This window comes from Mauremys mutica, chromosome 4 (assembly GCF_020497125.1).
Source record: "Mauremys mutica isolate MM-2020 ecotype Southern chromosome 4, ASM2049712v1, whole genome shotgun sequence".
Lineage (NCBI taxonomy): Eukaryota > Metazoa > Chordata > Testudines > Geoemydidae > Mauremys > Mauremys mutica.
The window spans coordinates 61,248,076-61,375,328 of NC_059075.1; the positions used below are offsets into that span (position 1 = coordinate 61,248,076).

General features: G+C 44.0%; 2 protein-coding genes and 1 long non-coding RNA gene across 11 annotated transcripts; 2 read left to right on the forward strand and 1 right to left on the reverse strand.

Annotated features, from left to right (window-relative positions):
* Positions 1–353: 353 nt before the first annotated feature.
* On the reverse strand, positions 354–46,539 carry EXD1 (exonuclease 3'-5' domain containing 1). 8 transcript variants are annotated; one of them, XM_045013887.1, is made up of 12 exons: positions 46,375–46,529; positions 45,177–45,414; positions 44,036–44,104; positions 41,761–41,818; positions 31,446–31,576; positions 29,251–29,318; positions 21,454–21,540; positions 20,252–20,356; positions 20,054–20,134; positions 11,921–12,064; positions 10,239–10,430; positions 354–2,295 (listed from the first exon to the last, which is right to left on the reverse strand). In XM_045013887.1, exons 2-12 carry the CDS (start codon positions 45,307–45,309, stop codon positions 1,519–1,521), a joined length of 1,845 nt encoding a protein of 614 aa, XP_044869822.1. In that variant the 5' UTR covers positions 45,310–45,414; positions 46,375–46,529; the 3' UTR covers positions 354–1,518. The 8 variants fall into 8 exon arrangements, with proteins under 8 accessions (XP_044869822.1, XP_044869823.1, XP_044869826.1 ...); XM_045013888.1 differs by having other exon boundaries at positions 46,293–46,385; XM_045013891.1 differs by having other exon boundaries at positions 46,305–46,380.
* Positions 46,351–83,535, forward strand: CHP1 (calcineurin like EF-hand protein 1). Of its 2 annotated transcripts, XM_045013896.1 has the most exons (8): positions 46,351–46,380; positions 54,404–54,515; positions 60,204–60,276; positions 74,925–75,005; positions 77,262–77,389; positions 78,570–78,631; positions 80,000–80,122; positions 81,502–83,535. In XM_045013896.1, the coding sequence occupies exons 1-8, from the start codon at positions 46,366–46,368 to the stop codon at positions 81,553–81,555; spliced, it is 648 nt and encodes a 215-aa protein (XP_044869831.1). In that variant the 5' UTR covers positions 46,351–46,365; the 3' UTR covers positions 81,556–83,535. The 2 variants fall into 2 exon arrangements, with proteins under 2 accessions (XP_044869831.1, XP_044869832.1); XM_045013897.1 differs by lacking the exons at positions 46,351–46,380; positions 54,404–54,515 and adding an exon at positions 46,595–46,859.
* Positions 83,536–89,117: 5,582 nt separating this feature from the next.
* LOC123368853 lies at positions 89,118–113,723 on the forward strand. The gene is made up of 3 exons (XR_006578915.1): positions 89,118–89,250; positions 102,214–102,307; positions 103,811–113,723. It is a non-coding gene; the product is annotated as an uncharacterized LOC123368853 (long non-coding RNA).
* The last annotated feature ends 13,530 nt before the right edge of the window (positions 113,724–127,253 follow it).

Consider the following 127,253-nt stretch of genomic DNA (forward strand, 5'->3'; position numbering starts at 1 on the left):
CTAGAGATACTAAACTGCAGCCCACAGGGGACATATGCATCTGTTTCCTTTTTCACACACATGGGGCAAGGGTCAGGCAGAGCACTCAGCAAACCCCCTCAGAGAGGCAGCCCCCACCCCCCAGTTGCCTCATCTCACAGCTCAGCCAAACTTCTCCAACTCATCCCTCCATTATTCAATACAGCAACTTATAATATAATGAACACAGCTTGCGTGCATGCAGATTATTCCCAGTGGTTACTGCCAACGCCAGAGGGCAGAGTAAAGGTTAGGTAGGTGTTCACCTTAACTCTGTAGTGTCTGGTTTTCAGAACCTTGAGTTTAAGTTTAAAAAACTAAAAAAATTAAGATGCTTGTTTCAAACTGGTTTTATTTTTTTATTTAAACCATGACAGCAGAACCTGGATTTTTTTCTTAAATACAGAATACTGTAAATGTTTCAGAGAACTTGTGGAAGCTTGTCTCTCTTTAGCCCCCAAAATGCACGGATATAGGGAGCATGATCCACCTCTGAAACACCGTCAATGAAAAAAAAAAAAAAAAAAAGTAAGCCAGTACCAAAAGAAAGTCCTATTTGGGAACTGCTAGTTTAGTATTGTTTGTAAAAATATATGGTGTTTGTTTTCCCTGGCAATAATACTTAAAAAATGCACATATACATCACAGGTTGACATCTGGAAATCAATGGCTCAACCGTTTGTGTCCCAGTCAACGCAACTCAAACAAGTATTTGTATACATTCAAAAGCACAAACCCTGGATTCCATATGATAGTGAAACAGCCTCACATTTAATTAATGAAACTCTGCAATCTAAGAACGAGGGGACCACAAGAGTGCAATCTCCTTGGGGCAGAGAACCATACCTCCTCCCTATTACGAACACTGTTAGTGCTCAGTGAAATCTTACTGGATACAACCAGCCACAAAACTTCACAATACAACCTCTCCATTTCTACTCCCATTCCCAATAGAATGAGGTGATTTTCTCTTCCAAAATATCAAGAGTACTGACTTTCCAATACTTAAATATATGTATTTACCAAATCATGGACAATCTTGAGCAATCCCATGCTACACAGCTCAGTTACTTTATCAGTTTGCGAAAATGATGGAGCTAAATCTACATCAGTGTTGTCACACTTAAGCCAGGTCTGCAATAGAAACTTTTGCAGACATAATAATGTCATCTAGGGATGTGATTTTTTTATACCTGCAAAAGTCCTAGGTAAAATGCAGTTATACCAGCGCAAGAGTGCTTTTGGTGTTATAGCTTATTTAGTTCAGGGGACTGATATAAACTATACCAGCAAGCTATATCTACAGCAGGGCCTCGTCTGCACTACAAAAGCTTTGCTGGAACTAGGTGAGAGTTCTATAGAACTATTTCAACAAGTGGGGAAACATAGAAATGAAATACTTTTCTCCAATACCTAAAAATTCTTGAAGACACTTGTACTGACAGGATGATGGAGACAATGATCTTTTCTTTTTTTGAAAGAGTAATGAAAATAGCTCTGCTATTTTCCTCCAGGGCTTGGTGCTGGCATCCGGCAGTTGAGACCTGAAGGAAAGGCAAAGCGAACTGCTGAACTCCTTTCCCTTTCTGGCCTTACTGGGAAATTGGAAATGTAGGTCTGGGTCATCTTCAAGGACGGGTTCTGCCACAAACCAACAGTCTCTAGGACTGGGCAAGGAGGCAGTACAGAAAGTGAGGGCTGCCGTGGAACCTGAAATGAATCCTGAAGAGAACTGCTAATTTTTGGAGGAGTAGAGGCAGACACAGTGGTGCTATGCTTTGCACAAAATAAGTCTTCATCCTTGTTTCCTGTGAATAGACTAATCTCTTCTTGTAAAGATCCAGCAGCCTGTGTGTGAGGTTTCTGCTCTGGAGAGAATCCCTTCCCCGTTGCTTGGGTGTTCTCTGATACAGAGTTCCAGCTGACCAAGTCTCTTGCTCCTGACTCCATTTTGAAGGGTGAATTTTTATAGCCCATTCTAGACTTTTTATTTTCCCAGTGATCTACCACTTGCTTCTGCTCATCATCATTTTGATGAAGTGGATCTTGGGGATGGAAGGATGTCTTTTTTAAGGCTGCTCCATTAGAAGAAAGCCAACAACTATCCTCTCCTTGTTTTTCTTCCACCGCTGCTGCCTTCTTTCCTTTGGATTCCAGTGGTGGTCTGATCAGGAGACCCTCCTCATTTACCTTGTACTTTTTTAATGCTTTCTCTCTTCGCAACTTTTGGAAATCTGCCAGCTGCTGCAGCTCCTCTGGCAGCTCCATACAAGAGATCTGATTAAAAAGACAAAGGGAAAAAAAACACAGGCAGAGCATCAGAGACCTCTGTACAAGTCACAGCCCAACAGAATAATCACCTGTCATTAAAATTGTTTACTATAGTGCCTCCCAAATTTAAAGTAATTCCTATCTTCCAGAGAAACTAAAAACACAAAAAACTTGAAACTTCCTTCTTAAAGGCAACCTACAACAGAAAAAATATTTGGGCTTGTACCCTTTTTTGCTTCTTTATGATGTATAAAGAACTGAAAGGGGTTTTTTTTGTTTTTTTTTAAATCGTCCTGCTCATTTTTACATTAGAAATTTAGGCTGATCTACACTGAAAGGCTTTCTGCACTAGGGAATTGTAGTAAAACATTTCCTACTGATGATACCACCAGTTCAGCTGCGCTGGTGGTGGTGCCTCTCTTTTAGACAAGACTCCAGTGGCTTCTTGGGTTTTTACTGCCATGTCATTTAAACATGGTTGGTAGAATTCCTTAGTTCTCCAGTTCACACTAGGGAAATGACCATATCACAAGAGTAAAAAAAAAGAAAGACACCCTCCCACCCCAACCCCAAAAAACCTAGGAGGGAAAGGGATTTTCAGACAGTTTAAAATCTGCTGGGTTTTTTTTAAACACCTATTCCAATGTTGTGACATACCAGGGTACAATCCAGACTAATGAGCAGCTATGTCACCTTTGCCCTCTCACCTGGGGTGCCCTTTACAGTGCTTTACTGCTGTAGCTTCCACCCTGGACTGCTCACAAACAACTTCCAGCATGCAATTCACTCCCAGCTACATCTGTGTGTGCTGCAGCCAGCCAGCCATACCTTTCCTCTTATCAGCCTTTGTTATAGTGCAAGGTGACCCCTACACAATCCCAGTCTCAGATTTTCCCCCAGAAATGTATGTCTTGAATTGCCCAGCCCTCTCCTAAGCAGTACAAATTAATATAAAGTCCACATTTCTTTAACAGAAATAATATGCACATGCCATCTTGTTAGCCCAAATGGAGTTTCCCAGACACTTCAATTTAAACACACTGGATTAGAACAAACAAAACAAGTTTATTAACTACAAAGAGAGATTTTAAGTGACTGAAAGTAATAAGACATAAAAGTCAGAAACAGTTACAAGACAAATAAAGTGCAACTGATGCTTAACATAAACTATGTTAAATTCAAAGCAAAGTTTTTCTCATCACATACTCTCAGTCTTACTGACTGAACTGCTTAGGCCAGGACCCCTTTTCCAGTTCAATAGGTGCTTCTTTTTCACCTCTAGAACATGAATTGGTGGACAGAGAGGAGGGTGCGTTGGGGTGTCTGGCTCTCCTTTTTATATTGTCTCTTGGAAAACATTTCCAGCTGAGATTCTGGAGACAAAAGTCTACGGAGAAGGATGTTCCCTGTTACTTTTCCTCACTTGTTTGGAGTTCCTTTGTCTACCCTTCCTGCTTGATGACTCTGTTTACTACTTAAATGCAAATTAAGCAGCACACACATTCCTTTGTTTGAGACAGACCTGTTTGCCAACTTCTGTTGTGGTTTGGAACATGTTAACAACATTATACAGAGAAACCTTATAACTTTACATACAATATTGCCACACATTTTATCAGGGCAACAGTGACCAGCAAATTATGAGTTTTCAGATGATACCTCTCAAGGCATACTTTGTACAACATTTATTACAATAGTGTGTAGGGTGTGGACACAGGGCTACATTGTCACAAAAGTATACTTAACACCTGGACAGAGGATATCTTTGCTAAAGATTCACACCTCCACCCTTTAAATTAAGGTGCAAAAAGTTCACTAACATGCTCAGAGACATCAAGCAGGTCCTTCAACTAAACCAGAGAGAAGGCAATCCCCAGGCCTTGTAACATATGAAACAAGCAGTTTCAGGCCATCCTTATACATCATACACGTGGTCTTGGCTTAGCACCTTTATGTATGTATTGTTAAAATCCCCTATTCATTGCTCTAAGTGCCTACATAACAAACATACATAAAGAATGTCACATTAATACCTACTCAGCCCTTTAGGACCACAAGTCTTCTCCTTTCAATCCACTCTCACCCACTTAACCACCCCCTTAGAAAGGCCTAGAGAAATAGATACGCCTCCTAGCTTTCCCTGAAGGTCAATGGCTTGGCTCCACTGGATCAAAATGGTAGCAGTAGTAAATTCTAGTGTAAAATGCCTTAAATTGAAAATGTCCTGTCACCAGTACTGTCCTGTTTGACCAGGAGGACATGTGTCTAGCATGTCAAGTGCTGAGATATCCTACAGGGAGAGGGGAAGCCAGGACCTAAACCATTTAGTCTGGGTCACTTGGAAACAAACTCGAAGCCAGTGCAATCTGTGGAGCACAAGCATAGCATGCTTCCAATGAGAAGTAAATAGGCAATCATTCTGTACCAGATGAACGTTCAAAGTGGTTCTCAGGAGTAGCTGTACAGAGCACATTGCAGTAATCTGTTCTAGACGTGACCTGCCATGGTTTCCTGTGTCTCTACACAAAAGACTGACAGATCTGCATCAAAAAGAAAATTTTGCCAAATATAAATGGGGGAAAAAGCACTCTGGATCATTTCCTGTAACAAGGACATTGTCCAAATAACACTGTATGCCATTCAGTCCATTCAGGATCTCATCCATGGCTTTCTGGAACAGGGCAGGTGTTGATGTGATACCAGAAAGCCACCTGTTATAACAAAATAATCCTTTTTGTGTGTTGATTGCGAGATGCTGCATCAATCTCTATCTGTAGGTATGCATTGAGCAAATCCAAATGATTGAAACAACATCCTCCACTAAGAGTAGTGAACAAATCTTCAGTAGGAGGTAGTGGATACTGGTCTGCACATAAAACTGGATTCAGCATCACTTTGAAATCTCCACAAATTTGACCTGAGCCATCCTTCTTGATTACTGGTACAATGGGTGTAGCCCACTCACTGTGTGAAACCACTTACAAGATTCCAATATTCTCACTCAACGGTCCAAATTAGCCTCCACCAGAAGCTTCAGAGCATAAGGCACAACTCTGCACTGGCAATACTGTATTTTGGCTCGCTGTCACACTTAACAGTGAGTGTAACTGACATGTTGCTCATCTGTACAAGTTCTTTTTCAAAAACTTTAGAATGTCTATCAAATATTTTCTGAAGATTTTGATAGGTTTCAGAGTGGTAGCCATGTTAGTCTGTATCAGCAAAAAGAACGAGGAGTACTTGTGGTACCTTCGAGACTAACAAATTTATTTGAGCATAAGCTTTCGTGGGCTAAAACCCTCTAAGGTGCCACAAGTACTCCTCGTTCTTTTTGAAGATTTTGAGGTGCTTTCGTGATCACCTTGATCTCAGTCCAACTCACACTGAGTATGTCTCAAGCCAAGATCTACCAAATAATAGTGGATACAATATGTGATTGAAGGAAAGTAAGTGTAAAACAACTAATTGTCCATCTAGTTGAAACTTTACCTGGAGTATCGCTTTTGGGACCAAACTTTTCCCCATTATAAGTCTTCAGAACTGTGTAAGTTTATTCAAGAGGAAATAGTGACAAAGTCTGGTGATAGGTAGATGCAGAAATCAGTGAGATGGCAGCTCCAGTATCATGCTCCATTCTTGTATGAACTCCTTTGATCAAAAGGTATGACCCAGAAGCCATTGCTGACTCCAGCTTCTGATAACACATGTAATGTTAGGTCTCGGTCATTGTCACTAGAGCTCATCTTTTTCCACATTATGAATTCCCAAATTCCATCCTTTCTTAGGTTCAATCTTCATAGGTGTCTTCTTGGATGGATGGTTACTCTGTGTTGGTCGCTGAGCTGAGCAACAGGTCATGGCAACGTCTCTTTTCTTCAGGAACTTTCTGCAAATAAACTAGCCTGGCCAGCAATCCTTCTCAGTGTATGTAGTTTGTTCCACAATGCCACATGGAAATTCCTTCCATTCCTGTGGTCTTCTGTCTCACTGATTCATGAGATGAACTTCTTGGTTTACACTAAATTCCAGAGACTACTTCACTGCAGTTTCCATTGCAATTGATACTTCAACAGCCTTCTTGAATGTAAGCACTGATACAGTCAGTAACGTCTTCCAAACTGGGTCATTGCTTAATCCAGAGAATAACTGATCAATCAGGGCATCACTTAATTTTTACCCAAACTGACAATGCCTGAACAACTTCCTTAGAGCAGCAACAAACTATGCTACCAACTCTCCACTTCCCTGATGGAACCAATAATGTTCTGCTATCATTGATGGGGTAGAAGAAAAATGCTGTGGACGTAGCGGTTCCGGACGCAGTTGGAGACAATAGCAGTCCATATGCCTTCAGACCCATCACTGTTAGCAAGGTTGAAACTCGTTCATTTGGAATGGTGTCGCAGGTTACAAATTGCTCAAAACATTTGAGGTACAACACCATTCACTATTTGGATTGTCACCAAATTCACCAGCAATGCCTACAAAAGTTGCCGTTTCTTTGCTCTCCTGTTGAACTTAACCTTCTTGAACACCTTTTGTCCCACAGTGCACTAACAACAACAAAAAAGAGTTTATCTGTACTCCTTCTGCAGAATTCTTCCTTTGTCTGTACTTGGGCTCCCTCTGCTGGCTATAAACCCTCAATGCAGATTTAAACTGCTTGCCTGCTACTTGCATTTGGTCAATCAATATGGCTGCTTGCTTTCCCCTCACTGCTTTGTTTGCAGGAGCTCCAGGCAGCAACCTATTCTTTTGTTCTGCTTTTAATTGCCAGTTTCCCCCTCTCTAGCTGGCTGGTTCACACTGTCCCAGCAGCAAAATCAGCAGTCTGCCACCTTGAGCCTCTAGATAAACTTTCCCCCTTTTTTCATAGTATGATTTGCTTAATGTTTCTTCTTCTTCAGGCAGAGGCAGCAGTAGACACTTGTGGGATAGAAATCTTGCATCTCAAAATGTTGTATTTGAACCCAGCGAAGAAGGAGATAGACAAAAAGGGAGCTTATAGGAAAACAGCTGTCTGCAAAACTGAAAACAGCAGGAAAGTGAGGCTTTGCACTCGGGAGGGAAGAGCGCTCAAACATTCAAAGGGGAAGGACATCACAGATGCTTTTAAATTGATTTCATTTATTTAGTTATGGAACCAAGTTTAATTCAATTCAAGAGTGTCTACAACACAGTGGTTTTGCACTGATTTAAATAAATCAGTTTTAAAACAGATTTTACTTAAACTGGTGGAACTGTGTGTTTAACAGAAGGCCATAAACTACTGAACATCTAGTTGTTCCTCCCACACACACAGATTACCTCTGCTAGTGCAAGTGTAGCTGAAAGCACAGTTGCCAACTTTCACGTGGTAAATACGCACCCCAACTCTTACAATAAACCAAAAATCAAGCTAATCCTATTTCAAAAAACAAGGCAAAAACAAGCCAATCCCTAAGAACCTCAACACTCTATGTGACTAGATCCCCCCAGCGTCCAGTCTAGGACTGTGGTGGGCCTGCTGTGCATCCCGACTCTCTCCCCCGTCTTGCCCCTGCTGGCCGGGAGCCGATAAAAATAAATAAATAAATAAAAAGCAGCAGTAACAAGCTACAAGGCAAAAACTAGCCAACAAGCAACTCACAAGCCAATTAAGCCAAAAACAAGCCCAATTTCTGCATTTTTTTTGTGGGTTTGGCATGACTATGAAATGACTAGAAACAGAAGTGAAACCAACTATTTTCACTGTCCAAGCTGAGAGCTTTTTAAAAAGGAAGCAGATAGTGAGAAGAAAATTAGATCATTAAAATGTGAGAACTATTTAGATTTTAACAGCAATTAAAAAAAATAGGTAAGGATTTTTAAAAAATGAACACGGCCAGATTAATTCTCAATCTAAATCCTATAAAATCAATGGATTAACACCAAAGATTTGACCCATTGTTAGTATGGGTATTCCATTAAAGTAACCCACTTTTTTTTTTTTTTGGTAAACTGGTGGGGAGGGGGAAATAAATTTATGCTTTTTTGCTTCTTTATTACATATAATGATGGTCTAAAAAGTTGGGTTTGTCCCCACCCCTTTTTTTGCATGTATTTTACATTAGAAATTCAGGTCCCTTCAAACCTATTTTCCCTGAAGACTATGGATACCTTTTTCTTCCTTTGCAGGTCATCTTTACAAGAAATATTTATTATGATGGCATCTTCCCCTTCATCTGTGAAGCAACAGTGACATCTAGTGGATGAAGCGTATGAGTAATCCCAGGGATTTAAACTTGCACTTTGTTGAATTGGGGCCAGACCAGGAAAAGTTTAGATTGTGTTTCCTTCTTAAAGCTGAGCTACATTATTCTTCCTTATCTCATGTTTCTCATTTAAATGTGGGGCAGTAGAATATTTTAGAACATTTTTCCTCTGTGGATATGTCCCAGCCTCATTTCTTATTTACAATGGTAATAGCTAATTAAATAAACTCCAGGGTAGGTATTCCAAGCCCCAAGTCCTGGTAAAGTGTGATCCAGAGATGCAAAAGGATGGATTAGAGGTCCTTTCCAATCTCAATCATCTGAATTCTTCAGCGAGTCTAATTCCAGACATACCCTTCAGATATTGAATCCAATGCAGAGATTCTAATGAGGCTTAGGAAAAAAAACCTCAGCGACCCAAAGTGATTCTCATGCAGGGGACAAGTCAAAAGCCAAAGGAAATCCTGTTCATGTGGGTCTCAGATATGATTTTTCATATTTGTTTTCTATGCATTGATTAAAGATTATAATGATAGTATACTGTATACTTTTTAAAACAATGGCTTCTAAAATTATACACTGAAAGAAAAAAATCTGCATACTTTTAAAAAATATTCACACAGCCAAGACTAACGTTTTTTAAACCTTCAATCCCAGGCCCAAATTACATGGTTTCTACTGAAACGTGTGTTGATGGTAACTCAGACCTTTATTACTGTAAACCAGGGATAAAATACTAATGAAGACCCTGATGCTGCAAACACTTATGCAGGTGCTTAATTATACACATGAGTAGTCCCATTCAATGGGATTGTTCATGGATATGTTTAACTATATGCACGTAAATGTTTACAAGATTGAGGCCTATAGGTGGGGTTTTATGAAGGGAACCAAATTGGAGAATGCATCTAAGAGAGTTGCTGCAGAGAAGGTTATGGAGGTGCTAGGAAATGGAGTGATAGCAGAAGGAATGCAGATGCCTAGGAATATATGCACCAGAATGTATGCACAATGAGTAGCAAGATAATTTTGAAAAGCATTCCAGCTTCTTTCCCTGAGATCAGCAGCCTTTCAAGCATCCTTGCTGATTCTGGTTTGTGTAACAGTTCTTTCCTCCTGATATCAGGAGTTTTGCAACAACCACCCACATGCCAGAACCACTTTCATAAGGACAGCCATACTGGGTCAGACCAAAGGTCCATCTAGCCCAGTATCCTGTCTTCCAACAGTGACCAATGCCAGGTGCTCCAGAGGGAATGAACAGAACAGGTAATCATCAAGTAATCCATCCCCTGTTGCCCATTCCCAGCTTCTGGCAAACAGAGGCTAGGGACACCATCCCTGCCCATCCTGGCTAATAGCCATTGATGAATATTTCAAGATGGATGCTTCCACATTTCTTCAAGTAACACAAGAACCACTGCAAGGAATTCTGGCATGTGTCTGACAAGCTCTCTGAAAGCAAGGATGAAAACTATTATCCATGAATATGAACTAATAAGATGTCTCAAGAAGGCAAGATAAGGAAAATAGTTTTAAAAGAAATATTTCTTGGTAAATGGAAGACTGTGTGTATTTGAATTGCAGATGCACAGAATAGCCGACATATCTATAGTTATGCATGAATAATAACTCTGTGGTAGTTAAGAGTGGGAGGTAGGCAAAATGACACTAAGTGATACAGCCAATCTGAGAATCGAGTGAGATCGTGTCTACCTCTGTGCTCCCCAGCAGATCTGCAGACCCCTCCCGATATGAATTTAAGTATCCATCCACCAAGGTTGTTAAGTCAGACATCATCTCATCCAGTAGCAACAAGCGGAGAGGTAGAAGGTAAACGGTTTCCAGAGCCAACACTTTCAGGAGTAAAGGTGGAAGAGGTCTCACAAACCATATATCAGGATTCTCCTGCATGTCCCAAATATAAATGGGGGGAAAAAAAACAAAAAAACAAACAAATTAACCTAGCAAAAATGTTAGCAAAGTTAAGAGCAATTTTTGCCCATATGCTTTGTTTTCTCACCTGCTCACACTGTATTTCCAGATGTTTGTAATATTCCCAGTGCTGTTGAAGCGCACATTAGCATCTGATGAAGTGGGCTGCAGCCCACGAAAGCTTATGCTCAAATAAATGTGTTAGTCTCTAAGGTGCCACAAATACTCCTGTTCTTTTCGCGGATACAGACTAATATGGCTGCTACTCTGAAACCTGTTAGCTATACCACTGCAGTAGCACCCTCTAAGACCTTCTCTGTGCACAAAAGTTTTGCCAGTTTAACTAATCCAATCTAGACATACCCTACATTATCTAAGAGCTTCATGACTCTTCATGGTTTGTAGATTGTTTGCCCATAAATCATAATTTCAAAATGACCTTTTAGAAAATACAATCATGAGCACTGTTGGCAATTAAAGCTTGAACCTGCTGTTGAGGCGACTTGTGAGAGGGGCACGAAGGGTCAAGTGCCCCTACAGCAGGGTCAAGTGCCTCTCCAGCAGTCGGCCTGGGTGGAGAGAGGAAGGGGCGGGACCAGAGCTGGGAGAGAATAGCCTGAGTCGGGCCAGAGCCTCTTCCAGCCACGCTGCTTGGATGCTGCCTGGTGCAGCTGGAAGAGCACCTGGCTGTGGCAGCAGCAGGCTGCCCCCCCCCCCAGGCTCAGCTTCTGGGGACAGTGGCCGAGCGAGCTGGAGGCCCCCCGCACCCTCTGGCATACTCAGAGTTGGCTCGTGTCCCAGAAGTCAAGCCTGGGCAGAGAGCAGGCTGCTGCTGCCCCCACCCCAGCCAAGCTCTCCTGCAGCCAGCTACTGTTGCTCACAGAGCATGCCGGGGAGGGCAGGGGGCCTCCAACTTGCTCAGCCGCTGTCCCAGAAGCCAAGCCCGGGTGGGAGGCAGTCTGCTGCTGCTGCAGCCAGGCATTCTCCCAGTCAGCTGCTATGCTGTACTGGGAGGAATTTGGGAGTAGCTCCAGGGCCTGGCTGCTAGGGAGAGCAACCAAACATGCCGGGTAGCCGGCACAACAGGAGGACAGAGTCCCCCACCCAAGTAACGTGGGGTGGGGAGGGCCAGGGAGAGTGCAGGGGCCCTGGGCTGGGGATGGGGTAGGGAGGAGTCATGTGGGGAGGTTACATGTCCTCCCCTTTAGCTGGTGACCTGAGTATGGGTGGCACCAGTCATCTAATGTGCTCCCTAGGTGGTTAGATTTCCTGGATAATACCAAGTAGAGTCAAACTCCCTCAGTTACAATCCCAAACTGCACCAATTAATCTGAGTTTCCTACCATCAAGCTCCTTCTCCAACCGACAATTGTGACAGACAAACATTTAAAAAGGGGCAATGTACAGTTCTTGATTGTCGCCTTAGAGACAATGACTGGTATTGAACTGGCTGAGCCACTCACTTGAACAGCCTGCTGCCTGTACGCCAGGAAGGACACCTTTTGGGGGGACATCTTGAGGTGCTGCATCAAGCACTCCTGTAAGGAGCTGATGCGATGTGGAAGGAACCCACCTGTTATATTGGAAAAATGCAGGACATCAGCAACCTGCAGAGGGAATATGAAAGGGATCAGTATGTCATGACCAGCATCTGTTGGCCCAAAAAGAGAATATAGAAGTTTGTTACTGGAGAGTATATTAAAAATAAAATTTCCAAATCAGAATCTTTCCCATGCCTTTAAATGTCGCTTAGGGCATGAACAAGGCTCCGCCATCCCTGTCTCTCTTGGCCCACTCTTTGCACAACCTCTAGATAAGTTTGCTGCCATCAAATTAATCCTTATTTCGGCTGTGTACAATCTCAGAGCTAACAGTTTTCTACCCACTCCTTTTAAAATGTTACAGTTATATGTTTAGAGAGAGTTCCTGTTAGATTTCTTCCTTTCTCACTAAACTTGTTGTTTCTTAAATTATTAAACTATTGACAAAAAATGAGGAAAAATATGATGAAATGAATTTATAAACAAAAACTATAAGCTTCAGTATTATAACATAGTAGTAAAGCTATAAAATCAATACTTTCACAAAAGTACATAAAAAGCCACACATAGCTGTGCACAAATGGGCTGCAGTGAATGTTATATCACTTAACTGATAGCACCTGATTGGGTAGTTACTACAACAATTGTCTCACAGGTAGAAGGTAAATAAAATATTTTTGTCAAGCCAGGCAGACTTGGGCCATGTCTACACTAGAGATTCTTTTTTTAAAGAAATAATTTCATTGTTCCTAATATCTGCACAGCTGTTAGTAACAGCGAGACCATGCCACTGAGTGAGGCATACTGATACATCTTTTGAATTTTCCTCTGAAAAGTTGTGGGTCTCTAAGAACTGGTATTTGCTTGCTATAAAGTAACTCATAAATGAGGTCTATGTGGGTTTGCCTGCACTAAGATGTGGTGACTTCTAGGCACATTGACCTCAATGAAATGGAGTGCAGCAAGGAAAACAAGTTGATTCTTCAGTGACTGGTGCAGTGAGACAGCAGTGGAAAGACTGTTTGCATCAGTTTAGATATACTTGACATGGAATGCATCTACTCCGCCACTAAACCAATTTAGCTCTCACCAAGACAGAACTGGACTGATTATGAATCAGTCAAGAGATCTATCAATGGAGGAGGGAGAGAGTATTGAGCATATTAGTTCCCACCAAAATAAGAGGAGTTATACCAGTGCAATTTGTCTGCTTAGACCAGGCACTCACTATGCAGATGGCTCTGCCAATTGTTTTCAACAATATGTCAGTTCACCATGCAGGAGCCAGAAAACCTTCCATGCTAGAGTAGGTTATCTGATGGTAGGTACTGAAAGAAATGTTTTGCAAAAATTTGCTTGTGCAAACAAAGCCTACCACTGGCTTGGTGATTCTGATTGATATTTGGCTGCTGGTGGTGACTTTGAACAACAGTTCATCCATCTGCTCCAAAAGGCATTTAAATAAAATATGTTTGGGGGTGGGTTAAGAGAGAAGCCTTGCATACACTAAGAAAAATTATCCTGCTAAACTACGATTTTAAGAGTTGAGACGTCTTTTCACAAGTCATGTTTAGCACAATGACTAGCCAAACAACAATTTTTCCCTGTCTCTACTGAGTGGAATCATAGTTGGCATAGTGTTGGTTAATTCATTTCTTCAATATCAAGTTCTAATACAATAAAATGTTGTAGTCAAGACAAGCCTCATGTGTAGTACTGATGCAGCTCTATCACAGCTAGCAACTGTGGAACTAGATGCTTTTATTGCTGCCTGGTCTACTCTATCACTCTCACTATTGCTAGCACTTGTGGAGCTGCACCAGCAGTAGACATATGTGGCCTAACTAATTTGCTCTGTTTCTGCACTTACAACAGGGATGGAAAGAGTAAAAATAGATTTACACTGACTGTATCCAGGGGCCAATCTGGACCCCATGTAAGTGGGAATAAGCCTCAAGCTCCCACCAAGGTTGATCATGATCAACTAACATATCTCAAAGGTGTTAAAACCTTTCTACACTAATTCCTAACATATTTTTAAACCATCGCTCAAACAAAACACCTTTTTTGTAGGTTAAGATTTCTCTTGACTAGGATAAAAAGGTGGAGGGAGGACTTAGCACTCTAGCTAACATGTTCTGACTAACACATTCAAAAAGTCCAATATAGACAAGGCAAGCTCTGCTTTAGCACATGCTGGCTGGTCAAACTGAACCCTTTGACCACCTGTTCACTGATATATATACAGTTTGCCTTGCCTTAGGGCAGGGGTCGGCAACCTTTCAGCAGTGCTGTGCCGAGTCTTCATTTATTCACTCTCATTTAAGGTTTCACATGCCAGTAATACATTTTAACGTTTTTAGAAGGTCTCTTTAAGAGCATGCTGGGAAATGAATAAATACAGATGTATACACACACACGCTGTCTCTCTCTGCTTGGGCTCTGTTCCTGCTCGAGTGCGATGCAACATCTTTCTATAAGTCTATAATATATAATTAAACTATTGTTGTATATAAAGTAAATAAGGTTTTTTAAATGTTTAAAAAACTTCATTTAAAATTAAATTAAAATGCAGAGCCCCCTGGACCGGTGGCTAGGACCTGGGCAGTGTAAGTGCCACTGAAAATCAGCTCGCATGCCATCTTCAGCACACGTGCCATAGGTTGCCTACCCCTGCCTTAAGGTGACCAGACAGCAAATATGAAAAATCGGGATTGGGGGGAGGGATAATAGGAGCCTGTATAAGAAAAAGACCCCAAAATTGTTGAGATGAGTTCCTGTCTGCATCCTGTAAAACTTGCCCATACCAGTATTGCCCTGGCCTCTTCTTTTGTCATTCAGTGTTGTACGCATTCTAAACCAATATGCATTTCCTCACCTTTTGGGGGCAAAGCCAGACTTTAAGGCACCTGCTCCCCTACATGGTGTTAACTTCGCTTGTGCCAATCAGAAACAAACACAAACAGGTTTTGGGCCCCGTCCCCTATGACACTTCTATGATGTCATAGTGGGTACTTTATGGCCGGCCTGCCATGTGCAGGCAGGGAGAGGAGAAAGAAAAACGAATCCTGTGTATACCCGTGTATCCTGTGTATACCCGTAACCGAGCCTGATCACCTCGAAGCCTCTCTCTCAGCTCACGTGTTTCAAACAGAGCTTCTACGTTTGCCGGTCGTTATGCGTTGGTTTGTATTTGTAAGTATCACTTATTACTAAATGCTGCATCTTTGTTTATAAATATTGTTAGTAGATATTTTAGTCATTGTGTGTTTTAAGTTTCATTAACTCTATTAGCTAATCATACACTGCTCCCTTACCCCTTGTAATTATCCCCAATAAAACTTTTAAATTGATTAAGTTTAGTGTGTGTGTGTGTGTGTGTGTGTGTGTGTCTGCAGTTTGCATCGTGACGCACACTCTCCTTGCATCTCTTACCAATATAGGCTGTTGCCACGTGCAGCCTGGTAAATAACAGGCCTGCATTTTCTTTCGCCCCTGCGAGTCCGTGGCAATCTACATGGCGTCACGAACAGGATGCAAGGAAGTTGGGCCATGCCCGTGGCACGCTGCAGACCGCGCAGATGATGAAACTGAACAGTTCCAACATTTGCAGTTTCACCTTTTTACTAGCCAAAATTCGACCAATCCAAAAATAGAATGGATCTGTTCCCTTGGCTCGGGCAAAACTCTAAAAGGCTATACTGTGCCATTAACCCTGGCAGATACTCTGAGGATGTTTCCACCGTCCTGTTTAGCATGATATGCAAGGCCCTTGATCTGTGCTCTGTCCTCCACGGGGGCACAATGGTTGCAGCTAAACAGGCAGCCCCAGGATCTCCTAAAGATGATAATAAGGAGAAGACAGAAAAGGTAGAGCCCATCACTATCCCCCCCCCCCTCAAGTCCCTCTCAGAAAATTTTGCCACCCCCATATGAAGCTCCTAAAACTCCTCTGTATCCAGCTCTGCCAACAGCCCCAGAATTTACTGAATCTAAAACTGTAGCAGAAGCTTTGCCTATTGCAATAACTAACCTTGATGGAGTTAATCTTTCTTGGCTCAGGTCTCTGTACCTTCCTAGGTTGCTCTTCACCCCCCCCCCTTCCCCTCCTCCGCCTCTCCTCACTTCGGCTCTCTCTTTTTGTTTTAAAAATTAAAAGCTATAGTTTTTACAGAAACCTCCAAAAAATAAAGCAATTGAAAACGGAAGAAAACAAGGTAAAAACTTTAAATCCAGTAAATTAATTATTTTAACCCTCCAGGAATGCAACAGCTGGAATTATTCCTAACTTTCTTGAAGATATGGTTGCCAAGCAACAGAAGTGCACTCTCTGCTTCTTAGCCTAACCACTAACTAATATTTGAAACATGGGCTTTTCTTATTTCCATATAGCAGAGTTTTAAAATAATGTTAAATATAAAATAATGCAAAATTCCTTGTTACCGAATTAATACAATACATTTGGCAAATACTAATATATTTTTATCAAATTTATGCTACAAGTTTTAAATAAGGTAATAATTTATTTATTCAAATGTTTAACCCTTTTACTTTTTATTTTTGGTTGTGTTATTTTGTATAAATATGAATAGAATTTTGGCGCCATTTGTTTTTAATTGTAAGTTTGTCCTGTATGTCATGTGTGTGTGTCGTGTCTATGTTGTGTGTGTCACGTGACCTTTTTTTAAAATTATTTTTATTTTGTTGCAACAAAAGTCAATTTTTTACCCTTTTAAAAATATATATATAAGATGTGGTACCACACTATTTTAAAATCATGGTTGGGGTGTAATCATAGTATATTAACACCAATATTTTGTGCCAAGTTCAAAAAGGTTTCAGTTACAAATATATGTACATATATTTCTGCCTCAACAAATAATGCAATTGCAAACAAAGGAATTCTCTTTTATCAATCACAGTTTTGTTTTTTAAGTTTCTTTTTTTTTAATTTGTTATTCAAAAAAAAAATGTAAGGGGAAACCTCAACATTAAGGTAAAGATAATATTAACAAATGTCAATTTCTTGTTTGGGATTTTTATAAACTTGTTTGCACTTTTAATTTTAATTATAGTTATAAGACTGTCATAACCAAAATGTTTTAAAATAACAATTTATGCATAAAGCTAACCAAACAATTTCAACAGGTTTCCACCTTTGGCTCCCAAACATAACAAAGCATCATAAAAGTATACCCTCAAAGTATTTGCATGTATCTGTATTTAAAATTTATTTTGGTTTAATTTTATAGTTGGTTTGTATTTGTTATACTGCTCTCCCTCACAACATCTTTGCCCACGGAGCCCTTAGGAGAGGGTGGACTACAAACTTGGTTTGCCGCCTACTGGTTGCAGGAGGTCAGCGGAAACCAGTCCCTGTCAGCGCTGAGTCCAGAAGGTTGTCTTGTTTGCTCCACTCAGTTCTCACCTAAATATCCATTACCCTTTCAATTTGTACCAATAGTTTATAATTTTTCTTCATTTAATATATCTAGTGTAAATTGTTCTTCTCCCTATGTGCAGTGGGCTGCTTCTAGTGTTTGGAATAATTATTCTTCACAATTTAATTCTTATGTGTTTCCAGTTCTTAATGCTTCAGGTCGAAGTGATCATAGCTTTCCTTTAATTGAGAGTATTAGAGTTCCAGCATCTCATTGTTGGGTTTTTGTTGCTAATAGTTTACCAACCCAAGTAGGGGCTGGGGTTACTTATTCTAATTGTTCTATGTGGAGTTTCTCTTATGCTAATACCTCCCTAACTAAACCCACTCTTAATTTTACCTACCCCCTCCCATTAATTGTTCTTATCGTCTTAATTATAATATTTTTTGGAACCTTCTATACCTCCATAACACATACGTATCTGTTTCATGCCCAGCATATGCATCATGCTGAGGCTGCATGTATCAATCGTGCATCCAGCTTTTATTCTGTAACCAATAATGGGTGGAGCCATACCAGTTTCTTCCTTAAGACCCGGTCATTTTTGGATTTGTGGTAATGTTGCATTTGCTATGCTTCCTCCCAACCCCCGGGGTATATGCACCATTGGCACCCTGTATCTACAGGGCAGAGGTATTTATACCTTGCCATCTGGCCACCGACACCATTGTAGTACCCACTCTTTTTGGACTCGTTTGCAAACAGCAGCTTCCTCCCTTGCCTCCTCTATTGTTAGTTTTAACCCTGTTGGTTATATGATGTTACGTGATCAAGTGCTATTTCAATCCCTTGCTATTGAAATGCTTGCTAATACTACGGGCAAGGGCCTCTCCCTAATTTGCCGTTAAATTCCCTTGTTCAGTATAGTATTCAAAATAGATTAATGATTCAATATTTGTTACAATCTTCCTCATTTTGTACTAAATTTGCTGAAGTATATCCTGACTTTGCTGATAAATGTTGCGTTTCTTTGCCTTCTATTTCTCCTAATTTGTCCTCAATTGTTAAAGACCTGCAAACGTTGAGCTCTACTGTCAGAGAGTCACGAGAGTCCTTCCAGTTTTGGTCATGGCTCGATTGGCTTGGCCTTGTGCCCAGAAATCCTATTTCCAATCCCTGTTTGTGTCCCTTCTGGTTGGGCTCGCTCTTCTCTGTCTCGGCTGTGCCTTCATTAAAGCCTGCATTCACAAGTTTGTTGCCTCGGCCTACATCGCTTCCACCCCCGAAGCACATCCCCTCGTAGGTGGGAATGAGAAGTCGGACTCGGAAGTTTAGGTTTTCGGCCAAACTATTTCGGCCAGGGCACGGGGGCATGTTGAGATGAGTTCCTGTCTGCATCCTGTAAAACTTGCCCATACCAGTATTGCCCTGGCCTCTTCTTTTGTCATTCAGTGTTGTACGCATTCTAAACAAATATGCATTTCCTCACCTTTTGGGGGCAAAGCCAGACTTTAAGGCACCTGCTCCCCTACATGGTGTTAACTTCGCTTGTGCCAATCAGAAACAAACACAAACAGGTTTTGGGCCCCGTCCCCTGTGACACTTCTATGATGTCATAGTGGGTACTTTATGGCCGGCCTGCCATGTGCAGGCAGGGAGAGGAGAAAGAAAAACGAATCCTGTGTATACCCGTGTATCCTGTGAATACCCGTAACCGAGCCTGATCACCTCGAAGCCTCTCTCTCAGCTCACGTGTTTCAAGCAGAGCTTCTACGTTTGCCGGTCGTTATGCGTTGGTTTGTATTTGTAAGTATCACTTATTACTAAATGCTGCATCTTTGTTTATAAATATTGTTAGTAGATATTTTAGTCATTGTGTGTTTTAAGTTTCATTAACTCTATTAGCTAATCATACACTGCTCCCTTACCCCTTGTAATTATCCCCAATAAAACTTTTAAATTGATTAAGTTTAGTGTGTGTGTGTGTGTGTGTGTGTGTCTGCAGTTTGCATCGTGACCCACACTCTCCTTGCATCTCTTACCAATATAGTCTGTTGCCACGTGCAGCCTGGTAAATAACAGGCCTGCATTTTCTTTCGCCCCTGCGAGTCCGTGGCAATCTACATGGCGTCACGAACCCCTGCCTTAAGGTGACCAGACAGCAAATATGAAAAATCGGGATTGGGGGGAGGGATAATAGGAGCCAGTATAAGAAAAAGACCCCAAAATCACGATTGTCCCTATAAAATTGGGACATCTGGTCACCCTACCTTGCCTGTACTGGAGTGTTAGAGTGTGTTAGTTAGAACATGACAGCTAATACATTCTAAGCAAAATGCTTGTATCCAGGGCTGGCTCCAGCTTTTTTGCCACCCCAAGCTGCAAAAGAAGAAAAACCTGATTGAGCTTCCGCCGAAGAGAAAGAGACGGAGTGAAGCACCCACCGCCGAATTGCCACCGAAGACTAAAGCGGCGCGCTTGAGCTGCCGCCGAAGACCCGACGTGCCGCCCCAATAACAGACGGAGTGCTGCCCCAGGCACCTGCTTCCTTTGCTGGTGCCTGGAGCCGGCCCTGCTTGTATCCTAGTCAGGAGAAACCCTTATACCAAGCCAGTAAGCTTTTCTCTTGCTGAAACTGTTCTCCGGTTACAAACCAAACTTGTTAGCAGGGTACCTGTGTATCAAATACATTGGAAAGAATGATTCCATACTGATGTGACAGGCAGTCTGAGATCAAACGGCAGTCATGGATGACCTGAAGAACCGAAGAAAGATGCTTGAATATGACTGTAGATTCAATATCCAATTGCAATTTTTTACTGATGTGGCTCAATCATTTCTCACACAGCCTGCCACCCTTCTGAACACTTACTTTCAAAATGTTCTTGTCTTCCAGCACCATTTGCAGTCCATTTTTGAAAACTCGAGGCCCCAGAAGGAAAATATCAAATAAAAAAACCCGACTCCTCGTGGCTACCTAAAACAAAACAATCCCAATTTACTCACAAGTGGGGAGGCCAGAGAGGGATCTAAAAGAAGGGGGAGGGTCTGCTGTTACCCAGCTTTGTAAAAGAATGTTGTTCACAAAAAGTACCTTGAGGACAGTAGGGTTACAGTTTCATTAATATTAATCTGGAGATAATCCCTGCTGTTTTCAAACAGATACTCGCAGACAAGCTTGCAATAAGGGATCAAACTCAGTAGCTTATTGTGTGCAGTTACATAATGGGCATTTTCAGACATGCAAAGAACATACATATCAGAAATCCTATCCAAAATGCCTGAATTAAACCAACCTTCCATTTCCTCACTTCCTTCACTGGATATAGACAAAGCGAATAACAGCCCCCCTGAACTTTTCCTTTCATTGACTCCCCTTTCACTGCAAGGGTTAAAATGAAAACACTGTATCCTGTCCTCTGCCACCAGACTTTGACATAAGACTTGGCCTTGCTTATATTCAAAGTTGCCCTGGCTTATTTTAAACCAATTTAATTAAACTCATTCAAACCTTGTGTGGACACTTAATTTTACATAAACCAGATTTAAAATTGAATTAAGAGCATCCACACAGGCTTCGGACACATTTAAATAAATTGTTTTTTAAACTTTGAATGTTAAACCAATGCAACTTTTAATTTAGATAAGGCCTTACTATCATGAATTTAAACATCTCTGGACTCACACTTTTAAGCTAATCTTCCCATATTCTGACCTGTTTCAAGATCAATCATCAAGGCCTTGTCTACACATAAAGAGTTTTGCTGCTTTAACTATGCCAGCAGAGTTAAAGTAGCAAAACCCTCCTAGTGTAGATGCAGTTATATCGAATTGCTTATATTGGTACAGCTTATTCTGGTTCAGGAAAAATAAAATAAGTAATACTGATATGAAACACTTTATATCAGTATAATCGCTTCTATAAAATGGCTTTCACCAGCTTAACTATGTGGGTTATACAAGTATATTTTTTTTTACGTGTAGACTTAGCCCAAGTTTTTCCCCCAGATTATGCCTTCTTAACAGTGGAACATCTTGAAAAACACATTCTCTCTTTCTTTAACTGCCCCTTACCTGAAGCCAGCAGAGTCTTCCATGACGACACAGATTAACACCCTCTGCTGCCACACCAAAAACACTCTGTTTTTTGATGTGCAGCATCTAGTGAGAACAAGAAGGAAAGGAATATAGGAATTGGATGGCTTGGGAAACTGGTCATAAAAACAGGGAGTCTTTCACCTCTCAGTCATTGGTTCAAATTCAACAGAAGTCATTAGTGACCAAAAGTAATTTGCATCTGACAGGTGTTCAGTGGCCTATGAGAGAGACACTGGAGGTTTCAGTCCAATTACTGGAAGACAGGCATATGAAACACAACATATACTATAATCAGTGCCCTCATTGATAGTCTTAAGCCTGGTCTACACTACGCGTTTAAACCGGTTTTAGGAGCGTAAAACCGATTTAACGCCACAACCGTCCACACTAGGAGGCACCTTATATCGATTTTAATGGCTCTTTAAACCGGTTTCTGTACTCCTCCCTAACGAGAGGAGTAGCGCTAGTATCGGTATTACCATATCGGATTAGGGTTAGTGTGGCCGCTGATCGACGGTATTGGCCTCCGGGCGGTATCCCACAGTGCACCACTGACCGCTCTGGACAGCAATCTGAACTCGGATGCAGTGGCCAGGTAGACAGGAAAAGCCCCGCGAACTTTTGAATATTTCCTGTTTGCCCAGCGTGGAGCTCCGATCACCACGGGTGGTGATGCAGTTAAAAATCAAAATAAAGAAAGAACTCCAGCATGGACGATGCGGACGTGATTGCTGTAAGGGCAGGCAAATCTGTTCTATCAGCGCTCCGTTACAGAAGACGAAATTCAAAATCATTTTTTAAATATCTCCAGACAGACGCCATAGCAGGGACTCAGCGCACTGCTGCGTGGCAAGCGTAACGGAAAGCCAAAGAATCAAATGGACGCTCATGGACTGGAGGACTCAAGCTATCCCACAGTTCCTGCAGTCTCTGAAAAGCATTTGCATTCTTGGCTGAGCTCCAAATGCTTCTAGGGTCAAAAACAGTGTCCGCGGTGGGTCAGGGCATAGCTAGGCAATTTACGCACCCCCCCCACCCACCCCCAGAAGTGAAAGGGAAAACAATCCTGTCTTGACTCTTTTACATGTCACCCTATCTTTACTGAATGCTGCAGATAGACGGGATGGTGCAGCACTCAACAACAACATCCTTCCTCCCACCCCGCCATGGGTGGCTGATGGTACAATAGGACTGCTACCCGTCCTCATCATCAGCCTATTGGCACATGGGGCAGTGCAAAAGGACTGGTAACCATACCATACCAACTTGCTTGGGACAGGTCGATCAAGGTCGCCTGGTCCTAATTTTTCCTGGTAGATGGTGCAGTATGGCTGATATCCATCATTGTCATAGCAACAGGGGGCTGAGCTCCATCAGCCCCCACCCTTCATGTGTAAAGAAAAGATTCAAGTGCCCCTGAACTAGCAGAGGGATGCACTCCTTACTGTCCTGTCTGGACTATCATAGCAGCTGGAGGCTGCCTTCACTAACAAGTCACTGTGTCTTATTCCTGCATTCTTTATTACTTCATCACACAAGTGGGGGGACAATGCTACGGTAGCCCATGAAGGCTGGGGGAAGAATGAAATGAACAGGAGGGGTTGTTGCAGGAGCACCCCCTGTGAATAGCATACAGCTCATAATTTCTGCAGGATCTGACACAGAGCAGCTGTGCTCTCTGGTTCTCTGATACAGTGGTTCTCTAGTACACTTGCCCATATTCTAGGCAGGACTGATTCTATTTTTAGATACCAAAAAGGAGGGATTGACTCAGGGAGTCATTCCCAATTTTGGCTTTTGCGCCCCTGGCTAAGAGCAGCCAGGGGCACTTATGACAGCAGCAAATGGAACAGTGCAAAAGGACTGGTAGCCATGATCATCTTATTACCAATTTATGGATTGGTAGATGGTGCAGTATGGCTGATAACCATCTCTGCTGTCATGCAAAAGCAAAAGCATGCTGCTGTGTAGCGCTGCTGAATCGCCTCTGTCAGCGGCATCTAGTACACATACGGTGACAGTCACAAAAGGCAAAACAGGCTCCATGATTGCCATGCTATGGCATCTGCCAGGGCAATCCAGGGAAAAAAGGCGCGAAATGCTTGTCTGCCGTTGCTTTCCCAGAGGAAGGAGTGACTGACGACATTTACCCAGAACCACCCGCGACAATGATTTTTGCCCCATCAGGCACTGGGATCTCAACCCGGAAATGCCAAGGGGCGGGGGAGGCTGCGGGAACTATGGGATAGCTACGGGATAGCTACCCACAGTGCAACGCTTCAGAAATCGACGCTAGCCTCGGACCATGGACGCACACCACCGATTTAATGTGTTTAGTGTGGCCGCGCGCACTCGATTTTATAAAATCTGTTTTACAAAACCGGTTTATGCAAATTCGGAATAGTCCCGTAGTGTAGACGTACCCTTAGCAGAGAGCTCAAGGACTGTATGGAGCATAGATAACGAACAACTCTCACCACCAGAGGAGGTTTGAGGCATATTGTTGAGATAGTATGGATAAGCTTGCTCCCTGTACTTTACCTGTTTCCATGGATTAAAACATTGGTGGTGGGTGAACCGCAGGCTCAGTGAGGTTAGCCTCCGGCCCACCCCACCGCTCGTCTTCCTCTGCCAGAACTCAGATCGTCCCCTCCAGAGTGTGGGGCAGGCGTTGTGAGCACCAGATCCAGCTGCCCAGAGTCCCTGGCCCCAGCCCAGCGCCGGGAAGAAGGAGAGGACCTGGGGATGGAATGTGACCGGGCCACACAGGGCTGTTTGCAGAGGCTCAGCCTCCCCCGGCCTTTGATACCCAGTGCCCATGGATTAAAAGGAGTTCATCCTCTAAAAGCTGTACATATTATTATTTATATTATTGTAGCACCTAGGAGCCCACTCACTGGTGCTGTACAAAAACAGAACAAAAAAAGATGGTCCCTGCCTCAAAGAGCTTACAATATAAGTATAAGGCAAAATGGATTCAGATAAACAGATGGTGGAGCACAAGGAAACAATGACACAATATTGGTCAGCATGACTGGCAGTGGTCTCAGTACACCAGCAGCCTAACCATTATCAATTTCTGTCAATATCTTTTGCATAAAAAGAAACTGGAGAGGCACAATTGGGGCACTGAAGGAAAAGGGATCTGGACCATTATAGTATTTTTATAAGAAAGCAAGTCTCAGAGCACAGGCCAGTCACAGCAGCATTATAATTTTTTAGAAAAAAAAAAAAAAAACACCTCACATCTTCCTTTTCAAACAATGCTTAGATTAGCTCTCTGGAGAAGGGATCATCTTTTTGCTATGTGTGTGTACAAGGCCTAGCACAATGGTGCCCTTGCAGGTCCTACTGCCATGTAAAAACAATAACTGTTTTTGTTATACAAACATAGGGGACAAGATCATTTCCCCCAAATAAGGTTTTTAATCATGAATCTGCCATTAGGTCAAAGGGCACTATGACAGAACCCTCTCACCACCAGCTATTTAGGCCTCCTGTTGAATCTAGAGCAGTGGTTCTCAAAGCCAATCAGCCGCTTGTTCAGGGAAAGCCCCTCGCAGGCTGGACCGGTTTGTTTACCTGCCATGTCCGCAGGTTTGGCCGATCGCGGCTCCCACTGGCCGCGGTTTGCCGCTCCAGGCCAATGAGGGCTGCGGGAAGGACAGCCAGCAAATCCCTCAGCCCGCACTTTCCCTGAACAAGCGGCGGACCGGCTTTGAGAACCACTGATCTAGAGCAGCAAAGCCAGTTTCCCGAGCGGGGCAGATTGGGGGGGGAAAGATGGTGGTAACTTGCAAAAGCCCCACACACCACTGAAAAGACTGACAACTGATTCTGTCACCCAGCACCAAGTAATTCTGATACTCCCCACAACACAGGCCATTTAAATTTTAATTCCTACAAAACACATCAATTTAATTCTGACCCCCAACAACTGATAGACTCCCATACACACATGGCCCCTTGCACAACTGCTATACACAATTGATATAAATCACACACACAAAAAATAGACATAGACCCCCCATATTTGATAGACTTCACAAAGATGACAAACCCCAACATGCACAGAACCCCACCACATTTGATACATGTGCACACACCTTTCCACATCATTGTTATGCTGATGTAAGAAGTCATTGGTGGTCATCAAAGAGGTCACTGCCACTTTACTCAGACAAATAGTGGTTACCACATCACCATAGGAGTTAGGGAACACAAGCTGTAAAGTGTACTCCAGAACTAGATCTCATGGAGAACTGCTCAAGATCCTGCATAGCAAAATCTACTGGCTATTGAACTAAGACAAGGTCACAGATCACCACTCTAAGGCCATGTTTACACTACACAGATAAGTCAACATAAGGCAGCTTACATGGACCTAACTGTGGAGGTGTACACACTACAATGTTCCTCCCACTGATTTAACTCCCCTGCTAAGCTGACATAATAAAACCACCTTGGCAACAGGTGTAGGGCTTATGGGGGATGTAGTTAGACCAATGCAGTGTCAGTGTAAACACTGTGTTGCTTATGTCACCCTAGGTGGCCTCCAGGAGGTGTCCCACAAAGCCCATTGTGTTCGTTCTGGCCACCAGTTTAAAGCCCCAGGAATTTTTTAAATTCCTCTTCCTGTTTGCTCAGCATGGAGAGCTCACATAGCATTTGCCCAGCTGACCATGCTGGCTCCCTGAAACAAAACGTGCGCCTGCCTGGAGTACTCTTGAGTTGTTGGATCTGCTGGGTCTGTGCGGAGAGGAAGCTGTGCAGTCACTGCTCCACTTCAGCCACAGGAACTTTGATATCTATGGGCAGATTGCTCATGGCATAGAGAAGAAGGAGTAAAATAGGGACAAGCAGCAGTGCCGTGCCAAGATCAAGTTGCTGAGGCATGCATACCAGAAGGCAAGGGAGGCCAATCGTTGGTCTGGTGCATTTCCAAAGACTTGCTGCTTCTACAAGGAGCTTTACAGGAGCTGGAGACAGTGGTCAGTGGAGTCAACCCTGAGGAAGATGTGGTGGAAGAGGAAGTGCAGTTAGAGCAGGATGGGGACAGGTGACAGAGACGTCCGGTGGCCTGGTGAGCAAGGAACTCTTCTCAACTCCGGAGGGGTCTAGCCAGCCCCAGCACTCCGGCTGTGGCGCGCCTGATGCAAGAAAGGGGAGCTCTGGAAAATACTCTTTGTTCTTTGATACTGCAGGGAGACAAGAAGTAGAGCTCTGCTTTTTTAAGCAGGGTAGAAGGGGGACTTAAATACCCAACACAGGCACAGTATATGCTTCTCATTCCCCTATGCACCTAGGCAGAGAGGGTCCTGCGGGAAAGTTTGTTGATGCTCACCAGGATGTCCCAGGAATCCTCTTAGAGATCTCTAGGAAACATTCTCGTAGGCTCTCTGCAATCCTCTGCCAAAAGTTGCTTGGGAGGGCTACTTTGTTTTCCCCCCTGCTATAGGAAACTTTGCTGCATGAATCGGCAATTATTTCTGCAGGCAACAAAGCAGCACATAGGTAAGCAGCATACGGACCCGCTCTGCAGCCACACGCAAGCAGAAGCTGCAACCTTGCATCCTCAGTTACCCTCAGGAGCAAGATATCAGCTGCTATCACCCCTACCTGTGGAAAATGGTGCCAGTATTCAGAATAGTGGCCCTAGGCGCTTATAGTGATTCCCCTCTGAAGCACCCCACCCTTAGTCCCATCTTGCCCCTTCTACCGCAGGGCCGAACTCACCATGGCTGGGGCTCCCACTGTGCTGTGTGCCTGCCAAGGGGAAGTGAGAAAGTGGTGTTTCTAACTAGTTTGAATCAAGGCTGTGAATGCACTCACAACAGTGCCTCTGCCTATTATTTCTTTAGCTTCTGCAGATGTGCCCTTGATGGTCTCCTCCTGCACACCGGCTGAGCAGCTCTGTCAGATAAGGAAATGAAACAGGAGGAATAAGGAAGACATGTTCAGGGAAGCGCAGCAATCCTCAGATACTTCGGATTGTGAGCAGAGTATATCAGTGAGAAAATGCATATGAATAGCCAAGAGAGGAAACAAGGACAGGAGCAGATGATACAGCTGCTACAGGACCAAACAGACATTCTGAGGTCCCTGACTGAACTGCAGATGGAACAAATCCATGTTTACCTCCTCCTGCAGCCCATACAGAACTGCCTTCCATGCTCTCCCCACACACACTCCTCATATGTTCCTGGGCCACCTCAGTACCCCCATGTGCTCTGCCCTGAAGGACATGTATCACAATGACAGCTGGACATATACCCAACGGTGAGAACCTCATTTGAAAATGTGCTCTTCATTTTCATGTCCCTTGCAGAACAAATAAATGTTTGTATCGCTGTTGAATAAAAAATGTACTTATAGAAAGATATGGAATTTTCATTTGTCTCCTACAAACAGTGATTGCTGCTGAAATTCATACCCAGTGGCAACTGGTGCATTTGCATTATGAAATTAATGCACACACAGCAATCATTACAAGGTTCAGACTACAGTGCAAGAAAACAATGCCTGGCTAAATGCATTAGACAGACAGACATATTACTGGGGCTCATTGTCAAAATGTTCCTTCAAAGCTTCCCTGATTTGAATAGCCCCCCATTGAACCCCTCTTAGTATCCTTAGTACTAAGTAATAGCCTTAGTATCTGGCTGCTCAAAATCAGCAGACTGACAATCCATCTTGATGCTCCTTCCCTGACCATTCCGCTTTGATGTCAGTGAAACAACCCCAGTGATCCACCAGAGATTGTAACACCATAGAAAAGTAGCCCTTTCTGTGGATGTACTCCGTCACAAGATGGTTTGGCACCAAAATGGGGATGTGTGTGCCATCTATCACCCTGCTGCAGTTTGGGAATCCCATTGTTGCGAAGCCATCCACTGTTTCCCACTCACAGTCTTTCATAACAGGAGGCAATTAAGGCTCTGCACACTTGCATTACTACAACCCTCACAGTGGACTTCCCAACTCCAAACTCATTTGTGACTGAGCAGTAGCAGTCCAGAGTTGCCAGCTTCCACACAGTGATCACCACTTGCTTCTCCACTGTTAGGGCAGCTCTCATTTTGGTGTTCTTGCGCCAGAAGACAGGAGCAAGCTCCACACACAGTTCCAGGTAGGTGGCTTTGTGCATCCAAAAGTTCTGCAGCCACTGCTCATCATCCCATATACGCATCATGATGCAATCCCACCACTCAGTGCTTGTTTCCTGCACACAGAACCAACGGTCCACCATGTGCAGCTGCTCCGTGAATGCCAAAAGCAATCTTGAATTGTTTCTTTCCATGACATAGAGCAGGAGTCATCATCAGATTCACAGCTAATGAAATACTGTGTTCATAACACTCATCACAATATGGGAGAGAAGTGTAGGAGCCATGCTTTGAGACACAGATGGCAGGCACGCAGTTTACAGTGGCTGTTGAAAAGCCGTGCAAAATGTAGTTGGAAGCCCATGGAATAATGGGATGGAGAAAACTGCATCATGGGACAGTAAACCCGCCCCCACAAGGCACTGCAAACTCTTCCCAGAACACCCAGAGGCAGATGGTGGCAAGTTGCACAGTGGGATATCCACCCATGGTGCACTTCTTTGTCTGTCAATGCAAGAGCGCCAACTGTGGACACGCTCCGCCATCGTGTGTGGTGTGGATTGCAAAAGCAGTAGAATTACAGCGGTGGATGATCGTTGACGTAACTTAAGTTGATTTAACTTTGTAATGTAGACATAACAATGATAACATTCAGGCTATTACTCACAGCAGGACCAAATTTCTGCTGGAATTGATCAATGACTATGTACTCCATATTTTCCTCTTCTTCCTCTTCTGCAATGAAAAACACAACATTAGAGATTCCCCTGCATCAGTAATCACAGTGGATGTATATTTCATACCCGCACTCAAGTCCCATCTTTACGATGGCTGTACACAGTCCCACCTTCCCTTTCTTCCAAAGCAAAAAAGTCCAAGTACATTACTGCATTTCCAAACCAAGCTTGCTGCAACTATGCCCAGCAAACGTAGAATGATTGTCTGTCAGCAGCAACTCCAGCCTCCAGAATTTTGATCTCAATGTGAAACGGAAACCACTAATGAGTTTTAAAAGTAATCTTCAAATGTTAAAAAAAAAAAAAAAATTGGTAGGTGCCCATTTTAGTTTCTGCTACGAAATAGAGAGGAGGCAGGAAAAGTTTTGTAAAAAAGATTTTTTAACGTTCAAAATTCAGCTTCTGTCCAACCTGGAACATGTTATAATGAGGGCAGAATTACTAAGTGATGACATCACAAGAGAGTGAAAATTAAGCAATCAAGAGAGAAAGGGATTTTTAGCCAGTCTTAAAATTCTGATATTTTTGTTTTTGTTAATACTTAGTTAATGATAATGCTTAACAAACACCTAGAGAAAGGTTCTGTTTGGAAAGATTGAGCACTCCCTTTTCTTTCAGTTCAGGTGTGGGAGCTCACAACACACATCTCTGACACCCCTTGAAGATCTTCTAGCAAAACTAGGAAAGACGACTTGACAAAATCCTGACATTTCTATTTTTTTTTTATGCAGATTAAAAAAAATCCTTCCTTTCAGTATTCTTGTCCATCTTAAAGAACTGAAAAAGAACATAAGCCTCACTTTAAAAAATCCTTTGCAAGTCATCATGTTCAAACTTTACTCCATTCTTCCACTTCCTGAGTTGTTGTAACTGTACTTCCAATACCGAACAGAATAGAAGATTCTTGTTGTGCCATGGTATCTGAACCCCTTGCAAGACATTAGTCAGATTTTGAACCTGGGACCACTTGCACACAAATTAGGAGCTGTTCTACTTGAATACCAACACACTGCAAGTATTCTCCATGTATAATAACCAGCCTTGTGCTGATCATCAATGGCCAATCAGGCTTAAGTTTTTAGCTGACACCACAAAATAAATGAAACATCAGATTAACACAGTCACAAGATGTATTGCTTATTGCATGAAATACTTTGACTTCTGTGCAAGAGTAGTTGTGCTGCTTTGTGAAAGTCATTTTACAGCTGGGAGAAATCCATAGTATAAGTGTTATGAAAAATGTATAATGTGACAACTAAGATTTCCTTTTATATAATATATATTGTATATTTTAATATTGCTCCTTATGAGCCTGTAGTTGAATGTGGGAGGAAAAGGAATTGTGAACCACTTGAGCTCAAAAGGTGAGGAGGGAGACACTACAGGGCCACAGTCCCAGAATGGCTGCATGTTGATGCTGAAACAATCAACAGCGAAATAGTCAGCAAAGTTGACATTTAAATTGGCATCATTAGGCTTTAGTGTTAACTGATCTATGAGATAATTGAAGCCCATATAACAAAGTTCATTCAAAGTGCCTCTTGAAGGCACAAGTACTAAAATGCATTTATTATGGAGAGAACTTTTTCCTCCTCATTAGCCAGGACAAATTGGAGAGTATTTTAATAGCAGCTCCAGTGCCATCTTCTTGTTTTCCGTTTATAACAAGCCAAGGAGCTTGTACCATTCTGATGTAAACTTGCACTTCTGTTTAAGGTTTCAAGCTGCTTCATGAATAAGGGCTTGTCTACACACAAAATGGAAATGAAATAACTAAATAAATTAAAATGGAAAGATGGAGGGGGCCAAACACACAGTTAATTCACACAGTTAGTTATTTCAGGGCAAGTCTGTGTGTGGACTGCCATATTTTGGAACAAGAGTGCCTAATTTCAATTTGACTTAAGAGATAGGCACTCTTATTCCAAAATATAAGAGACCACACACAGATTTGCCCTGAAATAACTAAAGGTGAGAATTAAAAAAAAAATCTATTTAGTTATTTTGGATCCAATTTGTATATAGAGTGCGAAAAGGATATAGAACCTGGGAAAGGAGCTTGTATCACATACTAAGTGTTTGGCTTGCAGAAATACTGAACTTTCATTCCTAATATCACAGTTACCTGCCAGGGTATATTTTAAGTTACTCAGGGTGGTGGCCTCGCTCTCTGGGGAAATGCAAGTAGAACTCTGTGGGCTGTGATCTGCTGGTTCTCCCCTGTCCATTCCAGTTCCTCCAGTAACTAGACTGTCCCTGCACAAGAAAACAGTGTAAGATATCACATACAGTGCTGCAGTGAGCACACATTGGGACATACAACATAAACATGATAATATGTTGTAAGGCATTGTTTGACTTTCATCCAGTATCATACATATAGACATGTGGTGAGCTGCCCCACATGTCGTAACAAGCTGTGGGAGGGAGGAGCGGGAACATGGAGCACTCAGGGGAGAAGGTGGGGGAAGAGGCAGGGCCGGGATTTGGGGAAGGGGTCCAATAGGGGCAGGGAGGGGGCGGAGTTGGGGTGGAGACTTTGGGGAAGGGTTGGAATGGGGGCGGAGCAGAGGTGGAGTTGGGGCAGGGCTTGGGGGGGGGGAGGGGGCACCCATCATCACCAGGAGAAGTTGGCGCCTATGGAATGAACAGAAGAGAAAGTTACTCACCTTGCAGTAACTGAGGTTCTTCGAGATGTGTCCCCCTGTGGGTGCTCCACTCTAGGTGACGGTGCGTCCCGGCGCTGTTGATCAGAGATTTTCGGTAGCAGTGCCTGGTTGGGATGCACGCACTCAGTTGGTATGTCCCGTCTTGTTGGAATCTTCCTGAGTGTGTGCGCCCCACACCCTCCTCAGTTCCTTCTCTACTGTGGAGAATCATACTAGTACTGCAAAGTAGAGGGGAGGAAGGCGGGGAGTGGCGCACCCACAGGGACACACATCTCGAAGAACCTCAGTTACTGCAAGGTAAGTAACTTTCTCTTCTTCTTCTTCTTCTTCTTCGAGTGCTGTCCCTGTGGGTGCTCCACTCTAGGTGAATGTGTAGTAGTACCCACTATGGTTGGTGGGACTTTGGAGATGCGGCAGTGAGTACTGTAGATAGTACTGTATGGCCTACTATGGTGTCTGCCGTGGTGTCTTGCGTGAGAGCATAGTGTTTTGCAAACGTGTGTTCAGATGACCATGTAGCCGCTTTGCAGATGTCAGGAATGGGAACGTTGTGTCGGAAGGCAATGGATGTCGACATGGCTCGAGTGGAATGAGTTCTAATGCCTTCGGGCGGTTGAAGATTTTGCGCACAGTAACAGGATCTGATACAGTCAGAGATCCACTTGGATAGACGTTGTTTAGAGATAACCATACCTTTCGATCTTTCGGTAATAGAAACAAAGTGTCGTGGGGACTTACGAAATGGTTTAGTCCTGTCTAAATAGAAGGCGATTGCTCGCCTGACATCAAGAGTATGCAGGGTTGCCTCTTGTGGAGTCTTGTGAGGTTTGGGATAGAAAGTAGGTAAGTATATAGGTTGGTTGAGGTGGAAGGTCGATACCACGTTAGGAAGAAATTTAGGATGTGGTCTCAAAGTGACTTTGTCTTTGGAGAAGATTGTGTAGGGAGGGTGGGCCATCAGGGTGCACATTTCACCAACTCTCCTTGCCGATGTTATGGCAACTAAGAAACCCACCTTCATGGACATATGGAGATGAGAGGAGGTAGCCAAGAGCCCAAATGGAGGTTTCATGACAGCATGAAGAACGGGGTTAGAGTCCATGCAGGCGCTTTTGGGTAAATTTCAGGGTAGAGATTTTGCAGGCCCGTGAGAAAGCGTTTTATGGAGGGGTGGGTAAAGAGTGAATAACCGTCTAATAGGTCATGGAAGGTGGTAAGCGCCGCCAGGTGAACTTTGATGGAGCTGAGCGAAAGTCCGTCCTGTTTTAGTTTCAGAAGGTAGTCTAGAATGTTAGGGAGGGTCACATTATTGGGTGTGAAGTGATTACGTGAGCACCAGAGGGCGAAACGCTTCCACTTCTGCAGGTAGGTTTTACGAGTGGAGTCTTTCCTACTGTGCAGGAGGACATATTGGACTTGCTCGGAACAGGCTAGTTCATGTGTCTGAAACCATGAAGGAACCAGGCTGTGAGGTGGAGCTTTTGGAGCTGGGGGTGAAGAACTCGTCCATTGACCTGGGAAAGGAGGTCTGGCCTGTTGGGGAGACCCCGTGGGTGATGGGAGGACATGCGGAGTAGGTAGGGATACCACGTCTGTCTTGGTCAAGCCGGGGCAATAAGGATGACCCGGGCCTTGTCGTCCGCAATCTTCCAAAGAACCCTGTGTAACAGAGGAATTGGTGGGAAGGCGTACAGGAAGGAGTTGTTCCATGGGATGAGGAATGCATCTCCTAGGGATGCAGTCCCGAGTCCCGCTCTGGAGCAAAACAGGGGACATTTTCGATTCTGGGTCATGGCAAAGATATCTATTGATGGGGTGCCCCAGAGGGAGAAGAGCTGTTGGAGTACTGCGGGGTGCAGTTCCCATTTGTGTTCTGTTGAGAAGTGCCTACTGAGTGTGTCGGCAGTAGTGTTGTGGCAGCCTGGTAGATAGGAAGCAATGATTTGTATTCGATGTTGTATGCACCAATTCCATAGTCGAATGGCTTCCATGCAAAGGGAATGTGATCGGGCTCCCCCTTGTCTGTTTATGTAGTACATGCATGCTATGTTGTCTGTTAAGACCCGAAGAGATTTGTTCTTTATGAGGGGAAGAAAGTGAAGGCATGCTCGCCTCACTGCTCTGAGCTCTAAGAGATTTATATGTAGATGGATCTCTGATGCGGACCACCGGCCTTGTGCCCTGTGTCCCCCTAGGTGCGCTCCCCAACCGATTAGGGAAGCGTCCGTGGTGAGCATGAGCATTGGGGATCGTTGATGGAAGGAAACCTCTGTGCAGAGGTTTTCTGGACTTGTCCACCAATGTAGGGAAGCTATAACATTGGGAGGAGGAGTCAGCAGCATCCCTAAGGTGTGTCTGTTGGGTTTGAAATTGGAATTGAGCCAGCCCTGGAGACATCTCATGTGTAGCCTGGTGTGCTGAACCACGAAGGTGGTGGCTGCCATGTGACCAAGCAGCTGTAGACAGATTCTTGCCTGTGTACTGGGACGAATAGAGAGCGTGCGTATGAGCTGCGTGATAGCAAGGAATCTGTGATATGGGAGCGAGGCCCTGCTCTGAATTGAGTCGAGATGAGCGCCGATTAACTCAATCTGTTGTGTAGGTGTCAGGGTGGATTTTTGGATGTTTATTTGGAGGCCTAGGCTGTGAAAGAGGGAGATGGCGAAACGGGTAGCTTGAAGTGTCTCGCCACAGGAGTTGCCCTTGATGAGGCAATTGTCCAGGTAGGAGAACAGCGTGACCCCATGTTTGCGGAGGTGAGCCACGACCACGGCTAGAGTCTTAGAAAAAACTCTTGGTGCTGTGGAGAGTCCGAAAGGAAGAACTCTGTATTGAAAATGATTGTGACCGATTGTGAATCATAGGAAGTGTCTGTGAGCCGGATGAATTGATATATGAAAGTAAGCATCCTGTAGGTCGAGGGCTGTGAACTAGTCCCCTTGATCCAGTGCAGGTATTATTGTGCCTAGTGTGACCATCTTAAGTCTTTGTATCCTCACAAATTTGTTCAGTCAGCATAGCTCTAGTATAGGCCTCCATCCTCCGGTCTTTTTCTGAGTTAGAAAGTAATGGGAGTAGAAATCTGTCCCTTGATGTTGCGTTGGCACAGGTTCCACTGCACCTAGTTGCAGAAGATGCGCCACTTCTGTGCGAAGTAAGTGGTTGTGAGAAGGGTCCCTGAAGAGGGACGGGGAAGGGTAGGAGGGTAGGATATAAAAGGGATGGAGTAACTGGACTGAACTATTTCGAGGACCCAGCAGTCCTGTGTAATCCGCTGCCAGGCATGTTGGAAATTCTGGAGGCGGTGGCCAAATGGGCAAGTAAGTGGTGGAATCAAGGGATGGTCGTGCAGACCCTCGACCAATGTTTCAAAACTGTTGTTTATTCCCCGATGGACAGAAGGTGGTGGCTTGATTTTGATTTTGTCTGCGCTTAGGGAGTCTAGAACGATTCCTAGTTATGTTGTACGGTCTTGGTTGAGGACAATAGTACTGTTGTGTGCGTGGTCTTTGGTAGGATTGGTATCGTTGTCTCCTGGGAAGAGATGGGTGAATGCCCAGGGTGCGCATGGTGTGAAGGAGTTCATCAGTTTTTTTGGAGAAAAGTTTGTCCTTATCAAAGGGGAGATCCTCCACTTTGGTCTGCAGTTCTTTGGGGACGCCGGATGCAGAGAGCCATGAGGATCTGCACATAACCACAGCAGTTGCAGTTGTACTGGCTGCTGTGTCTGCAGTGTCTAGAGATGCCTGTAGGGCCGTTCCGGAAATCAGTTTGCCCGCAGTCAGGATTGATTTGAAGTCTGCTCTCCTATCCTCTGGAATGTAGGAGGCAAATTCAAAAGTTTATTGTAATTATCAAAGTCGTAACTGGCGAGGAGAGCAGAATAGTTTGAAATTCTGAATTGTAGTGTGGAGGACGTATAAACCTTGCGGCCCAAGACGTCAAGGCGTCTAAGTTCCTTGTCTTGCGGGGTGGGTCGATATTGTGACTGTTTCATCCTCTGTGCAACTGCATCCATGACAAGAGAGTTCGGTGGTGGATGAGAAAATAGGAAGTCAGCATCCTTAGCAGGGACACAGTATTTACATTCGGCCTTTTTGGAAGTTGGTACTAAAGAAGCTGGGGTTTGCCAGAGTGTGTCAGCTAGCTCCAGGAGTGCTTCATTTATAGGGAGCGTGATTTTTGAGGGCGCAGACGGTTGAAGGATTCTGAGGAGTCTGTGTTGCGTCTCCTGAACCTCTTCTAAAGGGATATCTTGACTGAGTGCCACCCTCCTGAAAAGTTCTTGAAATTGTTTACAGTCGTCCACGGCCTGTGGAGGCGGAGGGAGGAGGGCTCCGTCCAGGGCTAATGGAGAGTTAGGGGTTGGTGAGTCAGGATATGGTGCGTAACTTGCATACTCAGGAGGGGGCTCAGGCACCCTAGAAGTGGATGGTGCAGGAGATTGAGGCACAGAAGGAGGAGGATTGGTAGGAGGATGTTGCCAAGGGTACCACTGAGGCCAAGGCATAGGGTAGGAGAACCCAGGTGCCGCCCACGGGGGGGCGAAGTAGGGAAACTGAGGCTCGTGACCTTGAGCCATGACCTGAGGTGGCAGAGGTGCCTGTGGAGGAGAAGCAGGAGGGGAGAACTCCGCTTGCTGCTGTAAATCAAGTTCACCGTCAGTGAAAGCCAGTTCAGGTGGAGAGAGTGGCGGTTCAAAAAATGAGCCCTGTGTATCTAGGAGCAGAAAGTGAGGCTCAGGTGGCACTGAAAGGTCACATTGAGTGAGAAACTGTTGCTTCTCCTCCCTGGGCTGAGCTGAGCCTGCTCTCTGCTCTAGCTCATTAGCAGGAGAAAGTGAAAGTGACAGTAATGCTGCAGACTGCTTGGAGGTGCCCTGCAGGGGGTCTGCTGCTGGTGCCCAGGTGGAAGATAGGCTCGGTGCCGACGTTCTTCTCGGTGCCGAGGAGGGGCGCGCTGTCGGCACCGCAGCCGTTTTCGGTGCCGAGGAGGAGCGCGCTGTCGTCGCCGCAGCCATTTTCGGTGCTGAGGGGACCAGAGCCACAAGGACCTTCCCAGCATGGGAGGTCAGGTCCCTGCCTCTGAGCTCTGTCGGAGCCGCGGCTGAGGCATTAGAAAAAGCTGAGGCACCTGCCTTTGGCGCTGTCAGCACAGAGGGTAGGGATCTCGCAGGAAACCCCCTACCCTTCTTAAAGTCTCTCCTGTGAGACTGTTCTGCTTCTTGCCTCTGCTCCAAGGACGGTGAAGCAATGCTCCCCAATAGTTCAGATCTGGCTGGGCAGCATGTGGGAGCGGGTTTAACTTATCCCATCTCTGAAAGCGGCTGTAAGGATTTTTCCATCATCAGCATTTTGAGCCACAGGTCCCTGTCGCGATGAGCTCTTGACTTGAGACTTGCGCAATGGATGCACTTTGCAGGGATGTGGGTGTCCCTGAGGCACTTCACACAATGTGAGTGCCCATCTGTCCGTGGCATGGAGTCCTGACAGGAAATGCACCTTTTGAATCCTGAAGCTCCTGGCATTATGAATTAGAAATGGCCAGGGAGAGTGTCTCAACGGGAGACAAGCCTGAGGGATTTTTTTTCTTTTTAACTAAGTAACTATGTAACTCTCCTAAAGGAAGGGAAAACAACTGGGATGTAATTAATAATTATTTCTATGTTCTTCGTTACTGTTTCCTATAGAGACCAAGGAAGAAAAGGCAGCACTGCCCCGAGTCCCGTCTTCAGCCGAGGATGGTTGAGAAGGAACTGAGGAAGGTGTGGGGCGCACGCACTCAGGAAGATTCCAACGAGACAGGAGATACCAACTGAGTGCGTGCGTCCCAACCAGGTACTCCTACCGAAAATCTCCGATCAACAGCACCGGGACGCATCGTCACCTAGAGTGGAGCACCCACAGGGACAGCACTTGAAGAAGAACAGGTAATCACATCCCATCACCCATTCCTAGCTTCTGGCAAACAGAGGCTAGGGACACCATCCCGGCCCATCCTGGCTAATAGCAATTGATGGATCTATCTTCCATGAATTTATCTAGTTCTATTTTGAACCCTGTTATAGTCTTGGCCTTCACAATACCCTCTGGCAAAGAGTTCCACAGACTGACTGTGCATTGTGTGAAAAAATAATTTCTTTTGTTTGTTTTAAACCTGCTGCCTATTCATGTCATTTGATGACCCCTAGTTCTTGTGTTATGAGAAGAAGTAAATAACACTTCCTTATTTACTTTCTCCACACCAGTCATGATTTTATAGACCTCAATCAAAGCTCCCCTTAGTCAACTCTTTTTCAAGCTGAAAAGTCCCAGTCTTATTAATCTCGCCTCATATGGAAGCCATTCCATACCCCTAATCATTTTTGTTGCCCTTTTCTGAACCTTTTCCAATTCCAATATATCTTTTCTGAGATGGGGCGACCACATCTGCACACAATATTCAAGATGTGAGCGTACCATGGATTTATATAGAGGCAATATGATATTTTGGGAATTATCTATCCCTTTCTTAATGATTCCCAACATTCTGTTCACTTTTTTGACTGCCACTGCACATTGAGTGGATGTTTTCAGAGAACTATCCACAATGACTCCAAGATCTCTTTCTTGAGTGGTAACAAATAATTTAGACCTCATTTTATATGGATAGTTGGGATTATGTTTTCCAATGTGCATTACTTTGCATTTATCAACATTGAATTTCATCTACCATTTTGGTGGCCAGTCACCCAATTTTGTGAGATCCTTTCATAGCCCTTCACAGTCTGCTTGGGACTTAACTATCTTGAGTAGTTTTGTATCATCTGCAAATTTTGCCACCTCACTGTTTACCCCTTTTTCCTGATCATTTATGAATAGGTTGAATAGGACTGGTCCCAGTACAGATCCCTGGGGGACACCACTATTTACCTCTCTCCATTCTGAAAACTGACCATTTATTCCTACCCTTTGTTTCCTATCTTTTAACAAGTTACTGATCCGACCTTCCCTCTTATCCCGTGACAGCTTACTTTGCTTAGGAACCTATGGTGAGGGACCTTGTCAAAGGCTTTCTGAAAATCTAAGTACACTATATCCCCCTTGTCCACATGCTTGTTGACCCCCTCAAAGAATTCTATTAGATTGGTGAGGCATGATTTTCCTTTACCAAAAACTCTTCCCCCAACAAATTATGTTTATCTACATTTCTGACAATTTTGTTCTTTACTATAGTTTCAACCAGGTTGCCTGGCCTGTAATTGCCGGGATCACCTCTGGAGCCCTTTTTAAAAATTGGTGTCACATTAGCTATCCTCCAATCATTTGATATAGAAGCCAATTTAAATGATAGGTTACAAACTACAGTTAGTAGTTCTGCAATTTCACATTTGGGTTCCTTCAGAACTCTTGGGTGAATACCATCTGGTCCTAGTGACTTTTTACTGTTTAGTTTATTAATTTGTTCCAAATCTCCTCTAATGACCTCAATCTGCGACAGTTCCTCAGATTTGTCACCTAAAAAGAATGGCTCAGGTTTGGGAATCTCCCTCACATCCTCAGCCGTGAAGACTGCTGCAAAGAATTCATTTAGTTTCTCCACAATGGCCTTATCATCCTTGAGTGCTCCTTTAGCATCTTGATCATCCAGTGGCCCCGCTGATTGTTTAGCAGGCTTCCTGCTTCTGATGTACTTAAACATTTTTTTTGCTATTACTTTTTGAGTCTTTGGCTAAATGTTCCTCAAATTCTTTTTTCGCCTTCCTAATTGTATTTTTACACTTCACTTGCCAGAGTTTACACTTCACTTGCCAGAGTTTATGCTCCTTTCTATTTTCCTCACTAGGATTTAATTTTCACTTTTTAAGGGATGCTTTTTTGTCTCTTTCTGCTTCTTTTACTTTGTTGTATAGCCACAGTGGCACTTTTTTCATTCGCTTACTGTGTTTTTTCATTTAAGTTGCACGTCTATTATGGTGTCTTTAAAAAGTTTCCATGCAGCTTGCAGGGATGTCACTTTTGGCACCGCACCTTTTAATTTCTGTTTAACTAACTTTCTTATTTTTGTGTAGTCTCCCTTTCTGAAATTAAATGCTACAGTGTTGGGCTGCTGTGGTGTTTTCCTCGCCACAGGGATGTTAAATTTAATTATATTATGGTATTATTACCAAACAAACAGTCAAGCTATATTCACATCTTGGATCAGATCTTGTGCCGCACTTAGGACTAAATCAAGAATTGCCTCTCCTCTTGTGGGTTCCAAGACTAGCTGCTCCAAGAAACAGTCATTTAAGGTGTCAAGAAACTTTATCTCTGCATCCCATCCTGAGGTGACATGTACCCAGTCAATATGGGGATAGTTGAGGTTTTTTTTTATTTTTATAGCCTCTCTAATCTCCCTGAGCATTTCACAGTCACTATCACCATCATAGTCAAGTTGTAAGTAATATATCTCTACTGCTATATTTTTATTATTAGAGCATGGAATTACTATCCATAGAGGCTATGGTACAGTTTGGTTCATTTAAGATTTTTACTTCATTAGATTCTATGCTTTCTTTCACATAGAGTGGCACTCCCCCACCAGCACGACCTGTTCTGTCCTTCCAATATATTTTGTACTCTGGTATTACTATGTCCCATTGATTATTCTCATTCCACCAAGTTGATGTGATGCCTATTATATCAATATCCTCATTTAATACAAAGCACTTTAGTTCACCCATCTTATTATTTAGACTTCTGGCATTTGTATAAAAGCACGTTAAAAACTTGTCACTTTTTAGCTGTCTGCCATTACATCATGTAATTGAATGGGATTATTTTTCATTTGACTGTTTCTCATCAGATCTTACCCATATTTTCAAGGAATACTGAAGCACCTGGCTTAGGATTGATCTACACAGTTTTATGGCCGATTTAACTATCTTGGTTAGGAGTATGCTTTTATACCAAAACACTTACATCAGTACAATCCATAGTGTTTATAAGCTATATCCCTATAAGCGCTGTTACACCATCATAACTGCATCCACACTAGGGGGTTATACCTCTTGAACAATATCTGTTTCTACACCAGTATAATTAAAGCAGTACAAGTGAGAAGACAAGCCCCATAAGACATACAGGGTCATTTATCAAAAAGCTTCTATTTAACAAGATTTATTCATCAATCCTTTAAACGACTAAGTTAGACTTTTTGTATATGTAAGAGATTGCTGCTAAACAGAGTGGTATTTGCCTTGCAAACTCCACTTTAAGGGAGCGGTTAGCAAAAGCCGGTCAATCCCCATTTCCCTTATGAGGGAAATTAAATAGTTTCAAATATGACCTTGGGAAATACTTGAAAACCAAGTAACCTAACACAATTTGTGTTGGAGATGCAACTCTGAGTAGAAATGAAAGAATTTTAAGTACAAATCCACACCTGTGTCAGCTTCCAGATGTCACATTCACCTACATTTGATAAGGTTTTAAATGTAGCTTCCCCTGTACAACTGTTTGACCTTGGATGAAGGGGTTTTTGTGAGAAATATTCCCTGGAAACCACAAGTTCATTATACAACAAACCAAACAAATTATTCATTGGTGGAGGAAGGAGGAACATCTTAGAAGAGTCTTTTCAGTAATCGAAGCACCCCAGCCATCTCTTTACCCACTCCCTCTCAGAACAGTTCAACACAACCTTGGTGTCACTTAACCTTACACTCATAAGATTTTCCATCCATTTGTTGGCTATTGTAATAGGTACATTCTTTTTCCAGTCATGAAAGAAAAGTCCCTTCCAACATACCTGATGGGAGTTACAGCTCCCCTTGCTTCATCTTGTTCCAGTTCCTCCAGCAGTTCTACTGTAATAAAAAACAACAACTTCTGTTACAGCTCTAACATCAGCAACTCTTTGACTAGAAACTACATTTAATCCCCAAGAAGTTGAAGATGAGCCAGAACTAGTACTGACCAGTGTGGAACACAGTCATGGCAGGGCATAGTGAGAAAAGGGGCATTCATTGTAAAAAGTAATTATAGATCAGATATCACAGGCAATGGCATGCGGTAGAAATATTTTACTCCAGTGGCATTTAAGTTGAACCAACTGATGCTACAGCATCTCTACTGAAACCTATATAGCCCTGCATAAGGCCAATATTGCACCACTACAGTTTACAGATTAAATTTTGTTGTAAATGTGATAAACCAAAGGAGGAGGCAAGGATGTACAGTACATAGATCACTCAGAGCTGCCTTCCATCTCCTTGCCCCCAATGCAAAACTGAGAGTGTCAGCAGTACACAGATAGGCCAGTCTACACTAGGGACATTTCTAAAAAATTCACAATGGCTATCCCCAATGAAGCATTAAAAAGGCCTCAGGGTAGCATACTGCACATGAGTTATTTATCTGTGGGAGTGGCTTCAAAATAAAGTTATCTTAGACAGTTTGTTTCATCAGAAAAATTCTTCTGTCTGAGAATGGAGTGCTCTGACTCCTCTGTCTTTTTGGATCTGGGGAAGAAGACAAGCAGAGGCAATAGTGATCACCCCAACACAGCCTTTCCACAAGGTGTTCACTTCGTTCATTAATTCATGGAAACAAGACAAACACAAGGCTAATAAATCTCAAAACGTACTTTGATCATTTAATTTGCCTAGTTTTAATTAATTCAGATAGTACTTCAGAGCATATCAATCAGTATAATGTGGCACAGTATACTAACCAATGTAACATAGCATACTTTATAAAAATACTTAAGGGTAATTTAAATTAAAGAATCTGATCCATGGTTTGAAGTAATGGCCATCTTTACATTGACTGTAAAGGGCTTTGAGTCAGCCCCATATAGCACTTTATATGTTCAAGAACTCTATAAACATTAACTAATCCTAACAATGCCCTTTGAGATTGATGATCAAGTACTACTATCCCCATTTTATAATTTTTGCGGTTTTGGATACTACTTCTCTGCTGATTTTATCGTTGCATAATCAAATGTTCCTATTTTTTTTAAATGTTCTTCTCACCTATATTGCTATGTGACAGGCCCAAAATAAACAAATGGGGAAACTGACTCATTATATAGGGAAAAGAGCAAAATTGATTATATGCTAAGTGCTGTTATATGCATGAAGTAAATAAGCTGTGTGGGAGCAGAGAAAGAGGAACAGGAAATATTTTCCCCCTGACCTCTCAGCTATAGTAATCTTAGGTTTTATCTATTATTTTAAGTACATTTTCAGACAGAAGAATGATTTTTAAGTTGACAGTGTCCCTTTAAATCATAGTAATAAGAGACCTCTTTATAACATCTACTATTAAATCTTTGAAAGACAGGGAAACATCAGCTATTTTGTATGTGTTTTACAGAATGCACAGTTTAATGAGAACTCTCTCTTCAATATTTCATGTGCTGTTCAAATTATGATGTCTTAATAAGTCCCTTTAAAATGTTTTCAATTTTCATTTACTTAACACTTGGATTATAAAGTTTTATTATAGTCAGTTTCATTTGTTATAATCAGTTTCATTTTTAACACAATTCTATTGTGTTTGGCTTAAACGCTCCAGGGGAAAGTGAAAATCTAAACAAGAGACTACTCACTGAATCTTTTTCAATTTTGTTTTTTCACCTACAAAAGTTTTGCAGACAGAAGTGCTAGTGTAGACAAAGCCTAAGATACTTACATGGCCCTCCCTGATTACTGTAGCATCTGAGCACATCACAATGTTTAATGCATCTATCCTCACAACTTCCCTTTGAGGAAAAGTGGTACTATTATCCCCATTTTACAGATGGGGAAACTGAGGCACAGATAGGTTAGTGACTTGCTCATCACAGCAGGGACTTGAATTCAGATTGCCCAAGTCCTAGACTAGGGCCCTTACCACTAGGGCATCTTTCCTCTCCTTACTTAGGAGTTACTTAGCCAAAACTCTCAATGACTAAAATGTGACTTTTATCCAAATAAGAAGGCCTGAATAGGGCCCATCATTAGAAAAGAAAAACAAAAGTGCTAAACATGTGATAGCACCCATGAACCTCACCCTTGCAGAACAAAGAAAGTTCTCACCATTCACAATTTCATAAGCAAAAAACATCTTCACACCTGCCATGCTTCTGCCTGTCTCCAAGTTCTTCACTGAAATAATTAAAAGATAGGTAGATAAATAATCAGAAACATTGAGCTCTGCAATAAAAGTAAAGGTAAGAACTGATTACGCACCAAATAAGGCCAGAGAACTGTCCTCGCTAATGACAATTGGCAAAAGCACTAAATCAACAATTTCAAATGACTGTACTGAATAAAACTGATACAAAAAACAATGAGTGTTGTATGCAAATGTCTCGTGGACATAACGAGGCAAATTCTGGACTCAGTTATTCTTTTGCAATCCCAAAACTGAGAGCACAGCTGGGCCCATTTCCTTTGTAATGTTACATTAGGTAAGAGTGTTCACTCTTCTGCCGCATGTTTTTCATTGCATGAGTACAACAACGCCCCTCTGAAATCAATGGAAGGTTAGTCTGTGCCTGGTATGATCAGCAGTAGGTGCAGTCTGCATGAAAGAACTAGGCTGCTCAGTCTATTTAGTTTCTGAATGGCTGAAGATTAATTATTCTGGAATTATCAGTGAAAGTCAGCTATTGAGTAATTTGAGTGGCACAGATTCCAGTTGCTCAGCAATAATTATGTGTAAGGCATAAGTACATTGGAACCTTCTCCTGTTCCTACTCTCCCGAAATGAAGACTACATGCAGATTTATCTCGTTCAAGATAAATCCTGAAGGTAGATTATGCCTCTATTTCACTTAAAATCTCAGATATCTTTTAAAATAAACAGCCTCTCAGATTTGTTCACTACATTCAGAATTTGGGCAAGCAATGCCCTCCATCTACTCAGTCTAAATAGTCTCAGAAAAGACCAGAGAATGGAATGGACCAAACACTCTGTTCAGTCCTGGCACATCAAAAATTGTATAACTATCATATGAATCTATTCTTCCTCGTGTGGGAAGAAATGTTCTCTTTCCAATATGGGATATGAAGTTCCAACCCACACACCCTTCCAACATATGATATAGCATGCCAGTGAGCCCCTACCCTATCCAGTCTAGAATATGTAAATACATCTTTGTGAACTCCCCCCTCCCTCCCCAGCATTTGAAGAACTATATTAATTTAGGTGACAAGTACAGAACATGAGTTAAACCTCTGCTCAGAATGATACTTCTGCTGGAATCCACATGCTGCAATATTCCCTGGAAGACGCCACATTTCAAGGTGATTTTCACTGCTTTTCCCAGAATCTCATTGAGGAACTGGTAATCGCTGCTTGGATCCATGCTGGTATATCCCCAAACTAGCTCCCCAAATAGTCTGGTTTTCAGCAGAGTAGAAAATGAAAAGGGGAACTCCTCTTGTTAAAAGATTTGTTTTTCTTAGGACCTCTGCAGGATAATCCAAGAAGAAAAACGAAAAGAGAGCCAGAATCATTTTAATGCCCTCCAGCTGTGACACTCAGCATCCAGTAAAATAAAGCTGCAGATTGAGGAGGAAAGCACCCCAGCATATAATAATTCATATACCTATACACATACAGGCACCACATTTGTCAACCAACTGCATACATGGGGCAATGGTAATAAAGTAAATTACATTTAGCTCTAAAAATCAGCACTGTACACTTCCCTGTCAAATGGAGCATAAATGCCAAAATCTGAAGACCCTTTGCACACTACAGGATTGAAATTATTAAAGTATAACAATCCCAGAAATTTTGCTGAACAGATCACGAGTTTCTCTCCTAAATGGGAACTGTTAACAACTAAGATTAAGCAGACTCACTCACTAAAAAGTAAATGCAGTGCACTGTTAGGTGCTGAGAAGCAGTTATACAGCGACCAACCAGCTCGGCAGCGGTTCCCAACCTTTACCAACACCTCTAATGGTTTGCCAGATCAAATCCCCCTCGCTGCCAGCCAGTGCTCCCTCCCTATTGTGCAGCGCACTAACGCGCCCCACGCCGGGGCTGCTTTTGTGACCTCAACGCCGCCCTTGGGAGTGACCTCGAGTCGCAGCTCACGCAGTTGGAGTGAGAGCGCGTGTCGGGAGCCCCTCAGCCCGCACGCAGGTGCAGGGCAGTCGGGAAGGGCTCGCACTGGGGCCCGCCGGGCAGGGGGAGCCCACAGACAGCCCTGGGTTAAACAGGTCACTGCATGGGGCAAGGAATCACACCAGGGGCCCGGACCCCGCAGGAGCAGCTCCCAAGTTCCCTCCCCACTCGAAGCGACTCGCTACTATATAGCGCGGGCAGAGCGGCGGGCACCTCAGAACATACAAACTCCCTGCTCCTAGCTCGGCACCAGAGCCGCGTTGGGGACTATAACTCCCAGAGTACAATGCGGCACCTGGCGGTGAGTAATCAGTGCCACGCGCCACGCTGAATGCTGGGAGCAGTAGTTTCCATGGGCCGCGCTTTTTGGGCCTCTCGTGATGACGTTGAACAGCCCTAAGTGTGACCGTTAGCGGGAGGGAAGACAGGAGCCGCTCCGCGCAGGCGCTGATGAGCTCTCCTCTGTGAGAGGCGAGGAGCTGCGGGGCGGGGTTACGGCGTGGGGCGGGAGGGGCGCTCCACCCCCCGCGGCCGGGGTTGATAAGAGGAAGCGCCGGGCTCTCTCCACTCCCCTTCCCGCTTACAGGCGTCCAGCCGTGTCGGTGTCCGGCCGCAGCGTCCGGGCCCGCCGATTGGCCGAGCCCGCCGTTGCCTTTCCCCCCATTCTCTGTGCGGTCCGCGGCTGTCACTGCCCCGCTCCCCTGCGGCCGGAGATGGGCTCGCGAGCATCCTCGCTGCTGCGGGACGAGGAGATCGAGGAGATCAAGAAGGAGACGGGCTGTGAGTAGCGGGCTGCCGGCCGGGGCTTTGCGGGCTTGGGCTGGGCGAGCCGGGACGGGCGCGGGCGGCCGGTCTCTGCCCCACCGCCGGGGCGGGCGGGCGGGCGAGGCTACGCGGCTGGCGGAGCTGCAGGAGGCGGCGCTGGCGGAGCAGCGGCGGCGCTGGCGAAGACTCGGGCTGGTGGTCACTTGAGCCCAGGCCCGGGGGTCGGGGCCATTGAGAGCCCGAGCGCCGCTTCCATGCTGCGATCGCAGGGCGGGCCCGTCTGCGGGGCTGGAGGCTTGCTCCCAGCGGCAGTGCGGAGATTGCCTCACCGCCTCTGGCTGTCCCCGGCTGGGCACAGCAGCTCCTGGGTGCCGGGGAAGACGCAGTCAGTTCCCCGCTCCGGCCAGGCGGGGGACCGCTGGCTCGCCTGTGAACAGGTGCTCTCTGCATGACCAGGCCCCTCCCCGCCCTGGTCATTCTCTCCGTCTCGGGAACAAGCCTCCTGGGGGGAAGAGAGATGCGACTCACCGGCCCGTGTGAACCCGTCGTGATGGGGGATGCGATCCCAGCAAAAGGGGCAGACCGTCGCTATAGGATTATGGGGTTTTGCTGTAGGGGATCAGAGGTCTTTACACCCCCGACCTGCACCCCACTGCCCCCTTTATTTGGTGTTCGTAAAGGAGGAACACGCAGGGTGGAAGCACTGCAGCACTTCTTGTCAAAATCAGTTACCTTTGCTGAGAAGCCTCCTTTTGACTGCAAAGGTCCTACTAGCCTCATAGGTAAAACTGTGCTAGTACCAGCCATTGTTTAACTCCGAGTGCTAGCAGAGTTCCTAACCTGATAGGCCTAAACCAGCAAGACTGATTATCTGCTATGGCAGAGATCTGCATGGCATAATGGAAAGCAGAGACTGTCAGGGAGCTGGGTACAAATCTTTGACTCTCTGCTGTAGCTCAGGTAACATGTAAGTGCTGAATAGGGACTGCACCAACCTAAGGCAAGTGTCCCCAGTGGCCTATTGCTATTGAGCGAGTATCAGGAATACAGTACTCACCGTCCCCTGCAACAGCACTATAGGTTGGAAGGAAGGAAGCACAGGAGCTGTTACTATGGACATTAGAAGATGCAGATAGTTTTTGCTTTTGCGTTGCCTGAGATGCGAAGGGAGAAGACCACAGTCAATCTACTTTTGTATTTGCCAAAATATAAATTGATAGGGTACTTTCTGGTAGTCATTGGAGAGCTGGCTTATTGCATGTTTCTGGTTTTCATTGTTTCTAGCTACTAAACTTCTTTAAAAGGCTAAAAATACAGTAAATGGCTTCCTAGTATTACTTTGCCATTGAAGTGATTGCATAGTTGCATTAGGTATGTTAGGATTGCAACTAAGAGGGAGGTTGAAAGCACCATGTATGCGAGGGAGGTGATCCATGAGACTTGAGAATGTGGTCAACAACTGAAAAGTTTGCAAATCCTTGTACTATGAATGCAGATGGACCATTTTAAGAACTGTTGTAGTAAAACTGCTCTGTATAGCCTACCTCATTCTCTAGTTGTTGAACCATTGCCTTTCCATAAATATAGAATCTGGGCAAAATACGAGTGGTGTCACTAATCGTCCATGTATTATAAATGAAACGGTCTTGGTAAAATTGGGTGTTTTGTGGAATAGAAATGATGGTTGCAACTCTGAGAACTTCAGTCATTCACTGCAGCCACCTTTCCTAGAATTAAGAAATCACTTTTTTTTTTTTGATTTCCAGAATTTCATTTGTCTTTTTCAATGTATTGTCTTGCTGCTTCAGCCCCTGCAGAGAACTAGGATCTTTCCAAATTAAACGTTTCCCTACCTCTTGTTTTTTGCCTCTGAGGATATTGTGTCTCTCCTAGCATCTTCCAGAAAGATGCATTTCCACCACCTACATATTCCTGACACAAGTAGTGTGACGGGTTGGATCACAGAAATCCCCTTGGGGCTGCCAACTGATGTGCCAAGACTACTTCTGCCCCTGCTTTCCCTGCTAGCTTGGGACTCCAGCACCCTGTCTTGTTGAGCCAGACACGCCAGTCTGCTCCAACACAGACCCAATGTGATATTGTCCTTTAAGTGTTTCTTGATTGGGCACTTAATTTGCACATTCCTCTCTCAAGAAGCTGACCAAAAGCTTTACTAAGGCTACTTAGAAATAAAGCAAATACACAGCCAATATTCATAATTTCAAATACAACAATGACACATGCATACAAATAGAATGAATAGATTCAGTAGATGTACATGGCATATGTAGCATAAAATACATTCCAGTTATGTCATATACATACATTCATAAGCATATTTCCATAAAGCCTTATGGGGTACACTGTCACAAGTAGATTGAGCACGTAGACTGTTTCCATGCTCGCTGAATTCGTCAACTACCATTTATCTTTACTACCGGCTTATCATGCAGCCCCCTGCACAATGTCAGCCGGAATTTGCTCTACCCAGCGGATCATTGCAAGAGATACACACATCTCTTACTAAAAAGAGCAAAACTTAAAAGCAAGCAAAGGTTTAACTTAAACTGTCAGCCTCTAGATATTCCGAATGTTAGCTAGTCCCAGTACCACTAGCAAATATTTGGGAACAAATCTTTAACAGGCTCCTGATACTTGGTGCATTATACTGTTGTTAATATTTCAGCTAATATTGGAGAATCATTAATAAGCAATGGGCCTGGTTTATAAACATTTAGAATGTGTAGAGACTGACTGTTTAAGTGACAGAACCGGTGCTAGGAGAGTTCCTGCCCTGCTTACCCTTAAATGTTTCATTTTAACTTTTTTTTTTTAGTGTGAGACTTAAATTTCAGATTCTGTTTTTTGTGGTATAAGTTAAAATGTTAATGTCTATTTTTAGGATTTAATTGTTTAAGGATTTATAAAACAAAACTATGCTGTCAGTGAGATTAATTTACATTGATTCGTGTCTATATGGACTGTCACAGTCTATTACATTTTTTTAGTAATCTTTCATTTTTCTGGTCTTTAATTATAGACTAGGAGCTTGATTCTGCTCTACCTTCTGTAGTCTGCACACTGGATGGAAAATTCCACCATTTGGTTAGCACCTTACTCTTGCTTTCCACCTGTGTAAATGTCTACACAAGTAAAGGGCAGTTAAAAAGCAATCATAAAGTACCCGGAACAAAGTTTGGTGGAAAAACACTGTTAGTATCGCTGTGAATATGGATCATTCTGAAGGTTCTGTAACATCCACCAACTCTTCCACCTTTTCATGTTCTCTGTATGTATAAATATCCCCTGTCTGTGTGTTCCATTCTATGCATCCGAAGAAGTGAGCTGCAGCTCACGAAAGCTCATGCTAAAATAAATTTGTTAGTCTTTAAGGTGCCACAAGTACTCCTGTTCTTTTTGCAGATACAGACTAACACGGCTGCTACTCTGAAACCTCTTAAAAGCTTGGTGCTGCTGATACTTCCTCTGCTAAATAGTTCTTAAAGTGAACCCAGCTAAAGCAGAACAGCATGTTGTGACTAAATGTCCAACTTGAGAAATGGTAAGACTATTATATACTCTGAGGACTGTATACTCGTCTCTCTCCATTTTACTAAACTGTATTTTCTCCAAAAAAAGAACAGGAGTACTTGTGGCACCTTAGAGACTAACAAATGTATTTGAGCATTAGCTTTCATGGGCTACAGCCTACTTCATTGGATGCATAGACTGGAACATACATCAAGAAGATATTTATACATACAGAGAACATGAAAAGGTGGAAGTAGCCATACTAACTGTAAGAGGCCAATCAATTGAGATGAGCTATCAGCAGGAGAAAAAAAACTTTTGAAGTGATAATCATAACATAAGAACATAAGAAAGGCCGTACCGGGTCAGACCAAAGGTCCATCTAGCCCAGTATCTGTCTACCGACAGTGGCCAATGCCAGGTGCCCCTGAGGGAGTGAACCTAACAGGCAATGATCAAGTGATCTCTCTCCTGCCATCCATCTCCATCCTCTGACGAACAGAACTTTCAAGATGACCCATAGAAAGTGTGAGGATATTTAACACGGGGAAATAGATTCAATTAGTGTAATGACCCAGCCATTCCCAGTCTCTGTTCAAACCGAAGTTAATTGTATCTAACTTGCATATTAATTCAAGTTCAGCAGTCTCTCTTTGGAGTCTGTTTTTGAAGATTTTTTTGTTGTAAAATTGCCACCTTCAGGTCTGTCACTGAGTGGTTAGAGAGGTTGAAGTGTTCTCCCACTGGTTTTTGAATGTTATGATTCCTGATGTCAGATTTGTGTCCATTTATTCTTTTGCATAGAGACTGTCCAGTTTGGCCAATGTACATGGCAGAGGGGCATTGCTGGCACATGATGGCATATATCACGTTGGTAGATGTGCAGGTGAACGAGCCCTTGATGGCGTAGCTGATGTGATTAGGTCCTGTGATGGTGTCACTTGAATAGATATGTGGACAGAGTTGACATCAGGCTTTGTTGCAAGGATAGATTCCTGGGTTAGTGTTTGTTGTATGGTGTGCGGTTGCTGGTGAGTTTTTGCTTCAGGTTGGGGAGCTGTCTGTAAGTGAGGACTGGTGTCTCTCAAGGTCTGTGAGAGTGATATTATCAGCGATACTATTCCTGATGGCTTGTAGGCCATCTTTGTGTGGAATGTTAGTGTAGAGGGCTTCTACATCCATAGTGGCCAGGATGGTGTTTTTTGGAAGATCACCGATGGATTGTAGTTTCCTCAGGAAGTCAGTGGTGTCTCGAAGATAGCAGAGTGCTGGTAGCGTAGGGCCTGAGGAGGGAGTCCACATAACGAGACAATTCTACTGTTAGGGTGCCAATGCTTGAGATGATGGGGCGTCCAGGATTTCCAGGTTTGTGGATCTTGGGTAGGAAATAGAATACCCCTGGTTGGGGTTCTAGGCATGTCTGTACAGATCTGTTCCTGTGCTTTTTCAGGGAGTTTCTTGAGCAGATGGTGTAGTTTCTTTTGGTAATCATCAGTGGGATCAGAGGATAATGGCCTCAAACAAAGACAAACACCTACAAGATCTCTATCAAGCATTCTTAAAACTACAATACCCTGCTGATGAAGTGAAAAAACAGATTGACAGAGCCAGAAGAGTACCCAGAAGTCACCTACTACAAGACAGGCCCAAACAAGAAAATAACAGAGCGCCACTAGCCATCACCTTCAGCCCCTGACTAAAACCTCACCAGCGCATCATCAAAGTTCTACAACCTATCCTGAAAGATGATCCCTCCATCATAGGACCTAATCACATCAGCCACGCCATCAGGGGCTCGTTCACCTGCACATCTACCAACGTGATATATGCCATCATGTGCCAGCAATGCCCCTCTGCCATATACATTGGCCAAACTGGACAGTCTCTATGCAAAAGAATAAATGGACACAAATCTGACATCTGGAATCATAACATTCAAAAACCAGTGGGAGAACACTTCAACCTCTCTAACCACTCAGTGACAGACCTGAAGGTGGCAATTTTACAACAAAAAATCTTCAAAAACAGACTCCAAAGAGAGACTGCTGAACTTGAATTAATATGCAAATTAGATACAATTAACTTCGGTTTGAACAGAGACTGGGAATGGTTGGGCCATTACACTAATTGAATCTATTTCCCTGTGTTAAGTATCCTCACACCTTCTATGGGTCATCTGGATTATCACTGCAGACGTTTTTTTCTCCTGCTGATAGCTCATCTCAATTGATTGGCCTCTTATAGTTGGTATGGCTACTTCCACCTTTTTATGTTCTCTGTATGTATAAATATCTTCTGTCTGTGTGTTCCAGTCTGTGCATCCAATGAAGTGGGCTGTAGCCCACGAAAGCTAATGCTCAAATACATTTGTTAGTCTCTAAGGTGCCACAAGTACGCCTGTTCTTTTTGTGGATACAGACTAACATGGCTGCTACTCTGAAACCTATATTTTCTCCAGTTTCTGTTGGCTAGGAAGAAGTAAGTGAATTTGGTTTAAACATTGTCTATTGGTGGATGTTTGCCTGTAGAGTTCTCTCAATTGTGGGTGTCTTTCCCACCACTGAAAGTGGACCCCTTACAGGCAATGCAAACCCACAGTTGATAGTGTTAATTTAGCTACACAATACTCCATATTAGCTTTTGTACCTGGAGTGGATAAAAAAGATCTTTGTGGCAGCTTGTTTTTATTTCCTCACATGTTGAATTTAAAACTTAGGTTCAAGTTTTGGATTGTTTCATACTTAGTCTGTGTGACAGTCTGAGATTCATTCTGTGCATAATCATAAGTCTGCTGTACTTGTATAGTTAAGGCTTTCAAGAGGAAAACAGGTTAAATGTACCTTAAAACCCAGCCATCTGACAAGTAATCATCAGTAGATTCTTGTGTAACCACAGTAACTTCTGAACTTTTGATTCCTGAATTCCTTAGTCCAAGGTAGTGGTAGTACCATGCTAAGATCTTGCATGGCATTTTACAGGACTGCTGTTTTCCCCTCCCCCCTTAGTTCATGGTGATCAACTTGGAAATTTGCTTGGAACTTGTTTCAAGACCATCTTAAGAACCCCCCTGAAGTGCAAATGTCAGTAGCCAGTGTAAGAAATAGGGGAGAAGTCTGGAATGATGCCTGGTTTGGAAAATGTTGGTTGTTGACATTTGTTTTTTACAGGTCCTCAAATAGACATAGGAATGTTACAGTACTTGAACTATTAGGTCACACCCTTTTTCCCCTTGTGCTGAAATAATGCACCTAAACACTTAGGGTATACCCTATCATAGAATATCTGTTGCCCTGCCTGTGACCTGTCTTTTTGAATTTTTTGATCATATAATTATTTTGTTTCATGACTAATCAGAGATTACTATTGATCTGTCCCCTTCCTTTGTGTCTATGTGCAGTGGGAGGGGATTACAGAGCAAGTTAGGCTTGTACGCACAAGCTCACAAAAGAGAACTAATTGGGGAAACTCATTTCAAATGAATATCTGTTACACGGAAAACATACTTTCTCAAAATGCACTTTTGTTTGATAATACATCTGTACTATAAGGCTCTTAAACATGGGACACAGAAATATTAATCCTTTTGGTGCACTTACGTTTATTGTAGTAGTCCCAATCAAGGTGTTTAAAAGCAGTTTGCTGGCTACAAGGAGGGGGGGGGGGGGAGATTTCCCTGAAGAGAGTGCAAGAGTTTGTAGATGTGTAAAATTTAACTTTTAATGGAAAAGTTCAAATGGATTCTTAATTGCAAGGGACTTTCCAAACATGAAACAAATGTAAACGTACTCAAGTGACAGCATACCCTGGAGCACCGTAAGTGCTTAATGGAAAAAACAAGACAGTTTCTACCCCAAAGCACTTAAAATTTAAATTCTACAAGTGATCTAAAGAATAAGGATGACTAAAGTAGGAAATGTTGTCTTCCTGAGGCTGCTGATTGTTCAAGGACCACCGCTGATGCTGCTTGGTAAAGCTAATTTTACTTTGATTTTAACACAACTCAAATCAGTTTCACTGTTACCTTTCAGCATTTTGTGGATAGTAGTGAATATGCCAAGAATCTTGTCATTGTCACACTGCCATTCAAGAATGCTGAGGACAGCAGAGTTGAGCACTGCAGATTTTTATGGGGGAGCATAGGTAAGACTCTTTTACTAAAAATATTTAAAAAAAAAAGTTATGGACAGGTCACAGGCAGTAAACAAAAATTTACATCCCTGTGACCAGTCCATAACTTGTACTATATACCCCTGACTACAACGGGAGGGGAGCGGAGGGGGGGCAGGACCCTGCTAGTGCTGAGGGGTGGTGGGCAGCGGTGTGTGGCCCAGGACCCCTGCTGATGCTGACAGAGGGGTTGGCAGGCTCCCTGTAGGTGGGCTACCTCCACCCCAAGCGCTGGCTTTGCCAGATGACTCAGCAGCCAATGGGAGCTGCAGGAGCAGTGCCTGCAGGCAGGGCCGGCTCTACAGTTTTCGCCGCCCCAAGCAGCGCGCCGAATAGCCGCTGTGGGCAGGCGGGGGGGGGCAGTCCGTGTGCCCTTAGGGCGGCAGGCGCGTTTCCACGGCGGCAGCAATTCGGCAGCAGCTTCTATGTTTAGCTGACGCTGACGCGGATAGCTAAACATAGAAGCTGCTGCCGAATTGCCGCCGCTGCGGCAGAAACGTGCCTGCCACCCTCAGGGTACACGGACTGCCCCCCCGCCTGCCCGCAGCACCTATTCGGCACGCTGCTTGGGGGCAAAACAGGGACTGCTGCCCCTTTCAGAATGCTGCCCCAAGCACCAGCTTGGTATGCTGGAGCCTGGAGCTGGCCCTGCCTGCAGGCGGAGGCAGCAGGCTGAGCTAGGAACTGAGGGAGGGACATGTCACCACTTTCGGGAAAGCCCCCTGAGGTAAGCTCTCCCAGAGCCCTCACCCCCTCCTGTGCCCCAGCCCTGAGCTCCTCTCACACTCCTGCTGCTGCTGAGGGGACAGGGGGATGCGCTGGTGTGGCTGGCCATGGGGCTGCCTGAGCTGGCTAGCTGCACTGGCCACTGCAGAAGTCACAGAATCCGTGACCTCCATGATAAACTTGCAGCCTTAAACATAGGTGCTGACTCCATGGGTGTCCAGGGCTGGATGGGAAAAAAAATAGTGGGTGCTCAGCACCCACCCGCTGATCAGCTACTCACCACCTCCCTGCAGTGCCTCCCACCCACTGGTGATCCGCTATTTAGTGGCATGCAGGAGGTGCTGGTGGGGAAGGGGAGGAGCAGGAATGAGAAGAGGCTGGGTGGGGGTGGGAAGAGGTGGGGCCTAGGGTGGAGCGGGGGTCAAGCCCCCTCCAGGAACTCAGAAAGTCAACACCTCTGTGGGGGAGGGCTAGAAAGATAAGTTGAAGGAGGAACATATTAGTAGAGGCCTGACTTGCTTCCCCTTTGCAGCAGTCATGAGATTCTCAATGGGGAGAAGACAATGCCCTCTCTAATCCAAGGACAAAGTTTTCAAACTTATCAAGCTTCTCCTAGTTGGAAGGTGATCCAAAAGATGGTGCCTGAGTAGAAATCCTGGCACCTTCTTCCTTTCTAGTGGCTTCTAATTCTGGACAGTGGCCTGGACTTAGATGGTAGTGCATCCCTCTTTCCCCATCACTTAACTCTACTCCTCAAAAGTATGCATCTGGTAAATATTTAAAACTCTGGGACCTATCGACTGCATCTATAATACAATGAACTTCAATATTTGAAACATCAGAGCCAATTTTCTTATGTGCTTGCATTTGGAATTGTCATATTGCCCAACCCATGCTAACACTCAAGGTTGTCAAGGAAACATGGAGCAAACTGCTGTTGGCAGCCCATCCTAGAGAAGGGAACAGCAGAGTTTAAACAAATAACTCTGTGAAAGCACAAGCCTGATAAAAGAATTCAGTTATTGTATCAAGTCTGTGTGATTGGGACACCTGCTGAGCAACCTATTCAGGTAGGAATAAACATTTGCTATTAATAAACCCTATTTATCGGCTGTTGAAACAACTGAGTTGGCATGGTACTAAATTAGCACACTAAGGCCTGGTCCATGCTACAGTCAGGTTGACATAAGCGTCTTTGCCAGTGATACTTAAGGCTCCCAAGCCTCAGTCTGAGTATCTCTTTAACGTGTCTCCTGAAGCTTTTTGCAGCACATGATGATAAAACAGTTAACTAATCAGGATGCTTTTACAATGTTGTTGATCAATTGTAGAATACTTGGTCAGTCATTTTGCTGTGGGAATAAGATGTATATAAAAACAATAGTACGGTAAATTGAAAAAATGAATTCACACTACTGTGGCTCTTGGGTAATGTTTGTTAATTTGGCGCCTAAACCACTGAAATCTGAGTATCACTAGTCTACAATAAAATGTAGCTCCCACCGATGCAACTTACACACTACACTGACTTAACTCCACCTCCAAGATGCCCTTAAGTTGATGTGGTTTGGTGGATGCAATGTCAGTGTAGACCAGGGGTGGGCAAACTTTTTGGGGCGAGGGCCACATCTGGGTGAGGAAATTGTATGCAGGGCCGGGGCAGGGCGGGTGGAGTGCGGGATGTGGAGGAAGGGGCTCAGGACAAGGGATTGGGGCAGAGAAGGGGTGCAGAGTGTAAGAGGGGGCTCAGGGAAGGGGGTTGGGGTACAGGAGGGGTGCGGAGTGCAGGATGGGGCTCAGGGCAGGGAGTTGGGGTGCACGGGGTGCAGGGTGCAGCAGGGAGCTCAGGGCAGGTGGTTGGAATGCACAGGAGTGCAGAAAGGGGCTCAGGGCAGGGAGTTGGGCGCAGGAGGGTGCGAGGTACAGGCAGAGGGCTTAGGGCAGGAAGGTGGGGGGCTGGGGGCAGGAGGGGTTTGAGCTCCAGCCCGGTGCCACTTACCTAAAGTGGCTCCGGGGTGGCAGTGGCGCACACCAGGGCCAGGACAGGCTCCCTGCATGCCTGCCCTGTCCCCACGCCACTCCAGGAAGTGCTGCGGCCCCTGGGGGGGGGGGCAGAGGGCTCTGCGTGCGCACATGGAGCCCTTTGCCTCCCAGCCCGGGGGCTGCTTCTGAGAGCAGCGCCGGGCCCGCAGCACCGCCAGGGGTAATCCCGCGGGCCGGATCCAAAGCCCTGAAGGGCCGGATCCGGCCCACAGGCCATAGTTTGCCCATCCCTGGTGTAGACACTGCATTGCTTACAACAACTGTTGCTGCCTTTCAGAAACCATTCCACAATGCCCCACACAGGCAGTTAAACCAGTGCAAGTGCTCTTGGTGAGGACGCACTGTTACCCGCACAAAATTCTGTTACTTGCACACTCTAGGATAGTGGTGGGCAACCTGCAGCCCGTCAGTTTGTTTACACTGACGATCCGTAGGCGTGGCCATGGCTTGCTGTTCCCGACCAATGGGGGCTGCGGGAAGCAGCATGGGCTGCAGGGACGTGCTGGCTCCTGCTTCCCACAGTTCCCATTGGCTGGGAACAGCGAACTGTGGCCACTGGGAGCTGCGGGCAGCCGTGCCTGCGGATGGTCAGTGTAAACTGTCTCATGGCCTGCCAGCGGATTACCCTGACAGACTGTGTGTGGTCTGCAGGTTGCCCACCCCCTGCTCTAGGGGCGCCCACCTTTTATCCAGTTCCTAGGGCTCAAGGTATACTCTTTGCAGGTTTTCAGGACCTTTTATACCAGTGAAAGAGCCTTACACAGTAATATCCTGCTCCTCTATTTATTAACAATTACCAAGCTAAATACACATACTAAGCATGCAATGCTATGCTCACCAATCCTGATCATGCAGGCAGACTTTCCCTGTTAGCCAGGCAAGGCCAGTCTCATCTGGATTCTGGTTGCTGCATGTCAGTCTAGAGGTGAGTTCTTCCTCTGTTTCGTCTGCTGGTCTCCTTGGACCCCAGTTTATATAGTGAAACTTGAGTCCTGCTTAGCTATACCTTTAGCAACATTTTAGTAAAATGATTGGTTAATAGTTCTTTAACCAATCCTAACAACTGTAAAACAATCCTTTAACCAGTCATATCCCACCACCATAATTGATTTACACCTAGCAAAATTAATTATGTAACAAACAGTCGACGAACCAGACCAAGATCATACAGACACACAATAGACAAGTGGAGACCCTAAAGACAAAACAGTAAAGAAATGAGGATTTCACAATCACAACTATTGATAAGTGATTTCTTGCCAGACAGGACACTGTCAAACTAAATTTTCTTTAACCATCTTAAGATCTGTTTCCTTATCTGGTGGTGATTGGTGCTATTAGGACAGGATTGCCTTAACAGCCCAATATTACATTGTTTGAATGTAATTTAGATGGAATGTGAGGATGTGATTTTTCTGCTTCTTGGCTAATGGCTGCTGTTTTCCTAATAGGGCTGCAGACAAAGGCCTTCAGCCGTATAATATGGCTACAGGAAAAGATCTTAACCTTACAGCACACCGCTGACACAAGGAGTGTAGTGTGGATATGTTTTTTTTTAACCAATTGAATTATTGTGGTGGCTGTAAGTCAGCGTAACTGAAGTCCACTTAATTTTGTAGTGTACAGTTGCCCTTAATGTCACTTCTATAACCAAGTCTTGTAGAAGACTGTAGACTAAACATAAGGATTTAGGAAACTCCTTCTGTAGGTGTGTATTAAATTAGTACACATCTGAAATACCTAACAAGGTCTGAGCTGTAATGCCAGTGCAGACCTGCCTGTTGACTTGTGGGATCAGGACTCCAGAATCCACAGGAAGAACTCCCTCGCTAGAGTCTTTGTAAGATGTTAGATAATGTCTTTGGTAGTGCCATATCGGTTGTTGCCTCCAGTACCTGGGTTGATTTGAATAGTTTGTTTTGAATTTGGCATTTCTACCACTAATTGTAGACTTGTTGGGTATGTAATGTTTGTCTTGTCTGCATATGGGCTCCCTTAAACTTTCTGATCTGAAAGCTTTATTGTTCTTCTCTCAAAACTGAGCTCCTTTGCGTGGTCTCTTTTATTTAATTTGAATGAGTCCAAGTACAGCAAGGATCCCTGGAAACTAGTTGCATTCAGGTTCAGGCAGACTTTTTCAGGAGGAGCAAGTGGATTTGATGCATTCTTCACTGCCTTTATCCCCTTGCAGGCCCAGCTAGCTTTCCAGAGGAACTACCGTAGCTGTAAGCCAGATTTTAAAATGTTTTGCTCATCAGAAATATGGAAGAGATAAGAGCTTTGGTTTGTTAGTTTGGCAATATGGAAAATACAATTGAAGGATATTCACATTATATGAATTTAGAATGTGAATTTGAAAGCAAATTACAAGTCTAATCTGTCAATGTAATTTTATAAAAATGTGAACTTCCACTCTTCAAACCTGAGTGGGGATTTGGGAAGGGGTTGATGCAGTGAACAGAACTGACTTTTGGGGCATGAAAGGCTTTTGATTGTGGATTCTGACAATTTAGGGGTGGGGAGACACATATTGGGGTTGATCTTGGCTATCATTAAATTTTAACCTTGAAAATGTAAACTAAGCAGATTGAAAAGTTTTCAACTCTGGCACTGATAGCCTGTGGTCTTTAACAAAAGTAATTGATCCCCCGCCCTTACCAGATGTACAGCACTGGCCTCCTATTCTTTTTTGATTTCATGGGAGAACCCCAGACTTATTCCCTGCTATTGGGGGAGGTGGGAAGGGGCAGCTCAGCTCAGACTGCTGACAAACTTACCAGTGCTCTAGTGTTTTCATCTGTCTGTTTGCAGATGACTTGTTCAGTGTAATGAACCAATCTGGGTATGGGGTTATTGTTTAACTGACTTGTCTAATTTCCTTTTCCCCTCCAGTTTCCCACAGTCAGATCACACGTCTGTACAGTCGGTTCACCAGCCTAGACAAAGGAGAGAATGGGACTCTTAGGTAGGTACTTTCTACCATTCAGCTTGTGATAATCCAAGTTAGTTAGGATGGTTAATGTAATAAGATTTTGTACATAGATCTTCCCACCTGATAAATCAGGAGTCTTCTTTCTACTGACCTAAAATGAACATCTTAAAATAAAACAGTTTTTTTAAAATGTATTTATTAAATGTGTATAAAGCAGTTAGATATCTAGAGAGCAGCAGACAATTACAATTAAAGCACAATAAACCAGACAATGTTTTAAAATGTGTATAAAAATCAGTGTTTGACTTGTTAACATCTTTTTAAAAAATTATACCAAAAGGTAAGCTTGACAAGCCAGTCAATTGGCTGGTCAAGTAATGTCAGATATTCCAGGAAGAATGCCCTGATGTTGATGGCCTACCTTTATTTCATTATGGTACTGTTTGTTAGCAAGCCTACTTAAATGTCTTGATCACTTACTACGTACTGTGGGGGAAGGTGAACTAATAGAAAGTTGAGTGTCTTGGTTGTCTGGAATTTTCTCAAACATATGTTATTTATTTGAATACCAAGCCTTCAGTGTACATGTGCTTGATAAAACCACCTTTAACGAGTTTAAGATATCCTCCCTGTTCCTGAGAGTTTAAAATTTGATCTAAACTGAGTATGCACATTGGAGACTATAAAGTCTTACTTTTTTGTTACTCTTCTAATAAACTAGTAATTTAAAATATTTAACAGTACTGACCATATTGATCAATGTTTGACTCAGTTAACCAATTATTTTTTGACCAGTTATATGCCCAACCCTACCAAAAGGCTTCTTCCTCCAAATCAATGTTCATAGCCACTGCTTTGATCTCTCTCAAATACTTCAAGACCCATATCTGCCCATGTTAATGGCCTAATGGCAATGGGATAAGTAATCTGCTGTTGTCACTAGTATCTCTTGTTCACTTATCTTTTAAAAAAGCATCCCAATTAATATATTCAACCTTGTATTTGGTCACTCTTGTTATACCTCTACCTTACCTCCCCTCTGCAGCTGTGTTCTACACTCAACTGAGTCTTGACCATTTCAATGATAAACTCTCTGGAGGCTTAGGGGCTATTTTTGTTTAAATACCTAACACAAATGGTGGGAGGAGGTTCTCTAGGCTCTAATGTTTGTAAAACACTATGCACACCTACGATGCTGTGCAGATTTTCTTTTTCCTACAGAAATTATTCACATTGCACCCCTGTGTAGTTAGAAGAGTTCATAAGTCAGTTGCAGTTTTCTGAAACACCTTTAAAAACATTGTTAGGCTTAAAATATTGCTTCCCCAAAGCCTCAGCAAGCCTTTTCTTCAACACTAATATCTGCAGCATGAGGACCCACAAAACGGCAGCTTCCATAGTTGTATCTTCCACTTATTGTGAGTTTTGGAAATTTTCTGCCACTTACTCAATGCTCTTAGAGACAGATATGGGGGCAAGACATGCTAAACTTTTAGCTAAAACACTTTGCTATTGGGCTGTCAAATGATTAATCACAATTATTTTAATCACACTGTTATTTAAATGATATTCTATTTATTTTGGATATTTTCTACATTTTCAAATATATTGATTTCAATTACAACACAGAATACAACATGTACAGGGCTTACTTTATATTTTTGATTACAAATATTTGCACTAAAAATAATAGTATTTTACATATATAGAATTGTTTAAAAAAAAAAAACACTCAAAACCAAAACAATGTAAAACATTAGAGCCTACAAATCCACTCAGTCCTATTTCTTCTTCAGCTAATCTCTCAAACAAGTTTGTTTGTTTGCAGAAGATAATGCTGCCTGCTTCTTGTTCACAATGTCACCTAAAGTGAGAACAGGTGTTCACATGGCACAATTGTAGCTGGCATTGCAAGATATTTACATGTCAGATGCACTAAAGATTCATATGTCCCTTCATGCTTCAACCACCATTCCAAAGGACATGCGTCCATGCTGATGACTGGTTCTGCTCGATAACAATTCAAACAGTGTGAACTGATGTATGTTCGTTTTCATCATCTGAGTCAGATGCCACCAGCAGAAGGTTGATTTTCTTTTTTGGTGGTTCGTGTTCTGTAGTTTCCGCATAGGAGTGTTGCTCTTTTAAGACTTCTGAAAGCATGCTCCCCACCTCATCCCTCTCAGATTTTGGAAGGCACTTCAGATTCTTAAACCTTGGGTTGAATGCTGTAGCTATCTTTAGAAACCTCCCATTGGTACCTTCTTTGTGTTTTGTCAAATCTGCAATGAAAGTGTTTGTAAAATGAACAACATATGCTGAGTCATCGGAGAGTACTATAACATGAAATATATGGCAGAATGCGGGTAAAACAGAGCCAGAGATGTGCACTTCTCCCCCAAGGAGTTCAGTCACTAATTTAATTAACACATTATTTTTTAACAAGCATCATCAGCATGGAAGCATGTCCTCTGGGGGCATACAAATGTTTATCATATCTGGCACGTAAATACCTTGCAATGCCAGCTACAAAAGTGCCATACAAATGCCTGTTCTCAATTTCTGGACACATTTTAAATAAGAAGTGGGCAGCATTATCTCCCATAAATGCGAACAAACTTGTTTGCTTTAGTGATTGGCTGAACAAGAAGTAGGACTGAGTGGACTTGTAGGCTCTAAAGTTTTGCATTGTTTTTGAGTGCAGTTATGTAAGAAAAAAAACCTGTTTGCACTTTCACAATGAAGAGAATGCACTACAGTACTTGTATGAGGTGAATTGAAAAATACTGTTTCTTCTGTTTATCGTTTTTACAATGCAAATATTTGTAATAAAAAATAATATAAAGTGACCAGTGTATACTTTGTATTCTGTTGTAATTGAAATGAATATATATGAAAATGTAGAAAAACATCCAAAATATTTAATAAATTTCAATTGGTATTCTGTTTAACAGTGTGATTTTAAAAATGCAATTAATCGCGATTAATTTTTTTGAGTTAATTGTGTGAGTTAACTGCGATTGACAGCCCTACTTTGCTGCCATTCTTCTTCTTTTCTATAGAAGGTGCAAAAGACATTATAAAAAGTTTTCTTTTTGCCTGTTTATATTAAATTCAGGTCTTGTCTTATATGAAATTCTGTGGAGGACTGATAGGTATAGCATCAGGTAAACCATGCAAGTGAGAACCTGACTGAGACAGAATTATTTTTTGTTCAGATTGCTTACAGCTCTAACACCTGTGAACTTAGTTGAGATCCTTCTAAATATTCGTTGTCCTCAGGGCAAAACCTTCCTATCACTTTGTGGAAATGTATTTTAAACCAAAAGATGTTTTAGAAGTGAGTTCAGAAAGCTGCATAGGGTTGTAATGTGAATATACAGTCTGAGCCATGCAAGAAATCTCTCCGAAAAATACAAGACCAGACTTAACATTCCTGATATTTCTAAGATTTAAACAAAAGAAAATTTCAAGCCTTTTATTATACGAACACATTTTCTTTTGTAGGTCACCTCTAACTTTTATAAATACTTATCACAAAAGTTGTTTCATGATCCCCTCTTTGCAGCTGCTTCTGTGACTAAAAGGATTGTTTGTGTTGCTGCTGAGTCACAGGCTATTAATTATCTTGGTGATGCCTAGTGAACTTGATACTGGTTTGATCTGCAAATCATTCACTTATAGTTCATTTGCACCTTTTATTGAGCAAAGTATATAAAATACATTTAAAAGAACAATCAGGAGAGTGGGTGCCAAGTATCTGGGGTCTGGGGGGGCCATGAATGGTGTTCTTAAAAGTAGTTGTTCATATCAAAAGGGTCCAGGGTGTGAGTTCTTCAGTTTGTCTTCTGTGTACAACTTTCAAATGAGAACTACAAAAATAAAGTGAAAACTGAATTAAGCACTGTGCCAATCAACCAGGCCCCAGAGTTTCAAACAGAAAAGTTTGAAGTCGATTCTTCATAACACTTTCCCCTCTGACATTGTTACTTTCTGGTTTGCTAAATATATATTCACAAACAAAAATTAAACTTGTTTTAATTTCATGAGTGCAGTGTCTTGGTTATGTCCCCACCTGTTTTATGTCTTTACTGTTAACCTTTTCTTTGGGGTTGTTGAACTGTTACGTTAATACTGAATTGTCCTTCATCTACTGAGATAATTTGGGATTTCGGTTTTCTTCACGTTTGCTACCCTTCCATTTTGATGTCTCTTGCAAATTTGATCTACTGAATTCACAACAAGGAAACACGTAACAGATCAGTCATCCATTCAAAGTGTGAAGAATTGATTGGGGTTTGTTTAGCCAAATAAACCTCCAGAAACTCAGCCTTGGAATGGGCTATAACTAATAGCAAGCATCAGTTCTTGAAATCTGAGGGTACATCTACTGTGCAAGGGCTAGCCTATTCACACTAGCTTGAATGCAGCTAGCATAGGTAAGAGGAGCAGTGAAGATAGCACAACACGGGCTTCAATGTTTGCTAGCCCACTCTGTTCTTATCCAGAGTCTGTGCTAGGCTTGTACTACCCAAACGAAAGGTAGTGCTATACCGTCTTCACTGCTATTGTTGGATTTAAGCTAGCTCAGGTACACTAGTCTGTGCACAGCTTTTTTTCTCTGTAAGACATAAGTTGGATATCTATCAGTGTGAAAATTTTGACAAACAGATTTGCAGACCTCCAGGAAGCACTCCATAGATTGCGTTCAGTGGACCACTGTCTGAGAATGAATAACCTTGATCACTGACTCATTGATCCCAGTTGAAATAGCCAAGTGGGATCGTTGCAAATAGCTCTAGTTCAGCCTTATTCTTAAACTTCAGAGATGTGGTTTACAGTAAACCATAGCTTTTGGGGGTTTGCATCCTGAAAAGATGAGTGCTAAATCTGTTCTGAATTATTTCAGCTCCAAGCAAGATGTCGTGATCCTTATTAGAATAAGAAATTTAGTGTTAGTCTTATTTTTTCATTGGCAAAGACATGTTAACAATTGACTGAGACAAAATACTGTTGTAAAGGCTGTGTCCATGGAGTGGACATATGATTGAAGCTAGACTCCTCTAAAATTAGCAATTTTTCACAGGCAAACTTTGAAAATGGGTTAACCTTTTGATGCAAATTTTAGTGTTGCACTGGACACAAACAGAACCAAACACGTAGTCATTTTTTGTTAGAAAAAATTAGTCTCTACCAGAATGAGAATTTTTTTAGGAATGTTTTCATATGAGTTGAAAAGCCATTTATCCATAAGTTTGCCAGTTCTACTTCAAGATAAACAGGGAAGTGTACTGTGTTGGGAAACCATTTCTAACCCCAGTTATTTTCATGTTAATCTTGAATTCCTACACAGATGTACATAAACCTTTTTTTACTCTACCCAACAGTTCAAACATCAAAGTTAGCGTGTGAAAGTGGTGGCTGCTAAATAGACTTTTTTGGATCCAATTCACACCTATTTCCTCTGTCGAGGCTTAAAACTAATCCATTGAGTTTATACAAATAAATATATTACTGCTAGTTGTGGCCCAGTCTATAATAGTGTAGCTTAAGAGTAGAAACTTTTGTGGAAAAGGGAGTTCATTTGCCTTTACTAGGGTGAATAATTACTAAACTACTCCTGCAGTGTCAAACTCCCTGTCACATATTTGCCTGACCATTGGTTTCAAAGGGTATGTACATGACTGTAGCAAACAGTTTAACTTCCAGTGCTGATAAGGTCTTGGAGTCTGAAGTAGGAAGTTCTATGCTCAGAAAAATCATCCAGAACAAACAATGACAAAGGTAGAAAGTTGGAGATTCTAAATCCATTTAGTCCCAGAGAGGAGTGACTTTATGGATAATGGAATTGCACTCCCTTTCTATTCCAGTGCTCAAAACATGAGGCTCTGAAACTCTTAATTTATAAGAGATGAGTTCCCACTAAACAAGCAAGGGAAAAATTACACAATTCCAGGTCAGATTCACAAGCTCTGGGCTCTGGAGTACATCTGGGCAAACAGTTGGTTTTGGGTTTTTATTATTAAGTGGCAGTTGTTTTTTTTTAAAATTTGGAGAGGAAAAATTGGTTCAGATCAAACTGAACCTTTGTTGAATAGATTACTATTCTGAAAATTAGCACTGATGTGCAGCACACTTGCTCATGGTACAGAATAGAGTTGGTCAGTTCACCCATCAAATATTTTAAAGCACTATTAGAACAGTAACAATAACAAGGAATGATTTTATGGTCTCCCGTAGCCTCAGTCTTAATTATGCCTTATTACAGAAAATGAGTTAGTCAGCTAAGTTATTTTAACATAGAAATGTGAAAAACACAATGAAGTCCTAAAAATGAGAGAATGGCACCATGATGTAATCAATAAAAGTAGCTGCTGCCTACATCAGGGCATTGTTTCGGGGATATTTGTCAATATTTGACATGCACAAGTCCATGGGGCCGGATCTAATGCATTCGAGGGTGCTGAGGGAGTTGGCTGATGTGATTGCAGAGCCTTTGACCGTTATCTTTGAAAACTCATGGCAATCAGGAGAGGTCCCGGATGACTGGAAAAAGGCAAATATAGTGCCCATCTTTAAAAACAGGAAGAAGGAGAATCTGGGGAACTACAGCCTGACCTCAGTCCCTGGAAAAATCATGGAGCAGGTCCTCGAATCCATTTTGAAGCACTCGGAAAGGAAGGTGATCAGGAACAGTCAACATGGATTCGCCAAGGGCAAGTCGTGCCTGACCAACCTGATTGCTGTCTATGATGAGAACTGGCTCTGTGGATATGGGGAAAGTGGTGGACGTGATATATCTTGACTTTAGCAAAGCTTTTGATATGGTCTCCCAAAGTATTCTTGCCAGCAAGTTAAAGGATGGATTGTATGAATGGACTAAAGGTGGCTAGAAAGCTGGCTAGATGGTTGGGCTCAACGGGTAGTTATCAATGGCTCCATGTCTAGTTGGCAGCCAGTATCAAGCGGAGTGCCCCAGGGGTCTGTCCTGGGGCTGTTTTTGTTCAACACCTTCATTAATGATCTGGATGATGGGATGGATTGCACCCTCACAAGTTTGCTGATGACACTAAGCTCAGGGGAGAGGTAGATATACTGGAAGGTAGGGATAGGGTCCAGAGTGACCTAGACAAATTAGAGGATTGGGCCAAAAGAAATCTGAGGTCCAACAAGGACAAGTGCAGAGTCCTGCACTTAGGACGGCAGAATCCCATGCTACAGACTGGGGACTGACTGGCTAAATGGCAGTTATGCAGAAAAGGACCTGGAGATTACAGTGGATGAGAAGCTGGATATGAGTCAACAGTGTGCCCTTGTTGCCAAGAAGCCAACAGCATATTGGGCTGCATTAGTAGGAGCATTGCCAGCAGATTGAGGGAAGTGATTATTCCCCTCTATACGGCACTGGTGAGGCCACATCTGGAGTATTGCATCCAGTTTTGGGCCCCCCACTACAGAAAGGATGTGGACAAATTGGAGAGCATCCAGTAGAGGGCAATGAAAATGATTAGGGGGATGGGACACATGACTTATGAGGAGAGGCTGAGGGAACTGGTCTTATTTAGTCCGTAGAAGAGAAGAGTGAGGGGGGATTTGATAGCAACCCTCAACTACCTGGAGTGGGATTCCAAAGAGGATGGAGCGAGGCTGTTCTCAGTGGTGGCAGATGGCAGAACAAGGAACAGTCTCAAGTTGCAGTGGGGAAGATCTAGGTTGGCTATTAAAAATTGCACTGGAATGGGTTACCTAGGGAAGTGGTGGAATCTCCGTCCTACTGGTTTTTAAGGCCCAGATTGACACAGCCCTGGCTGGGATGATTTAGTTGGGATTCTTCCCTCTTTGAGCAGGGGGTTGGACTAGATGACCTCCCGAGGTCTCTTCCATCCCTAATCTTCTATGAAATTGGTTGGAATACTTGTGTGTCTGGACGTGAGTGTTTTACAAATGTACTGGGGGGAAGAAGGATTCTAGTTTTGTCTAAAATAAACAAATTAACTGTTTTTTCATGCACTGATGCAAATACCACATCTAGAACATAAGTATGGCCATACTGGCTGAGACCAATGATCCATCTAGCCCAGTTATCCAGTCTTTTGATAATGGCCAGTGCCAGATGCTTCAGAGGAAATGAACAGAAGAAGGCAATTATCGTGTGATTCTTCTGCCCCAGGTCATGGGCTTGCATCCCTGACCATCTTGGCTAATAACCATTGGTGGACCTATCCTGCAGGAATTTATCTAATTTTTTTAATCCAGTTATACTTTTGGCCTTCAACATCCCCCGGCCATGAATTCTAGCTGACTGCATTGTGTGAAGTCCTTTTTTATGTTTGTTTTAAACCTGCTGCCTATTAAGTTAATTGGGTGACCCCTGGTTCTTGTGTTGTAAAGAGTAAATAACACTTCCTATTCACTTTCTCCACACCATTCATGATTTTATAGACCTCTATCATATCCCCTCTTAGTCATCTTTTTTCCTAAGATGAACAGTCTGTTTTTTTAATTTCTCATGTGGAAGCTGTTCCATACCCCTAGTTATCTCTGAATTGAAAAAAGTATTGAGAAAGGCAAACCTTTTTTTGATATGGGTTGACCAAAACTGCATGGAGTATTCAAAGTGTGGGGGTGTCATGTATTTGTACAGTGGCATTATGATATTCTGTCTTTATCATCAACCCTTTCCTAATGGTTCCTAACATTGTTGGGGATTTGGGGGCGGGAAGCTGCTGCTGCTGCACATTGAGCAGATGTTTTCAGAAAACCCTCCACAAATACTCCAAGATCTTTTTCTTCAGAGGTAACAGCTAATTTAGACCCCATCACTTCAGATGCATAGTTGGGATAATTATTTTCAAATGTGCATTACTTCACATTAATCAATGCTGAATTTCATCTGCCATTTTCCTGCCTTGTCAGCCAGTTTTGTGAGCTCCCTTTGTAACTCTTCAATCAGCTTTGGACTTAACTCTCAAGTAATTTAGTATTGTCCACAAACTTTGCCACTACACTATTTGCCCCTTTTTCCCAGATCATTTGAATATGCTGAGCAGTACAGATTATTGGAGGACTCCACTCTTTACCTTGCTCCTCTGACCAGTTTTTCCTACCTTTTAACCAGTTACTGATCCAAGAGAGAACCTTCCAATGTATCCCATGACTCCTTACTTCGCTTAAGAGCCTTTGGTGTGGGATTTTTATGAAAGGCTTTCTGAATGTCCAAGTACAGTATATAAACTGAATCACCTTTGCCCTCAAAGAATTCTAATAGATTGGTGAGGTGTGATTTCCCTTCACAAAAGCCATGTTGACTCTTCCCCAGCATATAATTTTCATCTATGTCTGATAATTCTGTTAGTTACTATAGTTTCAGTTTCCCTGATACTGAATTAGGCTTACTGGCCTGAATTGCCTCTGGAGTGTGGAGGTTTTTTTTTTGTTTTGTTTTTTTTAAATGGTGTTACAATAGCTATGTCAGTCATCTGGTACAGAGGCTGATTTAAGCAATAGATTACGTACCACAGTTAGTAGTTCTGCAATTTCAAATTAAAGTTCCTTCAGAACCATCTGGTCGTGGTGGTAAATTACTGTTTAATTTATCAGTTTGTTCCAAAACCACCTCTATTGCAATCTGGGATAGTTCCTCAAACTTATCACCTAAAAAGAGTGGTTCAGGTGTGGGAATCTCTTCACAATCTCTGCAGTGACCTCAGACGCAAAGAATTCATTTAGTTTCTCCACAGTGGACTTGTCGTCTTTGAGTGTTTCCTTAGCATTTTGATTTTCCAGTGGCCCTACTGATTGTTAAGCAGGAAGCCTGCTTATGTTAAATTTTTGGGTCTTTTGCTAGTTCTTCAAAGTCTTTTTTGGCCTGCCTAATCATACTTGATTTGCCAGAAATTATGCTCCTTTTTTCTTTGCTCAGTAGGATTTGACTTCAAATTTTTAAAAGATGTCCTTTTGTCTCTAACCACCTCTTACTTTGTTTAGCCATGGTGGCATTTTTTGACCCTCATACTGTGGTGGTTTTGTTTTGTTTTATTTTTTTTTTAATTTGGGGGTGTACATATAGTTGGAGCCTCTGTTACGGTATTTTTTTTAAAAAAAGTTTCCATGCAGCTTGCAGGCATTTTACTTCTGTGATTATTCCTTTTAATTTCTGTTTAACTAGCCACCTCAATGTTATGTAGTTTCCCTGTTTGAAGTTAAATGCTACTGTGGTGGGTTTCTTTGGTAGTTTTCCCTCTACAAAGATGTTAAATTTAATTACGTTGTGGTCACAATTACTGAGTAGTTCAGCTATAGTCACCTCTTGGACCAAATCCTGAGGACTTAGGACTAAGTCAAAAATTCCCTCTCCCTTTGTGGCTTCTAGGACTAGCTGCTCCAAGAAGCTCTCATTAATGGTGTGTACAATTTTTTTCTCTGTATCCGGTACTGAGGTGATATGTTCCCATTCAATATGGGAATAGCTGAAATCCCCCATTAGAGAGGCTACAAAAACAGAAAACCAGTAATCTCCCTAAGCATTTCACCATCACCATCCTGGTCAGGTGGGCTGTAGTATATTCCTACTGCTAGTCTTATTATTCAAGCATGGAATTTCTATCTCTAGAGATTCTACAGTTCTGCATGTCACTTAATTTTTTTTTACTATATTTGACTCTATGCTTGCTTTTGCATATAGTGCCACTCCCTATCTCACCTGACTCATTTACCCATTTGTGATCCTTTGTATTTTTCTGCTTTGCTTTGTTTTTCATTTCCTCTCTCCCCCCATTCTTCTTCTAGTTCTCTCTTCCACTTCTGACATTTGTTTCCCAGCTCTCTGGCCTGGACTACACAGGGAAACTTCCCCAAAATTCTGTTTGTTTTTTAAACCGGCATAGACAAAGCTTTACTCTCCTTGCCAGTTTTCTCCTCCCTTTATTTCACTTTTATTTCTCGCTCCACTTCTCCAGTAGTTCCTCCTGTTTCCCCTTTCCTCACTTTTGAGAACTGTCTTCCATTTATCCACCACCACAGCTGCTGTCACATTCTCTCTTCAGTACTTTCCTCAGTTCTATGCAGGGGTGCTCACTGTCTTGTCAGACATCAGGGAAACAGCACTCTGTATGACCACCTAGTCAAGGAAGACAGAACATAAGAGCAGTAGCCTGTGAAAGAATGAGTGGCCAGTAATGGCCCTTCAGCTGCTTGGGACAAGGCAATGAGCTGGGTGTCTTCCCCCCCTCCCCATGTTGGGCTCTTGTGTTCCCTTCAGGAGACACATCCCACAGTTCAGAAATACATAGCCTACCTAGAAGCTACTAGTTTGCAGCAGAAACACTTGTTTAGTACTGAAAAATGTCATGGATACTCTTTATTATGTAGACGAATCAATTTGCAGTTAAAGATCATAGGCAAAGCAACTTTTAAGCAAGGTTTTAGTAGAAACAGGGTTCCTGGAAAGTCTCACTGGGAGAAGCCTGTTGCTATGGCACATGAACAAGGAAGAAATAGAACATCCAGTTTCCTGTAGGCTCCAGCCTTAGCCAGGTGAAGTAGGTCCCTAATGACTCTGAGGGGCCTTGGTGTATAAAATGAGGTACAACTTGCCTTTCTGCAGTCAGTTATTTTTATGACTGTTGCTGCTATTCCAATTATAATACCTACCCCATAATGTCCCCTTAATGAACAAAAATAGAAGTGGATTTGAAACCTAGGGGTTACTTGTAGTTAATTTTTAATCTCTCTTGCCATAAACCAGGCACAACATAAGGCTGAACTGTTGAATGTAAGTTTTCTGAAGCTGAAATTTAACACGCAAGGAATCTGTAATGTCAATGGAAATTTCTAGACAGGATGTGGGAGTAGTTGCTTTCAGTGGCTTGTACGCATTGGGAGGGTCCTACCAAATTCTTGGCCATGAAAAATGCGTTATGGACCACGAAGATTGGTCTTGTGTGCTTTTTACCCTATATTATACAGATTTCATGGGAGAGACCAGCTTTTCTCAAATTGGGGGTCCTGACCCAAAAGGGAGTTGCAAGGGGATCACAATGTTATCTTAGGGGCGTTGCAGTATTGCCGCTCTGTCCAGCTCTGAAGACAGTGTTGTAGTAAGAGCAGCAGCTGTTGGCCCGGCACCCAGCTCTGAAGGCAGCACCACAGCCAGCAGCAGCACAGAAGTAAGGGTAGCAGTATCGCAACCCTCTCCAAAAACAACCTTGTGACCCCCTTCCTCCTACAGCTCCTTTTTGGGTCAGGACCCCATCAATTACAACACCATGACATTTCAGATTTAAAGAGCTGAAATCACTAAATTTACAATTTTTAAAATCCTATGACTATGAAATTGACTAAAATGGACTGTGAATTTGGTAGGGTCCTACACATTGGTATTGGAGCCAAAACACTGTAGTTAAAATGGCTCTTATCCCAACGTAGATGCTTCACTACATCTTTGTTTAAATCACTAATGTATTATGCTCCTCATCTGTTTCAAATACAACAGTATTGAGGGGTTTGGGTTACAACATGGCCATCTATTTTTGATGTATAGATGGTTCTTAATCATGTCTCTGAAGATTAACACAGGCATGGGCATGCACAGGGCAGTAGCATTGTTCGGAGACGGTCAAAAAAACTGATCATTTCACCACTATACTCTAAGACCATAGTCAGTTTTAACCATGTTATGACACATATACTATAATTGGGACCAGTGTTCCATTTATATATCCATGTGCGGAATGAATTTTGTTATGTGCACTAGTATGGCCATGACACATCGCCTCCATATTGGTGCATGTAACAAATTCATGGGGTGGGGTGAGGCTGAGGGGTTTGTAGTGTCAGAGGGGGCAGAGGGTTGGGATGTGGGGGAGATTAGGGCTCTGGCTGAGGGTGCAGGCTCTGAATGAGTGGTTTGGGTTGTGGGAGGGGGCTCAGGTCTGAGGCAGAGGGTTGGTGTGGGCACAGGAGTGGGGCCAGGGATGAAGGGTTTGGGATGCAGGCTGCCCTGGGGCTGCAGTGGGGAGAGAGGACTTCACCTCAGCCCTCTCTCGCTGCAGCAGCTCCAGGCTGGGGGAGAGGTGCCTCTCCCTGGCTGCAGCAGCTCTGGCAGGGCTGGGCTGGGCCAAGGGTTGGGAGGGGCTCCTCTCTCTTGCCGCAGCAGATCTGTGCTGGGAGAGAAGAATCTCTCCCTGCTGCAGCCCTGAGCCCCTGCGCGAGGCTTAATAGGCAGCTGCGTGACCACACAGAGGGAACTTAAATTGGGACCCCAGCAATAGTTATGCTACAGCTGGGTCTGCAAGTATATCATCAGCAGGAGAAATTTTAAAACTAGACTGGAAGAGCACTAGAGAACATTGTGGGGAGCAGTTCCCCACTGGCAATAGGTGAGACTAGACTCCATGGGTCTTTCTGTCTAATGTTTATAGTTCTGTGAAGTGGTAGCTCATAATGTTCAAGTTCCTGCATTACTAGGTTTGGTGCTTCGAGAAGCTTGAACTGACTGTATCTGGTATCGCCACTTCATTTGCTTAAGACAGTTTTCAAAAGCAACTAGTTCTTGAGTGCCCAACTTGATACCTTTTAGCTGAATTTCAGAAGGGCTGAGTGCCCAGAGCTCCTGTTGATTTCAAGTGGAATTATCGGTGTTTAGTATTTCTGCAAATCTGGCACAAGGTCACAAATTGGGCACCCAACAAGGAAGAGTTTGAAATTATTGCTGCTTGCCAGAAATGTGTTTACATTTTCAACCAGCATTTTAGTATGTCTTGACCTCTACCACTGATTAATACCTTTCCAGCTACAGGTCTAAATGAATAAGGAAGTCTTGTACCAATTACTGACAGTTATACTGGTCAGACTTTTTTTTTTTTTTTAACAAACAGCAGTATAACTATAAAGGTGCTTTATTGTTGCTTATTTTGCGTTCTTAATTTGAATAAGCTATACAAGTGAACAGTCTTTTATACTATAATTTCGTCCACCGGTGTAGTTTTTAAGCAGCACAGCTATTTCGTTTAGATGGGCGCCTATAGAAAATGGCTACTGTTCTAAAGTAGGGAAAACTTCCTGTTCGATACAGGAAACAAGCTCAACTTTAACTTCCACAGCATTATATAAATATCTTGCTCATACAACAAAGGGTCCAGACAGAAAAATTTAAAATTTAAAACCTGAAAATTGATTAGTGGCTTTTGGGGATATCAAGGCTGTGATACATCGCTCCAGATAAATTAATTTAAAGTTCCTTCCAACTCAAGTGACTCTGTTCCTAAACACAATTTACTTTAGTTGTTGCTTGCTTTTCATTATGTTGCTTTCTTTTATTGTAGTTGCATATTGTCCAATCATTCTAAAGGGATAACTAAAATTCTTTGGTAGAATTGCTTGCACAAATTGGTATTTGCTGTATCTGAGAAGTGGTATTAACTTGATAAATTAGCACTATTATAGGCGTGTAATGTAATACAAGCTCAGCACTATTCTCCTTATCTTGGTGCCATTAATAAACTTTTAACAGCTATTGCACTATTATGGTTGGAAAGCAAACAGCAAAGTACTTTTCCGAAGAAGTAAAATCCAAATGGGTATGCTGAATTGTGGATCCTTTCATTAGACTTTACTCAGTCTTTATGCAACTTTCTCTACAGCTAAGTTTATGAAGACTCTCATATTCTTGCTTCCCTTAGCCGTGAAGACTTCCAACGGATTCCTGAGCTTGCCATCAACCCCCTTGGAGACCGGATTATCAATGCCTTTTTCCCAGAGGGGTAAGTTCCTACTGAATGCATTTCCAAATGGTCTACAAGTTTTGTGACAAACATTGCAAAGTTCTAATCAGAGGTATGTGTATGGCTAAAGCATGGGAGTAGGAATTAGAATCTAGGTATCCATCTTCAGTCTTGCCATGGATTTGCTGTGAGACTTTGGGCAGTCACTTAACTTCTCTTGAATGGTTTCCCATCTGTAATATGGGGACATTTGCCTACCATACCAGGGTGTTATGATCCTTAATCAGTACTCAGTTCTGGGTCACATGTCAACCTATTCTCCATTCCTGTTTCATGCTGCTGAATGCCTCCGGTGAAAGTCCAGGAGCCTTGAAATATGTTAACTACTTATGTTGGAACAGATTGTTTATCTTGTATTTAGCTGTGACACTGAGTACATTTCTCAGACCTAAAGAACAGCTCTGTGTAAGCTTGAAAACTTCTCTCTCATTAACAGAAGTTAGTCCAATGAAAGATATTACCTCTCTCCCACTTTCTCTAATATCCTGGGACCAATATGGCAACAACAACCCTGCATAGAGGAGCCAATAGAGACTTATCGGCTACAAACGCACTTCTAGCACTAGTATCTCTTATCAAGCAGCTTTACTCCCTAATTGTCTGGTTCTTCACCTTTTGGACTTTCTTTAAACCACGTTACCCTCCTCCCAGAATCATAAACGTCAATGAAAAGTGACATTCAAGTGTAAGCTGCCTTATCCTGCACCCCAGTCTCCAGCTTGGCAGACTGTCAATCCATCAGCTATAAGGCCTCTTCTTTGTCCTCATTCTTCTTGCTGTCTTGACATAGTCAGTCGGACCCTTCTAGAGACACTTTCTCTGGGATTCAGACACTGCTCTTCTAGATTACTTTGATCCTTCAGTATCTTCTTTGGGGGCTCCTCCTCTTTCCCTTTCTTTGTAGGGGTTTGTCCTTGGCCTTCTCTCAATAGGTAATGTCAACCTGCTACATGGCTTCTGCTGCCACCTGAATACTGATTCTCAAATCTGCATCTGACATCTTGGATACCATACCACCAGCTAAAACTTAACATGACGAAAACCAGACTCTTCTTTCTCTTCCCCTCAAACTGTTTTACATCTCCAAAATTATCCATTCTTATTGCCACTGCCAAGACCCTTGTCCAAGCCCTTGGATTTCTTTTGCCTTGACTTTTGTAATTTCCTTTGGGCTCACTGATGTTCTCCTCTTTCTTGCCTCTGCACAGGTTGTAGTTGCTTCACTGGCTTCTCACCCTCCAGTTCAGTAAGCTCCTTGCCTTGAATGTCTAGCATAAACTGCATTTCATCTGTCTCCTCTCCACTTCACTTTGTTCAGAGCACCTTTGCATCATTCTCTGTGTTCTCCTATCTTTCTCCTTCCAAGCTGTCTCATGCACCTGGAACTCCCTTTTCGGTCCAGTGTGTCAGATCTCCACCCTTCTCCCCAGTTCCTCAGCATTGACCCACTAAGGGAAAAACAAGATTGACTTATGCCTTTCTTCCCCTTTTGTTGGATAAAAAGGGCTTGAAGAGGTGGTCATAGGTAGTGTGGTTTCCTATGGTAAAAAGCTTTGGACAAAATTTCAATAAATTATTTTGGGGATCCGAAATTTCTGAGCTGCCCAACTTTAGGCACCTTTAAAGGGGCACAATTTTGAGAAAGTGGGAGCTCACGCTTCCTGAATTTAGAGTTCTTTTAAGGTGTCAAATTTGATACACAAAGCTAGTAGTCATTTTTAAGAACCAGTGCCTGATATTTTGAGATTCTACTTGCACAGACCTTTGTGTTCATTTCTAAATTCTGGTTCCTCATTTTGTGCTTCATCTAAGAAATTTGGAAATGTTTTAGAAACCTTAAACCCCTTACAATGCTTCTGAGGTGAGTAAATATACCTAAGTGACTTATCAAACCTTACCTTAAGAAATCTTGTTTCTTTTTACTACATCACACCACATCTCCTCTCTACATTGTATCATGTATCTACCAATAATTCTGCTACCGCTCTTGAAAACACTTGCTGTTCCTGGATGACCACAAGGAAACTTCCTGTGGTCACCCTCTACTAAAGGAGACCAAGAAGGCAAGGGGTTGCTGGATGTAAATAAAAACTCTATAGAACACTCAATTAACTTGCCCCTACAGAAATGTCATGAAGGGACATGTTTGGTCACTGAAGCTTGTGTTCACATCTGGAATAGATAACATGTATTATGCTAAATTTTAGACAATTGACCTGTTGTAATACCATGCAGAGAGGACCAGGTGAATTTCCGTGGATTCATGAGGACTTTGGCCCACTTCCGACCCATTGAAGATAATGAAAAAAGCAAAGACCAGAATGGACCAGAACCACTCAACAGCAGGAGTAACAAGCTGCACTGTAAGGAACTTCACACTCTACCTGGACAATTCCATTCCTTGGCCTCCTGCCTCTTTAGTCTTCCACCCTTATGTTTCCTGAGAGAGTGACCCTACACAAAGACACTGTCTGAACTGACATACTGCAGTACTTATTTTTAAATACAAACTGTCTTACTAAAACCTGTAAGTAGTAGATTGTAACAGAGGCTGCCATAGACATTTCAGAAGCTACTGGGATATGTTGAAGCTCAGTAAAAGGGCCTTACATACAGGGATTCTCAGAGCTCACTGGAGACTTGATTATGCTGGACTAATTTCAGCTCTTTCCTAAATGTCTTACGATAGGATGTTGTGATGTCAGAGCAGTTCTGAGAGATGCTCCCTGGAATGGGCCTTCCAGTTCCCTTCCTCATACCACTTGCTTTTTCTCCAGTCCTTCATGTGGTATTGTATTGCCACTCGGCTTCATACCTCCATCCCACTCTCCCCCTTGTGATTGTTCCTTACTCTGCTTGAAGCATATGTTCAAAGTGTATATAGGAGTAATCCACTTTCCTAGGTAGTCTGCAGCAGTCTTCTGATCAGCATTTTAGGCTCTGATTTGACCATATACTTCAAGCAAAGTGTAGGCCAGTCAGAGAAGTGACAGTGCAAAGAAGATTCCTTATGGAATTAAAGAATTAAGTACATTTAGGAGGGATAGATAAACTCTCATGCTTCAGGGTTAGAAAGAAATTTCCCCTGCACGCAGGCTATTTATAGAATTGTCCATTAGGGAGGCTCTTATGTCTTCCTGTAAATCTAGTATTGACCACTGTCATGCTGGGTACTCAATTAGATAGACTACTGGTTTGATCTTGATTTCTAAGTCGCTGTTGTCTCTTGATGATGATAATGTGCAATCCTCTGAAGAGGACTGTATATATTGAGACACTGGCAAATTGCAGGAGCAAACTGATTTTCATGGTAGGTGGGAACTCTGAATTATATAATTCAATAAAACATTTTTAACAGGATCATATAAAAGCTGTAGCCTAATATTTACATCAATGGTCATTATAAAATGACCCAACACCTACATTGCAGCCAGCTTTGAGACAGTGTTTTTGACTGCATGAAATTTAAGTTTATATATGTGGGTGGGAAAGGTGAACAAATAGTACCTGAACTCAGTTGACTCATTCTTACCTTCCCTCTAGTTGCTTTTCGACTGTATGACCTGGATAAAGATGACAAGATATCCCGAGATGAGCTGCTTCAGGTAAAGAGCACTATTGGCTAATGTGGGACTTAAAATGAGTCTTTTGGTCTTTAGATGATCTAGCTTGCAACTTTAACCTTTAAAGAAAAACTTTCCCTGGGAATGCTTTTTGTAAAAGAATGAAGTTGACATGCTCATTGCATTGATAACTGTGAAAGATTTTATTGGTACTTGGGTGACCTTTCAAAAAAGTGCCATTGACCTAAAACAGCTTCAGAATATGGAAGATGTCTAATGGCAGCCTTTGATCCAATAGTTAGTGCATCTGCAAGTGACCGTGGTTAGACCAGTCTTACAGACCATTACAAAATGTATGGCTGACTGAACTCTGCCTACCCATAGCTTCAAATATGTGGTGACTTTTTTGTCTTTCAATCTCCGTTAAGAGCGTAGACTTCCTACTCCATCAGAAACTTCAACAGAGCATTAGGTTAACTTTTAACATGTTTGATTATTTATGGATGACTATACTTCCATTGGAACAAAGACATCAGCAGATGTAACCTGCCACTACAAAAAAACACCATACTTAGTTTTTATGGCAGGGACAAGAAGACTCTAGATATGGGTCTGTTTTTTTGAGGTGGATTAGTTTATCTGACCAGTTCTTTTCCCATGGTGATAAAGCTTTTGTTGCCTTCCTCCTGGATGGAGAAAAGCAACAAGAAGTCATTACTGTAATGGCATGGATGTGCACATCAGGCTAGATTTGAGTAGGGAGTAACTGCATTCTACTAATCCTGCCAAGTAGACATAGTAATTTGTGGCTCACCTTGAGCAAGGAACTGCATTTGATCAAAAGTGGTCACTTCTGTCTGCAGCACAGAAAAGCACCTTACAAACTGGCAGGAAGGAGAAGACCTGACTAGTCCAGTTTTGATTGCATATTTGCAACTTGCAAGGCTTCAGAAAGCAACCAAACAATCCTAAACAGGGAAAGGTCAAATCAAGCAGTTGTCAATCTTGTGAAAAATAGCTGAAACTTCCGAGAATCCTATTCACTCATTTTGTAGGAGCTCTTTTGAATTCCACTCTTTTTTGGGAATGAGGAAGAAGCTTGCACTTCTGTTTGGGGAGGCGCACAAAGGCATCCTTGTGTATCCTGTATTTGTGTGGAGGCAGTTTTGGTCAATAGGTTTGGTGTACAAAAGGAACTGAAAATCTTAATCATAGAAAACATTTTCCAGACAGTAACAAGGGTCTTCCTGAGTTCTGCCTACACAGGGTTGGTACTTGGATGGTATCCTTGTTCCGAGTACTGTGAATAAACTCTGCACAAGACTTTCAGAATCATCCTCCCATAATGCTCTTAGCTTAAAGGTTATTAAAGGTGATATTCAGACTTCCTGGGGTTTCTGTATCTTGCAGGTATTGCGGATGATGGTTGGTGTAAACATTTCAGATGAGCAGCTGGGCAGTATTGCTGACAGGACAATCCAGGAGGCCGATCAGGATGGAGATAGTGCCATCTCCTTCACAGAGTTTGTCAAGGTTGGGAATTAACCTTTTGAATAACAGAAAATGATTGAACGTGGTCATCACTGAGCAGTCACATAAACAGTTGGAAATGAGCCAAAAAGATACTACCCTTCACTTTGCATTTATTATAGCAGCCCTTCCCAGTATATCATGATTCCCCTATGCCCTAGCAGAGGGGATGAGATCATAGCCTCTTGAAGGGCAGGGTTCACTTCTGGGGCTGTGCTGCCAGCGTATAATCACTCATAATCAGCCTATATACCTCTTCTGCTAACTTTTTTCTTCTGCTGTTATGTAGCTGGATCTGTTTTTTGGGTTTTTTTTTAATTTTCAGTCAAGTAGATTTGCAGGCAAGAGACCCACCACAAGGGTAACATCCTTGTGGGAGAGAGTTAAATAGCCTTTGCCAGGAGTCAAACTAGGGAAAAAATAGCGGTGGTCTTCCAAGATCCACTTGAGATCCCAGAATGAGACTCCAATCACAGTAGATCAGAAAATGATAATCCACTTCCTTCCTTGAGGCGTGCCTACATGGTGAAATTGACTGGCACAGTTATAGCAGAATAATTACTCCATGTTCTTAAATAGTCACACACGGGAATTGTACTAGCATAACTAAAGCAGAGTAATTATTCTTCTACACTATCTGTGCCAGTCAAATTCCTGATGTAGACAAGCCCTTATGCCTTGTCCAGTAGTGAAATACGGTAGAACCTCAGTTACTTACACCTCGGGAATGGAGGTTGTTCATAACTCTGAACAAAATGTTATGTATGTTCTTTCAAAAGTTTACAACTGAACATTGACTTAATACAACTTTGAAACTTGACTATGCAGAAGAAAAATGCTTGTAGACATCTTAATTTAAATGAAACAAGCACAGAAACCATTTCCTTACCTTGTCAAACCTTTTTTTTAAACTTTACTTTTTAGTAGTTTAACACAGTACTGTACTGTATTTGCTTGTTTTTGCTGCTGCCTGATTGCATACTTCTGGTTCCAAATGAGGAGTGTGGTTGACCAGTCAGTTTGTAAGTCTGGTGTTCGTAACTCTGAGTTTCTACTGTGCAGTGTTGATACTTGTCATGTGAGTTAAAGGTTAACAACCTCCTAACAAATTAGGATAGTCCACACTTCTCTTAGCTGTTTCTGGCTGTCTGGAGATTGACATTACTATATTAGTTACACTTGGTTCACATTGTGGTTTTCTTAATTTTTAAAAGGAAAGCTTAGCTTCTGGGGCACAGCATTAGCAGCCTCCAGATGAATGAATGGCTTGCCAGGCTGCCCCATACTCCTCTTGCTTGCTTTTTAATATCATTCAACATTTTAACTGGAACAGAACTGTGTACATAAGTGACTTAACCAGCTGTCTCTGGGTTTTATTGCAGGTTTTGGAGAAGGTTGATGTAGAGCAGAAAATGAGCATTCGATTTCTTCACTGATGGATGGGAGACCCATTCCTTACCAATCCTAATTTCTAAGGACTAGAACACCATTTTCTCCCCCATCATCTTTGCTTAGTGTGTTGCTACTGGTGCATGAAAAACACATCTGCAACCCCTCACCAGCTTGTTCCACCAAGGTGAACATTCCCTGTGTAGCAGGAACAAAGGGAAGTAGCTGCAGTGCAGCTCGGAATGAAGCATTAAAAAGTCCCTATTTCAGATTCTTCCTCTCCATTGCTGTATGACTGTGATTGCCTTTCCTTCCTATGTATTGCTGCTGCAGACTTATTCTTCTGGAGCTTTACATCTGGGAAGCCAAGAGAGGGTAATATCCCACAGAAAAGCCATCTGAATTTTTTTTTACTGGGAGTAGTGTATTGTGTGAAACAAACCTCAGCTAAATCATTCCTTCAGTAAGTGCTAGGTGTCAGTGTAGCACTGCCTCATTTCCTCCCATGCTAGTACAACAGAGCTGTCTTTTTTTGCTCCTCACTTGTTTTTTTCCAAGACCTTTCTTCTCTCTTTCCAGATCTGCCCTTTGGAGCTATCTTAAATTAATCATTTAAGTCCTGTGGCTTCTTTTGCAGGACTGTAGGATTGGGAGTAGTGGCAGTTCTGAGCAGTCTCAAATGCTTAATTCAAGGAATTAATTCACAGGGGTGAGAGGAATCTGTCATGATTGCAGGTTGCAACTTCTGTGGAACAAACTGGACTCCATGCTGTAATTCATAACCCTCAAACAACCCCAGTACCAGGTGCAGAAGTGGGTGTTTTCCTTAAGAGCAGCTTGCAGGCTCTGACTGCCAGTGGACCACAAAGCACCCCTCCCTAGGTTGCTTTTCTGTATGACCGTTCCTTCTCACAGGGCACTCATACCTCCACCATCACAACTTATTGCTTTCATTAGTGCTGATTTATTTACCAGTGTTTATAATTCAAACTTTGTGCATGGCTAGTTTTCTTGATTTCATGTCATTGTCATCGTCCAGTGGTGATAGCACTACTGACACCTTGTGCTGCTTTCATACTAATCCTTGGATAATTTGAAAACCAATTTTTTTTTTTAACATCTATCAGAGCCCCACCCTGGCTGGTGGATCTGCCCTGTAGGTGTTAGTTTAGCTGCACTTGGAACACTTGTATGGATGTTTAGATACAAGTGTTTTTAGGGAACTGCCTACTATATCCTAGTTCAGATTAAACGGTGAGACTTTAGAATATAATCTGATCAGATACTTAGCACAAATCTTTATGAAACTAACACAACTGAAAGGATAATTTTTTTTAAATTAAAAACTTAACAGCAAGACTATATTAAATCAAGGAATCAAAAGCAATGAATGTGTCCAGCTGTAAACCTCCAAATTCATTGGCTGCACAGCTTCTTGTGCACTATGTGGATAAGTCAACAAATGATCTGACAACCACTACAGGTGGAGTGTCTTGAATTGGCCTGGAGGTTCTTCTCTATTGAAAAATCAGTGTTTAAGTGCTTCCACCCACTTCTACATCATGTGTTAGCTCAGTACTTACAGAAACTTATGTTAAGATTCAACCCTCAAATGGATTTCTTTAGTTCCTTTACTCAATTGTATTAAAAAAATCTTTCAGTGGATTCTTCACACTCTGTTTTTAATTGAGTTGCAGAAAGAAATGTTGCACTTTGAAATTTCCAGACTGCAATTTAGTAGTAAGGCTGGAGAAATGTAAAAGATTTCTGCTCTGTACAAGAAGGAAACATTCTGGTTTTATGACCATATTATGTAAAATAGGAATTGTAAAAAGGAGAGGAATGTGACAATGTTAACATGGAAAGGTACACAAGATTTTATAGGCTTTGATTTGCTTATTTAAAAGTAGGTGTTTCTCTTTTTTCTTCTGCCTGTGTAGTTGTAGTCAACAGTTGTGCCTTATTGTCCCAATGAGTTCAGATACTGTATTTATCAATGCATAAATAAACCTCTTCACTGTAAAAATTGTGCTTGTGTGGTGGTGACGGTCTCTGTTCACTGTAGAACAATCTTAAGACTGCTGTTAGGCTCTACAATTAGTCTGATTCTACACACTTCAGAAAGCAACCTAAAGTGATCTCCTTTCTTCAAGAAGATTATCTATGAAAAATCCTGTAATTAACTGAAGCAGTCATGACTTTGAATCAAGCTGTCATTTGCCATCCTATCCTCCCTGCAAGGAAGCTCAAACTGAGAGAAATGTTATTCTAAGTCTCAGCTCCATAATAGGGCATCTGTTAAAGAGAAGACTTGCAGTACTTACCCATGCGTCCGTAAGTAACTTGAGCCTACTGCTTTATAATCATCTCTCCACTGTTCTAAACTATCCTTTGTTCCTTCCTGTCATCATCCCACTAGTTCAAGGGTGGGCAAACTTTTTGGCCTGAGGGCCACATTGGGGTATGGAAATTGTATGGCGGGCCATAAATGCTCACAAAATTGGGGGTAGGGGTGAGGGCTCCGGCTGGGGGTGTGGGATCTGGGGTGGGACTACAAATGAGTTCAGGGTGCAGGAGGGAGCTCTGGGTTGGGTTACAGGGGGGCTGAGGGCTCTGGGATGAGAGGTTTGGGGTGCAGGAGAGGGCTCTGGGCTGGGACCAATGGGTTTAGAGGGTGGGAGGGGGATCAGGGATGGGACCGGCTGTTGAGGCATGGGGGGGGTGATGGCTCTGGGTGGGGCTGGGGATGAGGGATTTGGGGTTCAAGAGAGGGGAAGCATGTCCCTCTCTGCCTGCGAGGCATAGCCAGGCAGCTCTGCACGCTGCCACATATGCAGGCGCCACCCCTGCAGCTCCCATTGGCCGGGAGCCGTGGCCAATGGGAGCTGTGGGGCAGTGCCTACAGATGGGGCACTGCACAGAACTGGGGGGGGGGGGTTGTCTTGCTGGCTGCTTCCTGGGAACCACATGGAGTGGGGCAAGCCCCAGACCCCCGCTCCCTGGCTGGAGCCGAGGACTGATTAAATGGTCTGATGGCCCGGATGTGGTCCGCAGGCCATAGTTTTTTGCCCACGCCTGCACTAGTTTCTGTTAAGTGCACTTCTAGTCTGGTTTTAAAAAATAATTTAATAGATATGCTCTGCATACTTAGTCATATCTAGCTGTGTTCTCTAAGATACTTTAGAGTCCACACACCTTTGGGACAGGGAGCTGAATGCTATGCTGACTTATGCATGAGTTTAAAAATGTCTGTTTCAGGGCCATATTTTGCCGCAAGCTATGCAACCGCATTAATAACAATTGGAGTGCAAAGGTATAATTGAGGACCGATTTGAGCCTGTAGAACATCTTAGTGTGGGGCTCATGCATGGAGGGTGGGGGGGAATATTAAGCTTGACTTTTACATACCAGGTGGAGTATGCAGGGCTTGCAGTTTGGAGGGGAGAGGTGTAGGGTGGTGTTTGTTTGTTTTTTACTAGCTATAATTGAGAAGTGAAGGTAGATCTACAGTGTAACGAAAGAAGCAGGACCCTTAAGGAGGGAAAAGGTAGTGTGCACTAATTTAACTAGACTAGCATAATGCATTTGCATAACAGGGAAGAATTGAAGTTACTTGTACAACCTTAAATTCAGGAAGGAGGGGGTGTTGAACTGCTGCGTGCTTGATTTTTGCAGTCTAAATTTTTATTGTAGCATTTTGGTGTGTAATAAGTTGTGTGGGAAAGCAGTGCCAAAGATGCAAGATTAGAGTTTTGATCTGAATATGGACTTGTGATGGATATAAGATCCTACAAAAGAGTCCCCTGGTTGTGGGCACACCTCAACAGAAGCCCTGTTTGTAGGGTAAAGCCCATGAATATTACAGACTGTTTGTTTATAGCTGAGAACTGAAAGTGTCAGTGAAGGTTGAGATCTCAGAGGGTGATTGCATCTCTCAGTTTAAACACAGGAGTGTTCAATAAATACTTCTATAGTTGCAAAGAAGCAGGATGCTGTACTTACCATAAGGAAGTATTTTCCAGTCCACTAGTAACCAAAGAGGATGTTTAAACATCCTTGTTTATCCTTACCAGAAGAAAGATAAGAACTTTGAGGCTTGCTGATTATTTTTAATCTTGGAATACCAGGGTTATTGCAGGAGACTGGAAAAGTGCTACTATTGTGCTAATAGTCAAAAGTTTAAACAGATGATCAAAGTAACCAGAGGCAGGTTAGTCTGACACCAATCTGGGGAAAATAATGGGGAAAAAATGAGATTCAACTGATAATTAAAGGACAGCAATATAAGGCTAGTGAACATGATTTTATAGGAAAAAGATCTCGTCTACCCTGGTTTCATTCTGTGAGGAATGACAATTTTGGGTGATAACTGCATAGATACAATATACTGAGATTCTTGAGAAGACCTACTTAGTATCAGCTGAGACACTGATTAAAAATTAGCAATACACTATCAAGCACACATCTGAAAGGATTAAGAACTGACTGACAAATCTCAAATATTTTATGATTCCCCATTGACAACTGGGTCTGTTTTTAGTGGGGTTATGCAGGATCAGCACTAGGCCTGGTACGCTACCACTTTCATCAATGATTTGGAAGTAAATATAAAATCACTACATTGTCAGATGACAGTGGTAAACAATGTTGAGGACAGGGCAGTCATACCAAGTGATCTGGATTGTTAAGTAACCTGGGCCTATTCAAATAATGCATTTTAATACTGCCAAATACAAAATTGGATTCCAAGGAACAAGGAATGCAGATCACACCTACAGAAAGGGGGAAGTGAATCTTGGAAAGCAGGGACTAAAAAGGGTTTAGGAGTCATAGTGGACAAGTAACTCAACATAAGACCCCACTGCAATGGTGTGTTCAAAAGGTTAAAATTCTTAGATGTATAAGTGGAAGTAGTGGAGTATGAAGATTTCTCTGGTTATGGCATTGACAGTGATACTAGAATAGCATGTACAGTTCTGGTGTTTGCATTTTAAAAAGGGGTGTTGCAAAATTGAAAAGACTCGTGATTTTTTGAGGGCTAGAGAAAATGCTTTACACTGAGAGACCAACACCTCATTCTGATTAGCTTATCAAAAAAGATTGAGGGGTGGTGTGGCTTGACTGGTGTAGCAATAGCTTCATGTGGAGAGAATACAGTATACTAAAAGGAGAAGGAGACTCTGGAAAAATTCCACCACAATTTCAACAGCTTCCACCCCTCCATCAACCTCAGCCTGGACCAATCTACACGGGAGGTCCACTTCCTAGACACCACAGTGCAAATAAGTGATGGTCACATTAACACCACCCTATACCGAAAACCTACTGACCGCTATGCCTACCTTCATGCCTCCAGCTTCCATCCCGGACACACGACAAGATCCATTGTCTACAGCCAAGCACTGAGGTACAACCGTATCTGCTCTAACCCCGCAGACAGAGACCAACACCTAGAAAATCTCCACCAAGCATTCTCAAGACTACAGTACCCACACGAGGAAATAAGGAAACAGATCAGCAGAGCCAGACGTACCCAGAAGCCTCCTACTGCAAGACAAACCCAAGAAAGAAACCAACAGGACTCCACTGGCCATCACATACAGTTCCCAGCTAAAACCCCTCCAACGCATCATCAGGGATCTACAACCCATCCTGGACAATGATCCCACACTTTCACAGGCCTTGGGTGGCAGGCCAGTCCTCACCCACAGCCAACCTGCCAACCTGAAGCATATTCTCACCAGCAACTGCACACCACACCATAGTAACTCTAGCTCAGGAACCAATACATGCAACAAACCTCAATGCCAACTCTGCCCACGTATCTACACCATCACAGGACCTAACCAGATCAGCTACACCATCACCAGTTCATTCACCTGCACATCCACCAATGTAATATATGCCAGCAATGCCCCTCTGCTATGTACTTCGGCCAAACTGGACAGTCTCTAAGGAAAAGGATAAATGGACACAAATCAGACATTAGGAATGGCAATATACAAAAACCTGTAGGAGAATGCTTCAACCTCCCTGGCCACACAATAGCAGATCTTAAGGTGGCCATCCTGCAGCACAAAAACTTCAGGACCAGACTTCAAAGAGAAACTGCTGAGCTCCAGTTCACCTGCAAATTTGACACCATCAGCTCAGGATTAAACAAAGACTGTGAATGGCTTGCCAATTACAGAACCAGTTTCTCCTCCCTTGGTTTTCACACCTCAACTGCTAGAACAGGGCCTCATCCTCCCTGATTGATTTAACCTCCTTATCTCTTGCTTGCTTATATATACCTGTCCCTGGAAATTTCCACTACGTGCATCCGAAGCAGTAGATATTCACGTGGGGGTTCCTGTGGAAAAACTAGAAGGGAGCCAATCTAGGATTTTGCTTTAGCTTTTTTTTTTTTAAAAAAAGGAGGGAATGGGGCACAAGTGCACATAATTTTTACCCCTCCCTTATACGAACACTGAGGGGGATACTGGCCTAGCTGCCAGGCTTGCTCCGGGATGTCTGGCCCAGCTGATAGGGCAGGGCAGGTGCTGCTGGTGGTGGTACTACACCTTCCCTGGCACAACAGGCTCAAATCCCCTGCGGGCAGGCGATCAGCTCGGGTGGGGCTTTCCCACTAAAACAGCCTTAGGTGATGTTAGCCAAAAGGGCTTGTTTTCCCCCCGGAGCTTACCTAATTACACCAAGGAGGCACGGAGGATCAGAGAGACGAGTACCATTATCTTTATTGATCGGTCAGCTGAGCGGGTGCTCTCATCTCGGCTCGTGCCAAAGAGAGAGACACACCCCACAAGTCCGAACGGGCCTTTTTATAATCAGTAACAAACAACTTAGCCTACGTTTGTCTACGTCATTTGGTTGACCTGTACATGTATCTGTTAGGGGATAATTGGGTACGCAGGATACATATATCATTTTGTGGGGGCTACAAGAGACATACAGCTGTTGAGGATACATTTGTCATTCTGAAGCGGAAACAAGGTACATCTGTTGACCCTTTGTACTAAATATCTTGAAGACATACATGGGAACACAGCTGCATAATCTTGGGGAGCCAACATATACTTGGGGAGCCAAACAAAACTGATAAGCGAAATAGCTGACTTAGGTAGATACACGGCCTTCAGTCTAATGAGTTCTGTAAGCTTTCCAACACAGTTTGGACAAGCATAACATAACTTTGGTTTACTCAGGCCTAATACGGAAAGGCTTCATTAGCACTATGATTTTCCAACAGTGAGGGGGGCGCCACAACCTTCGACGCCTTTGGTAAGGGCAGGGCTCCGGCCACCTGGCCTGGCTCCCCAGTAGCGGTGCTGCCCCCTCCCTTTCCCGCGCAGTCACACGAACACACGTTTCATTCTAAACGGCCCCTTTAAATATAGGTGTTGGGAGGGGTGGGAGGTTGAGTGAGAGGGGAGGTCTTATCCCACAGGGTAACCAATACTTTCGCAAAAGGGTGCTCCTCTTCTGACCAATCAGAGGAGAGAGTTTTGCAGGCGGGCGCCAAGTACTTCTGACGGATGCGTCCACTGACAAATGCTCGTCGAAGGCGGATGGATGACGACGCGGTGCCCGATAGGTTGGCTCTCGAGTGGGCGGGGCTGGAGGCGGCGGGAGCCTGAGCCCCCAACTGGGTGGCCGAGGTGAGCGGGGGAAGATGGCGGAGTGAGAGGAAGAGGCGGAGGGGAGAGGGCCGGCCCCGGCCCGGCGGCCTCGGCCAGGGGCAGGTAAATGGAGCGGGGACCGACTGCCTGAGGAGCGGGAGTGAGCCTGGCTAGCGGCGGGACCTCACCGCTCCCTGCCTGGGCTGGGCCCGGGTATCTATGTACCCGCCTCCCCTTCCTGGAGCCTGATTGGGCAGGGCCTGGCCGGGTACGAATTCCGGCTTGTACTCGCTCAGGTTAAGTGCCTATCCCACCCCACCCCCGTTAATGCTTGAGCGGGCTGGGCACGGGCACGTACCTCTTCGATGTCTCCAGTCCCCTCCCCCGCCGTGTGTGTTTGTGTGTATGGTATTCCCATGATGGGGCTGGGTGTCTGTGTGCCCACTCCTCGCCATCTCATCCCCTCTCCTTCAACCCCCCGGATTGGGCTGGGCCTGGCAGACTCGGTGTATTAGCGATGCTCCAAAACTGGAGCCTCAGCATTCCAGGGGGAGTGTTTAATTCGATTCCCCGTATCTGAATTTCATACACACACACGCTAGTTTACTCAAGTTGATAATTCTCCTCCAGAAGCTACCCGGCTGCTGTGGTTTATATCGTCTGTCTATCTTTGGCCTTATCGCTGTTGTACTTTAATACTAATGTAGTTCAAGGGTTCGTAGAAAACTATAGCAGAAATAGTTTGGGGTGCTGAATTCAAGTCTGTCTCAATGAGGAGAGCTCGAATACACCCTGAAGAAGTCTGAATAACTTTAGAGACGCTGGAAGTATGGATAACCCAGAGTGATGCATTAGATACAGAGTTGTTAGTAGGCTGCAGCAGATGGTTAAAAGAACATATTTCCTGCATAGTAAATCAGCTGTAATTTATGTTCAGAGAACAGCTGCAACTGTTGATGTGCATGTGGCAGAAAAATCAAAACACATAATTTGAATTTAGTCTATTCAGCTGGTGAAAAGAGTGCTGAATATTTCAGATTACAAAAATAGAGAGGACTGAAAATTACACTATTAAAAGATTGTATCTTTTATACATGAAGTCTGGATCTTAGTGGAACTCTGTTAAATTGATGACTTCACCTACTTTTTTTTCCTCTATTTTCTGTGAGTGTGTTGCATTGGGTGAGGGGTGCACACAAGGGAATGGATTTCAGATGCTTAAAATTCAAAGTCAGGATTCACAAACAATCCTACAGCAGTAAAGGAGATTGTATGCACCCTGGAGAGAGGGAAATGTTAACAAGAAAATTGATTTCAGTTTCAAGTTTCCAAATGATTATTGAAGACAGCAACCAGGAAAGTATTCTAAAAACAATGGGAAAATTCACATAATACAATATTATTTAAAAACAGGCTTCCCCTTTTCCAGATTTGTAACTTGTTGCCAAGGTTATGCACGTAGGCCTTTGCTCTGATGTGGTAAAAGAATGTTTTTCATAGAATCATAGGGTTAGAAGGGACCATGGGGTCATCTAGTCCAGCGTGTCTCAAACGTGGCCACCAGGGGCTTTTTCTTTCTGCCACAGCCTCCTGGAGCCACAAATGCCAGAGGAGCAGGCAACCAATATGAGTTCCTGGGGGCATTGGTGCTCAGGCTTTGGCCTTCAGCCTGGGGATGATGGTCTGCAGGCTCCAGCCACAGGGTAGCAGGCTCCAGGCCCTAGCTGCAGGGCTCTGGGCTACAGCCATGAGGCTCCGGGCTGTGACTCTGGCCACATGACAGCAGGCACCAGCCCCAGGCTCACCACCACTCCCCATCACCCCGGCCCCTGCTACCTCCTACCCACCTCCCCATCTAGAATTTAGTTTGTTGCTTGACTTGCCAGGTCTAAGAAGACTTTCCTGTGAAAATTGATATTTCTAGGTTTGCTAATATCACTTTTCACAGCAGACTTAGTAGCTAGCTGAGAGCTGTGAAAGGTGATATTAACAAACATACAAATATCACTTTTCACAGCAGCAGATTTACTAGCTAGCAAGTCTTTAATTTAAAAAAAAAAAGACAAGAACATGAAAAGCACCTTATTTGAGTTTTTATTTTATTTCGGTCCAGTAAAAAATAGAGACAACTGTACATTTATTTTTTTTATTGTTGAGTCTGGGAAAAAAAAACCCTATGTAAATAAATTACGATTTGGACATGTACATGTGCATATTTATTTGTTTTTCCTAAAGTTAATTATTTTAGGAAAAATTGCCAGAGCAGCCACCAGCAAGAGTTGGGCAAAAAAAAAAAAAAAAAGGTAATAATTGGAGATATACCAATCTCCTAGAACTGGAAGGGACCTTGAAAGGTCATCGAGTCCAGCTCCCTGCCTTCACTAGCAGGACCAATTTTTGCCCCAGATCTCTAAGTGGCCTCCTCAAGGATTGAACTCACAACCCTGGGTTTAACAGGCCAATGCTCAAACCACTGAGCTATTCCTCCCCCTCTTGAGGTCCCCAAAAATGTTGTGATAACCCCATATCTAGTCTAACCCTCTGCCTAAGATGCAGGATTTGTTGTGTAACCCATCCATGACAGTTGTCTATCCAGCCCCCTTTTGAAAACCTCCAGCGAAAGAACTTCCACAATTTTTACTCAGTTAAATCTGTAAATGATTAATACAATCAGTATAGAATTCTTAGTGTTTAATTTGGTAATGCTGTCATTAAATTTTCAGTTTGCTGTAGAATTTGATGTTGAAAATACATCACTACATTGTACTTTTCAGGAGGAAGGTAGGTAGGTAGGTAGAGGACATTTGGAGTTTCGGATACCTGTGGAAAACATGGCAGGATGTTTGAAAATAGATGCATGTTACTGATAAAATAACTAGAAGTTAAATAGTTATCGATGTCCATAATTAAATTATACTGTATTTAAGTTCGAATTAACTATTGTTTTAGGTTGTATGCATATTCAGGAAGACTGCACTCATATTGATTCTCTCAGTTTGTATTAGGAAGATTTTCTTACAAGAAATCTTTCTTTTTCAAATTAAAGCTTAGATTCTGTTCTCTTCGATTCTGCAAGAGGTGAATATGTTGCTGGGATATTCCAGAATAAATATGGGCATGCTTCTGACTAGAATTAACAGAATAATAAGAAGCCAAGTAACTCCCTCCTCCTTCACATGCTTGCACTCACCACTTCCACTCAACCCATGATAGGAGTACGTACATTGAACATGGATTAATGATTACATTAAGCTGCATTGGCTCCCCAAGAGCTGCAGAAAATAAAACCTAATAATCTTGTTCCCATGGGCGAGGGGTTGTGGGGGCTGAGTACCTGACTGTCAATGTTCTAAACTCCCTTGGGCAGCTGGGACTAAAAATGCTTTCTGAATCTGAAGAGTTGCTGTTGAGCAATTTCTACCTTCCTTTCCCTGTCTGGAGGATTTGTTTGAGGAACTCAGGAGATTATCTATGTCCATCCCTCTACCTTCATAGGTCAACGTAGACTTTGAGAAGGAAAAATAAAAGAAAGGGAAGTTCTCTAAAACTTTTTTTCTGACCTTGATTCTGTTTTATTTTTCCCCATTATTGCATAGCATGGTGTTCTGGCTTCTTTTTAAAACCTCTCTCTAGAATACAATAGCAGGATAGTGAAGGACATTCATTTCTGGGCTGATTGTAAGCACCTATTGGAGCATTTTATGGCCAGGCTTCAAGTGCTTGAGATGCCATTAACTTTTCCCTTACTATTCTGTTTCCATTCCGCACTGATGTGAAAATCAAGATACTCCTTCTTACCTAATTGACAGTAAAAATAAATAAATCTGCAGTTGGAAGTTTGTTCACATTTTTGTTGCTGATGCAGAAGGCAGAATGGAATCCAACTTATGCTGCCGGAGAACATGAGCAAAATCTTTTTATCAAAGAATACAGAAGAAAATACTAGAAGCAATACAAAAAGCAGATCAATCAAGAAGCTGCCATTTTTAGTTGCTCAGTTTTCTGACCAAAACTGCATTTTAAATCAATACTTGTGATAGAAAAGGAGGATCTGAAGGAAAAATTAACTCTGGGGACCATTGCTTATGAAACCATTAGAGCCTAGCAGGTAGTGTAGCTCTCATGTATATTCCCTCAAATCAAAAACATGGTTATAAAGCAGTTAAACTCCGATTGGCAATTTCCTGGAAAAACTAGTTTAGGACAGAGTGCTGGTAAATACTGTCTTAAACTTGGTTTGAACTGGAAAAATAATTGTACTGGTGTCCAGCAAGTTCAGCAAACACAGAATGAATCTTTTGAAACTATGGATACATCCATTAAAAATAGAGGAATAGGCTTGGTCTGTCCACTACATCAGTTAGTCTCTGCTACAAATAGGTGCCTGGCCAAATGGATCTAGACTGGTAGTCTGCAACTTTTTGTGCTTCTGATCGCTTAATGCTTCAAGTGTGCAACCCTGCATTATTGTCATTTTCATATAATCAAATGTTTTTTACTTTTGTTTATATAATATTGAAAGCTGAAATATGTGATAACATGTATAACTTCCTTGAGAAAATGTCAAACTAAATTGTATACAGACCTTCTGATATTTAGTAGTATAATTACATATATTTGTATTATGCCCACTGCAGTTTTACTTTATTTGTAGTACCCTAAATTAATTACAAATCTACTGCCTTATGTAACCACAGTTTGACTATGTAACTAAAACTAATTGAAATGAGGTGTGCATTGACAAAATAGAAAATGCCTTAAACTGAGACTAACTGGTTTTTCCCATGATGGTAAAAACCACCTCATAAATACCATGCCACCCCTGGTTTATTTAACTTGCTTAAGTGACCATGCCACCGGTGCAACCATGGAAAAACAGGAAATCCGTAGTTATCAGTCTCTTGTAATCTGTAATCTTGATTTTTGCCTTCTCCACACTTCCTTGCCTACATCCATCACACATGACCTTCAATCACTATGCCTTTGTGTGCACTTACAAACCTATGTTACTTCTTTCCCACACCCTCATCTATTCCAAACCCATTCTCTTCTCCAGATATCAGCCCTTGCTGCCCTGCTTGGCAAAGCACAGCTGGTCAGGCAGGTGGTATTGGAAAAACAAGTATCTGGTAGATCTGAACAGTTCTGTTGGCTAATCTGGACAAAACTCAAATTATCTTGAATTAGGAGACTAAGGGCTTGGCTACACTTACAAGTTGCAGCGCTGGGAGTTACAGCGCTGGTCATGCAGCTGTGTAGGGCCAGCGCTGGAGTGTGGCCACACTGACAGCTACCAGCGCTGCAGTGTGGCCACACTTGCAGCACTTTCCAGCGCTGTATTGAGAGGTGCATTGTGGGCAGCTATCCCACAGAGCACCTCATCCCGTTTTGGCGCCGTTTTGGCACTGAGTATTGTGGGAAGGGGAAGGAAGTGTGTGCGTCATTCCGCTTCCTGTTCCAACGCCCCGTGGTGCATCGCTTCACATCCCAGCATTTACTCTTTCCGGCAGCGTTTGGCGCCATTGTGAGTGTCTTTCTGTTCTACTCTCTGTGTGAATCGCGATTTCTGTGGCAAATGGAGCCCGAGCTGCTGAGGACTGTGCTGATGAGTGTCGCCAGCACAACACGTTTGGCAGTCGAGCTATTCCTTCAGCTCCAAAGTGACAGTGAGGAGTCTGACGATGATATCGATATCGATTCTCCTGCCGCGTGTGACACCAAAGTGCTTGTGGCATTCACGGAAATGCTCAGCACCGTTGAACGCCGCTTTTGGGCTCGGGAAACAAGCACTGAGTGGTGGGATCACATCGTCATGGAAGTCTGGGATGACGAGCAGTGGCTGCAGAACTTTCGTATGAGAAAAGCCACTTTCATGGGACTGTGTGCTGAGCTCGCCCCCACTCTGCGGCGCAAGGACACAAGATTGAGAGCTGCCCTGACGGTGGAAAAGCGGGTGGCTATTGCAATCTGGAAGCTGGCAAATCCAGACAGCTACCGGTCGGTCGGGAACCAGTTTGGAGTGGGAAAGTCGACCGTTGGAATCGTTTTGATGCAAGTTTGCAAGGCAATTAATCGCATCCTGCTAAGAAAGACCGTGACTCTGGGGAGCGTGCAGGACATGGTGGATGGCTTTGCACAAATGGGTTTCCCTAACTGTGGAGGGGCAATAGATGGGACGCATATTCCTATTCTGCCCCCCCCCCCCCACCTGGCATCAGAGTACGTTAATCGAAAGGGGTATTTCTCTATGGTTCTCCAGGCGCTTGTGGATCACCGCGGGCGTTTCATTGACATTTACACAGGCTGGCCTGGAAAGGTGCATGATGCACGCATATTTCGGAACAGTGGCCTGTTCAGGAAGATGCAGGCAGGGACTTTTTTCCCAGACAGGAAGATCACAGTAGGGGACGTCGAAATGCCCATTGTGATCCTTGGAGACCCCGCTTACCCGTTACTGCCTTGGCTCATGAAACCCTATACAGGGAAGCTTGACAGGAGCAAGGACCGGTTCAACTACAGGCTGAGCCGGTGCCGAATGACTGTGGAGTGTGCTTTTGGCCGTTTAAAGGCACGCTGGCGTTGCTTGTATGGGAAGCTAGACTTGGGGGAAAGCAGCATCCCCGCGGTTATATCCGCTTGCTGTACCCTCCATAATATTTGTGAAGGGAAGGGTGAAACATTCAGTGAGGCATGGACCACCGAGGTTCAAGTCCTGGAGGCTGAATATGCACAGCCAGAGAGCAGGGCTAATAGAGAGGCCCAGCACAGGGCTTCAAGGATTAGGGATGCCTTGAGGGAAGAATTTGAGGCTGAAAGCCAACAGTAATGTTTGCTGACTTGCATGGGAGTGAATTGCACTGTTTACACTGTTATTCTATTATCCCTAAAATGATTTGCAGTGCCTCTTTCTTTACTGGGCTAAGGTATCTTTCACTATCTGCTATAATAAAGACTGTTTTCAAAGCCAAGAATTGTTTTATTGTAAAGAAAACAAATTCCTTGACAGACAGACAGACACACAACATTTCATGAACACAAGAGGGAAGGGGTGTGGGTTGGTGAACTGTACAGTCACAAGTTTGCATATGTCCTGTCTGGAGTGCTGTTTAACGAATCCTGCACTTCAGGGTGCATATACTGCATGGTTATGGGGGTTGAGTGCAGAGGGTAAGGGTGGTAGGTATCAGGGCTGGTTGGTGAACGTACAGGTGTTGGAGGCAGCTGGTGCTGGTAAGAAACTGAATGCTGGGGAAAGGCGGTTTGAGCTGACATTGGGGCACAAGGAAAAAAGCTTTGGGACGGGGGGGGCTGTGGGGCAGCACGGGACTGCTCTGCCTGCATGGCTACGATAGCCTTGAGAGAGTCCGCTTGGCTCGACAGGATCTCTAGCAGCTGGTTTGTGCTTTTCCTCTTTGCCACAGCGTTTCTACGCCAATGTCTCTGGCGGATCATGCTTTCCTTCTCTTGCCACTCCTTCAATTCCTTTCTCTCTGCAGCAGAGTGATGAAGAACAGTCTTCAGCATGTCCTCTTTGCTCTTTCGGGGATTTCTTCTCAAATTTTGTAGCCTCTGTGCTGTGGAACATCTGCCCACTCCAGGAGTCAAGGTCACTGTAGAAACCCAGAAATGAAACATTTAACAGGGGCAGCATTGTATCCACTATCTCCAGACATGAATTGTTACACTGAGGGAGTTCGCACTTTAACATTCTTTTCCCACACGCATAACACGACAGAAGCCACGAAATGGTGAGTGAGGGGTGCTTATAGAAGGAGAAGTGGGGCTTGATTGATAGAGGGGGGCTGGTTGCTTCGGGTAATCTGGAGTGATAGAGGGGTTGAATGAAGATGCAGCTGCAGGGGTGATCTTCACTATCTACCTATCTCTTCACTAAAGAGTCTCCCAACATTTTTCACAGGAGTTAATCCTGCAAGATATCTCCCTGCTGCGAGTCACTAGGGGACAGCGGGAGGCTCTTTTACAGCAATGTGGATTCCGCCCGGGACCCTACGCGGCTTGCCTGTGTTCAGAAATGATCCCCCCCCCCACTCGCGGAACAGTGGCGCGGACGCGTCAGCGTGACTGGGACAAGAAACACAGTGGCTCTCCCTATAAACCTGCGCAGGCATATTGCCCACGCTCTGGCTGAAACTTTTGCTGAGATAACTGAAGCAGATTACCGCGACGTGATAGACCACATCAACGGGCTATTCCACATCTAGAGGCTGGCATGCATGCAGCCATAACCCCCCTTCCTCTCCAGAAACATTTCCAGCCAGAAAATAAAAGCCGCTTACCGTTAACCCGCTCCTCTGCTTGTCCTTCTGCAACTGCTGGCTGCTGCGATTGGGTACTTTCCTCCTGGCTTGAGAAGAGCTCCTGGCTGCATGCCCACTCTGGGGTGTCTTCCCCCATCCCAGTAGCTTCACTCGTGGTTTCCTCCCCCCCCCCGCCTCCGCCGCCTCCGCCTCCTCCTCCTGTCCCCCAGCCTGCTCAGAAGTGTCCATCGTTATCCTGGGATTGGCAGTGGGGTCACCCCCAAGTATCTCGTCCATCTCCCTGTAAAAACGGCAGGTCGTGGGGGCAGCTCCGGATCGGCGATTCCCCTCGCGGGCTTTGTAATAGGCACTCCGCAGCTCCTTAACTTTCACCCTGCATTGCAGTGCGTCCCGATCATGGCCCCTATCCAGCATGGACCTTGATATCTGCTCAAAGATATCGTAATTCCTACGGCCGGAGCGCAGCTGTGCCTGCACTGATTCCTCCCCCCAAACACTGATGAGGTCCATCAGCTCGCCATTGCTCCATGCTGGGGCTCGTTTGCCACGTGGAGGCATGGTCACCTGGAAAGATTAACTGATTGCACTCCACACCTGGCTGCAGCAAACAGGAAGGAGATTTTTAAAATTCCCGGGGCATTTAAAGGGCTGGTCACCTGAGGCAAGAGCAGTAGAGTGCAAACTGATGAGCAGAGTGGCTGAACAGGAATTCTGGGATAACTCCTTATTCCCTGGAGGACACTTAAAGCGCTGGTGAGTGTCCACACCTGCTGAGCAGCGCTGGATCACCAGCGCTGCATTCCTTATACCCCTGCCGGGATGGTTTTTCAGCCAGCGCTGCAACCAGGGAGTTGCAGCACTGGTTGTGCCCTGCAAGTGTGGACGGGGTGTAATTGCAGCGCTGGAAAGCCTCCACCAGCGCTGCAACTTGTAAGTGTAGCCAAGCCCTAAGAGTTTGTCTACACAGGGAAATTCACTGGCATAATTATACCACTGTAGTTATACTGGTATAACTGCTTGTGTGGACAGTCTTGTTCTAGTATGAGTGCCTTTTTCCAGTTTAGCTTATACCATTTCCAAAGTAACATAAACTAACTGGAAAAGTGCACTGTTTCACCTTAAGAGTGTCCACATGAAGTTATACCAGTATAATTATGCTGGTAAATTTTCCCATGCTACTTAATCTTAACTTTGGAGTTGCTACTGACACCTCCATAATTAATAGAAAAGTAATTATCAAAAGGACACCTTACTATTATATGTGTTCCATACAGAGCTTTCAAGTTGTAACTGCTTTGTTTACTGGCAACAAAATAAGTCTTTAAATTTAAAGGTGAGCTGTATCTTATTCTGCCTCATGTTTCCGTATGTGCTGGCTAACTTTAATTTTTAATGATGCTGTATGGAGGGCAGAGTGAGAGCACTTGCATGCAAATTGTAGTATTTTAGAAACCACCTTAAGTTTTCAGTGCTGGCAGGTGGAAAATCTGATTGTCTTGTAAACTAAGCACCCTTTTGTGGAAGCTATTGAAGTCTAGTATCGAACAACAATGCATTTTTAGAATCCCATTTTCCTTTGCCAATAGCACATTAACCTCACGATGGTAAATATGTACGTCAATAGGAATGCTGGCCGGGATGGGGAGAAACTCCAGTAAATAGGCTTGGCAAAATTAGAATTTTTTTCCTAATTTTGACAGTTTTTATCAATTTAACCTCCCCCCCCCATCCCCTCCCATTTTAAAGTATTTTTATTTTTACAGTTGGGGTGGGTACGGCTGGGGTTAGGATTAGGGCAGCGCTAACAGCAGGGCTACAGGAGCCTCCCTGAGTGGCTGAGGGGTCCAAGACACCAGGGTGCAAGGTGCGGGAGAGGCTGTGGTCCTAGCCTGTGGAGCAGATTCTCCAAGTTTGGAGCTGCAAGGAGGACGAGCGCCCCCGCTGTGAGGAAGGTCACCCTGTTGCTGAGCAGTTCTGACCAGAGATGGCTCCCACCTTCCTGGCATGTGAGTGAGGGAGTGTGGTCATGACAGTGGAGCTGTGGAGGGGTCCATGGCTGCGAGGCTGGTGACACCCAATCCCTTTGGCAGAAGGTGCGGGGGAGGCTGGCATTCCTGACTGGGTGGAGCAGAACCAACATCACCCTTCCCCTCCCCCCACCCTTCTGTGAGACCCTATCCATGGTTGAGATCACACTGTTGCTGAAATGGCTCCTGCCCGGGGGATGGAGACATTCAGCAGTGGAGTGGTCGCCTCTGTCATTGGGGACAATTCCTCCTCCTCCTCCTTGCAGCCCTGGTTGGGTGGTCTCTGATCCGCTGGGCCAGGATGACTACAGCCTATCCCGCACCTTGTGCCTGCAGGGATTGGGCACCACGTCCCTGTAGCCATGCAGGGAGCCGTCTGCACCTCCCATGTCATGGCCACACTTCTGCCACAGGGAAGCTGCTAATCCCTGCAGGTGCAAATTGTGGGGAAGGCTGTGGTCTTGGCAGGGCAGGGCAGAGACCTCTGACATTCCCTGATGGTGAGTGAGAGAGTGGGTCTGTAGCAGCAGGGCAGAGGGCTCCCTGCACTGCCCCAGGAGCCATTCAGCACCTTGCGACCTCACCCTCAGCTAGGTGAGTCGTCCTTCTTGCAGTCCTAGCCAGGGGTTTCTGCTTTGCCCTGCCAGGTCTGCAGCCTCCCCCCACACCTTATGCCTGCAAGGATCAGGTGTCACAGGCCCTGAGGCAGCACAGGGATTCATCTGCACCTCTTACTCCTGTGTGACACCAGGGGTGCAGAGGGCTTGTTTTTTCCATTGATTTCGGTGTCAGCTAAAATGGATGTTTACTGACAGTTATCAACTAAAATTAAATCCTATGCAACATACCTTTAAATTACTAATCTTATGACCAAACAATCCTCTTTTTGTAAGTAGCAACTTTTTAAAGAAGTGTTCACTAATTTTAAATAAACTTCATTCACTTGTGCCTGATTTTCAAAAGTTCAGAGCACCTGCAGTTTCCATTGATGTTAGTGTGATTAATGGTTCCACATCACCTCTGAAAATCAGGTAGAAAGGATGTCAAGCTGAGCACGCTAAAAATTAAATATGAAGTTAGTGGATATGTCTGAAAATTTTACCCGTAGCAAATTGAGGTATATTACTAGTTGATGCTACCTGTGTGAGTGTGATGTTTAGATTCACCCACGAAAGCTTATGCTCCAATACATCTGTTAGTCTACAAGGTGCCACAGGAGTCTTTGTTGCTTTTTACAGATCCAGACTAACACGGCTACCTCTCTAATACATTACTAGTTGAGGCACTGATTTGCATGATGTAGTTATGAAAAGGCGGCAGCAGCAGATGAAATATTAAAAATATGACTTATTTTAATATGTAGTTCACTCACTTGTAGTCTCGGGTCTTACTTTGCTCATTCTAACATCTCTTGGAAATTGTCTCCTCTTTCCTTTGGTCATGATGCATAGGCTTCTGAAAGCTCAGGCTCGCTATTCTTTATCAAATCAATCATCCTTCTATGAAGGACTTAATGTTGTGTTCCATGCTCTCAAAATTATCTATTGTATATTTAGTTATTTTAGTTGGATTTGAGAGTGTCACATTCTGACCTTTACAATGTGAAAATGTAAGGACTAACTTGAGAAAATAGAGCTAGAAATCACAATAGATCACAGTGGATTGTATCTTGGCTAAAGGTTCTGGCTCTTCTCTGCCTGTGAAAATGTTCCGCAGTGTAGGAGGAAGAGAATAAAAAGGATCAGAATGCTTTCGTGTGTATGTTGGGAGTGTTTTTTAATTGTGTAAGCTCTGTGTAATGAAGCAACCCTGCTTACAGGTGATCCATCATTCTACCAGTTGGGTTGTCAGCATCACATTCTTGAGGCCTGATATTATTCCTTCCCCCTACAATTCTTTAGACAGGCATTAAAGATGTATTTGTTTTATCAATCTGCAATAATTCCATTCACCTCAGTTTCTAAGAAATCTCAGTCCCAGTGCGTTGAGCAATTATCACCATAAAAAAAATTTCTTACAGAACAAATCCAGTTAAAAGCAGTGTGGGCAGTAATGTAGTGTATACCTAGTTCTCCAAGTGAGCTCTTCTGTGCATGGATTTACTGGTGTTCTTAATGAGGTATGGGTATGTACATTTTAGGAGGCTGAGGAGTACAGTGTTTACTCCTGGTGGAATTCTGCACCAAAAAATTAAAAATTCTGCGCACAATATTTTAAAATTCTGCAAAAGTCTGTATATTTTATTTGTCAAAATAACACAATATAATCACACCACGTTTCAATTATTTTTGGTTATTTATTTCAAAATACCTGTCAGCAAGTATGTCTGTAACAATACAGACAACAAAAGATTCAGAGAATGTTTTTTGACAAATAGATTCCTTACTAGGCATATTAATACATAACTATGAGTAATAATTCATTTAAATAACAATACAGAACCATATTTCCCACACCCCTCAGAAGCAGAGCAATGGCTTGGGGAAGCCAGGGGTAATGAAGGAACTGAGGGAGAGGGAAGTAAATTGCTGGGAAAGAGCCTAGGTGTGAACTTGGAGAGCTGTTGGGTTTGGGTGGAAAAGTATGGAACAGGTTTGTTTGGTTTTTTTGGGGGGGGGGGGAGGGAAGGATTGTTAGGGAGCTTCCCCCTGCAGATCCTGGCTGACCCCTAGCCTCTCCCATTCAGTCAGGCACATCTGCCCTCATACAGAAATTTTGTTCTTGCTTTGCTCTTTTGTTTGTTTTTATTTATTTATTATCAACCTTGTTGTGCCAATCAGGTTCACTTGTATTCCATTTTGAGTGCCAATCAGCAAACTGAAAAGGAAGGGCTCTGGGTGGAAAATGACGGCACGTGTGGCCATGAGGTTAAGGGTAAGTATAAACTATCTGTTTCTTTTTGGTTTCTGATTTTTTTTTTTTTTTTTTTTTTTAAAGTCAGCCCCAGGGGGATTTGGCTTTCCTTGGGATGCTATAGGGGTACTGGACTGTTACCACAGTGTCTGCTTGGGTTGCTCCTGATAACTGAGCCTGATTTAATTATTTATTCCAGCAAGAATAAATGCTATTTGCATTCTCTTTTATGCTGATGTTTAATATTTGACATTTTGACTAACAAATTCCAGGGCTTTGATTTCATTTTTGTCTCTTGCAATGAGGAAAGATGTTTTTGCAGTTAAGGCAAAAAACAGGGGGTCAGGAAACACTGGATTCTGTTTCCAGGTCACCACAGACTTCTGGTGTGACATTAAGCAAGTCACTCATCCTCTTTGCCACAGTTACCCCATCTGTATAATGAGAATAAGACCTTCCTACTTATATGGGGATGATGATGATGTGAAATTCATTAATATTTGTGAAGTGCTTTGAACTCCTTGATGAGAAAGTTAGAGAGATGTGTACAATAGTTGTGTTTTTTCTTATCCACCTAATATCCACCCACTCTTTTTCAATATGGGACCTTAAAATGTTAACTAGAAGATTCATTTCAGCTACTTGCCAAGCAAGGAATGAAGGTGATCTAGAGCAGGGAGGGAGACATAGGCAAGGAAAAACCAGATAAAGGGGGGAAGAGGATAATAGAGGAAGAATAAAAACTGGTGTGTATATGAAATCTTCCCCCTTTACCACATTGCAGCATAGAGAGGGTGATTGATGGGCTCCCTGCTATAGAAGAGAAAAATGATCTCTTGGCAGCAACATGGTTGTGACCCTACACAGTTTCATCTTGCCAGTAACGCTGGCATCATCAGTTTAAAACAAAGACTTCATTTCAAACTGCCACTATGATCAGTGATGCCAAGGAAGTTCTAGTGGTGCAGGAGCATAGGTGTAGTCACACTGGGATTCTCACTCTTGAGTGAATGAAGAAAAGCAAGTGGGATCAGGAAAAGTGCCTAACTTGTGTGTTCTTACAGCCACTATGAACACCTTTCTTCACTTGTGGTATCCATAGACTTGTAGATTGTGGTTAATTAGCTCCTGGTTTATGGTACCTGTTTGTTTTGAAATTGTGGCCAAATACACAATCAAGGTGCAATGTGTGTATTCTTTTCCCAGCACCACACTTCCCTTGCTACATTATATTTCTGTGTCACAATTAAGAAACAACATAGTTACCTACCACTTTCCCAACAGTGTGATATTTGTTGCTGGACACACTGCTTCTGTGTGAGCAAGTAAGTTTTTAGTTCAGTATATCTGTAGTGTTTAGTTAGAACTCTTAAGAACTTCAAGTCTAGCTATCATTGCTGTTTGTGCAACGTCCTGATCTTGTGTAAATTGAAATCAGATTTTGAAGAAGTGCACTTCTGAGCATTTTAATTATGACTTAATTTCATTCTGTTATTCCTTCTGTTTTTCCTTTTGTGTTTTCAGGCCTGTTCCTGGCATCCCAGAAGAAGTTATTCTGTTACTTTTGCTTAGAAACTGATCATAGACAGTAAATGGTGGATGCTCCACTACTGGTGAAGAAAAGTCTTTTCCTTATCTCCATGGCGTGTAATGAGGAAGTATTCTTCTCTTTATGTTTCAACTTCTTAAACCGGCATTTGATGTATGGAGCCTGCACCAGCTGGCTTCCCCCATAGGAGCACACAGCAAGCATTTTACCAACCCTTACAAGCGAGCAACTGAAATCAATGTTTGATATGTCCCTGAAGTGATGTCTTCAGAGTTTTTGAGCTCTGTTTTGCACCCTAGAGAAGAGTTTTACAAGCATGCTCACACAGAAACCAGTCTTCTTGAATGGTATCTCCTTTCTATATCTTAGGAGGGTAACATCTCCCACTGTGTCCTATTGGAGAACCAAGTAAATGGATAATGCATCTGCATGTGATCCTGTGCCAAGCTATTTCAACATGTGTGAAAGGTTGCAGCATGAATACATTTCCACCCTGAAATGAGGAACAAACTTTAAAAAAAAAAAAAAAAAAAAACCCCCACAATCCTGGAAAATCCCATAACGAGGATGTCCTAATCCAGAACAAAGAACTGACTTTGTAGATAAATATCTCAATGTCACCTCGTGAAGCAGCTAATGCACAGAAACAAATACAGAATTACCTTGTTCATCATGGATGAATGAATCATCACATTCTGTGATCAAAAGTATTTGCATGTGTAAATCCACATAACCAGTGAATGTGAAGAGCTTTCACCAGGAAAAGAAGTTGCTCTGCACTGTCTCTTTTTGTAGCAAGCCCCTTCCCTAAGAAGGTGAATCTTTGAGAACTTCCTAGTGCTAAAGTTGATCCTATAGTGTTGGGTTTACATTGTACCTCCAGTCTTCTCCAGCAGCTTCAGCAGCAAAAGGAACAAAAAACTCTCTGTGATCCAAGAGATGGGACAGAACTTCTTTTTAATAAAGGAACTGGCCTCTGGTGGGATGGGAGAGGCTACAGATATAATGTTCCAACTCATCCCCTCAGGGTCCTGAGTGCAGTTTATAACTTCTTCATACAGCTGATGGAGTTGGTTTTTAACTCTCCTTTGGCTACTGGAGAACTGGGATGAGTACTCTTCCAGGGTGTAGTTGGGAGGTCTGATGGAGAAACAAGTTCAGAGAAAGCAGAAATGCTGAAGGAAGTGTGCTCTTTTTCTGGCTCCTCCATCCCAAACTAAGGAGGAGATCATGGTTCTCACGTGTTTACACCAGATTCTTTGTCTCCGTCACTTGTGACTTATATGGGATGTTTTCCTTCCATTTTAGATAGAAGCTTTATGTTGTTTAGTTGCTCCCTGCAGTGGTTGTCTGTATGGTCAATGAGGTTTCTTGGTGGAAAGGCCATAATTGGTTTATCTGTTTTCTTCCGCTTGAACCTGGACCTCTTCATAGTGCACCTTATTCCAAGCTTGTGTTAATGTGAATTTAGCAAATGTGATTTGCTGATTTTAAAAAAATACAATTTCATATCTGGATCAAAAAAGGGATATAGGCTCTGTTTATATTCTTTTTTTGTTTTCTTTTAGAAAACCACTGGAGAGAGTCAGGCAGCCTAAAAATGGCTTTTTAAAAAAAAAAAAAAAGCTGAAATTCTACTTGGCTCCTGGTGACAAGTAGCGAGAGCAACATTTTATGACTGGTAGAGAAGGGAAGGGGTTATAAAAGGATGGGGAAGAGAGAATCTCTAAAGAAACTTTTTCTTATATCTGTCTAATCTATCGTAGTGGAAGTTGAAGGAGAACAAATTCTGGAGTTGAACAAACTCATGCACTGGCTTTGGTCCTGCTCTTCCCTCCTGGGAATAAAGTTGTGTAGAGCCACAGTGAACTTGTGTTGTGACAATAAGGTTTAATTACATCTTTTCATGTTTTGTGCTCTCTTGGAGAGAAAATCAGTCTCATTGGGTAGGGACTATTGAGCTGTACATTTCATGCTGAAAATAGCACAAGATGTAATGGCATCAGAATATAATAAGCACCAATGCAGCACAGTCAGCTACGTTTATTGTTCACTTGGAGAAATGATTATATTCGTCATGGGTAGGCAATTGGGCTGGTTTCCTTTAAATACAGTGCAGTCCTTTGCCAAACAGAATTTGGATTTTTGAGTGTTAGACAACTGGAAAAATACATTCCCTTTTAGGGCCGCCTCTTACTGAAGTCAGTGGGATTTTGAATTGATTTCAGTAGAGGCAGGATCAGGCCATTAGTGAGGGAAATCTCTGCTGTCAATGTCACAGGTTTAGATGTGATTAGAAGGCACCTGTTATGGCAAATGTGTGTTCTTAAGCCTGGTGATTCTTCTTTTCACCTTCCTGACTCTTATTTGTCCTCCTTCTGACATAACCACTTGCAGCTGTTTCTAGCACAGCTTGATAGAAAATTTGATATTTTCCCCCATATATTGTAAAAGGCAGAGAATGGACTCTGGAGAAGGTGGACACACTTTAGCCCACTTTGCCACATTGATAGGAATAATTGTCTCCATGCTCTGCCTGATAATGAAAAAATGGAAACAAATGTTGACTTTCCCTGCCTGCCCCCTAACATGTAACCACTTGATTAATTTTTAAGATAGGGCTAATGTTCTGTGGCGTCACAGGATGCAGTTGTGCATGCCCAAAAGAACCCACCCCAGTATGCTTCCTGCCACCTTCTTTATGAAACTGCTGTGCCAGGCAATACTGCCTCAGCCTTTAGACTTTACTCTTTGCTCCGCTTCTGTTTCTCCATGTTGGTTGGAAATCTTCCCGTATGAAAGGTTAAACAAATAAATAAGGGGCATGTGCAATAGATATATATACATATATATATTTTAATACTTGTGGACAAAATGATGTTACAAGTTGTTTGAAAACAACAAAATCACCAATGTCTTCCATTTTGAGATGTGTATAGTTCCATAAGCATTAGTGCTTCGTAGCAAACTGTAGTGCCATGTTAGGATCAGTGCATGAGCCTAGTAGTATTTTTACAATTTCAGAGTGGCAAATTATTAATGACAATAATAAACAATAATGTAACTAACAGTAGAAAGTAGACAGTAACAGATGTTATGAACATAGTCTAAAGATGCAGTATCCTTCTTAGGCAGTCGTAGTGACAATGCTATCTTTGGAACCAGAATTTATTAAATTGATGGGCTTTGTGGAATAATAGCTGACTTTTTTTGGTATTGTTTTTGGTAAAGTCTGTCCAGGCTAAACAGTAGACTGTGAGCATCCAGACTAATCATCTCTTCGTCCATATAAAGTGAACTGCAAGACAGATTCAGGACACACACCAAATTGACAATGGCATTTGTTTCCTTTTAGTCTTAATGAAACACCCTAAACTGTTCTTGCAGACTCTTATTTTCATGTAGACCGTTTCATTACTACCCATCCCATCCATCATACAGAAGCTGAAGAGCCACTGTATGTGTTTTATAGGCAACTCTGCCACCTTCTCATATGGGTATAATTAATGAGCTCTGTTAACTATTGAGCAGAGTAATTTTGCAGAAATAACTCTGTTTAAAAAATATGATACTAATGTTAATCTTAATTAGTAAGACTAGTTAAATTATTAAATTCAAATTGCTGTCTACAAGTTTTGTCAGTTTTGTACACTTAGAACCCTAAATTATAGATTGACACTTCCAGTACTTTTCCTAGCTATCTGATTTCTTTTTTAACTGCGTGGCAGTTTTCTCTCTCTCTCCACAGTGCCTCTCCCTCTACTTTCTGAGAATGGAAAGCTGAGCTAGGTGAAATCCAAATGGTTTATCACTAAGGATAAGATTTTGTTGTGGAAGTCATAAATTCTGTGACTTTTAGAGACCTCTGTGACATTTTCCCTTCAGCTTCAGCCCTGCGTCCGGAGTGGTGGGGCGAGAGTTGTCAGCTGGCGGGGGCTCTGAGCCACTGTGGGTGCAGGGGCCCCACTGCCGTCAGCCACTGCAGGCAGTGGGGTCCCGCATCTCTGAGCCACTGGCCTCAGAGATCTGAGCCGCTGTGAGCAGAGGGGACCTGTAGCTGACAGCCGCTGTGGACAGTGGGGGCCCCAGAGCTCTCAGTCACTGGCACTGGAGCCATCAGCAGCTGCAGGAGCCTTGGAGCTGTCAACCACAGTGGGTACTGGAGCTCCCCCCTCCTCCAACTGCAGGGCTTGGGCTTCAGTTGTCCCCTGCTCAGTTCCCCCATCCCCATTATTTTTAGTAAAAGTCAGAGACAGATCATGGGCTTCCCTGAATTTTTTTATTGCCCGTGACCTGTCCCTGACTTTTACTAAAAATAACTGTGACAAAATCTTAACTTTATTTATCACTTTCTCAGGCAGTTTAGGCTACTGAAACAAGAGATGGAAATGACTCCCAACCCAGGTTTGCAACAATCTATGTATCATATCTATCTGATTTCCTGGAATAGCTTTTTAATTGCTGTCACTATTGTTTTTCAGCCACCTCTGTTTTAAAAATAACAAAGACTGCTGTCATCTACAAGAGGATACTGCATCTTTTCTTGAGACCTGCCTGTAAATGGCCACCTGGGAAAAATGGGTAGCTTGGGTTTCTGAGTTGATCTAGATTAATTAAATGGGCAAAATGTATTGAGATACAAAACCAGTGATTCTTGCAGAGTTAATTATGTAATAAAAAACAGAGTCTCTGCATATTCCATCTCTCCATGTATATTGGGCAGGTGGGCTGTTTACAGTAGAGCTCTGGGGAACTGTGCTCAAAGCTAGTTCAGTTCTGAACAAAAGTAGCTATACCATTGAATCAAGTAGTTTAGTGCTTGGGGGAATCAATTGATTAAAAAATACCTCTGAAACTGGAATGCAAAATAGCACAGTATGTAGGGGGAAATATCCCTGATGCAAACAAAGCCATAAAAAGATTTAATAAAACTAGAATTTTAGTAGCAATAACTGTTTTGCATGTAATAGTAACTAACTTGCATTAGCAAGATTGTACAGTAGAATAAGTGGTAATAACCAAATAAGTTTGTGGTCTGTGCTGCAGGGAGTTGCATGAAGAGAACAGTGTCTCTTTTTTTAAGAAGATAGAAGAATTCCTCTTACTGTTCCCCTCTTTTGAGGGAATATGGCGCTTAAATACCATGGTGATGAGCCTGGTATTTAACCTGGATAACTATAGGTCATGTGTCAGAATTGGTGCATGTAGGGGAAGAGTGGGCAGTTGTGTATGAGTGACTGGTTTCCCTATTGCTTGTTTTGTAGTGTAGCATGTGCAGTGCCTCTGAGAGGAAAGTGCTGAGATATGAAGAAGACTCATTTCCCACAGTTGGAAAGCATAATTCAAGCTTTTATTGGAGAGAGGAGTTTTTGTTTTTTGTAAAAAGAAACTAAGTAGAGCTGTGACAGGTCTTAAAAAGAAAGTATTGCAAAGTGTTGACAAATCAAATGTTTGTTCTGCAGGGACAGAATTGCAGGATTTATTTATTTCAAAAGACTATCCTACTTCCTCTTTTAAAATGTTAAGTACAAACTGGCCATATGCTTCCATTTAAGATTAAAACTGTTTTCTGTTCACCTTTTGAGTTTTGCAAAGCCAGTTGCAGTAGATTCTCTGGTAAGGCAGAGGAGAATTGATCTGCTGCTGTGGTATTTGTCCCTGGCAACTATTAGAGGGGCACTCAAAAGAGCCTATGGAGTTTTAAAATACAGCCCACAGCTGACCTTGTCTTCAGTACAGAAGTGTAGCCTGCAGAGAATATACAGCTCAGCATGCCATGTTCTGTCCTGAGTTGAATTATGAAACCAAAGTGTGTATTGATCCATGTGGTGGCTTAATCTCTTTGATCAGGATGGGATATTGCATGCTACCATCTGTAGTGTCAGAGAGTGGCTAAACTTTGCTTCATTATTTAGTAAACTCGTGGGGCCATTTGTCCCCTGGCAAGTTGATAACATGACCCTGTGTTGAGCCAAAATGTGGGCACCCCTGATATAATGTAACCAAGATGGATGTATGGATAAGTAGTTAAGTGTTAGCAAGTAGGGCATATCCAATAGTAGTCTTGGACATGAAAACCTGTGATCTAAAAGATGGTGATTTGAAATAAATTCCAGCCATTAAATTATTATTAAAACAGGAAACATAGCAAGAGGAGACCTTAACTTGACCATGTCTTAGTCATACCACATGGTATTAGACCAGCCGTATACAATTACGAAAGTCTAATTGCCAGTCTTTTACCATACTAATGAAAACACTATCTTGCTCATATTTCCAGAATATGTACTTTTCCTAGCTGAGTAGTTTTGCAAGACTGTGTTACACAGTTACAATGAAAACTTGAAGGCTATTGGCTTGTTGCTGCCAGTGCAGACTTTCTGGTGTACTATTCTCCAGGGGTGACTAAATTTCCAAAGACTGCTCACAGCAGCACTGTCAGAGATCCTGCTGCCCTAAGGCTACTGAGCTGTGGTCTAATTCCCTCCCAAGCCCTTGATTCTGCTTTGTTTTGCAAGCAAGGAAAAGTTCAGATAATGTGATGGTTGTCAAGTAGTGCCATGCTAATACTAGGTCTAAGTAGTGCTAAGTCTAGATCAGAAGTGTATGGGCTGTGCAGAAACCTGTGGTCTGCTGTCTTGCTCACTGGTGCTGCTGGAGAAGTTCTAGCCAGTACCTGTGCTGTGAATTGCGGCTCTTGCTCAGTACAGCTGGCTGTTAAAGATCTTCTCAGCACTAAGAAATCCTTGTGGCAAGTTTTTGGGAATAGAGTTCTGTGGCAAGCTTCAGGACAATGTTATTTTAAATAGGGCTTCACTACCAGCTCTGCTGTCAAGGTTATTTTCAGGGCTTTATGGAAGTACTCCTCCGTAATAATGGGAGAACAGAACCTTTTCTGTGGAAGTTTGTCAGTGCTCCTAGAGACCCCTTTTTCCCCTGCATTGCAGTGACCATCCTTTCAGCTGTGAATGGAGACTAGCTGAGATTTCCTTCCAAGCCCATTCGTACAGCTTTTTACTTGAGCCAGAGGGCTATATGTTGGGCAGTTCAAGGTGCAGCCTTTCCTCCCAAAGGTTCAGCATGTTGCCTCCACAGTATGGCCAGGCTAAGGCACCAAGGGCCAGCAGTGGAACCTGGGTGTCTCATATAGCAGTGCAGAATGCTACCTATGGACACCCCCACCCTCCCACGTTTTCCTTCAGTCTGCTTTGCACTTTTTCCTGAAGTTTGACTTTAGAATAATGTGTATACATACACAGCATAAGTAAAGGATATGTCTGGCACTAAACCTACATACTAAGCAGTCACAGTGTACCCAAATTCTCTAAGGCTTACCTTCTATCTTTACTGTCAGATGTTCTAACTTGCTGTAGCATATGTCCTGTGTAAATTCTGTTTTCTCTCCAAACTGAATGTGTGTTTGCAGGGCAACTAAGAGAATGTTCATTTGTGAAGCTCTAGGCACAAAGAACTGCATGGACAAAATGAGGAAGAGTGGCACAGGCCCACAAATCAAGTCTTATAGAGCTAGTATTCTAATTATGCATGATTCAAAATGTCTAGTGTTACATAGTTATTACCAGTAAATTCAGATATGCATTTATTAATAATGAAGCAATAGGAACTAATATACCAATAGCTTGAACTTACTGCTTTGATTCTCAAATGTTGTTTTTAGAGAATGCACTGCCTCTGTAGAGAAAGGGGCAGATTATACAGATAGGGACAGAAGCATGGCACCAAAACTGCATATCAGGAACGAGGATCATCAGAACTCGCCTTTTTAACCTCTTGCCTGGTTCACATTAGGCCCTGAGCATGTAAAAAACAGGGCATGAACTAAGCATGTTTAGTGGTGAGATGAGGTTTCTCAGCTGCTGCAATTGTAGCAAACAGAAAGGTGCAGAGTTTCCCAGGGTGTGGGGAGGGCAATAGGTGAAATCCAAGTTGGATAACATAAAAACTGACTCATAGTAAACTGAGTGTAGGATTTGCTTGACAATAGGTGAAAGAGTTCTTGGCCTAGTGAGGTAAATTCTTTGGAGGGTGTTGAAATCAATAAGCACAGTCCACATATTTCAGGTGTTGAATAGCTTTTTAATAGTATTTTCAGGTAACTCTTTAGCCACATAGGCCGCTGTACTGAAGCATACTGGTATGAACCAGCAGTAATGGCACCTTGTAAGAATGAACCTGAAGTTTTTGACAAATTTGTGTTTTTATTTTGTTGAGCTCTGTGACTAACATTTTTTAAAAGTTATAAAATGAGATTTGCTCAGTGGATATCCTGACCTCTAGCAACATAGGTGACAATGTTTTGTTCTTAATTTCACTGATTGAAAAAAGTGATTGACATGAGAGAACTAATGGAAATCAGGTGCCATCTATTTGTTTGCAAACTTTTACTATGTTTTCTGCAAAGAATATTTCTTGAGCCACTTTGTGGGTGTTTGGGGAAAAATTCTGCTGAGAATGTAAAAAAAAAAAAAAAAAAAAAAGTTATGGTATCTGTAGCAGAGCACAAGAACTAATGCTGCTTTTCCTAGACTGAAGCATGTAAACTCATAGAAGCTCTCAGACTGAGACAATTAGCCTGCAAGATTCCTTACTCTATCTTATTACGGCTACATCTAACTTTGCAGGAGGACCTAGTTTATGTGAAAATCCCTCTGTCAGAAATTCCCTCCTGTTTCTTTGAACAAACAGAATGGGGCAAGAGGAAGGGTTTATGGGTCAAGTTAACACCTGTCTACATTCTTAGCCAGAGTAATACAAGCACACCCACACTTGTAGGTTTGGTGTGGGGGCCATATATTTTTTTCCTCATTGTTGTTCTTTCCTTAGATATAGAGTAGTTGCCAAATGAAAAAGGGAATATTAAGGTTTACTCTGATAGTATAAAATACAGTCATCACAGAGTATGGTTGAAATTTTTCCTTTGGGCCAACTTCTGTAGGCAAAAAGGAATGGTTAAAACATGTTTAACCCAAGTGGTCAACCATGCCACTAAAACCCTACTGGACATCCTTCAGGACTACTCTTCAGTTTTAAATCCTGCATTAGTACATTTTTTTTCCCCCAAATAAGGCCTGGTCTGCACTTAAAATTTAGGTCAACATAGTAACAGTACTCAGGGTGTGAAAAATCTACACCCCTGAATGTTGCAGCTATACTGACATAAACCCCCTATGGCTAGGTAGACAGAAGAGTAACAGTAGCTAGGTTAAGAATTCAAGTTGGTGGAGTTACTACAGTGACAGAAAAACCTCTACCATTGTTGTAATGTACACTACAGTTGTGCCACTGTAGTATTTGTAGTGTAGACGTTGCCTGAGGGGTAAGCAGCTAGTGTATTTACAAATACACACTTATTTCCCTTCTAAACAAAAAGGAAATAAAACTTCATTATAAATAATCTTTGTGAGGTGCATGGTGGAAGAGCAGAGGAGAAGTGTTGAAGGTGGTCTTCAGCTCCAACATAGGAAGGGGATAGAGTAGATGCCTTTTAAAAACAATTTTTTTGTCCTTAAGTTTGGAAACTAGGTTAGAGAATACTGAACTTCTGATAGTATGATCACATTTTTATTGTACTCAATAGACCATGCACAGGAAAGATTAGTGAAGGAATTTAGTGGTAACTCTGAAAACCATTTACTCCATTGCATAGTGTGGTTTATGTGGTAATACTGAAAATTTCTCCCTGTATATAGCTGAAGTTTTCCAAAAGGCAGCTTGCTTTTATATCTATGCATCTTTGGGGATTTGAAGAAAAGACTTTATTCTTTTGACACTGTAAAGAGGAACTGTTTAAAAATGAACTTGGAAACTCTGCACCTGTATACAATTTTTTTTAGCAATAAAGCAGCACGGGCTGAGAATGCACTGAAACCTCATTGTGTGTCATTTGTTAGGAAAAGAAGACAAGCTAGAAGGTAGCCATGTTTCAGGTGGAACTGGTAATTCTGCCTAATAAGGTTACCTGACCCTTCTCATTTATAAGACCTTGTTTTCAGAGTTATAAACAATTCTGCCAAAACTTTAATGTGCCTCAGGCTGAATTATTTTGAAAAACTTCAGCCAAAATGATTCAGCCATTTACAAGAACACAGCTAGGGAAATGTACTTTGTTTTGCACCCACTTAAAACATTTCTGATGACTTTTTCTTTTAAAATCTCTAGCACTCAATTTGGCAGATGGCCTTTGTCAGGGATGTGCCTTTTGCCATTCCTATGAAAATCTGCCCAAATTTGTTCAAGTTAAATCATTTTGAAAAATCAGTTTGCTCAGTTTCAGTAGATTTCAGCAGCTACACCCCCTGATGCTTTGGTCCACATTGGGCATGCTCCAGCCCAGTGTTGAGCAGGACTATCTATGCAATTGTAGCTCTGGACTGCACTGGGTAATTCTGTACTCACACCACGCACCTCCACCCGCACCCCCAGAGCAGTGCATAGGAGGAAGTTGCCTGATTTGAATGCAGAGGGAACAAAAGCTCAGTGTGATTAGGACAGGTAGCCTGAGGAGAGGGGGACAGAAACTGGGACTGAAGGGGGAGAGGAAAATTGAAACTGGGAGTTGGAGTGGTGAGGGAGAATGGAACTGAAGATCAGCGGAGTTGGGGAAAGAGATCAGATAGGAACTAGCATGTATACGTGGGAGAAGTGGGACTGTTTGGACAAGGAGACTGGGACAATGATTGGAGGTGATGGGCACACTGGGAATGGCTAAGTAAGGAAGATGAGAGTGGGATTAGGAGCAGGGAAGAGATGGAACTGGGACACAAGGGATGGAAAGGAGTCTGTGACCATTAGAGAACAGTCTCCTCCAGAGTCAGGAATGGAACCCAAGATTGCTTTCCTCAGCTGTCAGCAAATATCTGGGAAATCCACTGCCTGAGTGTCCAGTCCCCATCTAGCACTGGTCCACAGAAAGGATGAGACCCTACTATTGCTAATCAGTTACTGTATTAGCTCAACTGGCAGAGGTTGGTGTGGTAGATGTAAAGGTTTCAACACTGCTGACAACCTGTGTGGGTGTTGATATGCCACATGATGGAATTTTGATTTTTAAAAACCTAGGAACCTGCATACACAAACTACATTAACCTTGCAGAGTCATACTCAAGTTAGGAAATGCCAGAATTAAGGTTTCCTGTGCAATGTCAGTTAATTCCCCTTGAGTGCATGCATTGAGAGTGTCTCTTAATTACATGATCACATTCTGGTTTTTCCACAGGAACCCCTGCCTCCCATCAGTGCACAGGATAGACATCCTTTGGCAATGAATCAGAGTTGTGTAGTGAAGGAAGCTATTGCCAATAGGACCCTGCCTCATTTGTTGCAGAAGTTGGAAAGCATACACTGAAAAAGGCAGTGGATGGCAGAAAGAGAGGGGATGGCCTTATGGTTAAGGCAGTTGAATGCTGTTCTGGAGAATTGGGTTCTGTCCCATTCCTGTGATGCTAGGCAAGTCACTAAACCAAAAACTTCTCAAAGGTGGTTTTGGGTACCCAGTTTGAGACACCTAGGTGCAAGGATGTCAGTCTGCATGGGAATCCCCATCTCACCTCCACCTCCTTTCCCAGCTGTGGCACTCTTTTAAAAGATCATACAGATAGGCTCCACTACAGTGGTTCCTACACATCAGTGTCCTCAAACTTTGAGCAGTACCTTAGGCTTTACTTCCAACATCTCATTCAAGGCCAACCACAATGATGTTGGACAACTGAATGAGCATGTACTATATAATCTGCCAAGGTTATGGAACTAATGCATAGCTCCATGAATACTTATCTCAGCAGTCTCTCTGAGGGCATTATAGAACATTGATTGCAGACTTGCTGAGCAGATTTTTCCATCAAGACCACAGGCAAGAGCTGCCTTACCTGGGGTCTTCTGCAGGTAGACTGCTGCCATATTTTCCAACACTAAATGTCATCAGTTCTTAAAGTGGTGGAACATGGTTGCAACTCCCTGGGAGCCCCCTCCTTGCCCTTTGGGTCTCTTATGCACTTTCCCCTTAATTCCACTGATCCACAAAGCTCGGCTCAAACTGAAATGAGAAAGCAGTGACCATTTTCATAGCCCTGATGTGGCTGAGGTATGGCTCCCAATCCTGACTGATCTGGCAACACGTCTGCCTCTTTGCTTCCCTCTAGTAACAGCCCCACCAACCCAAGGAGTTGAACTCCATAACCCACCCCAACCTATCATCCCTGCACCACAAGGCCTGGCTCCCTAATGGTTCTCAGGCCTAAAGCAGGGATGTTCTCCCGAAGTCCAGGTCAGTGCTATTAGATAGAAAATTTACCACACAAAAGACTTACCTGCAGAAGTGGAAGCATTTCCAGAAAGTGCACCCAACACTCCATATCTCCTACTCGTGTTCCTGTGATATCCATCCTCAGCTACCTCCTAGACCTGAAATTACTAGGGTTGTCCCTGACCTCGATTCATTTAGCTGCCATCACTGCACGCTATTTGTCAATTGATGGTTTCTCAGTCTTCACATATCATACAACAGCAAAATTCTTCAAGGGACTCCTTAACCTGTTGCCTTCAGTGTGGTAGCCTACCCCACCCTGGGACCTCAATTCAGTGCCTTACATATTAAGGGTACATCTACACTAGAATAAAAGACCCAGGCTATGGCTGGCCCAGATAGCTTGACTCAGGCTCATGGGGCTTAGGCTATAGGCCTAAAAATTGCTGTGCAGATGTTTGGTCTCAGGCTAGAGCCTGGGCTCCGAGACCTTCCCCCACTTGCAGTGCCCCAGAGCTTGGGCTCCCACCCGAGCTCAAACAGCTGCACAGCAATTTTGCAGTACCCCCACCCCAGAGCCACTTGACCTGGGCTAGCCATGGGTGTTCAATGTCTGCATAGACATAACCTAACAGGGCCTCCTTTTGAGCCCAAGGTGACTGGCTCACTGCTCCATCTGTCCTTCAGGACTTCATTCCTGGTGGCAATCACCTCAGCCAGGCTAGTGGAACTAGGAGCCCTCAAGCTGACCTCTCCTCCCCCATATACAGTTGTAGCCAGACAATCATATTGAATGCCCACCTTCACTTCTACCCTAAAGTGTCAGAGTTTCCCCCATCAATCAGGATATTCAATTGCTGGCCTTTTCCCTAAGCCCTACTTGCTCAGGGCAAAGACCAGGCTGGATGGAAGATGAGCCCAGGCTTCCTACCTTCACTGAACTGAGCTCTTCAGAGTTCCCACTGGAGGCTTTTTGTTTCCTTTGCTGAGAGGTCACCTGTCTCCTCTCAGATTTAGTGGTCCTCAGGTTACATTTTGGCATGCTATGAGTCCACTGGTGTGCACCCCACCTCCTAGAGTCTCACTGCTAACTCTCCTAGGGCTCAATCCACTTCCATTGCCCTCCTTAGGAAGGTACCCATTAATGACATTTGCAAGGCTGCCACCTGGCTCTCAGTTCACAAGTTTTCACAGCATTATACCTTACTCTGTGCTTCCAGAGTGGACGTGGCCTTTGGTGAAGCTGTTCTACACTGTGTCCTGGATCCCCCTCCTTGGCAGTCTCCTCCTTAAGGTAGTGCTCAGGAGTCTTATCATATGGAGCACCCCAAGGGACAATAACCAAAAAAGGTTACTTACTTTGTACCATAACTGGAGTTTTTGGATATATTTTGTCCCTATGGGGTGCTCCACTATCCCACTTCTTTCCCCTCTGCTTCAGAGTCTACCATGCTCTACAGCTGAGAAGGAACTGGAATGGTGCAGGTCCTCTCCTCCCTATATGCCCTTGTAGTCAAGCAAAGGGAGATGTACAGCACAGGCACAGACCCCCTTAACACATTTGAGTGCACAGGATTGTGCACATCCCTCATGTGAAGAACCCCTACGGACCAAACATGTCAAAGAATTATTACTGTACAAGTAACAACCTCTCCTTGCATAGGACCTCTTAAAAGTGGTAGTTCCTAACTTTTGAGAACTTGACTTTTGCAGTCTGTGTTCTTTTAATGTAGCTTATCCATGTGATAAACAAAATAGAATAGTGGTTCCCAAAGTGAGGTTCCATCATGTGTTATGCAGGGGGTCTGTCCCTTAAAGAGTACTGCAGTGGAACCAGAATGGCGTTCAGGCACTTTTAGCACATCCTTCGCAGAGTGTTACCTCTTTCACACGAGAAATCATGCTGGTGGGAGGGGCACTGTGATATTACCAGTACTCGCCCATTCAAGACCACACCATAAAATTGTAGTTAAAAGTGAAAAAAGGGTGATGTGATAAAAAAGACTCTGCAATTATTACAGGTTTGTTTTTGTTTTTTGTTCCTTTGGGAGTCTTAATTATAAAATGTTTTAAAAATAAACTAACCTAATAGAATAACATGAAACTTACGTATAAAAAATGAAGAGTCCAGGAAATTTCTTCAGATGCCAAAGGCTGGCAAAAAGTATGGGAACCACTGAAATAGAATGACCATTTGCAACTCCATAAAAACAGATGAATGTGCAATTATGGCCTCAGCTAGCATTAGTCATGCCTCTGTATTTATATTTTCCTCATACAAAGCTAACAGGAGATACAATTTTGCTTAGAAACTCCAAAACAGCTAGTTTATGAAAAATGTTGTACCAGAATCATTAGTCTGATTGTTTGCTTTATCAGTCATCTTTTACCACACTGTCCTTGCTCCATTTTCTTCTCATCTTTTATCTTTAGGGATAAAACTACCAAGCTGTAGCAGTAAGGGTGTAGTCTACCTGTTTGCCCTTTACACTAAACACACACCTGTATGGCCTGACTTTCAGAGGTTACTTCAAACAGACCTGGGGGTGCTTAACACCTCTGAAAAATGCCAATAGTCTGTTTCTCCTTTTACGCCAGAGGGCTGGAGATAAACATTAAATTAAGCTTAGTTGTCACTGTCATTCTCCCTTTCAGTTATTTAACCTTCATAGGCAGCATTAAACATGCAAATAGCATGTTAAGAAAAGTTATAGCTCCTTTCAAAGCTTTCCCTGTGCAGATGCATTAGTCTCAACTCTAGAAGTAGAGAATTAACATTTCAGCAATGTGCAGTATAATTTCTCCCAGCCCTGACTAAACATTGCACAGTGAAACTGTAAAATTACAGATAGACTTAAATAGGCCTCTCTGTACTCTGAGAAGCAGGAGCAGAATTCTTTAGCAAGCCTTCTGTTACAACAGACTCAGTTCTGCAATAGATCTCTCACACGGTAAACTACATAAAACAAGGAATAGCAGATTGACTGTACATTCAAAATAAGCTGCATATGGTAGTTAGATTTCTTGGGTGGCAGGGGCTGCTCAGCATTGTGGAACAGGCACAAAGCACTGGATGTTTCTGATAAAATAATTTAATGTTGACACAGTGCAGTGTTTAGGTTAAAAAAGTCAACATCCTACTGAGATGTATGAGGCAGTTCATACCTCACAGCTATTGTATTAAGTTGTCTGCAGTAATGACTGCCTGAATCTATTAATTTACATTCTTTTCACCTATAGAAGGATTTCTTCACACAGCAGAGTGGGATTTTGTAAGTGGAAATTTAGAACAGGAATGTGCTATAGAATACAGTAGGCTTTAATTGGAACTGAAGAAAAATGTTAAGGCTGAAACAGACAGTCCACAAAGAGCACTGCAGTCTAATCAAGCAGGATTAGTTTCTCCTCAGCACTGGAGGCCGGTGAAGTATAATGGGGAATTAGCATGGCAGAACATCCTCTACTATTTAAGGCATTTCCCATTACAGTATTGTTACAAAGTCATGAGTTTACTAGTCCATGCACAATATCTATTCACTCCACCATAGAAAGAAAGAAAAAGCTAGTTTTACTTGTTCATTGAGCAGTTACTCTTCCCCAGGAAAAGGACAGTTACCTGTTCCATAACTGGCATTCTTCAAGATGTGTTGCTCAGGTGTATTCCACAGTAGGTGTGCGTGCTCGCCATGTGCACCGGGGCCGGGAGTTTTTCCCTTAGCAGTACCTGTACAGGGGGAGCACCACTGCAACCCCTGGAGTGGCGCCTCTATATCGTGCTATAAGGGGAGCTGCGCACTCCCCCTACCCTCGGTTCCTTCTTGCCAGAAAACTCCAACAGAGGGGAAGGAGGGCAGGATGTGGAATACACCTGAGCAATATCTCGAAGAACGCCAGTTATGGAACAGGTAACTGTCCTTTCTTCTTCAAGTGATTGCTCATGTGTATTCCACAGTAGGTGACTCCAAGCTATATCTGATGGAGGTGAGTAGGAGTTTAAGGGTTTCCAGGCGTACCACCCTACCAAACCCGGCGTCATCCCATGTTTGGGAGACAATCGCATAATGCGAAGAGGTGTGGACAGAGGACCACGTGGCAGCTCTACATATGTCCTCGATAGGGACATGAGCTACATAGGCGGCCGACGAGGCCTGAGCTCTCGTAGAATGCGCCTTAACGATAGGAAGCAGGGGAACCCCTGCCAGGTCATAATACGTGCGTATGCACGAGGTGATCCAGCGGGAAAGGTGTTGGGTTGAAATCGGTTGCCCCCTCATACGTTCAGCCGACGCAACGAACAGCTGCGAGGATTTCCGGAACAGCCTGGTACGGTCCAAGTAAATGGCCAGCGCCCTGTGCACATCTAGCGTGTAGGCAGCGTTCCTCATTGGAGGAATGGGGCTTAGGACAGAGTACCGGTAGGAAGATGTCCTGATCCATATGGAAGGCAGAGACCACCTTCGGGAGAAAAGCAGGGTGTGGGCAAATCTGGACCATATCCTCGTAGAAGACCATATACGGGGGTTCCGAGGTCAAGGCCCTAAGCTCCGAGACATGATAAGCTGATGTGATAGCAACAAGGAATGCTACCTTCCATGACAGCTTGGACCAGGAACACGTGGTCAAGGATTCAAAGGGAGGACCCGTGAGGCAGGAGAACACTAGGTTTAGATCCCATTGCAGGACAGGGGGCCTGGCACACACAAATGAATGATCCAGGCACTTTAAAAAGCGGGAGGTCATATGGTGGGAAAAGACCGAGTGGCCCTGTACTGGGGGTGGGGTGGGGTGGAAGGCTGATATGGCTGCTAAATGCATTCTGACAGAGGCGGGCGCTAGCCCTTGGGTCCTAAGGGACAGGAGATAATCGAGAACGAGTTGGAGCGATGCAGATGATGGGGAGGTTCCCCACTACCCCGCCCACGTAGAGAACCTGGACCATTTGGCTAGGTACGTCCGTCGTGTGGACGGCTTTCTGCTTCCCAGCAGAACTCGTTTGATGTTTTCTGAACACCTCCCCTCCTCCTCATCTAACCACAGACCAACCACGCTGTCAGGTGACGCACGGCCAGGTTGGGGTGGAGGCATCTCCCTTCCTGGGAGAGGAGATCTGGGCAAAGCGGCAGCCTCCACGGGGGAGCTGCTAGGAGTTGCAGGAGGGTCCCATACCAGTGTTGATGGGCCCAGTCCGGGGCTATGAGGATGACCCACGTCCTGTCTGCTTTTACTTTTTGCAGTACTTTGCCTATTAGGGGGAAAGGCATAGAAAAATTGGCCTGACCACTGAAAGAGGAAAGCATCCGAGATTGCCCCCCTTCCTGCCCCTCCCCTGGAGCAGAACCAGGGGCAGCGTCGGTTCTGGTCGGTTGCAAAGAGGTCGACCTGGGGAACTCCCCACTCCTGGAAGAGCTGTAGGACGACCCCCCAATGGAGTGACCACTCGTACTGGTGGGAAAAAACCCTGCTGAGGTGATCGGCTCGCACGTTGTGGACGCCGGGTAGGTGGAAGGCTCGCAGGGAGATATCGTGGACTACACAGACCTCCCACAGGCTCAGGGCTTCCAGGCATAGGGCTGAGGAGTGCATTCCTCCCTGGTTGTTGATGTAATATATTGCAGCCGTATTGTCCATGAGGACTCTGACCACCTTCCTGCAAAGGTGCCCGCTGAAAGCTATGCATGCTAACCGTATTGCCCTGAGCTCCCTGACGTTTATGTGTAGGGATAATTCCGAAGCCGACCATCTCCCTTGTGTTTGAATGTTCCCCATATGAGCTCCCCAGCCCAGGCCTAAGGTATCCAACACCACATCTAGTGAGGGAGAGATTTCTCGGAAGGGGATCCCTTGCAGCATGTTGCATAGGTGGGACCACCATTGAAGGGCAGCAACTACCTGGGCCGGTATCATGACAACCTTGTCCAGCCCATCCCAGGCCTGGGAATACTGGGAGGCCAGCCAGAGCTAGAGGGGCCTTATTCTGAGCCTGGCATGGCGAACCACATATGTGCACCCTGCCATGTGCCCGAGGATCTGAAGGCATGCCCTCGCCATCGTAACAGGGAAGGCTGTGACCGAGGCAATGAGACCTTTGAGGGTCTTGAACCTATCTTGGGGAAGAGAGGCTGTGGCCTCTAATGAGTCCAGCAGCACCCCTATGAATTCTGTGCATTGAACCGGAACTAACGTAGACTTGGTCTAGTTGACCACTAGGCTGAGATCTGTGCACATAGACAGGAGAAGTCCCACCTGGGCCTGCACTTGGGACCGGGAGGCACCCTTGAGAAGCCAATCATACAGATATGGGAAGAACTGCACCCCTCTCCTCCAGAGGTAGGCTGCTACCACCGCCATGCATTTGGTGAAAACCCTGGGAGCTGTGGAAAGGCCAAATGGGAGGACCGTGAACTGGTAACGGTCCCCCCCACCACCAGGAATCGGAGGAAGCACCTGTGTCCCTCGAATATATGGATATGGAAATACATGTCCTGGAAGTCCAGGGCCGTGAACCAATCCCCTGGGTCCAGGGAGGGAACAACAGAGGCCAGGGATACCATCCAGAACCTGTAGTGGACCATAACACTGTTGAGATCCCGTAGGTCGAGGATGGGTCTGAGCCCACCTTTCACCTTTGGGATCAGGAAATACCGAGAGTAGAAGCCCTTGCCCTGGAATTCTACCGGTACCCTTTCCACCGCCCCCAGGCGAAGGAGGCGTGCCACCTCCTGGTCTAGGAGGCGGGCATGCTCCAGGTCCCCGAGGCTCAGCCGGGGCATGGGGTTTTGGGGGGAGGGGGTGAGGTGAACTGCAACTTGTAGCCCTTGGAGATAGTGTTGAGGACCCATTGGTCCGACATTATACGGGACCACTCCACACGGAAGGCAGATAAACGGTTGCAGACCACAAACTTTATTAACTGGGGGGCTTCCCTGGCAACAGGCCTGGTGGCCCCCTGCAGAGAGTCAAAACCGCCTTTTGCCCTTTGCGGGGCCTGGTCGTGGGGCCGAGCAGGACTGACGTTGAGACCCACACCTCTGTTCCCTGGGTCTCTTGGGCAGGGGCTCGTATCTGCTCTTAGTAGGGGGAGCCGAAGCCTGCAGCCTCGGCTTGTCCTTCGCCGGAGGGACATACAGGCTCAAGGTTTGCAGGGTGGTGCGGGAGTCTTTCATCCCATGCAGGCGGACATCAGTTTGATCCCTGAACAACGCTTTCCCGTCAAAGGGAAGGTCCTGCATCAAGGACTGGGACTCTGCAGACAGTCCGGACAGAAGCCACGATGCCCTGTGCACGGATATGGCGGAGGCCATCGAGCGGGCTGCCATGTCGGCCGTGTCCGACACCGCCTGGAGGGCTGCTTTATCTGCTGCTGCTCCTTTTTCTACCAGAGCCTTGAGCTCCTTTTTGTCCTGCTCCGGGAGGAGAAGTTCAACCTTTGGTAGGGACCCCCATAGGTTGAAGTCATACTAGCTCAGTAGGGCTTGATGGTTGGCCACCCTGAGCTGGAAACTTGCTGAGGAATAAACCTTCCTGCCAAAGGTATCCAGGCTCCTGGCATCCTTATCTTTGGGGGTGGACGCGAGTTTACCATGACGTTCCTGGTGGTTCACTGATTCCACCACCAGGGAGTTAGATGCCGGCTGGGACTACAGGTACTCGTGGTCCTTAGCTAGCATGAAGTATCTCCACTTTCTTGGAGATGGGGGCCAAGGAAGCTGGGGTTGCCACAGGGTAGTCGAGATATTGGCTACCTCCTGGTGGAGAGGCAAGGCCACCCGGCCCGGTGCCAGGGACAAGAGCACATTAAAAAGAGAGTCAGACAGCTCCTCCATCTCCTCAGCCCGGAGCTGGAGATTGGACACCACCCACTTAAGAAGCTCCTGGTGAGCCTTGAAGTCCTCCTATGGGACGGGTGGCGGTGCCATTATGGCCTCCTCCAGTGCTGGCAAGGAGACCGGCACGGTGCCTTGGGCATCGGGGGGTACCGGTGGGTCGATGCCCAGGTCAGAGTCCCGGTGCGGTGCCATCGGCTCGAGACCCGTTGACTTTTTCCTCTGCTAAGGAGGGGAGGTCAAAGGTGCCTGGGATGCTCCGGCCACCGAGTGAGATCTCGCCTGGGCGGGCATCTGCAGCCACGGTGCCCATTGACACCACTGCCCCTGCCATGGTGTGGCGTGCCACTGACCGACTTGGGGGCCGGGCAGCGCAGTTTGTTCTCGCTGAGCCGCACGACTAGGAGACACGCGGCTTGGTGCAGATGCTGAGGTCACCGTCGACCATACGGTTCCGTAGGAGCGGGGAGAGCGATGGTGCTGTCTGCGTGACCGGGACCTCACCAATGAGGATCGGTACCCGTCCAAGGTGCTGCTCTTGTACTCGCCCCGGCGGTCGAGCTACGACGCTTCGATGCTGGAGAATCTCGAGAGGAGTCCCACGTGTGATACCTGGTATAGCGGGAACTCGAATTGGAGCGTCTACATTGGTGGCGTCGGGATTGGCTCCGGTAGCTGTGGCGCAAAGAGGAGCGTTGGTGCCTGCGTCCCCGGTCACTGGGCATGGAGGAGCCCCGAGGCTCCTTCACGGGCGGCGAGCCTGTCAGTCTAAGCGGGGTAGAGGGCTGGTGCAGGCTGTGGGAAGACCACGTCGAGCGAGGCAGTGCGCAGTCCTCGGAGTGGGGACTGTGCCGCATCAGGTAGGGCTGTTGTGCTCCCAGTGGCAGCTTTCCTCGAGACCAGGGGCCCATCTCAGGCAGTGCCCCGAGTACCGGAAGGGTTAAGATGTCACGCGTGGCCTGTGCAGCCTCCAGAGTTGATGGCATACTGTGATGGAGCAGGGGCTGTATGTGTGGGAGATGGGAGAGCCAGAGAGCAGTTTAGGTGAGAGACAGGTAGTCAGCCTGTAACATGAGCTAGGAGGTGGGAGGGGAGCTAGACAAAGGATAGAGCTGAGTAGAGAGGGTGAGGTCAGTTTTTCGGTTTGGGGCTTGGGGGGAGAGTTCAGGGAATCCCAGGCTGGGAACCAAGCTCCCTGAACCCCCAGAAGGACTCGATTGAGGGGTCCTGGTTGTGCTGTAACCTGTGTTCCTGTTGCCCAATAAACCTTGTGCTTTACTGGCTGGCTGAGAGTCACTGAGAGTCCCAGGAAGAGGGGTGCAGGGCTGGACTCCCCGACACTCCGTGACAACTGGTGGCAGAGGTGGGATCTACTGCACTCCGTGGACGGCGCTTCCTGCAGTAAGTGACTGGGGAGCAGCAAAACGAAGGGGGACTGACGGGAACAAGGTGGGCTGAAGAGACAGAGAGAGACAGTTTCGGGAGGCGATTAACCCCTGGGAGTGTGTGCCCAGAGAGAAGGACTTTGCAGTAACAAGGTCCCCCGGGGGGATTGCAGGAGCAGTCCCAGGGGCGGAGGAGTCTGCAGCTCGACCCTGGCAGAGAGGTGGTGACCTGAAGAAGGGCTGGTGCACGAGGGGTCTCCTTGGAACCGGTGGAAAGCTGAGAGCACAGGCCAGCGAGTGGCCAGCAGGAAGATGTATGCTAAGCACCTTAAGAAAGACCTGGTGGAGCTGTGCAGGCAGAGGGGGCTGCGCATTGGGAGGTCCACCAAAGACCAGCTAATTGCCCAGCTGGAGGAGACGGATCGCTTGGGTGAACCGGGCCCTGTCTCAGAGGGAAGCTGTCCAGCGGACACAGTGGGGGCCCAGAGGCCAGACTGCTGCCGAGGACACCCCGAGACCCTGCCCCCCTATACCTAGGGGAGGGGTTGGGGGAAGCCCAGCGAATACCGAGGGCTCAGCGGCCAGCAGGGGATTGTCCCGGCGGAGCTCCCTGTCCCTGGAGCGGATGCGGATGGAACATGACAGGGAGCTGAAACAGGAAGAGCTCAAGTTAAGGAGGCAAGAACTGAAGGAGCGGGAGAACCAGTGTAAACACGAGGAGAACCAGCGCCAGCAGGAGCGGGAGGAGAAGGAGAAGCAGCGTAAACATGAGCTGAACCTGGCCCAGCTGAGAAGCAGCGAAGCCCCGGCTGCAGTGAGTGAGGGGGGACCCAAGCCTACAAAGAGCTTTGATAAGAGCTTCCTGGCCCGGCATAAGGAGGGGGAGGACATAGATACCTTCCTGACGGCCTTTGAGAATGCCTGCGAGCTGCACAGGGTTGACCCTGCAGACAGGATCCCGTTTCTCACCCCCTTACTGGACTCCACCGCCATGGAGGTGTACAGCCGAATGAAAGGGGCGGAGGCAGGGGACTACAACCTGTTCAAACAGGCCCTGCTCTGCGAGTTTGGGCTGACGCCTGAGATGTACCGGAAGAGGTTCCGGAGTTAACATAAAACCCGGGAGGTCACATACCTACAACTGGTCAACCGGGCACAGGGATATGCCTGCAAGTGGACAGCTGGGGCCCAAACTAAAGAGGACCTGCTTGACCTATTCATACTAGAGCACCTGTATGCACAGTGCCCACCCGACCCGAGGCTGTGGTTGATGGACCAGAAGCTGGAGAACCCGCAGCACGTAGGCCAGCTGGCCGACCAATTTGTGGACAGTCGGGCAGGGGATAGCAGGGAGGAGTCTCGAAGGAGCAGGTCTGCCTCAACGCAGAGAGAAAGTCACCATGGGACCTCCCAGCGGGGGCCTATGGAGAACCGCCACCAAAGGGGAACCTCCAGCGTCAGGTCCATCCAACCCCCTCGAGGGGACCCACGAGACATGGGCTGCTATCACTGTGGCCAACGAGGCCACATACGGGCCCAGTGCCCTAAGCTCAGGGACAAACAGAGCAGACCCAACCCGCAGAAAAGACCCAGTCGGCTGAGGGGCAACATTCCCAGGAAAGGGGGGCTGGCAGCGTTCCACCTAGGAAGGAGGGAGGAGGGCCCCAGGTCAGTTCCTCTTGGGGGCTGGATGCTCCAGACACAGGGTTTTTGGTTTTACAGGGTGGGCACAGGGCTGCCCCTCCGGAAACAGTGCCTTGTTTCCCTGGAGGTGGATGGGAGGAAGGTCACTGGGTACTGGGACATGGGCGCAGAGGTGACACTGGTCCGGCCCGAGGTGGTGGCCCCAGATCGGATGGTGCCTGACACCTACCTGACCCTGATGGGCGTGAGCGGGACCCCATTCAAGGTGCCCGTGGCGAGGGTGCACCTGAAGTGGGGGGCCAAG

Bases quoted from the DNA above. Each gene is read 5' to 3' on its own strand.
- EXD1 (XM_045013887.1), bottom strand. From the start codon at position 45,309: ATGGATCCAAGCAGCGATTACCAGTTCCTCAATGAGATTCTGGGAAAA. The intron at 44,105-45,176 runs GTTTAACTCATG...TAATTATTTCAG, and splicing joins AAGTATCATTCTGAGCAGAG to TGAAGAACTTGGAGACAGGC. The intron at 10,431-11,920 runs GTGAGTGGCTCA...TGGGACATGCAG, and splicing joins ACAGGCAGCAGGCTGTTCAA to GAGAATCCTGATATATGGTT.
- CHP1 (XM_045013896.1), top strand. The intron at 60,277-74,924 runs GTAGGTACTTTC...TGCTTCCCTTAG, and splicing joins GGAGAGAATGGGACTCTTAG to CCGTGAAGACTTCCAACGGA. The intron at 75,006-77,261 runs GTAAGTTCCTAC...AATACCATGCAG, and splicing joins AATGCCTTTTTCCCAGAGGG to AGAGGACCAGGTGAATTTCC.